The sequence below is a fragment of the Dendropsophus ebraccatus genome, chromosome 14, assembly GCF_027789765.1.
Source record: "Dendropsophus ebraccatus isolate aDenEbr1 chromosome 14, aDenEbr1.pat, whole genome shotgun sequence".
NCBI classification, from domain to species: domain Eukaryota; kingdom Metazoa; phylum Chordata; class Amphibia; order Anura; family Hylidae; genus Dendropsophus; species Dendropsophus ebraccatus.
The window spans coordinates 17,457,869-17,602,047 of NC_091467.1; the positions used below are offsets into that span (position 1 = coordinate 17,457,869).

General features: G+C 44.8%; 3 protein-coding genes, 1 long non-coding RNA gene and 1 other non-coding gene across 10 annotated transcripts; 1 reads left to right on the forward strand and 4 right to left on the reverse strand.

Annotated features, from left to right (window-relative positions):
- Positions 1-19,411: 19,411 nt before the first annotated feature.
- Positions 19,412-36,401, reverse strand: COASY (Coenzyme A synthase). Of its 2 annotated transcripts, none has more exons than XM_069953050.1 (10): positions 36,305-36,401; positions 32,576-33,248; positions 30,376-30,590; positions 28,732-28,863; positions 26,893-27,082; positions 25,706-25,770; positions 23,830-23,914; positions 22,751-22,848; positions 21,199-21,345; positions 19,412-19,889 (listed from the first exon to the last, which is right to left on the reverse strand). In XM_069953050.1, exons 2-10 carry the CDS (start codon positions 33,231-33,233, stop codon positions 19,806-19,808), a joined length of 1,674 nt encoding a protein of 557 aa, XP_069809151.1. In that variant the 5' UTR covers positions 33,234-33,248; positions 36,305-36,401; the 3' UTR covers positions 19,412-19,805. The 2 variants fall into 2 exon arrangements, with proteins under 2 accessions (XP_069809151.1, XP_069809152.1); XM_069953051.1 differs by lacking the exon at positions 36,305-36,401 and adding an exon at positions 33,591-33,650.
- A 2,701-nt stretch (positions 36,402-39,102) lies between these two features.
- Positions 39,103-51,937, reverse strand: LOC138772567 (uncharacterized). Its single transcript, XR_011359778.1, has 4 exons — positions 51,572-51,937; positions 49,315-49,437; positions 40,508-40,648; positions 39,103-39,356 (listed from the first exon to the last, which is right to left on the reverse strand). It is a non-coding gene; the product is annotated as an uncharacterized lncRNA (long non-coding RNA).
- On the forward strand, positions 45,390-45,461 carry TRNAC-GCA (transfer RNA cysteine (anticodon GCA)). Its single transcript has one exon. It is a non-coding gene; the product is annotated as a tRNA-Cys (tRNA).
- A 12,606-nt stretch (positions 51,938-64,543) lies between the features above and the next one.
- HSD17B1 (hydroxysteroid 17-beta dehydrogenase 1) lies at positions 64,544-79,201 on the reverse strand. 5 transcript variants are annotated; one of them, XM_069953055.1, is made up of 6 exons: positions 78,975-79,201; positions 69,605-69,766; positions 69,090-69,269; positions 67,852-67,945; positions 66,700-66,883; positions 64,544-64,797 (listed from the first exon to the last, which is right to left on the reverse strand). In XM_069953055.1, exons 1-6 carry the CDS (start codon positions 78,988-78,990, stop codon positions 64,636-64,638), a joined length of 798 nt encoding a protein of 265 aa, XP_069809156.1. In that variant the 5' UTR covers positions 78,991-79,201; the 3' UTR covers positions 64,544-64,635. The 5 variants fall into 5 exon arrangements, with proteins under 5 accessions (XP_069809156.1, XP_069809153.1, XP_069809154.1 ...); XM_069953052.1 differs by lacking the exon at positions 78,975-79,201 and adding an exon at positions 74,800-74,896; XM_069953053.1 differs by lacking the exon at positions 78,975-79,201 and adding an exon at positions 73,044-73,162.
- Positions 79,202-97,372: 18,171 nt separating this feature from the next.
- On the reverse strand, positions 97,373-115,386 carry NAGLU (N-acetyl-alpha-glucosaminidase). Its single transcript, XM_069953188.1, has 6 exons — positions 114,828-115,386; positions 107,963-108,110; positions 104,724-104,870; positions 103,755-103,840; positions 102,450-102,706; positions 97,373-100,743 (listed from the first exon to the last, which is right to left on the reverse strand). The coding sequence occupies exons 1-6, from the start codon at positions 115,235-115,237 to the stop codon at positions 99,434-99,436; spliced, it is 2,358 nt and encodes a 785-aa protein (XP_069809289.1). The 5' UTR covers positions 115,238-115,386; the 3' UTR covers positions 97,373-99,433.
- Positions 115,387-144,179: the final 28,793 nt, after the last annotated feature.

Consider the following 144,179-nt stretch of genomic DNA (forward strand, 5'->3'; position numbering starts at 1 on the left):
CATACGTCAGTAGATTTTTCACTCCCCAAATTTGAGTCCGCTATTTTTCATCCCAAATCGGTAAAATTCCATCCTTTTTGCATCCGTATTTTTTGCTGATCCGCAAAAATGAAAAAGGTACTTAAAGGAGAAGTCCGGCGAAATTTTTTATGAATAACCTTTTATAATTTTTGGATAACATGGTGATGTCACTACCTGGATAACATGGTAATGTCACTTCCTGGATAACATGGTGATGTCACAACCCGACTCCCAGAGCTGTGCGGGCTGTGGCTGCTGGAGAGGATGATGGCAGGGGGACACAGGACACTGGAGGGACACTGAGCATCCCCCTGCTATCATCCTCTCCAGCATTTCCCGTAATAAGTGTATATTGGTGATTTGTATAACTTTTGGGAAACAATACAATAATTTAATAAAAATTTTTTGCCGGACTTCTCCTTAAGGGTACAAACACACACACCGTATAAGCAGCGTATTTACTGCTGCGATACGCAGCAAATACGCAACAAATACGCAGCAGATTAGATCTAGATAACTGAACACAGCATCAAATCTAAACCATCAAATCTGCTGCGTATTTGTTGCGTATCTGCAGCGTATATGCCGTGTGTGTTTGTACCCTTAAAGGAAACCTGTCAGCCTTGCATCTGCAAAAATACAGATTCTATAGAGTTCTTTTGGTGTGTTTGTGGAGAAGTTTCAGTCTGCGCTAGAGCCTGTACTTTCTTTCTTTTTTGCGGCACAGATCACGGCCCTGTACACACCAACAGATGTGTGACTGTTGCAATTGAAATACATTGACCCTAATTTCTGTCCGTTATTGCGGACAGAATTGCAGACGTGTGGATAGGGCCTCTTCAATTGTAGTCAATAAATGGTGTCTCTTGTGCAAAAATCAAAGTTGGGAGGAAGACCCCCCATCTGCCGCACGGCCCTCAGCATATTGGAATACATTACATTACGGTCATTAGGTTCTCTCCAGAAACTGCAGACCTGGGTGTTATCTTATGAAGGTTAATGGGTTGTGAAGATAAGGAGAAATCTGTCACTGTATGAGCTGGCTGGGGCAAGTCCTGGCAGTAATAGGTGAAAAGGCTGTCAAACTGCTTCTTGCCCCATACAGGCTGGCTCTGGTTTGTAAGTCATGGTCATGAGAACCTACACCTGCGCTGCTGGATTATATATATATAGAATCGGATACTAGGTCATCATAGGCCGTTCACTGCTGGAAGAGCTTAGATCCTAAAAAAAGATCTTTTATATAGGTCTAGGATGTGTTTCATCCATATTTCAATAATCGTCTCCTTCCTTTACTGAGCAGGGTTAAAAAGTGTTTAAAGGCGGCCATACACCTTCAATAACTGATGGCCGAACAATCATTCAGCCGCCAGTTAAAGGGGTTATCCAGCGCTACAAAAACATGGCCACTTTTCCCCCTCTCTTGTCTCCAGTTTGGGTGCAGGTTTTGAAACTCAGTTCCATTGAAGTAAATGGAGCTTAATTACAAACCGCACCTGAACTGGAGATAACAGTAGGGGGAAAAGTGGCCATGTTTTTGTAGCGCTGAATAACCCCTTTAAATCCCCTGTCAGCCGAGTGCTCCTGTGTTGTCTATGAGAAGGGGAGCTCTCACTGCGGCTGATCTCTTTCTGGACAAAGGGGTCTGCTGTGATGATTTTACCACATGGCCGACCCCTATAAACAACAACATCATCTGTCGGTGGTGGTTCAGAACGGCCCCATACATGTTAAACTGACAGACGAATCGGCCGACAATAGTCTAAAGTGTATGGGGGCCTTAACATGTGGTGCAAGCCATGTAAATTGCCACAGGTCTATATATCTTTCCCACTCTCTTCTATGTGCAACGGCCCAGATTTAAATACAGCTACTTTTTTGCAAAAACAGCCCCATCTCTGTCCTCAGGTTGTGTGTGGTGTTCATTCCACTCTATTCATTTCAATTGAACTGAGCTAAAAAAAAAACTACACCCAAACTGAGGACAGGAGAGGTGCTGTATCTGGTAGAAAGCGGCCATGTTTGTCTAAGCCTGTACAACCCCTAGGCGAGAAGCAGTGGGGAAGTTGCTCATAGCAACCAATCAGACTGCTTCAGAAGGCCACTGAAAGCTGGAATCTGATTGGTTGCTATGGGCAACTGCCCCACTGTTCCTTTTCACAATGGTGGATAAATCTGGGATACTCCAGTGATTTTTTTTTTCTTTCAGATCAACTGGTATCAGAAAGTGCCAGATATTTGTAGTTTACTTCTATTAAAAAAAATATCCAGTCTTCTAGTACTGATCAGTTGCTGTATGTCGTGCAGGAAGTGGTGTATTCTTTCCAGTCTGACACAGTGCTTTCTGCTGCCACCTCTGTCCATGTCAGGAACTGTCCAGAGCAGGAGATTATATTTTGCTGCTGCTCTGGACAGTTCCTGACATGGACAGAGGTGGCAGCAGAGAGCACTGTGGCAGACTGGAAAGAATACACCACTTCCTGCAGGACATACAGCAGCTAATAAATACTAAAATACTGGAGATTTTTTAATATAGGTAATTTACAAATCTCTGGCACTTTCTGGCACCAGTTGATTTGAAAGAGATTTTTTTTTGCTGGAGTGCCCCTTTAACCTCTTAAGGACCCATGACGTACCGGCACGTCATGGATCACTGTCACTTAAGGACCCATGACGTACCGGTACGTCCGCCCTTTAAACGGGCGCCGCGGCCGGCCGGGTCCCGATCGGGGGAGATAGCCTGCTATAATACATAGCAGGCCATCTCTCCCTGTCGGCATGGAGGGTTGTTAACCCCCCCCCATGCCGACGATCGCCGCTATTGGCTGATAAGCCCATAGCGGCGATCGGAACCTTTCCGGGCCATCGGTGGCCCGATGACCCGGAAAAAAATGGCGGTCGGTGCTGTCCGAGGACGGCACCGACCGCCATTACTGTAAAAAGTAATGGTGGTCACGGTACCACCGTCCCGATCGCCGTGAACGGCCGGCCAGCCGGCCGGCCGTTCACGGCGGTCAAAGTCCCCACAAGTAATAAATACCTGCTCCGGACCCCTCAGCTAGGTAGCTGAGGGGTCCAGAGCAGGTATTTGTACATTACTCACCTGTCCCGGGGTCCTGATCGGCGTCTTCCGGGTTCCCGGCGTCCTCTTCATCTTGTCGGGACTTCGGCTTCTTCCGTGAGTCCCGATCGGCTTGTTCCGGCTCCAGCGTCGTCTTTTTTCGTATTTTTCCGGCTCCAGCGTCGTCTATTTTCGGATCTTGCGCTCTGCTGCCCCCTAGCGGCTGATAAGTGTAATACACGTATCAGCCACTACAGGGATGTTCAGAATGTAGTAAAAAAAAAAATTTTTTCCCAATTTTTTTTTTTTTCTATTTTCCGCACCCTATCGCCGCTGAGTGTTGATCAGCATCGCACGAAAGTGCGCTGCTAATCAGCAACTCCTCCTTTTTGGCGTAGGGTGTTTTTTTTCTATATTCTACTGCCACGGTCTGCTGATAAGTGCCGAACATAAGTGCGGCATTTATCAGCAACACCATTTTTGGCGTAGGTTTTTTTTGTATACTTACTGTAAAAAACACGTAAAAAAACACTACATTACACCACACTACATTGAATAAAGTTTTACACTACACCACTACATACCCTATATACCAATCCCCATATAAAGATGGCCCCCAGGGTGTTTTCGGTATCGGACGCATACGTTATTATTGCCTCCGACACCGAAACAGCCAGTGAGGATGAATGGGGGATCCTTTGTTCCTCCATTCACCCTCATCCTCCTCATCATCCAGTGACGTGTCTGGGGGTAGCGTAGCGTACGCTGCCCCCCAGACACGTCTTTTCTGCCAGTACCGTCCCAATAAGAGATCACGGTATGGTGTGAAATTCTACAAACTCTGTGAGAGTACCTCAGGGTACACTTACAGATTTAGGGTACGTGCACGCTGCGGAATGGCGAAGGATAACCCTTCGTGCATTCCGCAGCTGGCACCCGCCGGCGGACTGATGCAGGGGCGCGTCTCCGCCCGTGTCATAGACTCTATCCTATGCATGGGCGGATTCCATCATCCGTCATTCCATCAACACGTTGGACGCAGAGCGGAATCCGCCCGTGCATAGAATGGAGTCTACGACACGGACGGAGACGTGCGCCTGCATCAGTCCGCCGGCGGGTGCCAACTGCGGAATGCACAAAGGGTTATCCTTCGCCATTCCGCAGTGTGCACGTACCCTTAGAGTGTATGAAGGAAGGGACACTCGAATCCAGCCCCCAGATGCCCACTCCCCCCCCCCATCCTCGGAGTTAGTGGGGAGATCGTCCGGGAACTGATCTTCCCACTGCTGGATAAAGGTTACCACCTGTACGGGGAAAACTTTTATACCAGCACCCCCTCTTCTGGTCCCTCGCTGCCTGAGCTACTGTAGCTTGCGGCACAATACGAAAATATCAGAAGCAGTAATAAAGCCCTAATATTTAGCAGCCATGGAGCGGACCCAGCGCTTCTGGATATGAAGGACCCCGGATCGCACCAGGACAACATTTTCCAGGTGACGTCCCCCACACTGGAGAAAGGGAGGCCCCAGAAGAAGTGCAGAGTGTGGGGTAACAGGGGGATCAGGAAGGACAACATTTTCCAGTGTGACACCTGTCCTGATCCCCCCGGCCTCTGCATACTGGATCGCTCCAAGGCGCACCACACGTCATTGGGGTTCCACATTATCTAAATTCTGTCCCTTATTCCTATTTCAGGGGTCACATTGGTCCAGGGATTATTCTGATCGCCATTATGGAGTCGGGAAGGAATTTTTCCCCTGTGATGAGGCTACTGTCGTCTGCCTCACGAGGGGTTTTTGCCTTCCTCTGGATCAACACAGGTTGAATTTGATGGACACCTGTCATTTTCAACCTTATAAACTAATAATTGGCCTAATACCCCCAAATAAATTAGAATTGTCCCTTTTCCCCAGCTAAGTAGGTATGGCCGCCATTCCCATTAGAGGATGCCATGATGCAATTACAAAGCCTCTGTGCGGCCAGGACAGTAGAAACCCCCCACAAGTGACCCCATTCTGGAAACACCACCCCATAAGGAATCAAACAAGGGGGGCAGCGGGGATATGGCCCCCTGGTGACGGCCACATTTGGGACGTGAAAATGAAAAAAATGGTATTTTTTATTTTCACGGCACATGTTCTACACATGTGCCCATCACTAGTGGGGTCCATATGCTCACTGCACCCCTTGTTAGATTCCTTATGGGGTGTAGTTTCCAGAATTGGGTCACTTGTGGGGGGTTTCTACTGTTCTGGCAGCACAGGAGCTTTGTAATTGCGACATGGCCTCCATCCTCCATTCCAGCCTCTAAATGGCGCTCTGTCCCTTTGGTGGCTTGCCCTGTGCCCATATGGCACATTATGCCAACATGTGGGGTATTTTCGTACTCAGGGGAAACTACCCTACACGTTTTGTGTTCATTTTCTTTTTTAACCCCTTGTGGAAATGGAAAAAAATCAAGGCTAGACCAACATTTAGTGTAATTTTTTTTTAATTTTTACTCTAAATCATTGATCTTGTCTTGATTTTTTCATTTTCACAAGGGGTTAAAAGATAAAAAAAAACACAATGTGTAGAGCAATTTCCCCTGAGTACGGAAATACCCCACATGTGGACATAAAGCGCCATGCGGGTGCAGGGTAAGCCTCCAAAGGGAAGGTGCGCCATTTGGTTTTTGAAGGCTGGATTTGGATGGAATGGATTTCGAGGGGCCATGTTGCATTCAAAAGGCCCCTGTATTGCCAAGACAGTTAAACCCCCCACAAGTGACCCTATTATGGAAACTACACCCCTCAAGGAATGTAACAAGGGGTGTAGTCAGCATATGGACCCCACTGGTGACGGGCACAAATGTGGAACAATGTGGCGTGAAAATGAAATATTAAATTTTTTACACTATAATGTTGGTCTAGCCTTGAATTTATCATTTTCACAAGGGGTTAAAAGAGAAAAAAAAACACAAAATGTGTAGAGCAATTTCCCCCGAGTCCGTAAATACCCTACATGTGGACATAAAGCGCCATGTGGGCGCAGGGCAAGCCTCCGAAGGGAAGGAGCGCCATTTGGATTTTGGAGGTTGGATTTGGCTAGAATGGATGATGAACGCCATGTCGCATTTACAGAGCCCTTGTGCTGCCAAAACACTGTAAACCCCCCACAAGTGACCCCATTCTGGAAACTACACCCCTCAAGGAATCTAACAAGGGGTGCAGTGAGGATATGGACCCCTGGATGACGGGCACATTTGTGCCATGAAAGTGAAAAAATGAAAATTTTCACTTTCACGTCACATTTTTCCACATTTGTGCCCGACACCAGTGGGGTCCATATGCTCACTGCACCCCTTGTTAGATTCCTTGAGGGGTGTAGTTTCCAGAATGGGGTCACTTGTGGGGGGTTTCCAGTGTCTTGGCAGCACGAGGGCTCTGTAAATGCGACATGGCCCTTGAAATCCATTCCAGTGAAATCCAGCTTCCAAAAGCCAATTGGCGCTCCTTCCCTTTGGAGGCTCGTCCTGCGCCCGCTTGGCACTTTATGTCCACATGTGGGGTATTTCCGTACTCGGGAGAAACTGCGCTACATGTTTTGTGTTTTTTTTTTCCTTTTATCCCTTTGTGAAAATGAAAAATTGAAGGCTAGAACAACATTTTAGTGTAAAAAATACTTTAGTCTTTTTTCAAGCCATATTGTTTGGAAAATCTGTGAAGCACCTGTGGGGTCCAGATGCTCACCGCACCCCTTGTTACATTCCTTGAGGGGTGTAGTTTTCTAAATGGTGTCCCTTTAGGGGTGTTTTTTAGGTTTTGGCACCCCAGAGCCTCTGCCAACCTGAAGTGGTACAGTCAAAAATGACCAAAAATAACGGAGCCATTGAAATTCACTAGGCGCTCCCTTATATCTGAGGCTTGTGGTTGCGTCAAATAGCGCAATAGGGCCACATATGGGGTATTTCTATAAACTGCAGAAACGGGGCAATCAATATTGGGGTGCATTTCTCTGGTAATAGGTTTATAATTATGAAAAATATTGGATTACAATAAAATCTCTGCACAGAAAATTAAAATTTTCAAATTTCTTACACACTTAGCTTTTATTTCTGTGACTCCCCTAAAGGGTTAAAAAACTTTCTGGATATGCTTTTGCAGAGTTTAGGGGGTGCAGTTTCTGAAATGGGGTGCTTCGTGGGGCTTTCTAACACACAGTCCCCTCAAATACACTTTAAACCTGAACAGTTCCCTAAAAATATCTGATTTTGAAATTTTACAGAAAATTTGGAAATTTGCTGCTAATGTTTTAAGCTTCCTATTGTCTAAAAAAAATGAAATACAGTTTAATAAATGCCGCCAATATAAAGTAGACATGTTGCTAATGCTATTTAATATATAATTTATGTGGTATAACCACTTTCTGTATAAGCAGAAAAGTTTTAAAGTTGGAAAAATGCATTTTTTCACAATTTTTCACGTTATTTTGGGTTTTTTCATAAAGATTCGTTATAAGTATCGACTCCAATTTACAAGAAATGTGAAGTACAATATGTCACGAGAAAACAATCTCAGAATCAGCCGGATAGGTAAAAGCATCCCGAAGTTATTAATGAATAAAGTGACACTGGTCAAATTCATAAAATTTGCTCCGGTCCTTAAGGCCATTTCAGGCCCGGTCCTTAAGGGGTTAAAGTTTGTAATGTATGGAAATCACAGGGCAAACACTCCTTTAGCACCCATGTGACCTTGGAAGTGTATATAGGGAAAGTAAGGCTTTATGCATTTCTATGGGTGCCCTATTACTGATTGATGAATCACAAAGCCTTAAAGGGGTTATCCAGCGCTACAAAAACATGGCCACTTTTCCCCCTACTGTTGTCGCTAGTTCAGGTGCGGTTTGCAAATAAGCTCCATTTACTTCAATGGAACTGAGTTTCAAAACCCCACCCAAACTGGAGACAACAGTAGGGGGAAAGTGGCCATGTTTTTGTAGCGCTGGATAACCCCTTTAATACAGTCCAGCCTTATCACAGTCTGTGATTTGCACTAGAAAACCTTAGAAATAACTATTGGTCTTTTCCACAAGAGATCTGTAGGCGTCCGGCCAAAGATACATCACAAACAGGACAGAAATGACGGAGACAGAGGAGCCAAAGGTCCAGATCACCGGGGGCCATCACTGGATGAAGGCTAAAAAATAAAAAGCCAAAAGATTCTAAAATAAACTTGTAGAATATTAACAATCAGATATATCCTGTAAAATACAAGGAGACATGAGCTTACAATGATAATGCATGGACAGGGTATGGAAAGACTGACACCATGTAAAGCTGATAGAATATCTGATGCAACAAATTCTGGAACTATTTCTGGATCAACACCTGAAAAGTGTCTGGAGCTAGTGCGTCATTGTCATGTGAGAACGAGGCCTAAGAAGGTGACATCATATGACAGATCCATCTGTCATGCTCTGACCCTCACCCTCTCCGCACCCTTCTAGCAGCACTCACATTCTCCAATAGGGACGTCAGTCTTACAGTAGGGATCAGTAAGGCCCTATTCACACATCCGCAATTACGGAAAGAAAATAGGATCAATGTATTTCAATGGCTCAATTTACACATACTGAAAAAAAAAACAGGCCCTAGTGCAGACTGAAATTCCTCCATGGACACACCAATAGACCCTATGGGATCCATAGGGTTTGTAATCTGCGGATCCGTAATCAACAAATAGTAAGGCTACATTCACACGTCCATTGTTCTATGCGCAACTGCGGGCATGCTATCTCGGACAGAACATAGGACCAACCTTATTTAATGGCCCCGTTCACACGTCCATATGTGTGTACGAGGCTGCGATCCATGCCGCAAAAAATATAGGACCTGCTGTAATGCGAACCGCAGTTTGTGGCACAGATTGCTATGCTGATGTAGTGAAGCACAGAGCATTACAGATGCACAATCGTAGTGCGGGCTGCAGGTCTGCAGTCGCAGCTGCACTACAAGTGTGTGAATGTAGCCTGACTAGATTATTATTAACCACGCTTTTTCATTTTTGCAGATCAGCAAAAAAATACGGATGCTATACAGATTCAACACGGATGGAAATTTGCGGATTGCTAATAAAAAATATACTGACAAGTAACTAGACCCTAGGCTGGCTTTATACTACAATTTTTTCATCTGTTTTTTTTCCATGCGCTTTTGCAAAAAAAAACAACAGATGATCATTTGTGATCTGTTTTTCCACTGACTTCCATAAAAAAAAGGGATCAAAATGTATCCATTATTTTTTAACTTACACAAAAATGTGGTCGACCACATTTTTGGCTGCTCTTAAAGGGAACCATTCACCCCGTGGCCCCCGGCAGAAACTGACATACAGTGACATAAAGGTCAATATACTTACCACATCGCTCCCGGTCCCGTCCCAGATCCCGTTGTTGACACGGAGAAATCGATGATTCTTCTTCTCCCGCCCATTATGGTAATGAGCTGAGATGAGTCCAACGTCCATAGGAAACGACGGACGAGTCCAACTTATTCATGAGGTCCTCTTCTCGTCGCCGCCCATCCACGCCGCCTGGAACTTGATTGACGTCTTCAGTCTTCAGTCTTCTGACGAATTCCCGCGCAGGCGCCGTTGCGATGGCCTCGTCACCTCTTCTGCGCCTGCGCGGTAAACAGGATACGTGTTCGAGACAAGCGGCGCACGCGCAGTAAACAGTGAAGCTGCGGAGCGGCTTCAATTGTGAACTGCGCATGTGCCGAAAATGACTGTCACAGCGCCTGCGCGGGATCCGGCGAGAAGAAAGAAGACGAGGAGGAAGAGGACCTGGCGTCAATCAAGTGTCGGAGGCGGGGAGAAGGCTGGACTTCGGACCCGGCGGCGCTCATTACCATAATGGGCGCGAGAAGAAGAATCGTCGATTTCTCCGTGTCAACAACGGGATCCGGGACGGGACCGGGAGCGATGTGGTAAGTATATTGACCTTTATGTCACTGTATGTCAGTTTCTGCCGGGGGCCACGGGGTGAATGGTTCCCTTTAAAAAAAGGATGGGTTTTGATTTTTTTTTTTTTTTAAGGATCCGTTTTTTGTATAAATGGATGAAAAAACGTAGTGTGAAACAAGCCTAACATGCGCCGTTACAAGCGGCCTAGCTATGCATATATGAATATGCATAGTGGGGCGGACCGGGAGGGGGCAGGCTAGGGCAGCTGAGCGGGGGCTCCGGGAACATGGGGAATGCCCCAAATGCTCCCAACCGGCTAATTAGCACATTAGCAATTAGCCGAAAACGCCACTATGCCGGACTGCACAGGAATAAGACTTACAGCCCTGGAATCCGGAGGTAAATAGCGACTGGCTCATATCAGCTGGTTCACTGTCCCGAACCGTGCCGCTTTAACCCAGATTCATAGATGTAAAAAAAATCCTGGCAATTGCCATGAATACTCTACATGCTATGTATGAGCATACCGTTATGTTGTAGCGTTACTAACCCTAACTTGTCACTTCTGACCTGCGAATTTGGAGCCAATGAACCCAATGATTGACTAAAGTCAACAGACAACTGCTGAGAAAGAATAGAGAAAACAAGCAGGGGGGGGGAAGAATCAGGTAATTGCCAGAAAAAGCTGATTTGCTTTCAGAGCTTCGTGGCGAAAGCAGTTTCAGGCTTCCCATAGATATGAAAGAAAGAATGGCAGCAATGTGGGTAAACGATCTTACATGGGATCAGTCATACAGGCGATCCTCCCATCAACAGGCCTGACTGAACTGGTTCTACTCCTCTGCTGCTTAGATGGTACTTAAAGGGAACTTGTCATTACTTTAATGCTGCCTGAACCGCAATTACCTGGCAGCTCTCTGTCCCACCTGCCTTGATTAATAGATTTGTGAGTATAGGGAGGGATCCACCAATCAAGATCATCTAGGTGGGAATAAAATGCTAGGGACCAACCCCCAATGACTTATGTTTCGGGAAGCATGATAGTGATAACAGGTTCCCCTTAAAGGGTTGCTGCAAATTTGAATTTATGCCATATCAACTGCCATTGAACGATATAGGTCAAAGCTGGGAATCAGGGACAATATAAGAAGAAAGTGATCAGGGAAGTGCGTATTACACGACCATATAATCCACAGGTCTGCGCTCGCTCGTACAACACTCGCTATTACACATACTGACAGCGAGTGGGAAACAGCAAGAGGGGCTGCCTAAATGATACTAAGATCATCCTAGCGGCCCATTGAAGTCAGCGGTGGTCTGCTGCCACCGCTCCTAGTACACGCAGTGATGCACAGCAGACCGGCGCTGGACAAATCAGGAACTTTCGAGATGTTGGAAGATCACAATCTGCTGACATTATGCATGATGGCTGATCATTGCCTTTCAACATGTCCTATACTAAACAATTATCGGCCTGAAGGTCAGTAATTGACCAAACAGGGCCGATCATCGTGTAATACGGCCTTTAGTGTGCTCCATGATGGCTGTCACTGTTTAGAGATACTGCCAGAGCTCCAGTTCTGAGATTATGGAAACTCAGTGCTGTAAGGCCTCTGTCATACATTTTTTTTAAGTTTTCCATTCACTCCTGTCACTTACATTTTATGTGATTAATGGCGAGCGGCTGCGAGATCGCAGTCGCCAGCCATTGAGGGTGAGGCAAATAGCAGCCGATCCTAACCCGCTATGGAGCGAGCTCAGCTCCTGAGCTTTGGACCGCGGCAGGGCGTACGTTTACGTCCTTCTGCCTTAAGGCCCAGGCAGCGGGGGCATAAATGTACGCCCGTGGTCCTTAAGGGGTTAATGGCAAATAACAGCTGTTGCTTTATAATAACGGTAATTATTTGCCATTAAATGATATCCATCTACTCAGTTTCAACAGTGTGTGAACATAGCCTTTCTGTGTTTTCAATCCACTCCTGATTTTGGTTAAAAAATACTGAGCAAAAATACTGTGTGTGAACATAGCCTTAGAGGTGCACATGGGCAAAAATGGCTCTAGCCCCACCCAAAGAAGAAGAAGAAGAAAAAAAAAAAGCGTAGAATGTGCTGTCTTGTATTGGATGCTGATATTGATGTCAATTATTTGGGCGAATTCCGCTAGAGAAATCCTATAGAAGTCAATGGGGCTTGAATTCTGCCTGAAGGCTTGGTTCACACTATGGAATCCGAGCGGATAAGTTCTGGCGGATTCCGTTGCTCGTACCCGCTCATGGCAGCGTGCATATCCATAGGCCGGACAGATTCCGCCATCCTCCGAAAGAACTCACATGTTATTTCTTTTGGCAGATTGCAGAATTCATCCGCCTAAAAGATTGATTCTAAGGGACGGGCGGAGATGCACGCCGCCGTGAGCGGGTACGAGTGACGGAATCTGCCGCAACATATCCTCATAGATTCTGTAATCTGAACCTACCTACCTATTCTGCCAAAGCTGGATAGGTGAGGAAATTCAAGCAGAAAACTTTCCTCTCGCACCCGCTCGCACACATTCCTCAATGTGAATGCACCTTTAAGGCCCTATTCCATGGAACGAATGTCGTTCGCATTCGGCCGATATCGGCTGCTACGAACGATAATCGTCCCGTGGAATAGAGTGCAACGATCAGCCGACATCGTTCATATCGGCTGATCGTTGCAGTCGCTTGTTTTTCAACATGTTGAAAAACAAGCGACTGATATAGCAGCGATCTGCTGCCGTCTCTCCGTTGAATAGGAGCATCGGCAGCAGACGCTGCTGTATCCTATAGGCTGCCTGGACGATTAGCGATCCTCCGAGCAGCCCCCCCGCAGCTCCCCGCCGCCCCTCCCACACTCACCCGCATTGAATAGCGGTGGCAGCGAGTGGGGAACGAGGAGCAAACGAGCGCTAAGAGCGCTCATTTGCTCCTCTTAACGACAGATGGAATAGGGCCATTAGGGAATGAAATTATCACTAAGAAATTATCGCAGATAACTTTCTGCGGATTCCGCCGCTTGTCCCTGCGCGCTCCTGCTTCGCTCTCCACCCGTGCCATAGACTCCATTCTATGCTCGGGCAGATTCTGCCGTCCACCCAAAGAATTCACATTCTGCGAGAATTCCTTTTAGGGCTCCTACCCTCCGCTGTGCGCTCCTGCTTGAATCTCTGCCCGTCCCATAGGCTCCACTCTTGACATGTCAATTCTTTGAGTGGAGAGCCGCAGAGACCCTTATTACACGGCCCGATACAAAGGCCGTGCAAGGACACATGCGAGCAGTGATTTTAGTGCGTTTGTCGCTTGTGTTCAGTGCCTCAAAGAGTAAGATGGTCGGCAAGATGGTCATTTGAATATACTGCCATGTTTACACAGGAATGATGTGCTTCCGATAGCGATAAATTTTAAAACCTGCACAAAAGCTACGGATCGGACGTTTTTCAGATTTTAGACACATTGCCCTATCTAACAGGGCCCTATTATCATCTGTAATGCAGCATGTATATTCTCTATTCCAGCTTTCATCATGCACAAAGCTCCAATACCCTGATTCACATCAAGAGAAGCACTGAAGTCTATCCCGTCACGTCAGTCATTACAGTGTGTTCAGTGTGTATATGGACAGCTATGGAGGAGAGGACGTGGCAGCAGCAGCCTATGAGAGCTGGAGCAGGAGTCACCACCTCGCCTTACCCACATTTATGACCTGTCAGGCCAGTTAGCAGGAACAATCCTCCCAGAACAGTATGTGGCAATCTCCAATGACGTCGGTTCACTTTAGCAAACACCCTGAATTGCAGCACTTACCTTCTTGCCAAGTATAATATTCCATGTAAGAGGTTGTCACTGGATTTTCTATAATACAGATAAGAATTTCTTAAAGGAGAAGTCCGTCCATTTTTAAAATCTGGCAGCTGGCAGGGAGGAATTTGACCAGGATTAAAAACTTACCACTTTCCGTGCCTGCGGTGAGCGGGGGGACCAGCCTCAGGACACCCACCAGGCTCCGGGCTCTCCAGCACCGACACATCACGACCCAGCTGATGGACTGGCCGCCCCTGTCACTCATTGGCTGAGGGGCCAGTCCATCAGCCGGGAAAATGCCTTCCAGTGGTGGGGTGGCGGCTGGTCCCAACGCTCACCGTGGGCACAGGGAGAGGGAAGTTCGTACTCCTTATGGGTGCACACTACGGAATATGCGCGCATAGGCCGCTGCTGATTCCGTCGCTGGCCTCTGCTAGCGGCATCTCCGCCCTGGCCATAAACACTATTTTATGGCCGGGCCAATTCCGCGGTAGGAATTGACATGTCAATTCTTTTGACTGACGGCGGAATCCGTCTGTGCCTAGAACGGAGTCTATGGCACAGGCGGAGATGCGCTCGCCCGCAAGCAGAGGCCAGCAATGGAATCCGCAGCGGCCTTTACACGGTTACTCCGTAGTGCACGCACCCTATCAAATTCCCCCCTGCTGGAACGTAGGAGTAGGGGCCCTATTGCATCAAGTGATTATCGGCCAATTAACGGCCGTTTCAGCTGATAATCGCTTGGTGTAATAGATCATGCACAATGTCGGCATGACCTATCAAAACAATAAAAATAGCTACCGTCTGCACCATGTATTAAAAACGGCGGCAGAAGACTGCTGCTATCTTCAATGGGCCACCCGTATAATGTAAAGATTGTCCAGGGAGCCTCGTCTGCAGCTTCCCGTGGGCCTCCATCCCCCACCCCCACCCCACTCACTCTCTGTGCCTGTAATAGCATAGACAGTGAGCGGGGAACAAGAAAAACCAGAGCATGCAGCATTAGAGTATCGGTGGCACAAGAAGTTGGATGCTATCCGGAAAACATGGAAACAGCCATAGATTGTATTCATGTTATCTAGGCCGCATCCAACTTCTCCAGGCAGTGGGATTCAAATGCTGATAGTTCAGGTTCGTGCAAACCCGAACTTTCAGCAAGTTCGCTTGTCTCTACCTCCCACATCTCAAACATGGTGTAAAGTGAAACTGGCTCAGTTGCCCCTAGCAACCAATCAGATTCCACCTTTCATTTTCCAAAGAGTCTGTGAGGAATGAGAGGTGGAATCTGATTGGTTGCTAGGGGCAACTGAGCTTCACTTTACACCATGTTTGATAAATCTCCCCCATTGTCTATTGCAGCTGAGCCCAGGTACAATAGGTAATGTCTTGTAAAGCGGATTATGTCCGGCTATTATCACCTCTGATTCCACATTACCATGAACAGATCTGTCCTGGATGTGCAACTTAATCCCCTTGGAGACAGTCGCAGGAAATCCATTCAATATGGACTGCTGCTCAGGTTGCAGTATGACGCTGGGATTCTAGCTGCTGGTTCCACGTCGCCTATAACTTGGGTGTAAAAGTAACCTGCTCTGGTCCGATCAAGGTCTCTGGTCCGGGTCCCAAATAGTTGCAACAGCTGTGAAAACAGGCCGGTGTTTAATTTTAGCAGGTTGATAAAAGACCATATTTATAATTATTTCAATGACTCAAGTAGAGGAAGAAACTGAGATCCCAGCATGTCTTACAAAAAAAAAATTATTTCAAATTATTTGGTGCCAGAGATTTGTAATTTACTTCTTAAGTTTTCCAGTACTTCTGAGCTACTGTATGTCCTGTGGGAAGTGATGTATTGTCTCCAGTCTGGAGAGCAGTAGAGGTTTTTATATGGGTATTTGCTGCTGCTCTAGACAATTCCTGACATAGACAGAGGTGGCAGCAGAGAGCAATGTGCCAGACTGGAAAGAATACACCACTTCCTGCAGGACATACAGCAGCTGATAAATACTGGAAGACTGGAGATTTTTTTAAATAGAAGTAAACTACAAATCTCTGGCACTTTCTGCCACTAGTTGATTTGAAAGAAAAACATTTTTAGTAAACTACCCCTTTAAAGTGATTGTCCGAGATCCAGATGAATTGTGGAAAACCCTTTTAGGCCTGGTTCACACGTACCGTATCTGCAGCGAATTTCAGGCTGCAAGTTTGCAGTGAAATCCGCTGCGCATACCTTCCCATTCGCTTCAATGGCATGAAATCCGCTGTGGATACGGTACGTGTGAACCCGGCCTTACTATGCTGCATATAGGAACATTGGGGATTACGCGGCCGATAAATTTTATAATTTTTAAAATTTATTTTATTTGATGATCCCCGAGGATTGGGCGTTTTGACCCTCTTCAGCTGATTGCTGTGACTTTTACATGGGCCGTTTACGTTTCTTGCAAATCCCCTGGCCACTAATTGGCCTGCCTAAAAGGTTACTGAAGTAAATGACAAATATATACATATAAAATATATACATTATATATATATATATATACATATAATATGTATAAATATATACATATAAAAAGGCCGGAGTACCCCTTTAAGAATAACTTGTATTGTAAGTTGATCATGATAGACAGTGCCATTAAATAGGCTCTCTCATTTCAGCAAATTTCAGCATAGATCAATAGTAAAAGCGAGTATAAGAAACTTTGTAATATATCTTATCAGACAAAAATGCTTCCCTCCACCTCCCTTCCCCTGCCAGCCAAAATCAACTTAGCAACAACTTTTGTTTACTGGTTACGACTTGTAATCTGATCCCTGAGCTAGCTGCCAGTCAATGGAGGAGTTCAGTTAAAGGAGAACTCCGGTGAAATGTAATCAGAACAGAAGTAGGAACAAAATAACAAAAAATGATACTTGACTGTCCCTGTGCCCCAAACCGCAGCATCACCCCTCTCAAACCCCTGACTGTCTCTTGTAGATACAGTTCCTGTGATGTCACAAACCAGCTCAGAAATGTGGGTACTGGCTAGTGGGTGCAGGGGCACAGAGACAGGTAAGTATAACTTCTTTACTATGATCCAACCCCAATGACCCCTCCAGCCCTAGATTTCGACTTTTCGCAGGAGTTCACCTTTAAGGCTCCGTTCACATGGAGCCAAACTGGCGGAATCCCACTAGCCTCCCTGTCATAAAGACAGTTTATGGGAGGCTCATGTGCCTCCTCTCTCCGCGCTGAAGAATGAACATGTCCATTCTTTAGCGTAGAGAGACGTGGCACCAGTTTTTTTCGTGTGAACGGAGCCTCAGGGTATGCCTTTGCCCATGAAATAAAGGCACATAAAGCCTGGCTACTGACAAAACCATTGTTGGTTGGTGTACACCATGCCTTGATGCTAATAACATTTCGAAGACCTCAGAAGACATGTCATGGAGAAGCATGAAGATGGGAAAGGTCCTGTTAAGATGACACCTGGGTGGAGTGCCAGCACTTGCTCCAGCACCTAGGAGATGCCGGGTACTGAGCCTAGCCCTGTTAAATGTGGAAGAGCAGCAGCCCCATACGTCATGGTGCTTATTCCAGTAAAAAGTGATCTTTTATTATCTGCGGATTGTGCTACCTGGGCGGGGCTTAGCCCCACTCACATCGTCACCGTAGGCCCCTCTGTGACCATTATTGGTGCATAGGCCACGCCCCCTCGGCGGGCTCTGGTATGGGCCTTCAAGGGGGCGTGACCTAGACTGCTATGACGTCACAGATGGGCGGGTCTAAGTGGCACTGCAGTCGCACAATCCGCTGATAAAAGATAGAACAAGCACCATGACGTATGATATAAAATAAGGTGTGAAAACTGCAAAATGTATCTTTTACACCTGTGTAGAATAGACATAATGCAAAAAGGGGTGACAGTGTCACTTTAAGTATATATGGTATCTAAAACAGAGGAGGTAGATAGCTGCACATTAAAATCCTGACACACACTGCCCCTGCGACTAGTTTCACCCACTCATGGGCGTCTTCAGGCAATTGTGGTGCCAGAAAAAGCCAGATATTTGTAAATTACTTCTATTAAAAATCTTAAGTCTTTCCGTACTTATCAGCTGCTGTATGTCCTGCAGGAAGTGGTGTATTCTTTCCAGTCAGACACAGTTCTCTCTGCTGCCACTTCTGTCCATGAGAGGAGCTGTCCAAAGCAGGAGAGGTTTTCTATGGATGGTTTCTGACATGGACAGAGGTGGCATCAGAGAGAACTGTGTCAGACTGGAAAGAATACGTCACTTCCTGCACGACATACAGCAGCTGATAAGTACTGGAGACTTTTTAAATAGAAGTAAATTACAAATCTGTATAATATTCTCACACAAGTTGATTTGAAAGTAAAAGAAAAAAAAAATCACTAGATTACCCCTTTAATCTGCTCCGGATTTGATTCCACAGATTTTAACGATTTATCATTACTGATGAAATGTGCAGCATCAGATCCGGAGTGAATTAAATGTGGGTAACTGTACCCTCATTGTCTGCAATTTTTTTTTTGCAACTAAACTGGTCATTGCCATAAAATATAAGACGGTAGTAACTTTTTCTTTTTTAGGTCACAGCACCACCTAGTGGTAGGAGAGTGTTTTACCTTCTCATAACAGTTAACCTGGGCAACAGCTGGGGATTCATAGGTTAGGGATCACTGCCTTAGAAGATGTAATTCAGATATTAATGTATATGCATACAATTAAAGGGGCAAAATTTACTGATCGGTGGAGTGCAGACACACTGATCAGCTGTTGGGCACTTAAATACATGGTCCCTCCATACATTGCGATGTGTAACTGCAGCTCAGGTCCTGTTCAAGTGAATAGGACCTGAGCTGCAGTTACAGGTCGCGGCGGCTACACAACAAACAGTGACAAACTCCATTTAGTGTGTATTGTGATGCCACACAGCACGGGTACCAGGTGTTGGCATCCCGCCGATCACTTAATGTTGAGCTCTCCTTTTAAATTTTGCCTGGAAAATCCCTTTGCTCTCCCAATATTCCATAATTCACATTATTGTATTCAGCAAAAAAATTCTTTCAAATGAACTGGTGCCAGAGATTTGTAATTTACTTCTATAAAAAAAAAAAATCAAGTCTTCCAGTACTTATCAGCTGCTGTATGTCCTACAGGAAGTGATGTATTCTCTCCAGTCTGGAGAGCAGTAAAGGTTTTCTATGAGGACTTGCTTCTGCTCTGGACAGTTCCTGACATGGACAGAGGTGGCAGCAATGTGCACTGTCAGACTTCTTACACCACTTCCTGCAGGGCATACAGCAGCTGATAAGTACTGCAAAACTTATTACAATATATTACAAATCTATTTGCACCAGCTGATTTAAAAGAATTTTTTTTTTTTGCTGCACTACCTCTAATGGGGTTATGCAAGATTAGAAGACCATAGCTGCTTTCTTTTCAGTAACAGCGCCACCCCTGTCCTTAGGTTTTGTGTGGTATTACAACCTGTCTCTGAGGAAGGGAGTGGCGCTGCTTCTGGATTTTTTTGCAGTCTACTCCACTTATGCAGGAGGAAAACTTCTTTTAAAAATTATACTCATCACTTTATTCTGATATGATAGGCAGCTGGATTATTACAACATATTGATCCTTGAAGACCCCTCCAGGCTTCTCTTGTAGTGTGACTGTAGATAGAATCCAACAATGGTTTGTAAAATTAAAGTTCATTCACGTCATATCGCAGGACCTAAAAAAGTGACTGTGTCTGTATGAGCGCTGGGGACGTTACCGCACGCAGGAGAACGTTGTTCGGTCCAGACTCACATAACACACAGGTAAAAGATCTACACAGAATTGCGGAGAGGTCAAATCTCAACATTCTAAAATAAGGCATGCGAATCCCCCTGAGCCCCAGATGCCGCAGTCCGATAGATCTTCTGAATCACAGATTTAGCTTGGTACATAGTAAGGTTAAAATCTTGATTTTAGAAAGGGCTTGTCATTGGGAAAGTCTGTGTTGATCCGCTGCTGGAGAAGATCCCAGGCCTTCTGGATCTAGATGGAAAGAAAACAGCACAACTGAAACATTGCACATGACTTAAATGGGCTATTCACCAATTTTTTTAAGTTAACTGGTGCCAGAGATTTGTCATTTACTTCTATAAAAAAATCTCAAGTCTTACAGTACTTATCAGCTGCTGTATGTCCTGCAGGAAGTGGTGTATTTTTCCAGTCTGACACAGTGCTCTCTGCTGCCACCTCTGTTCATGTCAGGAACTGTCCAGATCAGTAAGGCTGCTCTCCCCTAGGAATGCCCCTAGAACATTTTCTCCTGTCTGAACATTGCAGGTGCTTAACAATCCAGCCCATGTGCTGTGCTGACACAGCTGAGGAATAGGAGACAATCTGCCTGGAGCATTCCTAATGATGAGGAGGGACAGAGAGGTTGTGCCAGCCTAATGCATACACACTCTAAGCCCTGGCCATTGGGCAAAGGGCTGCAAGTTTAAAAGTTGTTTTTTAGGACAATAACTGCATCCCCTGCCGAACGAACCCCAGGACAGATCTTGGATTAAAAGCAGCTGTCCAACCGTACAAGCGGTTTGGGGGGGGGGGGGGGGTGTCATATTGTGGGTACTGAGTCACTTTAAATAAATAAGTTGCGATGTCGAAGCAGATCTTATGCTACAAGTCATCGTGTAGCCCTAGCCTTAGGGTGCTATAACACAGGCTGATGGCGGCCCGATCAATATTGTAAACGAGCACTGATCTGCTAGATCCGCACTTGTTTACCGGGTCTATTACACGGCCCGATAATCGTTTGGCAAGGACTGCATTGACATTATTACTGATGTCCGTGCAGCCCTTGCCCAAACAGTTAATACTTTACTTGTCTATGCTACAGGTCTTCTCCTGCGCTCTGTATGTGTCCTGGTCACACGCGATGCAGCCTCAGAGGGGCCTGTCTGAGCTTCCAGGCTGCTCAGCCAATCACTGGCTGCGGTGGTCCCAACCAGTGATTGGCTGAGTGACCTTTTGGGTCACTGGTTGGGACCACCGCGGCCAGTGATTGGCTGAGCAGCCTGGAAGCTCAGACAGGCTGCATCGCGCGTGACCAGGACACATACAGAGCGCAGGAGAAAACCGGGAACGTGGACAGGTAAAGGGTTACCTGTTTGGGCGATAGTCAGCCATCGAATGTGCATTGTTATTACACGTAACGATGCGTAGTCCGTGGCTGATGATTTTAGAGCTGGTTATCGTTTCATCGTCTGATCATTGACTATTACACAAAGCGATAATCGTCTGAATCGGGTCGATTATCGCTCCGTGTAATAGGGCGCCTACCCATCCCTTATATTACCTGCTTCTGTGTGATCTCAGGCTCCCAGAGCGTGGACAGAACAACATGTGATGCCTCCACCCGCTCACTGTTGGACATCTGGCTGGCCAGTCTGTTCTTAGCGGCTTCTTCACTGATGCCGTCTCTTTTCATTATACGGGATACGGCCTAAAGCCACCAACACAGAGGAGATTACAGACAGGTCCGACTGCTTTATATAAAGGGCCAAATGTGCAATTTTTAGATGTTAAAAGCAATGAGAATATATTAGGGGACTTATAAATCGTCGATTAAAACCAGATCAGACTAGGAGGCTTATCAACTGGCGGAGAGCTGGAAGGAAGAATGGCGTTATACAGTTACATATTGAGAGCGGGTCATTACATATTAACTTCTGCTATACTTTGTTTTGTATGTACACACTGGAAAATTCAGGTACCTGCTAGGTTGTTTTTTTTTTCCACAAGATATTAGAAGCTTTTGGAATGTCTAATATACACACTAGTGTACTCTGTCTCTAGGGCAGGCTACTATCCCCAGAATTGTAAAGTGCTCTGGAGTCTGTTGGTGCTATATAAATAAAAAATTATCATCATGATTACTATTCTACAGCTCCCTTAAGAAAACCCGTCGCTAATTAATCAACTGGTTAAGGCTGGGTTCACACTGCGTTTTTGCAATCCGTTTTTTTTCATCCGTTTTTTTTGCATTATAAAAAAACGGATCAAAACAGATCAGTTTGTTTGGACGGACACAAAAACGTTGCCGACACTATTTTTTTTGTCTGTTAAAAAAAAAGGATCCTTTAAACGTATGCTGAAAACGCAGTGTGAACCCAGCCTAAGATCACAAGCAGTTTTGCAATATACACTCTGATTTAAACTTATAGGGGGAGATTTATCATACGTGGTGTAAAGTAAAACTGTCCCAGTTGCCCCTAGCAACCAATCAGATTCCACCTTTCATTCCTCACAGACTCTTTGGAAAATGAAAGGTGGAATCTGATTGGTTGCTAGGGGCAACTGAGCCAGTTTCACTTTACACCATGTTTGATAAATTTACTCCACAAAGCGTAAAAAAAAAAGGACAGGAAGGGAGACACCTAATGGCCATATGTTTAATGTTTATTTAAACATGGAAAACGTAAAAAAAATAGATATATTGCATATTGCAAAACTGCTTGCATTCACAACAAAAAAACTGAAGAAAAAAAAAAAAGGTGTCTCTATATAGCAGAAGACACTGGCTGTTTACTTTGATGGGCCTGACATTAAACATTCCATAGAAATAATGACTTTTTGTCCACATAAGAGATGCTGGGAAATTCAGGTTTGTCACATTGGCGGTCACATGATGTAACAGCCAGGCCAATGAGGCTCCTACCATTAAAATAAAGTGACCGGCAAGTGAATTACCAGTGGGGCCATTTATCCACAGTACAGTTGTGTAGCTAAAGAAAAAAAAAAAATACCCTGGAATGCTGCTTTATACTCCTACCTGTCAAAATCTGTCTGTCCGTGGCTGCCACTAGGGGGCGACGTATAAGGAACAGCAATATAAACAGGACCCTTACCTCTTTTTCTGGGATGATGACTGTCCACACCTCATGGACCATCTCATTCCACCCGGCCTCCAGGAGAACAGCAGCGTCCATCACACACACCGATATACCTTCATCAAAATAGCATCATTAGTCTCTGTGTAATACAAGATCCCATCATGCTGAAGGCAGAGGTATTCATTTTAGTATATATATATATATATATATATATATATATATATATATACACATATATATATATATGCAATAAAATCTGACTTGCTTGCTTCATTATAGTCTATGGAGAAGAGGAGTTGGAATCTGGCTGCCTGGGAGTGAAACATGCTGCCGCGCAACCCAACCGGCTGTATCTCAGGATTGTAGAGGGTCTCAGGGGTGAGAACCCATTGTGATCTTTAAAAGGGTACTCTGGTGGGGGAAATTGTTTCAAATCAACTGGAGTCAGAAAGTGATATATATAATTTACTTCCATTTAAAAATCTCCAGTACTTATCAGCTGCTGTATGTCCTGCAGGAAGTGGTGTATTTTTTACAGTGTGACACAGTGCTCTCTGTCCATGTCAAGAACTGTCCAGAGCAGGAACAGTTTTCTATGGGGATTTACTGTCAGTTCCTGACAAGGACAGAGGTGGCAGCAGAGAGCACTGTGTCTGACCGTAGAAAATACACCACTTCCTGCAGAACATACAGCAGCTGATAAGTACTGAAAAGGTGGAGATTTTTAAATCGAAGTAAATTACACATCTATATAACCAGTTGATTTGAAAACAATTTTTTTCACCAGAGTACCCCTTTTGACATGTAAAGACCTGACACTAACACTTTAAGGCTGCCCATACATATATACAGATTTGTCGTACAAATGAAAGCTATACAATCACATAGCCCAGCGTGCAGATGTCTTTAATGTGGGAAGAGGGGTAGACCACTACTAGACTCCTCTGGGAGCAACTTATTCCCCCTGAGAACAAAGGGATCAGGAATGTTGAAATACAACATACTGTATCTGACCCTTTCCTCCAGTGATGTCTGATATGTATAATGTAGCAATTGATGAATCAGACATAGTAGTAAGGGGAAGCGGAAGTTACCTTTAGCAGCAGCTTCTTCCACAGCTTCTTTAGCTAGAGCGGCTATTGCTGGCCACACAATGTCTGTCAGGCGCTTCAGCTGGTCCTACAAGATATAAATAGTGCAGTGTTAAAGGGAATGTGTCAGCTGTATATGATGCTCAGAGATGCAGATAGGGGGAGAGAAGAGATCATTTCTGTCTCTTAGCTGATTTTTAACATTATAAAATCATGTTTTCCATCCAATTTTAAGTATCATACAGGCTGTGCTGAGCTGCAGCATGCACGCCTCCTCCCTCCACCACCCCTCCCAGCTCTGTGCACAGTACATTCATGGGTGGATTAAATGAGAAGTTCAGCCAAAAGTATATTTTAATATGTTATTACTTATGGAAAGTTCCAAATGTACATTAATTATGGGAAATGCACAGATAGTGCTATTTCTCTTAATTTAGTAGATCAGGAAGGCTTAAAATTCCCTAAAAAACGGCAACTTCACGAATCAGTTGTAATTCCTTTGGAGTGTCCAGCACTATATGCACTATATGTAGAAGTCTATGGACTGTATTGAAGTCTATGGAAGAGTATGTAATGTAATGTAAACTACCCTTTATTGATGGACTATGTTTATGGAATAATTTGGGGAGCAAAGACACTTGCTCCCCAGATGGAGGGCACAGGGCAGGGAGGGAGAGAGGTGCCTGTGCATCTAACTACTTCCCCACTCCCTGCTCGGTGCAGTAGGACAGATACACACTACTACTACTCCCATCATCTGCTTATAGTATGAGCAGATGATGGAGGAGTAGTACCAGGGAGATCCCTATCACAAAGCCTACCCCCTCCCCAACCGTCGTTCACCTCCCCGCATAGTCCGGTCCCCATCACCAAATCCCCCCCCCCCCAGACCACCCCACCACCACACGCCGTTCACCGCGTCCTGAGGACTGGGTCCCTGATATCACCCCCGGCAGCTCTCATCATGCGGACCAAGTCGGCAGGACGACAGGGGCGATAGTGTGCTTGCAGTCTGGGATGGCAGGGAAGTGAATGTGTGTGCTGTGGTGGTGGGGGCTGGGGGGTTGGTGAGGGGTACCGGGCCTAACACTATGCGGGGAGGTGAGCGGCAGTGCAGCGGCGGCAGGGTGGGTGATGTCGATCTCCCTGGTACTACTTCCCCATCATCTGCTCATACTAAGATGATGGCAGGAGTAGTAGTGTGTATCTGTCCCACTGCACCGAACAGGGAGGGAGGGAGGGAAAAGGTAGTTAGATGCCCCGGCACCTCTCTCCCTCCCTGCTTGGTGCCCTTTATTTGGGGAGCAAGTGTCCTTGGACCCCAAATTATTCCATAAACATAGTCCATCAATAAAGGGTAGTTTACATTACACTACATTACATTCTCTTCCATAGACAATACAGTGCCATAGACTTCTACATATAGTGCGCCTCCCTGCTGGACACTCCATAGGAATTACAATTGATTCTTAACGTCACAGTTTTTTAGGAAATTTGAAGCCTCCTTGATCTACTAAATTAAGGGAAATAGCGCTATATGTGTATTTCCCATAGTTAATGTACGTTAGGAATTTGTCTAACTTTCCTTAAGTAATAACATATTAAAAAAATACTTTTGGCAGAGTTGTCCTTTAAGTGTACCAAGCTGGTCACACAACGTTGACCCCCCCCCCCCTCCCCATCACTGTGACTATGGCAGCGCTAAAGTGGTGTTCCCAGCTCAGGATAAATAGCATTAGAATTAAAGTGTACCTGGAAAGTTTACTGTGCAGCACTGTGCACAATTGTCACAGTCTCCTTACAGTCTACCAATGAAATATCTATGTTAGTTACTGTACAGAGGTGATGAGATAATGCCATGCTATAGAGAGTTATTCACCTTGTTGCCAAACACTTTGCTCCCAATAGCTCTCCTGTCTATGGTCCCGTCTGCACAGAAGATATCTGGTGGTGGAAAAAAAATATATATATATTTTCATCCCTATTATTATAATTTTTTTTAAATAAAAATATTGTATATCTCAAAAAATAAGGAAGGGTCATAATATTTTTCGCTCTGAAAAAAGGGCTAGGGCTTATTTTTGGGGTAGGTCTAATTTTTAGGAAAACACAGTATACACCCCTACACTGTAGCCCCACTCTATAGGGTAGTTAGCTGCCATACTGTATGTCCTACTGTTGTTAGGCTCCTATACTGTAAGTTCCCCTGTGGTCAGGCCCCCATACTGTATACCTCCTCCTCTGCAGGTAGCCCCCCTCCCCATACTGTATACATCCCCCCTCTGCAAGTAGCCCCCATACTGTATACCTCCCTCCTCTGTAGTTATTTCCCCCATACTGTATACCCCACCCCCCTGTAATTGTTCCTCCATACTGTATACCTCCCCCTCTGCAGGTAGTCCCAATACTGTATACCTCCCTCTTTAGTTGGTCATATACCCTTTGTCCCCCCCCCATATTCAATGTCCCCTCTACTGTGCATCTTCTTACCCCTCCTGCCTCCCCTGCAGCTTGTGCTGAGCAGGTGGGGGCGGAGCATAACAAGTCTGGCCCTGATTGGCTGATGTTCAGCACGCAGTGTCAGGGATCTGGTCAGCGGACTATAACTAGGGCTTATTATTGGAGTAGGGATTATTTTTCAAGTCTATTCCAAAAAGCCTGCAAAATGACGCTAGGCCTTATATTCGGGGTAGGTCTTATTTTTGGAGAAACATGGGGGGGAGATTTATCAAACATAGTGTAAAGTAGAACTGGCTCTGTTGCCCCTAGCAACCAATCAGATTCCACCTTCCATTCCTCACAGACTCTTTGGGAAATGAAAGGTGGAATCTGATTGGTTGCTAGGGGCAACTGAGCCAGTTTCACTTTACACCATGTTTGATAAATCTCCCCCATGGTATCAACATGACGGTCCTGATGGGCCTAAGATGAATGCCAGTCAATGATATTCCCCATAAAGATACACGACTGGAGCAATCCATCCAATGGCTACTGGTGCCCAGCGACAACCTCAACTACAACCAGTTCTGTTACAGGGATCTACGGAGAGATCAGTGTAAAATATACCTGAGCCAAAGGCGTCTATAACCTGCTGGTAGGCCGCTCCTCCAGGCTTGTAACTCTGGTGTCCCAGCTTATCACAGTCTATCAGAGCGGCCCCCAGCTTCTCCAGTCTCTGCGCAATGGAAGACTTGCCGCTGCCGCTGCCTCCTGTCAGACCGATGATATAAGGCCGGGAAGGGATGCTGGGGTTCACCTGCAGAAACATCCTCTTTATAGCAGTTTACATACAGCGCCACTACAGGTGAAATTGAGCATTACACACTGGTTAAAAAAGCCAAAAATATATTTAGCGATTAAAAAAACAAACAAAAAAAACACAAGGTTCTTGTTTCTTATTTCCCTTTGATTCCACTTCAGACTATAGCTGAAATATCCAAATCCAAAAAAGGTCTTTATGTAAGATACTTGATACAACTGTATAGTTATAGGCTCATACACCATTCTAGAATAGATTCATTGCTCAATGTTTGATTTACATTATATGCTAGGCTATTCATATGTATTAGCTCGCCAAATATTAGAGACAGTAAGTCTACAGGCTGCAATAGTCCCTTTAGGGGAGATTTAACAAACATGGTGTAAAGTGAGACTGGCTCAGTTGCCCCTAGCAACCAATCAGATTCCACCTTTCATTTTCCAAAGGGTGGTATTACATGGGCCGATGGTGGCCCGATAATACCTGTAAACGAGCAGTGATCTGCTAAATCGTCGCTCGTTTACTGGACCTATTACACGGCCCGATAATCGTTAAACAAGGGCTGCAGGGACATCGTTACCGATTGTCCTTGCAGCCCTTGCTTAACTATATACAATACCTATCCACGTTCCAGGGCTGCTGCTGCAGTCTTCTCCCCGGGTCCCGCGCGCTCTAACTTCAGAGTGGCCTGTCAGCTGACAGGCTGCTCAGCCAATCACAGGCCGGGACCGCCGCGGCCTGTGATTGGCCGGGCGGCCTGTCAGCTGACAGGCCACTCTGAAGCTAGAGCGCGCAGGACCCGGGGAGAAGACCGCAGCAGCAGCCCTGGAACGTGGATAGGTTATGTATATTGTCAGTCGCCGGCCGCGCACCGCTATTACACGTAGCTGTGCGCGCTCGGCAACCCGACGAAAATAGGTCCAAACCTATACCGATAATCGTTGTCATCGGCTGATTGTTGTATTAATTACATGGAGCGATAATCGTCCGAATATCGTTTCGTGTAATAGTACCCTAAGGGCCACATGTATCATCCGGCGGACGGATGATTTTTGGCGGAAAGTGCCGATTTGCGTATTATTTTATACGCAAATGGCCGATTTGCGAATAAAATAATCGCAAATCGGCACTTTCCGCCGAGTACGCCAGGGGGGCGGAAAGTAGGCGGGAAGTGGGCGGAACGGAGGGCGCGGACTCAGAGTCCGCGCGATTTATCATCCGTTCCGCCCAAATGTACGCCGAAAACCTACTCCAGTCCTCAGCTGGCGTAGGTTTTCGGCGGTGCGCACCGGCGCGCACAGGATTTATGTACAGGCAGTCCGCCTCTACATAAATCCCCGTACCGCCGGAGCTGCGGGGGCATTTTTAAGTCCGCCGGACTTAATAAATGCCTCCCTAAGAGTCTGTGGGGAATGAAAGGTGGAATCTGATTGGTTGCTAGGGGCAACTGAGCCAGTTTCACTTTACATTATGTTTGATAACTCTCCCCCAAAATAAATATATATATATATATATATATATATATATATATATATATATATATTTTAATAATATGCTTTATAATATAAAACGCCATTTAGGTAATATTTCGAACAATCACCTAGAACCAATTTCTTGTAAGACAAAGCGGTAAGGAGGGCTCTTACGTCTGGAGTCTTTAGCAGTGTTCCCAGCAGCCGGTGCCTGAAGCTAGAAGAGCTGATCTTGTCTTCTTCATTTTCAGAGTGTTTGGGGTCTGTTACCAGCTGAATCTCATGGATGGTCAGCTCATTGAGCCCCTAAATAACACAGGAATAAACAGTACAATGCATTGTATTACAGTGGCACTTTTGTATACGCATCACCCCAACAGCAGGTGTACTGTCTACTGTCGAGCAGACTTGCCAAACTGTTCTGGATTGCCGATACCAAACGTTCGGCATTTGAATACCGGTGGCCGCCGAAGTTGGATGCAGCCCTAGGGAGTCCTGGTAACCATGGATACAGCCTATGGCCTATGACTGTTTCCATGTTTTCCCAGACTCCCTAGGGCTGCATCCAACTTCTACAGGCGCCGGTATTCAAATATTGAATGATCGGACTTGAACATGTTTGAGTTGCACTCATTTTTAAAGTCACTGTCATTTTTTTTTTTTTTGTACAGAAATCACTAGTACAGGCGATTTTAAGAAACTTTGTAATTGGGTTTATTCCATTATCTGCATTCAAAAAGACTTTCCCCAGGTCCCCCCCCCTCCCTCCTCTCTCATTCACCGCTCATTATCAGGAAATCTCAACTCTTTTACATCAGTCAAGCCCTGTGTAACCTATGGAGAGGGGAGGGGGGAGGAGGGAGATTAGTCGCCAGCAGAGAACAATGGATTACACAGTGGGAGCTGTGTGAAAGACGGTATTCAGAGGTCAGAGTGGTCAGTGCTGACTGTCAGAGGAGATAGTCGGTGATGTAGCTGTAAATTAACTCTTTGTTGTCCTGTTTTGGTGCCTCATCTCCCTCCACCCCTCCCCTCTCCATAGAAAACCATGAAGACAGGGTGGAGAGCTTTCACGATAAAATATTTTGGCTAATAAACCCAATTACAATGTTTCTTAAAATCGCCTGTACTGGGTTCACACTATGTATATGTGGCTGGGTTCACACTATGTATATTTGAGGCTGTATTTGGTCCTAATGTCAGGTCCTCATAGCAACCAAAACAAGGAGTGGATTGAAAACACAGAAAGGATCTGTTCACATAATGTTGTAATTGAGTGGATGGCCGCCATATAACGGTAAATAACTTCCATTATTACAATACAACAGCCGTTGTTTTAAAATAACAGCACATATTTGCCATTAAATGACGGCCATCCACTCAATTACAACATTATGTAAACAGAGCCTTTCTGTGTTTTCAATCCACTCCTTGTTTTGGTTGCTATACAGCGTCAAATATACAGCCTCAAATATATGTAGTGTGAACATAGCCTAAGGATAGTAATAAGGATTAACCAATACAGATAGTACCATACTTTAAAATGAACTCACCTGCCTTGATTCCCTCAATGCAGCCATTTTGAAAACGACCAGTCCTCAGTTCTCTTGGTTCCTTCCTACTATCAATGAGTTGCTGACCCTGCAGGAACTACGCCTTAGCCAGTGACTAGGCCAGGACTGGGCATCCTCAGAACAGCTGCGTCAGGGGATCAGGGCAGGTGAGTATAGGTTATGTATATTCTGCCAGTACGAAAAAGGACACAGTACCCGTACAACCCACAAGGATGGTATAATCTTGAAAATGACAAGGATTTACATTTTCCAGGCGTCTCTTATTCACCGACAGTCCTCCTTTTTGGGTCTCTTCGCTGACAACGATACATTTAAGATCTGGGTCAGTGATGGAAGGACCGTAAGGATCTGATATAGGCACAATGTCATATCCGAGAGAAGGCTTCACATCAACCAGGAACTGGGACAATTTCTCCACTCGCTCCTCATAGGGTTCGATCAGTTCCTTCAGGACCTTATCTGAAAAGAAGAAATCATTTAAAAGTTACTGAGGGCACCAGGCAAGCTCCGAGCTGTGGTTCATAGAGAATAGGTCTCCAACCTGTGGGTCCCCTGCTCTTGAGGAACTACTATTCCCAGCATGCCAAGTTGGAATACCCCTTTAAGCTAATGTTTATGGCCAGCATTCCGTTCCCCAGCTTTCGCTGTGGTTGACCCATGGAGTATAGGTTTGGGAAATTGACCAAACAGTAACACATTGCAGTATGTCAGGAAACCTTTTGGACAGCTTGCCCTGACATATACTGGATGCCTAAGAACAGATGTGAACGCGGCCTTACACATATAGCTAAGGGTCATGCAAATACCTTAAGCACAACTTAAAATGTCCCCAAGCCAGTAATACCTGTCCCTGCATGCTGGGCTCATGTAACAGACTATTAAAACATTGGGACACATATGTTAACACGATAGGATCTTCTAACACCTTGAAGGGAATCTGTTACTAATCTGCCTTAGATGAGTCACAGAAATGCTGAACAGATTGGTGTATTATTTACATTAGTCCGTACAGCCGTTCTCCTAATATGCAGGAGAATGGGATTTGCGCCAAACCCCTCCCCCCGCCCTCCAGCTGCTGATTGACAGTTGCCAATACACAGCATGGATAGATAACTGCCAATCAGCAGCTGGTGGGCAGAGTTTCTGCTGCTCATGAATATCCAGGACTACTGAGCTCATGCACATAATGGAGAGGACTAGTAATTGTCCATGTTATTTAGGAGGAGAGTTCTGGATCAGCTGCACAGAATGTAAGTGATACATCTGTCTGTTTAGCTTCTCTGTCACTAGTTTATGCTACCCTGAGATAGGACAGCAAAACCTACTCAGAGTCTCTTTAAATATAGATCTCAAGATTACATTAGTGGGATGCTGACAGCTCTGAGTCTGAGTGAGTAGCTCATTGACTGGTTTGCCTCAGGCGGCAGAGACCCCGGAATCGTCCCTGGGTATTCCCAATAGGGAGGGGAGAAAGACGCTGCCAGACACCTCTTTACCACTGCAACATGCCAGATTGAGCTCCCCCCCCCCACCACACACACTTCTGCCATAGGTGGAAAAAGTCGGGAACATTAGATGGTTCGTCATTCCAACCAAACTTGTTTTTGGTTGACTAATGTGTACAGTCAACTTACAGGTGTTTTACTACCAAAGATGCTTATCGCTAACCCCTCTTGTCTATAGGAGTGGTGGAGATAGCCAAGTACACTTATGTCCGGTAGTCCCATAGACAATGAATGGAACAGTTATTGAATTTGTACACTGCCCCTTAATCCAGAGTCTTCTTCTTCTACGCGGATCCGCGACCACGGACAATTTTAGGGACCACTGAAGTGAATGCAGCCAATCACATGATCCGTGCCGCGACCCGCACCACGAATATATAGGACATGTCCTAGTGAGGAGAATGATAGGGAGAGAAGCGCTCAGCTTCTTCCAGCTCACTGTACAGATCAATTGGGATCTCAGCATCCAGACCTCAACTGATAAAGTAACTTTTGACATGTGAAAAGTTACTTTAAGTGGAAGTAAGAGGTTAACTCCACCTTGGTTTTCAATCACAGGCTGCCCAGGTATTACATTTTTTATCTTTCAAATCAAATGGGTGTCATAAAGTGCCAGAGATTTCTATTAAAAAAATCTCCAGTCTTCCAGTACTTATCAGCTGCTGTATATCCTGCAGGAAGCAGTGTATTCTTTCTAGTCTGACACAGTGCTCTCTGCTGCCACCTCTGTCCATGTAAGGAAGAGTCCAAAACAGTAGCAAATCCCCATAGGAACCCTCTGCTGCTCTCCAGACTGGAAAGAATACACCACTTCCTGCAGGTCAAACAGCAGCTAATAAGTACTGGAAGACTGGAGATTTTTTAATAGAAGTAAATTACAAATCTCTGACACCAGTCAATTTTTTTTTGGTGAACATCCCCTTTTAAGATGCTACTTACTGTCCAGCAGTTCTTTGTCGGCAACGCCAATGAGAAGTCGCCTTTCTGACAGCAAGCAACAAACACTTAGTAAGATTTTATGGGCATTATGCAGCCTATCGAAAGTGCCTCCGACTACGACATCGCTGTGACTCTGCAGAGGGACTCCTTCATTATCCATTTCCTTAAGGCCAATAATGTCGCCTTCTATCCCGTACTCTGGGTACAATAATACTGATACCAGGTGAGGATTACAGCTATAGCAGTTTATTGCGTATCGCTCCAGCTGCTGCTTGGCCGGGTTGTACTGGCCGCCATCACTGGTCTGGAAATCGGTAAGGACCACTTCTGGCGGGTGAGAGAGGTTCTGGACGGAGGAAAGAGACTGCTGGCTGCTGCTTTGGTTTTTAATGTTAGTTAAGAGCACACGGACATCCAGACCGCTATGGAGATCTGCATCGGAATACAGCTTGGATATGAGGCGGCAGACTTCTTGGGTTGCAGGGATGTAGGTAGAAGCGGGTTGAGAGGAACCAGTCAGGAGAAGGCCGGGCTGGAGATGGATGTACAGGGTGTCCTGGACAATCTTGGCTGCCGAGGCTAGAATGGGCGCCAACCTCATAGACAAGGCGGAGAGAGGAGATGTTAAGACCAGCACACCCGAGCGAAAGACAGACATTGCCGAAAAAGTCACCTTTAAAAGGAAATAGATTAAAAATTGGTTATTATTACAGCTCTTTATTTGGTTTTGTATTCAACTTTATACTGAATTCTATTAGAGTGTGACAATCTCCAGGAAGTACTGGCAGTTGGTCTCCCCTGAGCCTGTGGGAAAGGGTCTGCACCGTTGCATGGCAACAGCAGGGTCACAGTTCAAGGAGGAAACCAGGAAGTGATCAAGTCTAGGGGGGAGGAAAACAATACAGGGATCTGAGTTACTTTACTAACAGCAGCCCATTTGTACATTGGGGCCTACCACACAGTCAGCTAAGGGGGGAGTGTGTCTCACTATCTTCTATTAAAATTCTCTTGTTACCCATAGCGACCGCTCCCAGCCCAGCTGTCATGTCTCACATTGTGCTGCTGAAATAAAAGCGGAGCTGTGATTGGTTGCTATGGGCAACAGACAGCCATGGCATCTGTGAGGGACATGGTGATACTCTGGTGATTTTGTTTTTCTTTTACATCAACTGGTGTGAGAAAGTTATATAGATTTGTAATTTACTTCTATGTAAAAATCTCAAGCCTCCCAGTACTTATCAGCTGCTGTATGTCCTGCAGGAAGTGGTATATTCTTTCCAGTCTGACACAGTGCTCTCTGCTGCCACCTCTGTCCATGTCAGGAACTGTCCAGGAGCAAATTCCCATAGAAAACCTCTCCTGCTCTGGTCAGTTCCTGACATGGACAGAGGTGGCAGCAGAGAGCACTGTGTCAGACTGGAAAGAATACACCACTTCCTGCAGGACACACAGCAGCTGAAAAGTACTGGAAGATTTAAAAAAATACAAATCTAGATCTAGCTTTCTGACACCAGTTGAAAGGAAAAAGAAAAACATTAAAGTTTTTCTTTAATCTTAAAATGTTTCCTTTGAAGATGAGCTCAACTCCAGCATCGATTGAGTCCAACTGTTCGGCATTTGATTACCGGTGGCTGAAGAAGTTGGATGCGGCCCTAGGGAGTCCTGAAAAACATAGCAAAGTCTATGGCCTATGGCTGTATCCATGTTTTTCATGGCTGCCTCCAACTTCTTGAGCCACCAGTAATCAAATGTGGAACGATTGGCAAGTAACCTCTACCTACACTGAAATGGGGAGAAACTTATCAATGGTGGCTGCAAGAACGAGGAAAGCTGCCCCCGATTATTCATGGTTTGGGCAAAAGGATAGATTCCCTTTAAAGGGAACCAATCAGCACGATTGTGCCGATATGGTGCCCTGCAGCACAGTATAGAGCTACTGTGCGGCTCACAGAGCATACCAGGCATGGCTGCAGCAGTAGCTATAAAGGGGAAAAAAGTTTTATTATGCCACACGAGGCAGGAAGAGGGGAAGCAACTAGTCATCTAGGCAGGGAGCCGTCAGTGACTAGTCACCACTCTCTGCCTGTCAGTGGGGATGATTGACAAGAAGAGAGACAACTTAATGGCTTCTCAGTCTGTCAATTATCCCTGCACTGCAGCGAGCGATGACTAGTCACAGGCAGCTTCCCACCCAGTTGACTAGTTGCCACCCCTCTCACAGCCTCGCATGGCATAATAAAACTGATCATCTTTATAAAGCTACTGCTGCAGCCGTGGCTGGTTCCCTGCTGGCACAGTAGTGTGCTGCAGGGAACCATATCAGGAATGATGCTGATTGGTTCCCTTTAAAGAGGATATTCCAAGATTAGGGTAACTAGCTGATTGAGGGGGGGGGGGTCTCACTGATGAGATCGCTACTTATCCCAAGGACGGTCACATGCTCAACCACTGTTCTCTATGGGAATTCCAAACAGTGCTGAGCTCTGCCATGTTCTGGAGTCCAGAAGGAGAACGCGCTCTGTGGCTGCATTTACTATGGGGGTTACTGACCTTCATTCTTATAATGGGTGAGGGTCCCAACAGTCAGACCCTCACCAATCAGCTAGGTATCCTCTACACTGTTACTCGCTTTGTTATCTCTGCAATCCACTCATCAGCCTGGCTGCCTTGTAACTCAGTGCCGCTCCTCCCCGGGTGCCTGGAAAAGCTGTATCCAGTCCTGTTTCCCAGGACTGGATCCAGCCTTTTCCAGATCACGGAGCAGCAGTCAGTTAAAGAGGTACTCTGCGCTGGGGTCATTTTCATTGTACGGCCGGGGAGGGGGTGGATATAAAAGGCGCCGGTCACTTACCTCCCCGGGTCCCGGATCGCGCCGCCCCGTTCTCCCATCCAGCTGATGCTTCCTGGTCTGAGCTGCGGCTTGAGACGTGACAAGGCACAAGGCAGCTCAGCAATTTAGCGGTTGTAGCGAAGTCCCGCCTCGCCCGCTAAATGGCTGAGCTGCCTTGAGACGTCACGTCTCAAGCCGCAGCTCAGACCAGATCAGGCAGCGTGATCCAGGGAGGTAAGTGATGGTGTCTTCCATATCCACCCCCTCCCCAGCCATACAATAAAAATAACCCCAGCCCGGAGTACCCCTTTAAGTGACAGAAGGCTGATGAGCAGATTGCAGAGATAAGGAAGCAACTCGCTTCCTCTGGCCAGAAGCCTCATAGAGAATGACTGGCACTAGATGTCTCCATTCTTCCGAGGGTTCCCCATTCTTGTGATCAGCCGGCGAGGGATCCAGCTTTTCCCAGCACCCGGGGAGGAGCGGCAGTGATTTATAAGGCAGCCGGCTGATGAGCGGATTGCTGAGAAGCCCCATAGAGAATGACTGGCACTAGATACCTCCATTCATTCGGGGGATCCAGCCATCACCTTGCTTCGCCCTGACCTCTGGATAGGTAAATCTTGCCCTGCCCATCACTGTGATCCTGTACACAGACACTCAGCTGGGGGTCATCTCCTGGGGTCATAGTGCACAGGTCAGGTCTGGTGCATGTGTGGCCAGGTATAGGGGATCAGCCTGACCTCCATTGTGCCAGCCAGGCTTCTGCTATACATACACAGGACCAGTCCTGCAGTGCACACGTCACCTATATGTATATACAATGTATACAGAACGATGCATGCACATATAAAGTACAGAATGCAATGTCCCCGGCAGTATACAGCAGTCATACGTACAGAGGTGCCCGCTCCAGCACAGCGCCCCCTAGGTAGGCCAGATTCCCCGCTGTCCCCCTGTTCCTTCACCTCCCGGCTTTCCAGCACTTTGACAGGTTTGAGCTGCCTCTTTTTTTTTTTTTTTTCAATAACTTTGTATAAAAGTGACAAAAGTGGGCCGTGCCGCTCAAGCGGCGCAGCCACGTGATAATACAGGATAACTAGAGGCAAAACCTGTATGTGTGTATTGAGGATGAAAGAGGCAGCCATTTTGTCGGTGACAGCTTGTACTGTTTTCTCAAGCTGTTGTAAAACTACAACTCCCATCAGTCAGCTGTTACAACATTCAATATGTTATAGCTTTGAAAAAGCTGGAGAGCCTGTGCCTGTCAGAGTATGATGGGAGTTGTAGTTGTAGCAAATCCTATTAAGTCTTGTAATATAAAGTCCCTGCCCTATACACCTTTCTGTCGCCTTAAAGGGAATCTATTAGAAGGTTATGGCATCCTTACACTAGGCAATGCCTTTATTATGGTCTGGCAGTGTGTAATTTTTTATTAAATATGTGTTTTAAAAATATGCTACTTAAAGGGGTATTCCGCTCAAACATCTGCACCCGTCCCCCCCCCCCCCCCCACTACCACCAATGTCTTCCTATTCGGGACCCCGAACAATTACACTTTAACTTCTGAGACAAACTCGTCTCGGCAATGACAAACCATTCAGCCAATCACTGGCTGCTGCACTTACCCGTCTCAGTTAGTGATTGGCTGAGCAGCTGTCACTGCATGACTCAAAAGTAGGGGGTGGGCTTGTTCAGCTAGGACCTGAAGATGATGTAGGAGGACACCATGGGAGCACGTAAAGGTAAGAATAGACTGTTTCTTATGTTCTCCCCAATGGCAGCAACACATTAAAAGTTTTGTGCTTGTCACACAGTCACAGGCTATGTTCATACTACGTAAGTTCCGCAGAAATCATATCTGTTGTTACAACGGCCGTGATTCCTGTGCTACTTACGTAGTGCTGCAGGATGAGGGAATCCCTGCCGGAGTGCATACACATGGTATACACTCCGGCCGGGATCCCTAGCAGCACTGCAAGAAACTGACATGTCAGTTTTCTGCGGCCGCTATTTGCTGAATAGCAGCCACAGAAAACCCTGTCAGTTCACACAATGGAGTGTGTGGCTCCGGCTGCATGCTCTATTGTGTGCAGTGGGGAGTTCTGAAGCGGGCACGCACTCAGCAGCGCTACTGCAGTACCGGCCTGGATGATCTTTTCTGAGACCGGTCATTCTCCTAACAAATATGGAAAAGAACACTGCAAAGACACCATCACGTGTCTCGACATCAGTGAACTAGCCAGACCTTCCTCCGGGAAGGAACAACCAAGCCAAGGAATGTCTCCAATTAAGGAAACCACCTAAGCAAGGTCTCCATCTACAGACAGCCGTTTCAGGGTTTTTGCCCCTCATCAGTGTGGAGTAGGTTTCTGGCTAGTGAGAGCAATGACTAGTAAGTGCATGCAAAAGGACGCTGGTTGACCACAGGGAGATCAACCAAAACACCACAGAGACACCATCATGTGTCTCAACATTGCATATTTGATTTCCCAGGGGGCAATGTTCTAGAAAACACTGACGTTGAGACACGTGATGGTGTCTCTGCAGTGTTTTGGTTGATCTCCCTGAGGTCAACCAGTGTCCTTTTGCATTCTCTTAACAAATGTGAACATAGCCACACACTGCCTAAAGGGGTTTTCTGTACAAAATGAACTGCTGAGCTATTCACAGGATGGATTATCATGCTTCTGCATGCTTCCCTCTGGGTATTGTGTGACAGATCTGCAGAGTTCTTCTGTGAGTATGATCGTTCTTTTAACCACAGCCAACCAAACTGTGTAGATCCCCATAAACAGAGATTGGTCTTTTTAGACTGAGATCACTTTAAGTAAATCCGTAACCCATATTATTTCTACTAAATATGGGGTGATAGAGTATGGGGCTCTGCCAACTGACCACTGACAGACGTCGCCACTGGTGATAGGGGTCAGACGTGATGAAGAATTACTTCCCGACCCCTTTGTTCTGGGAGAGATAATCTGCAGTCAGAGCTTTCTGTCTGCAGCTTACCCCTCCCTATAGAGAACACAAAAGAAGAGCCCGTGGAGCCTCATCAAAGAGTCTCAAAACACAGGACTAGCCAGACATCCCTCCGGGAAGGACCCAGCCAAGGGGTGGCTCCTGTAGGGAAACCACCAAAACCACCATATTAAGTGGCCCTATAAGTCAATGTAATGACAAGGGAAAAACCAAGGCCAGGTAACCATCCACATACAGCTGTTTCGGGGTGTTGCCCCTCATCAGTGTGGAGCAGGATTCTGGAGAGGTGGGAGCAATGCCTAGTAGAGCCATAAGAGAAACAGATCACTGATCTCAGGGAGACCAGCCGGCGGTGTTGTCGTTTGGCTGGTCTCCCTGAGATCAGCGATGTGTTTCTCATAGAGAACACAGGAATGCTCCGCCTGTGTATGAGGAGGACGGAGGCCAGACGGGAGACATTACAGAAAGTTCATTCAGACGTCGGTTATTGAAGGTGTATTGCTTGTGGCGATACCTGATGACTTCACCATAATTCAGTCAGACTTAGAAAAAACTAAGGAAATCCTGAAAACATGACCTTCTGAGGACTAAAGTTGGGGGGAAAAATTACGCCAAACTACAGTGGTCCAGGTAGGTTTAACATGAGATGTAAAACAAATCAAAAGGAGACAATAACCTAAATTATAGGAAAGTCATAATAATATCAAGGAGTAAATTTAATTGGAATATTTTATTTCATTTTACAATATATATTTATTCTAAATCCATGAAACATATATATAAAACAATGCATCCGAATACATAATACATACAAGGGAGACTTTATTACATCTATACCATATGGGACATCAGTTCCATTAGAAATTTCTAATTAATTTGAAAGAGAAATAAATAATGCAATGAAAAAAAAAATCTATGCAAGGCCATGGCGGTCTTCTTGGATGTTGATTAGTAGAAATTTTCCTGGGACTGAAAGAAAAGATCATTCTGTTAGTCTTTGTACATAAGAATACTTAGGTATATAGGTTAGGAATAAGGTAGCTAGGGGGTGCTGAGTTAATGGGGTACATGTCATGGAGACAGGCAATGAGATTATTATGGGCCTGATCCTGGCCTTTCCTGGGAAATATAAAACCTTCCCTACTGCCTCACCATATAGTAAAACAATTACCAAGCTCATACTTCCCCGCTGTTCTGGCTGTGTGGTCTCTCGGGGGTGCAGTTATTATTCTAAAAAACAACTTTTAAACTTGCAGCCCTGTGTCAAATTGGCGTGGCCTAGAGTGTCTGTGCCTGTCTAGGCCTGTACCGCCTCTCCGTCCCTCCTCCGAGCCCTAATCATTAGGAATTTTTCCTGTTCATCGCCTGTGTGATCACTACACAGGTGCCTTAACGACCCAGCTCGTGTGTAGTGTTTAGACAGGTGATGAATAGCAGAAATTGTTCTAGGGGCATTCCTAATGGTGAAGAGGGCGGGGAGGAGGGACAGAGGGGTGTCACAATCCTAGGGCATGGGTACTCTAGGCCACGCCAATTTAACACAGGGCTGCAAGTTTAAAAGTTGTTTTTCTGGACAATAAGTGCACCACCTGCTGAACGGACCCCAGGACAGATCTTGGAATAAAAGCAGCTATCTGACGGTACAAGTGGTTTGGGGGGAGGGGGGGTCAGATTGTGGGTACAGAGTCGCTTTAAAATAAATGTACCAGGAGTACATCATTTTTCTGTTTTAAACATGAATAGACCGGCACTGGCATGGGGATGCTGGTGCCGCAGTCTTTTTTTTTTTTTGTGAACTATGGCCCGGTTCCCATGCATGGTACCGGTCTATTACTGAACACCACCACAGTGGCCATCCCGCCCCGAGTGGGAGGAAACAACCTTCAGTGCTTCAGGCCGCGCCATTGCTTGGTAATAGACCGGTACCATACATGGAAACTGGGCCGCGGTTCAAAAAGAGGACAGCGGCACTGACATCCCCTTGCTGGCGACTGGTTATTAATAGTGTAAACAGAAACCGCTAGTACATTCACTTTAACTGTTTATAATCTCATTATCTAGTTTCTTTTTAAAGACCCACTTACCCACTGAGTGTCCTTCTTGGAACCACCAGCACTTACTTGCGTGTCTAAAAGTCTGTCATCATCTAAATAGGAAGGCCTGCTATTTCGGGGCTTTGCGGAAAAGATAATGTACGAAGGGGCTGTTCTGTCCACATGAATACCTCTTCTGCTGAAATAAGCTTGCAGTGCACTTAAAAACTGCAATGGAAAAGAAATGGTGGAATTATTATTATTATTATTATTATTATTATTATTATTATTATTATTATTATTATTATTATTATTATTATTATCATCATATCATATCATATCAGGGCTTACCCCATTAGTCACAGCAGAGCTTCCTTTCATCACCCTTGTACTCTTGAATACAACTAAGGACATAGACCTTATCCATAGCAATGCTTATCCTATACCTTGGTCATAGGCCCTTTCGATGGTGCTTTTAAAACATGTACACATGCCTTATGGGACATCTAGCTCTGGGTGCATCTATAAAGCCCTATACATATCCTGTATTGGACCAATGTATATTGCCTGACATGCCAATGCCCATCTGTTTGATGATGCAGGAAATTTGACTCTTTAGAGAGGACAACCCAATCAGCAGAGGTCCAATTGCGATTGGTGTGTAGTAGTTGAGCGAACTTCAAGTACACTTTTCTCAACCCAAACGTGCGGCATTTGATTAGCGGTGGCGGCTGAATTTGGATGCAGCCCTAGGAAGTCCTGAAAAACATGGGTACAGCCACCGGTAATCAGATGCAGCACACTCTGGTTGGGACGAACCCAAGTGTGCTCGAAGTTCGCTCAACTATTACACACCAATCGCAATTGAACCTCTGCTGATTGGGTAGTCCTCTCTAAAGAGTCAAATTTCCTGCTTTCTCAACTCTAGTTTGAGATGCTCCACTGTAGACTCTTGCTCCACCCCCATGCACCTCCATTCGCGATAGTGCCATCTGTCTACTCACTATACACTTAGGCTTCAGAAATACAGCCACCATTGGCCCGAAAGCCAACAATCATCCCCTTTTTCGCAACTCTGACAATCTGCCCTATTTACCCATGACACCAATGAGGGCTATATGTGCAGAAAGCCTATTACACCTGATATATACCCACCAAGACAAGAGTCGAAAATTGGAAGTGGTCCTACTAATGTGACTCCACTGTGTTATATACAATCTGTGCAAATTTTACCTTCTACAATCTGGCCCTAGAGTCCTTCTATAGACAATGTTAAAGGAGAAGTTTGGCGAAAATGTTTATTAAGGTATTGTACCTCCCCCCCAAGTTATATAAATCACCAATATACACTTATTAGGGGAAATGTACATAAAGTGCATTTTTTCCCTGCGCTTACTACTGCATCAAGAATTCACTTCCTGGATAAAATGGTGTTGTCACTTCCTGGATAACATGGTGATGTCACTTCCTGGATAACATGGTGATGTCACTTCCTGGATAACATGGTGATGTCACTTCCCGGATAGAATGGTGATGTCACTTCCTGGATAAAATGGTGATGTCACTTCCTGGATAACATGGTGATGTCACTTCCTGGATAAAATAGTGATGTCACGACCTGACTCCCAGAGCTGTGTGGGCTGTGGCTGCTGGAGAGGATGATGGCAGAGGGACACTGAGGGACACAGGGCACTGGAGGGACACTGAGCATCCCTCTGCCATCATCCTCTCCAGCAGCCACAGCCCGCACAGCTCTGGGAGTCGGGTCATGACATCACCATTTTATCCAGGAAGTGACATCACCATTTTATCCAGGAAGTGACATCACCATTTTATCCAGGAAGTGACATCACCATTTTATCCAGGAAGTATTTTATCCAGGAAGTGACATCACCATTTTATCCAGGAAGTGACATCACCATGTTATCCAGGAAGTGACATCACCATGTTATCCAGGAAGTGAAGCCTTAATGTAGTAATAAGTGCAGGAAAAAAGCACTTTATGTGCATTTCCCGTAATAAGTGTATATTGGTGATTTGTATAACTTTTGGGGGGCAATACAATACCTTAATAAAAATTTTCGCCGGACTTCTCCTTTAAGTATATTTATCTGCCATATCTGAACATACGCAACAAGTAGAGGACACGACGAGCCTATTCTTAGCCATCCTTCCATAGAGGACCTTCCATAGAGGTCATCCACTCATGACACAATAAATTATTGCAGATGGATACTCAGCTTGTTGAGTCTTTGATGAAAGAACAGAAGGTTTCATGAATCACTCGCTTTTACAGCAAGCTACTGTACCTGTGTATCTCTGACATAAGAATACTTATACCGGCATGTGTCATCCAGCGCAAGCAATCTCGTGATTTGTCTAGAACATCACTAATGGATCCGGAGAAAGGATATGGAGACACTCTGCTCCTTCTATCTTATTGGTAACTACAAGGGTAACCCTGATTCATCCTCTAAGTAGCCGAGCACAATAAGCTGTAGATGTCTACTTATTAAATGTCTCATGGTCTTTTCATTAAGGAAGGGAAATGAATGAGCCGTGAAAAGTAAATTAAGGATCTTCCATCTATCTTGAAGGCACCTTGTACTTGTCTTCAAGGGGGGAATCATTTTCAGTAATTAGGACAATTTTCCAGTTTAGCTGGTGAGTTGCGTGCTTTCTGTTACGTGCAGATTATACTATATATAGTACTGTGTAAAAGTTTTAGGCAAGTGTTCCTGCCAGCTGATGCCACTGCTGGACATCTGGACCTCTCCTTGGTCAACCTCTGCGTCTACTGTCCTCAATGTTGCCTGTTGCTTTGTGCTTGAACAGCACATCTTAAAGTGTTACTCAAATCAACTGGTGTCAGAAAGCTATATAGAGTAATAATTTACTTCTATTTAAAAATATCAAGTATTCCAGTACTTATCAGCTGCTGTATGTCCTGCAGGAAGTAGTGTATTGTTTCCAGTGTGAAAGAGTGATCTCTGCTGCCACCTCTGTCCATGTCAGGAACTGTTCAGAGCAGTAGAAAATCCCCATAGACAACCTCTCCTGCTCTACAGACTGGAAAGAACATACCACTTCCTGAAGGACATACAGCAGCTGATAAACACTGGAAAACTTGAGATTTTTTTTTTTAATAGAAGTAAATTACAAAACCTAGGTAAATTAGAAAACCTCTCCTGTTCTGGAGAGACAGAAAAGAATATCACTTCCTGCAGCAGGACATACAGCAGCTGATAAGTACTGAAATACTTGACATTTTAACTTGAAATAAACCCCTTTTAAAAACCAAGTCTGCTTTGAAATCTTTGCTTAGAAGAGAGTTTTCTAATGCATAGTTATGCTAGCAATAAGACTATTCATGTGATTGTGTAAGGCACCTACAAACTTGTTTATTATTGCTGCTGTAAAGTGTCATAGAGGCGTGGCCAGGACACTAAAACATCTGAGTGATTGGCCACTGACTGAGTGGTCAATTACTCCCCCGGGTTTGTGACATTGCGGTTGGAAGAGCTGGGGGACACCAGCAGCTGTCAACAGGCCCCGGCAGCGGCAATACGGGGAATGAGGACGAGTAAGTACTTTGCTTATTATTAGTTATTTCTGGTCTAGTTTTGTTCCTGACTAGTCCTACACTAGAGCTGAGTTCTTGAGGGAGTCCTTTCCAGGGCCTGGCCCTGTGGCCAGGTGCCTGAGTACTAAAGACTACAAGCTGATTTCTCTACAGGTAGACTATGGCCTACTAAACCTACTAAGGGGGTGACTACCTGCTCAAATTGCAGGGGATTACTTCTTTTCTTCTGACCAAAGACTATTCTACAGTGGTTTGGAGAAGTGTGATTAGCCTACGTACCCTGCTGACTACTGCTCGGTCTCCTTGGGGCACCCTGAGGGCAGTAGCGGATTACAATAGGTCCTTTTCAGGCGGTAGCCCAGGGCCCTGAGCTCCTGGGGGCCCCATGGCCACCAAAACTGACTTATACTTTCAGTGGTGTATTGTCTTCTGGGTACAGTGCTGCCGTGATTCATACGATCACTGTTTTTTACCTTAATTTTGCACAAATCAGGGCATCATGACATTATCTACCCTGTACTATGAACATCACACTAGTGCTACCATAGGTACGGTAGGGTAGGGGGGCCCAGGCCTGGGGATCAGCCCGGGGCCTATGGTGAAGTTAATCCGCCCCTTCCTGAGGGATTAGCTTTGCCCGATTGTGAAACCCCTGGGCCCATACAACTGGATCTGACAGTCCGTGATTTCATTGCCGTGAGTATAAAGCAGAACTACTCTAAAACACATAAATTAAACCATTAGCAATCTACTGTGCAACCTTGTCCTTAAAAAAGCACTGCCAAGTTACATAGTTAATATGGTTGAAAAAAGACACATGTCCATCAAGTTCAACCAAGGAGGGGATGGATAAAGTAAAAGTTTTTCATCCGGTTCGGTGTGTTGGGACCTAAGGAGGCCTTCTACCACTTCGACACTCCGATCCCAATGACAAGTGCCGCAGCAGCACCGGAACATCAGTTCATGCAGGAAACACCTAGTACCCCTGGGTCACCACAACTGTGCACAGTAAGTCGCTCAATCATCATGCAGGTACTACCTTTCCTATCTGCCACAATTATTATTATTATTTCTGCTTGCATGTATTTCTTGGGCAGTATCCTGCTCTACCATAAAGACCTAGAGGCATCTGAGTGCGGAAAGCTAATATTAGGACCCAGTGAAGGTAAATGCCGTAGATAAAGATAAATATAGGAGGATGTCATGAACCTGGGCCCTGCAGCCTGTGACCATAAAGTAAGAGCAGTACTACAAATGACATTGTTCCTGGTGACTTTTCCCATGAGAATCACCCATGCTGTCAGCAGTAATATGCAAACTTTGCTGAATACACAGATGACTCATTTTGGTTACACCTAACCAGTTCTTGCTGGTGCAGTAACAGGAGGGGGTATAGCTCAGTGGTAGAGCATTCGACTGCAGATCGAGAGGTCCCTGGTTCAAATCCGGGTGCCCCCTTAAATTTTTTTTTAAAGGGGACATATATTACATCAATATATGTCTTCCATTCCGGACAGGCAGCAGTCAGGATTTGAAGGCAGACAGCTATAGTATTGATTCGTTACAATTTGTATGACCGTCTCTTTTTATTCATTTACTTTTAATCTTTTTTTTTTTTTTGCAGAAATTCAAGACCCAGATATGGTAAGTTGTTTTAAGTGAAAAAATAATTCTAATAATTTATCCCGGGGCAGATTTATCCTGGTTAGCGTGGTCTGTAAAGGTGGGAAGGGAGGGGGGTACTTCCAGCGCCGCCTAGCGTTCAGCGCCCTGTGCGGTCACCCGGCCTGCACAGTTGCCAAAACGGCCCTGGACTGGGGTACCTGAGGTCCACCATTATAACTGATCCTGGGGGCCCACCAATAAAGAAATGACATGCTGACCATGTTTTGTCCTGGATTTTACTGTATCCATTTGATGCTGAACTGCAACTCTAAGAATGCCCTAGACTTAAAAATCTCTCTGAGCATGCTGGGAATTGTAGTTTCTGAGAGACTCGGTATGTGGAAGTGACTTCAGAACAGCAGTATAAGGAGAAAAGTATATATAAAAACAAATATATATAAACTGACCAAATCCAATAAACTAAGACCAATATTACCAATACCAGTATATAAGAAACAAATAATATCACTGCACCGTAACCACTACCATTACCATCACAGTGACTAATACCACCATACCATTACTAGATAAAATCCACCACACAAAAAACATTTCCCCCATACTTTCATTGCTGCAGTCTCCAGCCCTGTGCCATTTGACTTGGGAATCACTCTAGGTTGAGGCCTACCAAGGGATTCCCCGGCCCCGGGTGGTGGCGTTAGTACAATGGGGGCAATCTCACTGGGTCTCCCAGGAGGTCAAGACCCCAAGCGGTAGCCCATATTTCCTTGCATAGGATGCAGGAACCTGACTCACCCTTTGTCCGAGATAAAGAACATCTAGCTACAGCTCTGCCATGTCTGATGTACACATATAATCACTGCGACCACTATATTGCACACTTCATGCACTTACAATGTCATGGACATTAGAAGATTTTGGGGTTGCTAGATCAACTCTTGCTGCTGCTATTACCCCAGGTTCTGTTCATAGGGTGTGTGTGCTCTCTCCCAGTCTTGGGCAGGCAAATATTTCCTCTTCCAATCATCCTCCATTGCCTAATATGTAGTCATACCCACTCCACCTGTGCAATAGATTCCTTAGGGTCCTATTACATGTAATTTCTCCCCTTTTCAAATCCATTCCTGGCTTTGGCTTCCAAAATCTGTCAGATAAATCTGCCTGTGTAAACGCACCATAACGATAAACGATCGCAAACAACATCGTTTATCATTCACCTGAAATCGTTCACCATATTACACAGAACGATGGTCATTAGTTACAATCGTTACTACGATCGTTATTGCGATCGCTACTATGATCATTTATTCCTTCTGATCCCAGCAAATCAATGATCAATGTGCAATTACACTGAACAATTAGTGAAAAGATGCGGAACTTCAGCGAACGAATGTGGAATTACAGCGAGCGATTAACGAACGAGTAACGATAATTTTAGGTTCAGATCTAAATCAATGATCAACAACATATGAAGGATTTTTCGATCGCTGCCCGCATGATAATCGTCCCCTGTGCGCACGATTCTGTCCGGGTGCGGGGTGACTCGGGTACTGGCATTCCACGTCAGTGTTCCATCAGGAACACGGAACGTGGAAATGCAGCCTGAGACACCACTCCACCAATGGCATCTAACACCAGTTAGATGCCATTCTCCATGAAAGACAATGGTAATGGTTGGAAGAACCACAGCCATACTTTTTTGGCACTTCTAGTTTACCCTAAAGGGGTTATCCAGCGCTACAAAAACATGGCCACTTTTCTACAGAGACAACACAACACTTGTCTCCAGTTCAGGTGTAGTTTGCAATTAAGCTCCATTCACTTTAATGGAACTAAGTGGCAAATCCCCACCCAAACTGAAAACAAGAGTGGTGCTGTCTCTGGAGGAAAGTGGCCATGTTTTTGTAGAGCTGGATAAAGGATAAGTCCTTGGTCTCTCCCGATTTCCCCTTACACATGAACGTTTTGCAAGGTATGTGTTCTCTATCAGGAGGGGTAAACTACAGAAAAACAGCTCTGTCAGTGGCGTAGCTACCATAGAGGCAGGGTAGGCAGTTGCTATGGGGCCCGTGCAGGAGGGGGGGGGGCCCGGGAGAGAAGGTTAGAACGTGTGTCCTTCTGCTTAACCCCTTATGTACTGTAGTGTGTAAGTGACCCATTGTTTACGTACATGCTACAACACAAAAAAGGCTTAACAAGCAGAAGACAGAGATTTCTGCTTCACTGCACTGATAACCTGTGACCTCTGTTCTCCAGCTGGGCACTCAAGTAGGAAAATGTGCAGAAGGGGTTATCAGTGCACCAGCAGTAAAGCAGATATCTCCTGGTCTTCTAAACTTTGGGTCACTTACACACTGCAGTACATAAGGGGTTAAGGAGAAGGTAGTCTGCTCCTGCACCTATGTATATAACCATAAGGGCTCCTAATGGGCCCTTATAGGTAAAACAGTGGACTGTCATAGCAAGCAGCCATTGGCTCTCTGCTCTGCCAGTCACTCTTGTGGCTGCAGCCAGGATTCTGTCACCGGCCACAAGAGATTTTATTTTTTGGCCACACCACAGAGCCTATACTGTGTATGTATATATATATATATATATATATATATATATATATATATATATATACACACACACAGTGCTTTGTGTTGTGTGTAGGGGAGGGGGGCCCCTCCCTTAAAATGTTTTGCTATGGGGTCCTGTGAATCCTAGATACGCCCCTGGCTCTGGTGCTGGCTTATACCCCCCAGAACAAATTGGTCAGGTGGCACAAATCCAGCATACCCTCATCTGTCGGTGGGGAATCTAGAGACCACAATAAACCTCAAGGTTCCCATACACCTTATACTTTTGTCTGTTCTACCTGCCGCTTGTGGTGGGTTTGTCTATCTAGAGCTCCACCAACCAACCTCCGACAGGGTATGTTGGTGGAGATAGGGGTCAGGCTTGATGAAAAGTCACTGCCCGACCCTTTTGTTCTAGAAGAGATGAGAGAGCTCTGACTGCGGCCTTACCCTTCCTATAGAGAATATAGGAACGTTTGGCTGTGTATGTTGCCGGACAGGAGAGATAACTGACAGCTAAACAATATATATTTCAAATCAACTGGTGCCAGAAAGTGCCAGAGATTTGTAATTTACTTCGATTAAAAAATCTCCAGTCTTCTAGTACTTATCAGCTGCAGGAAGTGGTGTATTCTTTCCAGTCTGGAGAGCAGGAGAGGATTTTCTATGGGGATTTGCTACTGTTCTGGACAGTTCCTGTTATGGACAGAGGTGGCAGCAGAGAAAACTTTGACACCAGTTGATTTGAAAGAAAAACATTTTTTACTGGAGTACCCCTTTAAGAGTTTCCCCAGCCCCTCCTCTCAGTTTTGATTGGCAGCTTTGGTAATCTCCCCATGGAATGCTCGATCTGGTGATCATAGCTGAGAAGGGACAGGAAAATCAATATGGGAGCTTAACGTATCTAAGAAGAACAGCCCGCCTTCTGGACTCTTCCCATAGCAGCTGTCCAGAGAATGAACAATGTTTTCATGGCAAGTTGCGTGAACCTCCATATAGGGTTAACATCAATTGTGACGGCTTAAAATTGGTAGTTTTGTTCTCTTTTAATTTACAGATACAGCATGTTCCTCATAAACTCTGCTAAATATAGAATATCACAGTCATTTACTATGTACACTTACCAGGTCTCTGTTTTCTGACAAATCCAATGCATTTAGTCGCTCACTATGCAGAGATCGGCTTTGGACGCATAACATGAGGCAGAATACTCCCAAGATGGAGGGGTTCATTTTGCAGCTTCTCACCTGTGTGCATATACAATAACTGGTCACTCTCCTTTCAAATAACTTTCCTCCATTTAGTAGGCTACATGATTTCTAACATATTTGTAAATCACTTCATTTACCAAAAATAACTTCATGCCACAGAAAATAAAGCCCTATAGTCTTAGTCACTACGTATCTAGTGCTGCTGTCCACTGCCTGTTGTTAGGGGAATTCTGTCTCCCCTGGAGAGAGACCAAGATGGAAAACAGGAAGTTGGGGTGGGGCTTGATTAAAGGGGTACTCCGTCAAACATTTTTTCTTTCAAATAAACTGGTTTCAGAAAGTTATATAGATTTGCAAATTGCTTGTATTAAAAAAAATCTCAAGTCTTCCAGTACTTATCAGCTACTATATGCCTTGCAGGAAGTTCTGTATTCTCTCCAGTCTGACACAGTGCTCTCTGCTGCCACCTCTGTCCATGTCAGGAACTGTCCATAGTGGTAGAAAATCCCCATAGAAATCTCCTGCTCTGGACAGGTCTTGACATGGACAGAGGTGGCAGCAGAGAACACTGTGTCAGACTGGAAATAATTAGAGATGAGCGAACCTGGAGCATGCTCGAGTCGATCCGAACCCGAACGTTCGGCATTTGATTAGCGATGGCTGCTGAAGTTGGATAAAGCCCTAAGGCTATGTGGAAAACATGGATATAGTCATTGGCTGTATCCGTGTTTTCCAGACAACCTTAGAGCTTTATCCAAGTTCAGCAGCCCCAGCTAATCAAATACCGAACGCTCGGGTTCAGATCAACTCGAACCCGAACCCGGTTTGCTCAACTCTAGAAATAATACACCACTTCCTGCAGGACATACAGCAGCAGATAAGTACTGGAAGACTTGAAATTTTTTGCATAGAAGTAAATTTACCAAATGATTTAAATGGAAAAAAAAAAAACATTTTGCTAGAGTACCTGTGTAGATCTCTTTTACCTGTGTGTTATGTGAGTCTGGACCGGACAACGTTCTCCTGCGTGCGGTAACGTCCCCAGCGCTCGTACAGACACAGTCACTTTTTTTAGGTCCTGCGATATGACGTGAATGAGCTTTAATTTTACAAACCATTGTTGAATTCTATCTAGTCACACTACAAGAGAAGCCTGGAGGGGTCTTCAAGGATCAATATGTTGTAAGTGATGAGTAGTTTTTCCATTCCCACCAGTGCCAACATCCATGTATTACTAGTCAGCACCTTGTCTATGACAGCTCCATTTGACTTGTATGGGTGACAGACTACATGCTGTTAGTATATGGAAGACTAATATGACCATTGAAGAGACTGACTACTCAGATTTGTCTTGGTCTTTCTACTCATGAGGAATATTGTGCTTTTCTAATAAAAAAAAACTTTATAAAAAAAAAACAAAAACAAAACACTAGTATGGACTGATCCTTACCACAATTACTACTACATATAAGATCCCGTGCCAGTATTTGCCAGTGTAGCGTAATCAATCATTAATATTATTAAATACTAAAAAGTCAAACTCCCTCTACACATCAGATGGGACTAAACATTAATATATATATATGGGGGGTCTCTAGACTTTCTTTAAGCAACAGGTGTCAGTGGAAAAAAAAGATCAAGAATATTGAATTTCTAGGTCTACAAGAGAGAGAAGCCTTTGCAAGACCCATCTGGCAGTGGCTTATTCCTCCCTGAGCATTGTCATAAGCATGCACGCTCATCTGAGCCAAGCATGCATGTATATAGGGGAGTAGGGAGGAATGGATGTTGGCCAGCAGCAGTCTGAACTGAATGGGCATCGTATTACTTAGGAGCAGTGATAACTTTAATAAATTGTAAATGACAGTAATAATATTAGGACGGAAGAAAAAAAAAATTATTTGATATATTAGTACGACAACAATAATAAAAATAATAACAATAATAATTATAACAATAATGATAATAATATTAATAACAATAATAATAATTACAAAAATAAAAATAATAACAATAGTAATAAACATAATAATAATAATAATAATAATAATAATACACTAGGCTAAATCCATATTTCCACTACACATAATGTTATTTGCATAACACAGCTCTATCTCCTCTATTCCCATCTAGTTGACATGTGTAGCAAAGAAAACATAGAGTCACCCACCTGCAGTTCTCTTTTATTTCAGAGGGAACTTGTAAGATCTTGAAGGGTTTGCAGTTCATCCCTTTATATAGTCCTCAGTCAGTAAGTTGGAGGATGGAATCAGGAGAAAGGTGGGAGGGAAAGGAGGGGGGGGGGGATACACCATTTTTTCTGTCCATCAGATCGGGCTTGTCTATTATGTGTTATACATCATGGTTGTGTGATCAGCTTTCAGTCTATATAATACAGGGATGAGTGTTTTTTTAATCTACAAGGTAATTTCATTTCCTTCATATTCACCTGCTATAGTAGATGTGCAGTCAAGTCTGTGCTAGTAATAATGGAGCATGTGAATCCGTTCATGTCATTGATACACATCCCCCGGGTCGTCTGAGTTTAATAAAATAAAGCAGGAGGCGCTTACATTTTACAGTACCCACCATGGTAATGCTGTCTGTTCTCTGTCCTGCATAGTCTCTTCCTTAGTTCAATGAAACAATGATGCCGGTTTTTCCATCATGTGACTCTGTACATAGTCCGACTAGGCAGACAATACCATCAACAGTCAGTAAAAAAAAATAAAATAAATAAATTAACATGGTGTGATGGATGGTCCAAGCATGAGGAGGATCACTGAGAAATGCTGGCGTCCCTTTCTCAAGGAGCAGAGTCTAAGGAGCTCCTGGTTTCCTTGGTCCGGATCGCTACCCTCAGAGAAGGACTTTGGCAACCACCGACTGAAGGAGTGCTGGAGTCCGGGGCTAGGTACTCTTCTCTGTGGTAGAAGTGCAGAATGCAACGTTAGAACGTACTTTAGACTGAAGCTGAGGTAGAAATTAGAATGGACTGAAATCCAAACAGCTAGAAGATCAATGGGAAGTGGTGGATAGCCATGGAGCACAAACGTGGTTGCTGACTGAAAAATTAAAACAACCAAGCAGGAAGGCGAGGAAGTGGAGGCTATATATACCCTCAGTAGAACATGCCAGAAGACTCCAGAGCCTGTGGGCTGAGCTTATAAATATAGGTGGACAGGCATATGCCTGCCACTAGAGGGAGCCCAAATTTCCTGGAGGCCAGCTCAGAGCAAGAGAAGCTATTAGAGAACAAGCAGGCTGAGAGAAAGGGAGATGATCCCGACACAGTGGGACCCAGAGCAGGTAGGGGATACACGGCCGCATGCCGTAACACATGATCTCTATTCGCCATTGGAGGGAAGTGGTTGTGTCAAAGTCCCAATGCTCTCCAGAATACATGGGCCATGTTTTCACCTTTTAGCGCAATCTAGTTGAAGATAGGATGTCATGACTAAGGCCGACTTCACAGGTCCGAACGCCACCCCAGCAAAAAAAAATGCGCAACCAGACAAGATTCATTGAGGCCAAGAAAAATTGCTCAGATGATACATGTGCCCCAATTTCCCCAGCTCCATGTAGGGCTCGTCAGCAAACTTGTAGGGCCTGTCAGGTTAAATGGTGCACTGTCATTAGAAACAACTTTGCATATTCTGATAGACACATCAATATCTAATGGTGCGTTTACATGAAACGATAATTGGCCCGATCGTACGATTAACGATGTCGGAGTAACGATTTTTTTTCATAACGATCAGCGTTTATACGGTACGATATATCGTACGGAAAATTTGTTTTGCGATCGCTTAAGCCTATCTCACACATTGGTTAAATCGGTGAACGACACGGAACGATCTGCAAATTTTTTGCGAACGACGATTTGATCGTTTGATTGTTCGCTGCGTTTACACGTACGATTATCGTTCGAATGCCGTGTGTCATTAACTCCTTAAACGCCACGACCGCGGCGCAACCGCAGCGTTTAAGTGTAAGTGACAGGGGGAGTGCCCTGTCACTTACCGATCGGGACCCCCGCAGTCACACGGACCGCCGGAGGTCTCTCACCTGCCTCCGCGCGGTCCGATCGGCGATCTGCTGCACTAAGCCTGCACAGGCAGGCTCAATGAGCAGATCGCCGATAACACTGATCAATGCTAGGCCTATGGCATAGCAATCATCAGTGTAGAAATCAAAGTACTGGATGTAAAAGTCCCCCAAAGGGACTTCAAATGTGTAAAAAAAAAAAGAAGTTAAAAACAGTACACTACCCCAATAAAAGTTGAAATCACCCCCCCATCCCATTGTATAAATAAAACATATAAAAATAAATAAACAAATAAACATATACTATACCGTAGCGTGCGTAATTGTCCGATCTATTAAAATATTACAAGCGTCATTGCAAACGGTGATTGGCGTAGACAAAAAGAGGGAAAAAAGTGCCGGGATTACCGATTTTATGTTACATTATATATAAAATTTTTTTTATAAAAAGTGCTGAAAACGTCCGATCTTCACAAATATGGTATTAATAAAAACTAGAGATCATGGCGGAAAAAATGACACCCCCATACAGCCCTGTAGGTGAAAAACTAAAACCGTTATAAGCGTCACAATAGGCCCATTTTATTAATAATTAATTGCCAAAAAAAAGGATTTTATTTAAAAAAAAACATATAACATTAGAGAATCTGTGTAAATCTGCATATGGTTGTGTTCGGACTGACCTATAGAATAGTGGTATCATGTCGCTTTTACCATATAGTGCATTACGTAGACACAGGAACCCCCCAAACGTTACCATATTGCATTCTTTTTTTACGATTTCACCTATTTATATCTTCATAAATAATATATTTGGAATTCCGTCATACATGTTATGGTAAAATGAAAGATGCCATTACACAGTACAACTATTCCTGTAACAAATAAGGACTTACATGGCTTGTAGATAGAAAACTGAAAGTGCTAGAGCTCTTAAAAGGGGAGGAGGGAAAAACGAAAGCGCAATGATCAAAATTTGCACGGTCCACTGGGTCATTTTGGGCCTGGTCCTCAAAGGGTTAATGCATTTCAATGAAAAGAAATATATAGCGTGTAGTAAACCATTTTGTGAAAGGACCATTGATATTATGTAACATAAAATGGACCAGTATAGCTATATTATTAGATTTTCTTATATATTCACAATGCATCATAAGTGTCAGGTCCCGGACGTATTAACAACATATTGATGATAATGGGTTACCTTGGTTATATTAAAGACATGTAATGAAAAAAGTAAACGTTTTATCAAAGACAAGTCATTAGGCTTATTAGTCCTATATAACATAATGACATTGTGGTTGAGTGTACGCCTCTGGGCTCCGTGTGACTTAAAACCATTGTTTGTAGGTTGAAGGGGTTATGTCCATTTCCACTTTTAGAGCTTTTGCAATCAGTGTTATTATTTCACAGCTGTGACTCAATCCAGTGATTATATATTCATCTGTCCATATCCTATAGCACATTCTTATTGTCTGCTAATAACTGGATGGCAGGGCTGAGAAGACAAAAGGGAACTAAAATATAAAAAATGCATCTATAGTCAGGAGCGGATATACCCATGGCATAGGACGGCATGTGGCTTTGGGAGAAGGACACTGAACGGGGTGCATTCATATATATAACTTTTGCAATGATATATTTATTCAATACTCACCTTATGAGGACACCCAGAAAGTTGACTTGACTAGTTAATTTTCACTTAACTTGTCACTGTCATTGCAACAAATAAATAAATATAAGAAATGTTTAATATATCTTAGCAGAGAAAAATGCCTTTCCACTTATCAGGCCTGTCCCCCCCACCCAACCCCCATCTTCTTAACTCATCATTCACAATGAAAAAGAGATCAACAGTGTCTTATGTTTACAAAACTAGCAGCTTACTGAGGAACTATGTTACATGCTGCACATAGAAATTCATGTAGTGGAATAGGGGGGAGCCAAAGGAAGACAAAAATTATTGTATATAAGTATAAGATCATATCAAAGTCCTGGATTTACAGCTTAGACTGCTCAGTACAGCTCTATAATGTCCTTTATGCTGCTACTTGAATACATTGAAGGGAGATGGCCCTATGTTATAGGTTGATGAATGCTGGACCCTGCAGCACCAGTATTGATAGATGTATTACATGTGTGCAGTAACAGTATTAAATGCTACACCCGGGTATATGTTTACATACCTTTTTAATGGTATTCTATTATATAGTGTTGGTAGATGATGAGAAAAGGATGTGAATGGGGTCCTCTAATGCTTTTATCTCAAACATTAGGGAGTCATACATTCACAAATGCTATTAATAGCTTCTATTAATTAAACTCAGACGCAGAAAGATCTATACTAGTGTCTTACACGTTAATGGGCTAGACTGACTAGAAATGCTCCAGGAGCGCGGGATGAGACGAAACGCGAGTCGCCTCTAATAATGGACTGAGTGGTTTTCAGTTCGATTAATTACAGTTCTCTTCTCCTCCTAAGTTCTAGTTTTAATGTGTATAAACTCTGGTATATAGCAAGGTGTATAGCAACACCTCCCCCCCAGCCATGTTTTGTGGGACAAGGAGCAGAAATACCATCTGAGCTGCCTGTGCCGTTGTACGGGGGCCCAATGGAAAGTGTGTATGTGGAGGGGTTGAGGTGAATCATAGAGGTTGAGGTCCACTATATTATTTGTATATGGGATTTTGCATCAGTTCTTCTGTCTGCAGGCTCCGTCAGTTGCCCCTGACCTAGTAGGGTATACACTAGATGCTATAATGCCATCCATGCACAGCACACACACCTGCTCCCCTATATGTCTTTAGCATATCTTTATAATCAGCATTATAGAGCAGTATTGTGCAGGGTAAGCTGCACCTGGTGCTTCAAATGACGACAGCTGAGGGGGCCCAGTGTATTGCCTGAGCAGGTAAAGGGCCCCCCTGATGCCACGAGCCCTATAGGAACTGCTATGGCTGCTACAGTGGTAGTCATGCCCCTGAAACACTGACTACAAGCTACTGCAGTCTCTCGCTGTGTTTTTCTGCCTGTGCCTTGCTCTATGCTAACTGTCTACTTAATAGACTTGAATAGGCAGCATGTAATTAGACCCCTCAGTGAAGTGGATTTTAGCAATTGTTAAGACTGAATGATGAGTTGAAGTGGGAAAGGAGTCTGATAAGTAGGGAAAGGCCCATTATTCTCTTATATACATTAGAACGTTTCTGTAGGACACCCGACTGCCTAAGCAAGATGTCCTCTGACTCCCCTTATTCATAGTAGTAGAATATAAACTAGTGTCCTAATTGTCTATGTAAAGTTTTTGTCCTTGGACAATCTAAACTTGAAGTTTATTGACATGTTAGTTTAGGCTGTATAAATAGAACAATCCTATTTTTTTAGATATTTTTAAAAAAAGATTTTTTTTTTTTTTTTTTAATATATATATTCAGCAGCGAAGGACAGATACAATTTATCCTGCATGATTACTTCTTATATTTGAAGCACTATCTTCTCTGGCTCATTACAGACATTATATATAACAGGGGACATCACAGACATTATATATAACAGGGGTGTCAAACTTAAATACACAGTGGGCCAAAATTAAAAAATTGGACAAAGTTGTGGGCCAACCTTGATAATTCTTGAAGCGCGAATGCCGTGGTGGCACTGTCAGAGCAGCATGCCAACCCATATAATAGCTAATCCCCCCAAAATTGTCCCACATATTAGCCAGCCCTTCCAATAGTGCCCAAATAGTAGCCAGCCACCCAAGTGTCCCATATACTAACCCGCCCTCCCCAATAGTCTTATATAGTAGCCAGCCTTCCCCAATAGTCTTACATAGTAGCCAGCCCTCCCCCATAGTCTCTTATATAGTAGCCAGCCCTCTCCCATAGTCTCTTATATAGTAGCCAGCCCTCTCCCATAGTCTCTCATATAGTAACGAGCCCTCCCCCATAGTCTCATAGAGTAGCCAGACCTCCCCATAGTCTCTTATTTAGTAGCTAGCCCTCCCTTATAGTCTCTTATATAGTAGCCAGCCCTCCCCATAGTCTCATATAGTAGCCAGCCCTCCCCAGTAGTCTTATATATAGTAGCCAGCCCTCCCCAGTAGTCTCATATATAGTAGCCAGTCCACCCTTATAGTCTGTCATATAGTAGCCAGCCCTCCCCAGTAGTCTCATATATAGTAGCCAGCCTTCCCCCATAGTCTCATAGAGTAGCCAGACCTCCTCTTAGGGCCTTATTCCACCGGACGATTATCGTTTGCATAATCGTTAAAGATTAACGATCTCAAACGACCGCTATTGCGAAAGACCTGAAAACGTTCACTCATTTCCATGGAACAATAATCGTTACTTATGATCGTAATTGCGATTGTTTTTTCTTCGCTATTTATTCGCTATTGCGTTCATATCTACTGCGAACGACCGAACGATGTCTTATTCAATGCGAACGATTTGCAAACATTTTGTGAACGAGCAACAATAAAAATAGGTCCAGGTCTTATAAAGCGATCAACGATTTCATGTTCGGTCGTTAATCGTTAACTGCATTTCAACCGAACGATTATCGTTTAGATTCTAACGATTTAACGATAATCTGAACGATAATTGTCTGGTGGAATAGGGCCCTTAGTCTCTTATATAGTAGCCAGCCCTCCCTTATAGTCTCTTATATAGTAGCCAGCCCTCCCCAGTAGTCTTATATAGTAGCTAGGCCTCCCCCATAGTCTCTTATATAGTAGCCAGCCCTCCCCCATAGTCTCATATAGTAGCCAGACCTCCCCATAGTCCCTTATATAGTAGCCAGCCCTCCCCCATAGTCTCTTATATAGTAGCCAGACCTCCCCATAGTCCCTTATATAGTAGCCAGCCCTCCCCCATAGTCTCTTATATAGTAGCCATGGCGGGCCAGATGCAATTAAAACTCTGAATTGCTTTGCTGGCCAAAAATAATGGCACTGCGGGCCAAAGTTTGACATGACTGATGTATAATGTGTTGTTATTATTATTATTTCCATTTATTTATTTATTTTAGGTAAAGTTTTTATGTATAGCTTTGAGCCAGATGGAATAAATCAAAACTACTACTAACTACTTCTACTATTACTAATAACTGACCCTGGACAGATATACAAGTGTAATCAATAATAAGCAAATATTTCAAAACTTGCAAAGAACAACTAAATTACTTGCTGTCACGATATGTAAATAACATTGTGTATGGATTATATATAGATGTCCTTTAAATGAAAAACAGAACCTCTCAATTATTCCTGGGAACATACTCCTACCCGTCTGTCTACCAAAGACGTCATTCTACAGATAATGATCTCGTTTTTGTTTTTTTTCCCAACATATTTTATCATTTTTCTCAACATAATGTCTTAATCAAATACGGACCCAAAAACCTGGAGCTGGATCAGTATCTCCAGAATGTCATTTGTAAGTTTAAAGTGACTCTGTACCCACAATCTGACCCCCCTAAACCACTTGTACCTCCGGAGAGCTGCTTTTAATCCAAGATCTGTCCTGGGGTCCGTTCGGCAGGTGATGCAGGTATTGTCCTAAAAAAATACTTTTAAACTTGCAGCCCCGTGCCCAAAGGGAGTATCTGTGCCCTAACTTTGCACCACCCCTCCCGTCCCTCCACCCCACCCTCCTCATCATTAGGAATGCTCCAGACAGATTGCCTCCTATTTCCCACCTGTTTAGCCAGGGAAGTTTCTAGATCTTTTTGGCAACAGGGCGAATCTTGATAAAAGCCCCCCCCCCCCCCCAAAAAAAACATCACTTGGTTTTCAGCCCTGGGGAAGGAAAGGGGGGCTTTTATTAAGATTCGGGTTGCTAAGAAGGAGCAGTGTGTGTGTTACAGCATAGAGCACCCCAAATAATGTTCTTCTGAATACAAAAAAACATCATTAGCAACCCAAATATAGTAGTCAGCCCCCCTATAGTGCCTCATATAGTACCCAATCCCTCCACAGTGCCTCATATAGTGGCCAGTCCCCCCTTTAGTGCATCATTTAGTAGCCAGTTCCCTTAGAGTGCCTCATATAATAGCCAGTCCATAATGCCCATATAGCAGCCAATCCCCCTATAGTGCCTCCTATTGTAGCCAATTCCCCCCCCCCCCCACAGAGCCTCATATACACCCCCCTTCCCCATAGTGCCCCCACCAGAAAAACAGTAATTTACCAGTACTGGATCCCCAGCTTCTTCAGCACAGGCATCCGGGTACAGAGACGCTGCCTGTGCTGGATGTCCCTGCAAATAACAGAGGCTGCAGTTCACATCTGGTGCAGGCAGCGTCTCTGTACCCGGCTGCCTGCGCCGGAAGATGAATGAGAGAGGAGCTGACAGGGAGCGGGACAGGTAAGTTGCCCTGGTAACCCGCCCCCTCCCCTCTTCCTAAGGAGAACAAGGCAGCGCCACGGCCGTGCTGCTGATTGGTGGCTGAGGGACGCCGCCGAAATAAGGGAGCTGCCAGACACTTGGTCCGGCAGCGGCCCTAAGCCTTCAATTTGCCAGGCTCTGGGTGAGTGCGGGGGGGGGCTGGGTGCTGTCGTGCGCCGCCGGGGCGCCCCCTAGCTCAGGGCGCTCCGTGCGGTGGCCCGGCCCACCCGGTCCTAGAAACGGTTGTGTGTTTAGCCCGGCACATGGGCTGGATCGTTAAGGACCTGTGCAATGTTCAGCATGCAGAAAATGTTTCAGTGGCATTCCTAATGATGAGGAGGGCGGGGAGGAGGGACGGAGGCGTGGTGCAAAGTTAGGGCACAGATACTCCTGTTTGGCACGGGCTTCAAGTTTAAAAGTATTTTTTTAGGACAATAACTGCATCAGCTGCCAAACGGACCCCAGGACAGATCTTGGATTAAAGCAGCTATCTGAAGGTACAAGTGGTTTGGGGGGGGGTCAGATTTTGGATACGGAGTCGCTTTAACATTGCTTAAAGGGGTTATCCAGTGCTAAAAAAACATGGCCACTTTCTTTCAAAGACAACACAACTCAGGTGCAGCTTGCAATTAAGCTCCATTCACTTTAATGGAACTGAACAACAAAACCTGCACCCAAACTGGAGACAAGAGTGGGTCTGTCTCTGGAGGAAAGTGGCCCTGTTTTTGTAGCGCTGGATAAACCCTTTAAATTTCCTGTTGTTGGTATGCCTGAAAGGCACATTAAAGGGGTTATCCAGTGCTACAAAAACATGGCCACTTTCTTTCAGAGACAACACGACTCTTGTCTCCAGTTCAGGTGCGGTTTGCAATTAAGCTCCATTCACTTCAATGGAACTGAACAGCAAAACCCACTAAAGCTGGAGACAAGAGTGGTGCTGTCTCTGGAAGAAAGTGGCCATGTTTTTGTAGCGCTGGATAACCCCTTTAAACCCCAAATATTGAACTGTAAAGGGGAGCGCTGGCTTTATTTTTTTCTTTCAAATCAACTGGTGTAAGAAAGTTATACAGATTTGTAATTTACTTCTATTTAGAAATATCAAATCTCGTAGTACTCATCAGCAGCTGTATGTCCTACAGGAAGTGGTGTATTCTTTCCAGTCTGACACAGTGCTCTCTGCAGCCACCTCTGTCCATGTCAGGAACAGTCCAGAGCAGTAGCAAATCCTCATAGAAAACTTCTCCTGCTCTGGACAGTTCCTGACATGGACAGAGGTGGCAGCAGAGAGCACTGTGTCAGACTGGAAAGAATACACCACTTCCTGCAGGACATACAGCTGCTGATAAGTACTGGAAGACTGGAGATTTTTAAATAGAAGTAAATTACAAATCGGTATTACTTTATGACACCAGTTATTTAAAACGAAAATCAACTGGTGAAGGGCTGGGAAGAAATAAAAACTAGCTTCAGCTTTGGCTGTCCAGGCATGATGGGAGTTGTAGTTTTGCAACAGCTGGAGAGCCAAGGTTCCCTACCCCTGATTTAGCATATTATTCAAGAAGATAACAAATCATCCAATTACAGGGTGAGGACTGGTACAGCCATGTTTCTTATATTCTAATATATGCTGCTGTCATTTCTTCAGTGATGACTGCTTTAATGCAGGGCGCTGATGGAAGTCAGACAGCCGGACACGGTAATCTTCTGTGTGTGTCTCTGCATATGACTTTGCTGGTGAATGTATACAGAGGTTAGGGAATGGCGTCTGGACATATCACTTTGAATAGTAAAAAGCTTGTTTGTATATGATAGAAATAAGATTTACACATCAAGCTTGGAACGTCACTCATTATCGGGACTGTGAGTCATCCCAGCTTTATCGTTCATCAAAAACGCTGAAACAAATTCACCTTAAAGGGAAAGTGTCTTCAGAAAATTAGCTATTGTTTATGCTATTGTTTTTTTTTTTTTTTTCTAATTTTCCATCTATATTATAAAATAATCCTGAAATCTTGCAGTTTTCATTCTGACCACTAGGCTAAAAACTAAAAAGATGAGACTTCCTGTTCTGTCTGTGATGATAACCGGGGGGGCTACTGGAAAGTGATAAGCGTAGGTGACACTAATAGACAGAAAAGACAATAGATGAAGCTCACAGCTCAGTCACCCCCTCCCCTGTGGAGTGACCTTTGCACAGGTCACAGAGGTTACAGAGCATGCTTACAGGTGTGTGCTATACAAAGAATCTTTATCCATGAGGTTTGCCATAAGGTGCTGTTTAAAATAGCTCAGGTAAGATGGCTGCCCCCATAATAATGCACTAAGAAGAAAATAAGAAAATAAGAAAAATGAACATGTTCCAGCATTTGGGTCTAATTGGTATAAACAAATCTAGGTGATAAATTCCCTTTAAATAAAATACAGATAAAGAGGGTTTAACTCCAAATGACCCGGAGAGTGAATATGAGAATCATGACTAAACTTCCCCTTATGTTTGATAAAGTGTCTCCATATCTGCTTGTTATGCTGCATAGGTTTCTTCCGGTCCACATTATGGCACAAAATCTGATCTCCCTATAGAACCATCTTTCCTCACTCTCTGCTGCCATCGCATTGTATAATGTTGTATTGCATCTCCTTCCTTCTTCTCTCCCTCCCCTTTTCCTTCCTTCTTCTCTCTCTCTCCACCCCCCTCCCTTTCTCGCTCCCCTATTCCTTCCTTCTTCTCTCTCTCCGTCCCTCTCCCTTTCTTCCTCCCCTTTTCCTTCCTCCTGTTCTCATATTTTGTAGTGCTATTCAGAGCTTTCTTGCTCCCTCGTTCCTCTCTTCCTGCTTCTCTACTAACTCTCTCCTTCCTTCCTCTCTCACTATGTTCCTCATATTCTGCATTTCTATACATTTCTTTCCCATATCTCTTCTTTCTTCCCTTCCCCCTTTTTCCCGTTCTCATATTCTGTAGTGCTATATACAATTTCCTCTCTTCCTTCTTGCTCGCTTACTTCCTCCCTTCTCTCTCTCTCTCTCTCTTTCCTCCTTCCTTCTACTCTCCCTTCTTCCCTCCCATCCTTTCATTTTGGGCTGCCATACAAAGCTTTTATCTTTTCCCCTGCTTCCTTTCTCCCTCCCTCTTCTCTTCCTTTCCTCCTATGCTATAATTCTGTACTTCCATGCAGAGTTTCCTTCCTTCTTCCAAACCCTTTCTTCCGCTTTCCCATCCCCATAATCTGTAGTGTTGGAAAGCTTCAGCAGTTCACCAAAAATTACTATGCCCCCCCCCCCCTAGTAGGTGCTGGCATGTGTACTCACCGCAGCTGATCGGTGTCCCATGGCGCAACTTCGTTCTGGTCCCGCGGCGCCATTCAAATCTGGTGCGTGCTCACTTCCGCCTCTGCTGTGACTCCTCTTCTCTGTCCTGTGATTGAACGCCAGAAGTCACACGCTTCCATAGAGAATGCTTGGAAGCGCATAAATTCCGGCGTATAATCACAGGACAAAGAAGAGGAGTCACAGCAGAGGCGGAAGTGAGTGCGCGCCGGATTTGAACGGCACCGCGGGACATCAATCAGCTGCGGTGAGTATTCATGCCAGCGCCTACTGGGGGGGCCAATAATAATTGTTTGTGAACTGCTTCTTTAATGCTGTACATAGCTTCCCTCTACTTCCTCCCTTCTTTCCATCCCTCCTTCCTTCCTTCCTTCCTTCCTTCCTCCCTCCCTTTTCTCATATTCATTAATGCTGTACATAGCTTCCCTCTACTTCCTCCCTTCTTTCCATCCCTCCTTCCTTCCTTCCTTCCTTCCTTCCTTCCTTCCTCCCTCCCTCCCTTTTCTCATATTCATTAATGCTGTACATAGCTTCCCTCTACTTCCTCCCTTCTTTCCATCCCTCCTTCCTTCCTTCCTTCCTCCCTCCCTCCCTTTTCTCATATTCATTAATGCTGTACATAGCTTCCCTCTACTTCCTCCCTTCTTTCCATCCCTCCTTTCTTCCTTCCTTCCTCCCTCCCTCCCTTTTCTCATATTCATTAATGCTGTACATAGCTTCCCTCTACTTCCTCCCTTCTTTCCATCCCTCCTTCTTTCCTTCCTTCCTTCCTCCCTCCCTCCCTTTTCTCATATTCATTAATGCTGTACATAGCTTCCCTCTACTTCCTCCCTTCTTTCCATCCCTCCTTCCTTCCTTCCTTCCTTCCTTCCTTCCTTCCTCCCTCCCTTTTCTCATATTCATTAATGCTGTACATAGCTTCCCTCTACTTCCTCCCTTCTTTCCATCCCTCCTTCCTTCCTTCCTTCCTTCCTTCCTCCCTCCCTTTTCTCATATTCATTAATGCTGTACATAGCTTCCCTCTACTTCCTCCCTTCTTTCCATCCCTCCTTCCTTCCTTCCTTCCTTCCTTCCTCCCTCCCTTTTCTCATATTCATTAATGCTGTACATAGCTTCCCTCTACTTCCTCCCTTCTTTCCTTCCTTCCTTCCTTCCTTCCTTCCTTCCTTCCCTTCCTTCCCTTCCTTCCCTTCCTTCCCTTCCTTCCCTTCCTTCCCTTCCTTCCCTTCCTTCCCTTCCTTCCCTTCCTTCCTTCCCTTCCTTCCCTCCCTCCCTCCCTCCCTCCTTCCTTCCTTCCTTCCTTCCTTCCTTCCTTCCCCAATCTTCCTATAGATTTAATCATAAAGGTTTCTGCACATTACAGACAATAGGAATAAATTGCATCTATATTTTTTATAATCTTATGTTCTGAAAATCAGGAGGAAGGATGACAATGTTGTATACATGGCATCGGCACAAGTAGGGGCTTCACTGACGCTACTCCTTTGGCTTTGATCCAGAGAACACAAACTTGTGCATGGCGTGGACATACTCTGATCCGCTTGCACATTGCAACTTTAGCTTTATAAGCGGCATGAAAAACTGGGTGGTGAAGTATCGCAATGATGGGACCGGGGCTTCAATTGCTTCCAGAAACACCTATAAAATGTAAAAGCAACATGTAAGTCCTTAGATATGTAACACTGGTCCATCCAAAATGTTATTTAAAAATTTCAAGTATTCCAGCACTTATCAGCTGCTGTATGTCCTGCAGGAAGTGGTGTATTCTTTCCAGTCTGACTCAGTGCTCTCTGCTGCCACCTCTGTCCATGTCAGGAACTGTCCAGAGCTGCAGCAAATCCCCATAGAAAACCTTTTTTCTTGTTTTGGACGGTTCCTGACATGGACAGAGGTGGCAGCAGAGAACACAGTGTCAGACTGTAAAGAATACACCACTTCCTGCAGGACATACAGCAGCTAATAAGTACTGCAAGGCTTAACATTTTTAAATAGAAATAAATTACAAATATATATAACATACTGACAGCACAAACAAAATTCACTTGAGTACCTCTTTAAAGCTCCAGCAAAAATTTGATTTAAAAATGTCCAGCCTTCCAGTACTTATCAGCTGCTGTGTGTCCTGCAAAGAGTAGTGTATTCTTTCCAGTCTGACACAGTGTTCTTTGCTGCCACCTCTGTCCATGTCAGGAACTGTGCAGAGCAGAAGTAAATCCCCACAGAAAACCTCTCCTGCTCTGGACAGTTCCTGACATGGACAGAGGTGGCAGCAAAGAACACTGTGTAAGACTGGAAAGAATGCACTACTTTCTGCAGGACATACAGCAGCTGATAAGTACTGGAAGACTTGAGATTTTTAAATAGAAGTAAATTACAAATCTGTATACAAAAAAAAATTTCACAGGAGTACCCCTTTAAACCATCAAAAAGTTCAGATTACTGGGCGTACCCATGCTGAGGCCATGCCTGGTGGCTCGGTACTGATCCCTATTGATCTTCTCCTTATTGGTCCACATTATGTCTGGCCTGTGTATTTTCCTTTCTTATCAGGAACTAATCTACGATTGACGTCACTATGCAGGTAAATACAATGAAGTGTTTGGTATATGACATGTGCTCAATGGAAACACAAATAGTTATAAGGCAGGTGTTCTGAATGCTGGGAGTAGCATAAGGCATGGTTCACACAACGCTGTTTTTGATGCCTTTGTGTTAAGTCAATAGTGTAAAGATTTCTAATTCTATTTCTTTGGGTCTAAACGCAGGCAGGTATTATACCCTTTACACTGATGAATTGTTAATGAGAGGAGGACTGGCAGCTCTGACACAGTGCTCTCTGCTGCCACCTCTGTCCATGTCAGGAACTGTCCAGAGCAGTTCCTGACGTGGACAGAGGTGGCAGCAGAGAACACTGTCAAACTGAAAAGAGAATATTTCCTGCAGGACATACAGCAGCTGATAAGTACTGGGAAACTTGAGTATTTTTTAAGCAGAAGTAATTTAAAAATCTGTATATCTTTCTCGAAACTATTGATTTTTAAATTTGTTTGGAATTGGGAATATCCCTTTAAGATCGCCCGACTTTCTCCTCTCATAAAAGGAGGAGTCCTTATTGACTTAAAGGGGTGGTACCCCAGTAAAAACATTTTCTCTTTCAAATCCACTGGTGTCAGAAAATGTCAGAGATTTGTAATTTACTTCTATTTAAAAATCTCCAGTCTTCCAGTACTTACCAGCTGCTGTATGTCCTGCAGGAAGTGGTGTATTCTTTCCAGTCTGACAGAGTGTTCTCTGCTGCCACCTCTGTCCATGTCAGGAACTGTCCAGATCAGCAGGAAATCCCTGTAGAAAACCTTTCCTGCTCTTAAGACTGGAAAGTATACACCACTTCCTGCAGGACATGCACCAGCTGATAAGTACTAGAAGTAAATTACAAATCTCGGACACCAAGATTTTTTTCCGCTGGAATACCCCTTTAAATAGAGCTAAGCAAAACTTATTTTCTTCATTCCCATGTCACCCCTTTAGATAAAAAACAACCTGCAGGATCTCATCTGTGTCCTGTGCCACATCCTGGAAAATTGTCTGACAGTGCTGGAGGTACTGGGCGTACAGGGAGCGGGTGTCGCTGTCCACGCTCGCAAGCTGACTGTCACTGAGGTCACTCATATGCAGGTTGTTCATAAAATTGGTGTTGACAGGTCCACACTCAATGAGGCTCACACTCCATAGATAAAAGGGAGAAACATACTAAGGATAGTTCACAAAATTATATATATATATATATATATATATATATATATATATATATATATATATATTTCAGAACAATTGGTCCCAGCAAGTGCCAGAGATTTGTAATTTACTTCTGTTACAAATGTTGTCTTGCAGTACTTATCAGCTGCTGTATGTCCTGCAGGAAGTGGTGTATTCTTTCCAATCTGACACAGTGCTCTCTGCTGCCACCTCTGTCCATGTCAGGAACTGTCCAGAGCAGCAACAAATCCACTCAATGTGTAAAGTAACATATATGGCTATTTATATGTTTCTAATATTTGCCATATATTTATGTTGCAACCTTTTCTTTTTATTCATTTTACAACATCTTCTAATGTGCAAAATTAATGCCTGTATTGTTATAACGAAATAAAAATATCTTAAAAAAACAAAAAAAAAACTCCCCTTCTCTCCAGACTGGAAACGATACCACTTTCTGCAGGACGTACAGCAGCTGATAACTACTGGAAGACTTGAGAATTTTTTTTTATAGAAGTAAATTACAAATCGCTAGAACTTTCTGGCAACGGATGATGTAAAAGACAAACATTTTTTTGGTGAACAAACCCTTTAAATGGTCAAAAAACTTTCACATGTTATAGAGACATATCAAATATTTTCCATTGGTCAGGGTATGGATGTTCTGATTGCTTCTAGCTCTGTGTCACATGACTAGGGTAGACTCCCAGTGTAAGTTTATAGGACCATCTAGGTCACAAGCACAGAAAGTAGGGAAAGAAGCACTCAGCTATGCGCTTCTCTCTCTGCTTGTTCTAGCACTAATACTCAGACCTTGACCGATCATAAAAACGTTTTGTTTTTTTAAAGTGACAGGTGCACTTTTACACAGTTGCATTTTAGGTGTCTGCCACAACGTAAGGAACACTGCTTTATATAACTGCTTGTTCTACTTACTGTATATTAAAATGCTGGAGGACAATAGCCATGCTCTCACAGAAGCCCTCCACAGCAAATTTACTGGCACAGTACACATCATTGAAGGGGACACCTATAAAACAGTAGGGAGTGAAATGTGAATTTACTACTGCAGAATCATGGTTAGATTCCCTCCAACCCTTAAAGAGGCGCTGTCACAATCTCTTCTTTTGAAGAAATCAACAGGAGTTGTGATCACAAGCAGTTTTGCAATATACTTTATAACTTTATACATACGGCCACTAGGTGTCTCCCTTCACGGCTGCTGCGTGTCCATATTCAGTATCAGAGAATTCTGAGGGAGCTCGGATTATATGGTCAGCTCTCCTGTCACACAGCACCAAAACCTCTGTAACCACACAGTGACATTATACTGACTGAATTGTTACATAACACAGAGCCTTGTCTCCTGGTAAGCTGCAGAACTGATTAGTCTAAGTTAGTTGTTATACAACCTGCATGATGGACAGGTATCTTTCCTTGTGTGAGCGACAAAGGACGGGGACTTCCTGTGTTTGGTCTCTTATTTTGAGGAAAGACCAAAAATCAGCACAGAGCATGGAGCTCAGTTTGTGTAATTGAGTATATTAGCCGAAAAATGCATTTTTATCATGAAAAAGGAGTTTGAAACTCTCCCCCCTGTCTTCATGGTTCTCTTATGGAGAGGGGAGGGGTGGAGGGAGATGAGGCACCAAAACCGGACAACAAAGAGTTAATTTACAGCTACATCAACCGGCTATCTCCTCTGAGGTCAGCACTGACCTCTCTGACCTCTGAATACCAGCTTTCATACAGCTCCCACTGTGTAATCCTTTGTTCTCTGCTCTCTGCTGGTGACTAATCTCCCCCCTCCATAGATTACACAGGGCCCGACTGATGTAAAAGAGTCAAGATTTCCTGATAATGAGCAGTGAATGAGAGAGGGGGAGGGAGACCTGGGGCAAGTCTTTTTGAATGCAGATAATGGCAAATTTGCACAATAAACCCAATTACAAAGTTTCTTAAAATCACCTTTACTATTGATTTCTGGGGGGGGGGGGGGGGGGGGGGGGGACATACAAAACATAGAATGCTTTAAAAAATAAATAATGCGAGTATATTGTTGCAAAACTGCTTGCCATCACAACCCCTGTTGATTTCTTAAAAGATAAAGTAAAATAAATTTGCAACAGGTACGCTTTAAATTTCTGCCAATGGCTGAACGCCAGACATTGTACCTTGCAGGCCTCCTACGCTGCTGGAAATAATAATCCGTCCAGACTTCCTCTGCTTCATCCCAGGGAGAAAGGCTTGGATGGTGCTGACCGTACCGAAGAGGTTGACATCAAATATCTTCTTCATTGTCTCGTAGGTGTGACATTCCAGCGGCCCCATCAGTCCAACACCAGCATTGCATACTATGGGATAGAGAATGGCCAAATAAGGCTGGGTTCACACTGCGTTTTTGCAATCCTTTTTTTTCATCCGTTTTTAAAAAAAAACGGATGAAAAACGGATTGCAAAAACGGATGCATTTGTGTGCATCCGTTTTGATCCTTTTTTACATTGACTTCCATTAAAATAAAAAAACGGGTTTTTTTGACGGACACAAAAACTTTGCTGACACTATTTTTTTTGTCCGTTAAAAAAAACGGATCCGTTAAACGTATGCTAAAAACGTAGTGTGAACCCAGCCTAAGAGGATATAAAGACAATCTACAAATACAGAACACAAATGGACCATGTGGCCTACCTAAAATGTCTACTCTCTCCTCTTTTATTTTCTCGGTGGTGGCCAAGACAGATTGCTGGTCTGTAACATCCATCTGCAGAATCTCAAAGGTGTCAGCATGGCAGCCGCGTACACACTCCAGCAGGTATTCCTTCTTGGAAAGATCCCTCATGGTGGCGTAGACTGGATGTGAAAAGGAATGGTTATTATTAATGTGCCACAATGATATAACATTTAAAAATGAAGTCTATGGACTCTGAAGTATAAATTTACTTTGTTAAAGGAGAAGGAGAAAATGTTTATTAAAGTATTGTGTTTTCCCCTGTACTTACTACTGCATCTTCACTTCCTGGATAACATGGTGATGTCACTTCCTGGATAACATGGTGATGTCACTTCCTGGATAACATGGTAATGTCACTTCCTGGATAATATGGTAATGTCACTTCCTGGATAACATGGTGATGTCACGACCCGACTCCCAGAGCTGTGCGGGCTGTGGCTGCTGGAGAGGATCATGGCAGGGGGACACTGAGGGACACAGGGCACTGGAGGGACACTGAGCATCCCTCTGCCATCATCCTCTCCAGCAGCCACAGCCCGCACAGCTCTGGGAGTCGGGTCGTGACATCACCATTTTATCCAGGAAGTGACATCACCATGTTATCCAGGAAGTGACCACCATTTTTATCCAGGAAGTGACATCACCATTTTATCCAGGAAGTGACATCACCATGTTATCCAGGAAGTGACATCACCATGCTATCCAGGAAGTGACATCACCATGCTATCCAGGAAGTGACATCACCATGTTATCCAGGAAGTGACATCACCATGTTATCCAGGAAGTGACATCACCATATTATCCAGGAAGTGACATCACCATTTTATCCAGGAAGTGACATCACCATGTTATCCAGGAAGTGAAGCCTTGATGCAGTAGTGCGTGCAGGGAAAAAAATCACTTTATAAGCATTTCCTGTTATAAGTGTATATTGGCGATTTGTATAAATTTTTGGGGGGCAATACAATCCTTCAATAAAAATTTATGCCGGACTTCTTTAATTTGTTTCTCCGAATAAGACCTTCCCTGAAAATAAGACCTAGCGTCATTTTGTAGGCTTTATGCAGTAGACTTGAAACATTAGCCCTAATCCAATTATAAGCCCTAGTTATAGTCAGCTGACCAGATCCCTGACACTGGGTGGTTGAGCATCAGCCAATCAGGGCCAGACTTATTATGCACCGCCCCCACCTGCTCAACACAAGCTGCAGGGGAGGCAGGAGGGGTAAGAAGATGCACAGTAGGGGACACTGTGGAGGGTACGTGGGCAACTACAAAGGGTGGGAGGTTACAACATGGGGACTACCTAAAGAGGGGGAGGTATACAGTATGGGGACTACCTGCAGAGGGGGGATGTATACAGTATGGGGACTACCTGCAGAGGGGGAGGTATACAGTATGGGGACTACCTGCAGAGGGGGAGGTATACAGTATGGGGACTACCTGCAGAGGGGGAGGTATACAGTATGGGGACTACCTGCAGAGGGGGGATGTATACAGTATGGAGACTACCTGCAGAGGGGGGATGTATACATTATGGGGACTACCTGCAGAGGGGGGATGTATACAGTATGGGGACTACCTGCAGAGGGGGGATGTATACAGTATGGGGACTACCTGCAGAGGGGGGATGTATACAGTATGGGGACTACCTGCAGAGGGGGAAGTATACAGTATGGGGACTACCTGCAGAGGGGGAGGTATACAGTATGGGGACTACCTGCAGAGGGGGATGTATACAATGTGAGGGAAAAACTATAGGGATGGAGGGAGGTATACAGTATGGGGGGGGGGGGGGGACATCCTGCAGAGGGAAGATGTATACAGTATGGGGGCCTAACTTCAGGGGAACTTACAGTTTAGGAGCCTAACAACAGCGGGACATATAGTATGGTGGCTATTTACTGTATAGAGTGGGGCTACAGTGTAAGGGCATACTATGTGCCTCTGAAAATAAGACAGTAGGCCCCATTCCTTTTAATGGCCCGATATAGTAAATTACTGACAAAGTTGGGGAAATTTCCCAAACATATGTGTAGTTTCCAGGACAAAAAATTGTGATTGTGATGCGGCGCATTAATAAATATGTGTGTATAGTAACTGCGGACCGGCACTTCCTAACCTTCAACTGATGCTAACGTTAGCTGGTGATATTGCGGATAAAAGGCGGAGTGCTCTTCCAAGGAGATGCAGCATGCACAAACAAATAATCCCGAGTAAAGAAGGATGTAAGGAGGCACTCACTATTAAAATCTTTATTTGTTCAATTCCAGAGTGTGTAGCAGTTGGCAGAGACGCCGCTCAATAGCTGAAAGCTGTTTCCCTCGCGCATACACGCTTCCTCAGGAGGAAGCGCGCATGCGTGTGGGACATCTCTCTATACATTATAGCTATATATACACCGGTCAGACCACTGCTTTCACACTCACCTAGAGGAACTTTGGGCTGGGGTTATCTCTCTGGGCGGCCTCTATATCCACCCTTTCCCCGGCCATACAATATAAATAACCCCAGCCCGAAGTACCCCTTTAATGAGCTGTCAACAATGGGAGGGATAGAGCGGCATATGAGGAGAAGGAGACAAGTTGGCTAAATGATAGTATTGGCAACAATATATGACTTGACAAATCCTATGAGTATAACTATGTTAGTTGAGATTGGAATACCCCGTTAACATCAATGGGTCCTGGGCCAATATGTGCATGTCTGAGCCCATTTTGGAAAGAAGCTGACGTATTCTTGGCACTTATTTGAATGTGCTTAATGTGGTAGATACTGGGACTGCAAACAATGAAAAAACCAGGGCCCCATGCTTGGAGAGCTCCTAAGCGTCCTCAGGGCCGGCCATCAGGGATTGGGGAGTTGGGGTCCAGTGATTGGAACCATAGCTGCGTCAACAGAAACAGTTATATGAAAGCTGCTATGCCTGGATATACTGTGATGCTTCAGTAGGGTTCCCAGATATCAGGGCACCAGCAATCCCCTATTCATCGGCCGATTGCTGGCCCGTTTGCACATGCCGATTATTAGCAGTTATTGCTGATAAATGGACTCTTACTAGCCAAACTTGGCAAAAGTTTAGGTTCGGCAATGTTTATTCAAACCGGAATAGTCAGCATCTGACTCCTGGCGTCTGGAGAAGTTGGATGCTGCCCTAGGGTTGCCATGAAAACATGGATACAGCCTATAGCCTATGGCTGTGTCCATGTCTTCCAGGACTCCCTAGGGCAGCATCCAACTTCTCCAGACGCCAGGAGTCAGATGCTGACTATTCCCGTTTCGATAAATATTACCAAACCCAAACTATCGGTAAGTTTGCTCAGCACTAACCTTTACCATTAGGTGATTCCTTCAAACTTATTTTTGCTGTTTGCATTTTGAATATATACTGATTACCTATTAGGCTGGGTTCACACACAGTATATTTCAGGCAGTATTTGGTCCTCATGTCAGGTCCTCAAAACCAGGAGTGGATTGAAAACACAGAAAGGATCTGTTCACACAATGTTGTAATTGAGTGGATGGCCGCCATATAACGGTAAATATTTGCTGTCATTTTAAATCAACGGCTGTTATATTGAAATAATGTCCGTTATTTACTGTTATATGGCGGCCATCCACTCAATTTCAACATTGTGTGAACAGATCCTTTCTGTGTTTTCAATCCACTCCTGGTTTTGGTAGCAATGAGGACCTGACATGAGGACCAAATACTGCCTGAAATATACTGAACCCAGCCTAAGGTTAAATTCACACGAACGATTCTCGCTGCGAGCCCGGCAGGTCCTGGCAGTTCCCACAAACTATATACTCGCTGCGGTCTGAACGACCGCAGCGAGTATGTAATTCTACCGCCCTTAACCCCTTCTGCTCCTGGCCGGCTCCCCCGCTGTAAGCATACATTACCTGTCCTTGCTGCACGGGTCCGGCGTCCTGCTCTCCCGTCCGGCCAATTAGTGGCTGCGGCTGGGCAACACACTGATTGGCCGGGCGGAAGAGCAGGACGCCGGACCCGTGCAGCGAGGAGAGGTAATGTATGCTTACAGCGGGGGAGCCGGCCGGGAGCAGAAGGGTTTAAGGGCGGCAGAATTACATACGCGAGTATATAGTTTGTGGGAACTGCCAGGACCTGCCGGTCTCGCAGCGAGAATCTCGCAGCGAGACCGTTCGTGTGAATATACCCTTAACATCATTTAAAATAATTTAAAAGAAACTTTTGTCAACTGAGTCCCCTACTGATTGCTGCATCGAGTGAGGAGAAGCACCCGGCTATGTCCTTTACTTTTTGGCTCTCTCCTTTGTACAGGAGATGGATTCTGCAGGAAGTCTATGGAACTTATGCAGAGAGGAGAGGGAAGCCCTTCTCCCCATCTCTCTCCTCACTGCATATAATGTGCTCCATAAACTTATAGGGTCCAACTAAAGCAGCAATTTCTTCTCCCCACTCGGTCTAACAATCAGTGGGGATCTCAAAACCCAGACCTCCACCGATCAAAACTTTAAAGGGAACCTGTCACCATGAAAATTCTACCTAAGCTATATGCACTATGTTTTGGAGCAGGAGGAGCTGAGCGGATTGATATATATCTTTATGGGAAAAGATTCAATATAACTTGTAATTTATTGATTTAAATCTCTGATGTTTCCAGGCTAAAGAGTCCCTGTGAGTGACACCACCCACTGGACTCCTTACCACAGAATGAGCAGAGATTTCTATCAACATGTTACAAGTTATACTGAATCTTTTCCCACAATGATATATATCAATCTGCTCAGCTCTTCCTGCTCTATAACATGATGGTGATAGATTAGATAGCATTGTCTTGGTGACAGGTTCCCTTTAAATCATCTCCCTATTAACATAATACAAGTAGCCAGGCAATTTTATTTATGGCTATGTCTATGTGTAGATAAGCCCTACATCATGTCCATTTTTTTTTTTGCATTAAAGAGTAATTTTTTTTATTAAAATGTTGTCGTAATCTCTATTGATAAAATATGGAACGCAAATCTTAAGGACATAATCAGACCAGACGTTTGGAGCAAATCTAATGGCCATGGCCAGTCATTGGGCTCAGTCATGCAGCACTTTTGCAGGTGCCCCTATAAATGTTCCCTCCTAAAATAAGAGATTCCAAGCCAAAAATGTTACCTTTAAATCTTTGTCGAGAATCAGAAGCCAGAAGTACAGCCAAACCCAGGCCGATTCCTGAGGAGCATCCTGTGATGAGGACCACTCTTCTCTCCATCTAAACTGTGATCGGGGGGCACAAACCTGTAAAGTAAACTCGTCTCTGGGAACTATGAGCTGTGGAGCAAACTGCTCAGAATCCCTCACTGCTCCTATCTCTATTGTTATGGCTACAGCTGCTTCTTCAAGGACTTCAGCTGGAATTGCCCTTTCCTTCTCCTTCTCTGTATAGGTGTCATAAAGGAATATATATATGTATCCTGAACAATCAGCATTTGAATACCGCTGCCGGAAGAAGGTGGATGCAGCCCGGAAACTGCCTGGAAAATCATGCAAGCCTGAACTTTCCATTGAAGTGAATGGAGCTGGATTGTAATACCTGAAAACAGGGGTGGTGCTGTTTTTGCAAGAAAGTAGCTTTGCTTTTTTGTATTTTCTTATCCTGGATGACCCCTTTAACCCCTAGGCGACCCTGGACGTACCCGTACGCCCAGGGCCGCCTCCATGCGTTCAGAGAGGGGCGGCGCAGCGGCGGCGCTCTGAACCGCCGCAGTCCCAGGTGCCGCTCGTAGCCGCAGCTATTAGTGGGCACGGTCCGATCGCCGTGCCCGCTAATAAAGTAATCGGATGCAGCTGTCAAAGTTGACAGCTATGCGTGCGTAATCGCCCAATCTATTATTTATCACATTCCCGATCTCGCACGGTAAACAGCGTAAACGCCAAAAAATCCCAAGGTGCAAAATTGCGCATTTTTGGTCGCATCAAATCCAGAAAAATTGTAATAAAAAGCGATCAAAAAGTCGTATATGCGCAATCAAGGTACCGATAGAAAGATCACATCATGGCACAAAAAATGACACCACACACAGCCCCATAGACCAAAGGATAAAAGCGTTATAAGCCTGGGAATGGAGCGATTTTAAGGAACATATATTTGTTAACAATAGTTTGAATTTTTTACAGGCCATCAGATAAAATAAAAGTTATACATGTTATATATTGTTGTAATTGTAACGACTTGAGGAACATATATAACAAGTCAGTTTTACCCCAGGGTGAACGGCGAAAAAACCCCAAATAAAAGAAATGTGTTTTCTTTTCAATTTCACCACACTTTGAATTTTTTCCTGGTTTCGCAGTGTACTTTATGCAAACATTCAGCCTGTCATTGCAAAGTACAATTAGAAAAAATAAGGGCTCATGTGGGTTTCTAGGTGGCAAAATGCAACTGCTATGGCCTTATATACAGGAGGAAAAAACGAAAACGCAAAAATTGAAATTAATGTTTTTATAATAATGTTTTTTATTTGTATAGCGCACACAGATTCAGCAGCGCTTTACCTATCTGTATGTTTTTGGGAGTGGGAGGAAACCGGAGTACCCGGGGGAAACCCACGCAAACACGTAGAGAACATACAAACTCTTTGCAGATGTTGCCCTTGGTGGGATTTGAACCCAGGACTCCAGCGCTGCAAGGCTACAGTGCTAACCACTGAGCCACCATGCTGCAATTGGCCGGGTCCTCTAAGGGTTAAAGGGGTAGTTTAGCGGGAGAAAAAATTCTTTTAAATCAACTGGTATCAGAAAGTGCCAGAGAATTGTCATTTTCTTCTATTAAAAAAAACTCAAGTCTTCCAGTACTTATCAGCTGCCGTATGTCCTACAGGAAGTGGTGTATTCTTTCCAATCTGACACAGTGCTCTCTGCTGCCACATCTGCCCATGTCAGGAACTGTCCAGAGCAGGAGCAAATCCCCATAGAAAACCTCTCCTGCTCTCCAGCCTGGAAAAAAACACCACTTTCTGCAGGACATACAGCAGCTGTACTAGATAACTGGAATTTTTTTAATAGAAGTAAATTACGAATCTATATAACTTTCTGACACCATTTGATGTGAAAGAAAGAAAAATAGATGAACTACCCCTTTAAGGTCCCCTTTTTTTTTATTTAATAAAAACACCTAAAGAGCATTCAGACTGTGAGAAACAAGATTTAACTTGGCTTCAGTCCTAAGCATCATGTCACCTACCCCTTACCATCCCTATAGTGCAGCGTGATGGTGGCAGCATCATGCTGTGGGGGTGTTTTTCAGCAGCTGGAAAAGGGAGGCTGGTCAGGGTCTGGGGAAAGCTGAATGAAGCAAAAGTACAGAAAAGTTTTTAATCCCTAGAGATGACCGATGCCATACCTGTACGCCATACTTTTGCTAGGGAACTATATAGCAAGCTCAAGAGCTGAGTTTGCTTCATAGAGGATGAGGACCGGCTGCTATCAACCCTCACCGTTAATGTCAACCCTCACCGTTGTGTTTATTACACAAAACGATAATCGGCCAGATAGGGCCGATTTGGCCTATTATCGTTGGTGTAATAGTACCCTAAGTGAGAGGAGCAGCTCCTGTCACTTACCAATTGCGACCCCTACAGTGTGGTTGTGGGGGTCCCAATCATTTTTCCTGACTGTCGGAGGAATTATACTTACCTCCGTACTTCAGGCAGGCTCTATGGGAAGAGCGCTAATAATACTGATCCATGCTGTGTAATAGCATAGCATTGAACTGTATATGCAATTTAATGATTGATGTTAATAGCCCCTTAAACAGTAGGGACTTAAACAGTGTAAAAAAAATTAAATATAAAAAATAAAATTAAATATAATTTTTTTTTTAAATATACCAAAGCCCCTCCCACAATAAGGGTTTAAATCCCCTCCCTTTCTCATTATACAAATAAAATATGTAAACATAAATAAATAAATTATTTATTGTAGTGTACGGAATCGTGCGATCTATTAAAATATAACAATAGTAATACCATACGGTGAACGGCATAAATAAAAAGCAAAAAACTCAAGGATTGCAAATTTTTTGTTACATTACATAAAAAAAAAGTGATCTATACATCCCATCTACAGACAGAAAAACTAGAGATCATGGCGCAACAAAATGACTCCCCATACAGCCCTGTAGGTGGAAAAAAAATAAACCGTAATAAGAGTCACAATAGGGCCATTTTAATCATAATTATTTGCAAAAAAAAAAGTTTTACTGTAAAAAACAGTAAAATGTTAGAAAAGCTATGAAAGCATACACATTGTTGTGTTCGGACTGATGTATAGAATAAAGATATTCTTTAAATTTTACAGTAAACTGCATTGTGTAGACACAGACCCCCCCCCCCCCCCCCAAAGTTACAATATTGCTTCCTCCCGCCCCAATTTCACCCCGTAAATAATATGTTTGGGGTTCCCTCATACATTTTATGGTAGATTGACAAAGTACACCTGGTACTGAAAAAAAAAAGCCCTCACATGGCCCTGTAGATGGAGAAATTAAAGAGTTATAGCTCTTAGAAGGCGAGGAGGAAAAAACGAATATGCAAAAATAAAAATTGGCACCTGGTCGTTCAGGCTATTTCAGGCTGGGCCATGAAGGGGTTAGTGAAAACCTGATCCAGAGGGCTGCAGGCCTTCTAGGTTCGCCTTCTAACATGACAATGAGTAAGCACATAGGCAGGATAACACAGGCATATTTGTAAATGTCCTTGAATGACCTTAGCCAGACCCTTGAGTTTAACCCAATGGAACATCTTTGGAAAGCCCTGAAAATGGCGTCCACCAATGATCCCTATCCAATATGCAAAGAAGAAGAGCAGAACATCCCCAAATCCAGGTGCAACCCTTGTAGTGTTATACCAAAGAGGACTTGAGGCTGGAATCAATGGCAAAAGTGCACAAGGCCGAAACATAACAACGTGTGAAAAAGTGAATGGTCTGAAGACTTTTTGGATGCATTGTATGTGTATCTCCAAGCTGAATGTGTTTAATGGGACTTGTGACCCAGCGCCATTAATTTGAAGGTGCTATCCAAGATTAGAAAACCATAAATGCCTTCTTCTAAAGAGAACACCACGGCTCTGCTTCATTCTCTCAGAACTGAGCTGCAATACTGCACACAAACTGAGGACAAGGGTGGGGTTGTTTTTGCAGGAAGGCATCTATTTTTGTCTAACCTTGACCTGACAGTTTCTCGCTCTTGTAACAAAACACTTCCTCACATATTTAGGAATTTTACATATTGAATACAGGCACCATTATAGGAATATAATAAGAAGAATAGTTCCAGTATATAGGCTCACCATTGGGTGTGATCATAGCTGAAGACTTTCTATGCAGATTTGGATTTGGACATTTTCCAGAATTTTCAACGTTTTATCAACTTTTATAAACATTGAATATTCCCAAGGAAATAAATAAACTGTCCTTGGATTCCAGAGAACACTCAATATCGCAGAGAACAACGGTAACAACTCAACAAATGGCAGCAGGACTTTCAACATAGAACAGCATAGATGAACCAGACATATAGGGGGAGATTTATCAAACATAGTGTAAAGTGAAACTGTCTCAGTTGCCCCTAGCAACCAATCAGATTCCACCTTTCATTCCTCACAGACTCTTTGGAAAATTAAAGGTGGAATCTGATTGGTTGCTAGGGGCAACTGAGCTAGTTTCACTTTACACCATGTTTGATAAATCTCCCCCATACTGCAAATGCTTGGCAATGGACCATAGCATTGGCAATGTGTGCAAAGAGCAATTAGTAGTGGCAAATAAGGGCAAAGAGCCATAAGTGATGTCATTGTGTCCCCCCCCCCCCCCGGAAGGGGGCCTGATGGTCAGGATGTATACACTAGTGGATCATGTAGGCTGGAGACAATAGGTAGTTTGTTAAGGCCCTATTCCACAGAACGATTATCAGTCGTATTTGGCCGATATCGGCCAAATACGGCCGATGAACGTTCCGTGGAATAGGAGGCAACGATCAGCCGACATCGTTCATGTCGGCTGATCGTTGAAGTTGTCTGTCTTTCAACATGTTGAAAGACAAACGACTTATATAGCAATGATCTGCTGCCATTGCTCCATGTAATAGGAGCGGCGGCAGCAGACCGCCGCTATACCCTATGGGCTGCCCGGACGATCAGCGATCACCTGGGTAGCCCCCCCGCAGCTCCCCCCAGCTCTCCCCGTACTCACCCGCTTGCCGCTGCCACGTGTAATAACGGCAGCAGCAAGCGGGGGACGAGGCTGGCAGCGCTCGTTTGCTCCTCACTGTCGGCCCGTGGAATACGGCCTTTAGGAAGGAAATTCAATGGAGATAGAAGAGGTAGAATGAATAGGGCCTGGGGATGAAACGATGAAAGGATGAGGTTGGGAGAAGTCAGCAGTGAACTTCATACCGTTTCCGGAAGTTTGTGACAGCGTTCCGTGATGGTAATATGCTCAACTCCAAGTGGATCAGAATTACCATCACGGTGTGGTTGTATCCATAGATATCTGAACTTCTGGCCGCAGGATGGAATTCTCTGCCGATCGGTTCAACGGACTTTGTGGCAGGTATGCTTTAAATTGCTTCAATGTAAGGTGGCAGGGGGGTCATGTACCAACCTAAAGGGGTACTCCCATTGCAGCTAATATAGTTATACTTGTAGGACTCGTCAATAAATTCATTTAACAAACTTGCCTCCTTCTCCTGATATGGCCGCTCTTTTCCTCCTAGTGTTGACAGCTTTTCTAGATTACCAACCACCACTCTACTCTAAAAGCAAAGGGACAGTTATTAATATTAATTAATACTGGCTTATAGATTTTTACTTTTTCTGTGGTGTACACCGGGTATAACCCCTTCTCTGCTGATGGACGAGAAGGGGAGAGCGTCAAGGCAGGAGAAGATGTGGCCTCCTCCCGAGCCTAATTTATCATGGTTTACACCTGGAAACCAAGGCAGCGATTGTCTCGCCATTTTTAGATGGCACTTGCCTAGTACATCCAGCAAGGTGAATATTTAAGGGTGCGTTCACACCTACCGGATCCGCAGCGGATTTCACGCTGCGGATTCGCAGCGAGATCCGCTGCTGATCCAGTCCCATTCATTCCTATAGAGCACATACTCGCAGCGGGATTGACATCCCACTGTGTGTATGTGCTTTAACCCCCTGCCGCCTGCAGCCCCGCAGCCCGTCGCCGAGAGCATACATTACCTGCTCGGCGACGTGGCTGCATATGAAGCAGTGGGACCGGAGCCGGGAGTGGGACCGGAGCCGGGAGCCTGACATACAGCCGCATCGCCAGAGCAGGTAATGTATGCTCTCGGCGGCGGGCTGCGGGGCTGCAGGCGGCAGGGGGTTAAAGTACATACTCACAGCGGGATGTCAATGCCGCTGCGAGTATGTGCTCTCTAGGAATGAATGAGACTGCGAATCTGCAGTGTGAAATCCGCTGCGGATCCGGTAGGTGTGAATGCACCCTAAAGGAGAATTTAGAAAATCTTACAGGGGCAAGGGGGAATTTCATAACAAGTACGAACTTACCTTATCCTGTGCCCGTGGTGAGTGATGGGACAGGCCTTGTGACCCCTCGCCGCCCACCGGGATCTCCAGGGTGTACATGTCACGACCCGGCTGTTGGACAGTAATTGAGGTGGGACACCGCTCCAGTCTCCATCAGCCGGGACAGGCCATTTCCTCCTAGTCATGATGTCATCACAACTCAGGGGGAAGTGTCTTTCGGCGGGGGTCCCGAGGCTGGTCCCACCACTCACCGTGGGGCACAAAGAGAGGTAAGTTCCTACTTGTTATTAAATTTCTCCCCTGGCTGGTGTACAAAAATGCCGGTCATAATAAATCTCACCATATATCTCCATACAACTTCATTATAGCTATATATACATACCAGCCAGACCACTGCTTTTAGAGCAGAGTGGCGGTCGGTAACCTAAACAACGAGCTGTCAACAATGAGAGGGAAAGAGTAGCATATCAGGAGAAGGAGATAAGTTTTCTAAATGAATTCTTTTGCACAAATATTTAATTTGACGACTCCTACAAGTATAACTCTATTAGCTTGAGGTGGGATGCACCCAAAAGAAAAAAAAAAAAGCTTACATCTCATGTGTCCTATTTATTTCAGATGGTCTATGAGTAAGATCCTGTGAACATCCAAAACATGTCGGATCATGATTGGGCTCTACATTGTTGTAGCCTTTGGATTTAAAGTGGTACTCCAGCGAAAATCTTTGTCTTTCAAATCAACTGGTTTCAGAAAGTTATACAGATTTGTAATTAACTTCTATTTAAAAATCTCCAGTCTTCAGTACTTATCACCTGCTGTATATCCTGCAGGACGTGGTGTATTCCCTCCAGTCTGACACAGTGCTCTCTGCTGCCACCTCTGTCCATGTCAGGAACTGTCCAGAGCAGTAGCAAATCCCCCGTAGTAAACCTCTCCTGCTCTGGACAGTTGTGGCAGCAGAGAGCACTGTGTCATACTGGAAAGAATACACCACTTCCTGCAAGACATACAACAGCTGATAAGTATGGGAAGACTTGAGATTTTTTAATAGTAGTAAATTACAAATCTATATATTTTTCTGACACCAGTTGATCTAAAAGAAAAAGATTTTTGCTGGACAACCCCTTTAATTGGAGAAAAAGCGCATTATGCAGAAGCAGCTACTGAATTAAATCCATCTGTATCTGCTCTGTATTGCATTGCATTCCCCCACACACACACATACATACACACATACATACACCAGGGGCGTAGCTAGGGGTTCAGCCTAGGGGGGACGAGCAAGTCTGAGTGGGCCCCCAACCGATTATGTTACCCAAAGGGAACCTCACTTAACAACAATGCTTTCTAAATAATAAAGGGTATATTCTGCTCCATTACTCATAGTGAATTAAGATAAAGAGCAGTGTTAGAGGCTTCTACATTTACATATATAGACACATAAAATGAAAGAGGTTCTTCAGGATAAGAAAAACATGATTGCTCTCTTCTAGAAAAAAAACACCACCCCTGTCTTTATCTTGTGTGTGTGTGTGGTATTGAAGCTCGGTTGCTTTCCACATGTTTCCACATGTTCAGCTCCCAGTTTCCACATGTTCAGCTCCCCCAGTTTTCCACATGTCCAGCTCCCCCCGTTTCCACATGTTCAGCTCCCCCAGTTTCCACATGTCCAGCTCCCCCAGTTTTCCACATGTCCAGCTCCCCCAGTTTCCACATGTCCAGTTCCCCCAGTTTCCACATGTTCAGCTCCCCCTGTTTACACATGTTCAGCTCCCCCAGTTTCCACATGTCCAGCTCCCCCAGTTTCCACATGTCCAGCTCCCCCAGTTTACACATGTTCAGCTTCCCCAGTTTTCCACATGTCCAGCTCCCCCAGTTTACACATATTCAGCTCCCCCAGTTTCCACATGTCCAGCTCCCCCAGTTTCCACATGTTCAGCTCCCCCAGTTTCCACATGTCCAGCTCCCCCAGTTTACACATGTTCAGCTTCCCCAGTTTTTCACATGTCCAGCTCCCCCTGTTTCCACATGTCCAGCTCCCCCAGTTTTTCACATGTCCAGCTCCCCCTGTTTCCACATGTTCAGCTCCCCTAGTTTCCACATGTTCAGCTCCCCCAGTTTCCACATGTCCAGCTCCCCCAGTTTTCCACATGTCCAGCTCCCCCAGTTTCCACATGTCCAGCTCCCCATCTCCTCATGTCCAGCTCCCCCAGTTTCCACATGTTCAGCTCCCCGTTTCCACATGTTCAGCTCCCCCTGTTTCCACATGTTCAGCTCCCCTAGTTTCCACATGTTCAGCTCCCCCAGTTTCCACATGTCCAGCTCCCCCAGTTTTCCACATGTCCAGCTCCCCCAGTTTCCACATGTCCAGCTCCCCGTCTCCTCATGTCCAGTTCCCCCAGTTTCCACATGTTCAGCTCCCCGTTTCCACATGTCCAGCTCCCCCAGTTTCCACATGTCCAGCTCCCCCAGTTTCCACATGTCCAGCTCCCCCAGTTTCCACATGTCCAGCTCCCCCAGTTTTCCACATGTCCAGCTCCCCCTGTTTCCACATGTCCAGCTCCCCCTTTTTCCACATGTCCAGCTCCCCCTGTTTCCACATGTCCAGCTCCCCGTTTCCACATGTCCATTTCCCCCTGTTTCAACATGTTCAGTTCCCCCCTTTTCCACATGTCCAGCACCCCCCCTTTCACATGTCCAGCACCCCCCCTTTTCCACATGTCCAGCACCCCCCCCCTTTTCCACATGTCCAGCACCCCCACCTTTTCCACATGTCCAGCACCCCCACCTTTTCCACATGTCCAGCACCCCCCCCCCCCCCTTTTGCACATGTCCAGCACACCTGTTTTCCACATGTCCAGCCTCACCCCCTGTTTTCCACATGTCCAGGTCGGCCTTCCCCTGTTCTGTGTGCAGCAGCAGCAGTCATAGGCGGCCGTCCGGCTCCTATGCTGTTCAGCAAGTGACTGACCTGGTGCGAGCGCGGGAGACGGAACCCAGAGGGACAGCGCAGCGCCGGAGGTGATTGACAGGTGGGAGGCGCACGTACCAGCAGTGGTGCGCTGAGGCCATACGCAACCTCAGTGCACCCGATCAGCTTAAGATGGCGGCGGCCGTGGCGCAGTGACATGGGGGGGGCTGCACTCGCCCATCCAATGGCGGGCAGCGGCGTCAAATTATAATCTCACTGGCTGTGCCAAAAATCTCTGGAGATCCCAGTGGGCCCCTGCCAGAGTGGGTCCGGGGGCGGCCGCCCCCTCTGCCCTTATCAAATTTTGCTACTGACATACACACTTCCCCGGAGGGGGGCTCGGCTGCACCCCACCATACTGACAGAACAGCAGCTCTGGGAATGTCACTGCAGGAGAGGGTGCACCCACTACACCTCCCACCAGGAAATACAGCAAACTGATGAGCCGCGTTGGTCACCCCCTCCCCAGAACACTTACAGGCCTTTTAAATTCCCTGATGTCACTTTCCGGACGTGCCGCTGAGGATTCAGGAGAAAGCACAGGGGACTCCGCTGCTGCTGGGTACCAGAGCTCTTGGAGGAGAAAGATGTATGAGGGATATTTTAGTTTTTTTTCCTCATATAGCGCAGCGGGGGGAGGGGGGGCCTTGACTTGTAGTTGGGAGCGTGGCAGTTCACAGATCTGCTCACAGGCCCATAATTCCATTAGGACGGCTCTGGGGCCCACACTGGGTTCTATTAAACAAAGCTATTATCAGCTGTACTCGGCCAATTACCGGCCGTTGCAGCTGATAATCGTTTTGTGTAATAGCTCATGCAGCAACGATCAGCCGACAGGTTTCTGCATAAACCAGGATCCTGATAAAGATAGCAATAGCAAGATAGTTTAATATGAGCAGCAACAAAACAAGTAACACAACATACAGCTGAAGGTAAAGATTTATTAACAACCAATTGTTAAAGGTTTAACCACAGCACGAAATCCAACGAGGATGAAGTACATGTGTATGTACCCGGACTGTCGGCCATCACTCGTGGGGCGGTGCTGTGTGCTTGCCAGCCGATGTATATTCAGCACAGTATAAGCAGTGCCTGCCAGATGCGGAGAGGAGGAAGATGGTAATTCCAGATGCGGAGAGGAGGCAGATGGTAATGCCAGATGTGGAGAGGAGGCAAATGGTAAAGATGGTAATGCCAGATGTTATAGGCAGATGGTAATGCCAGATGTTATAGATGGTAATGCCAGATGTTATAGATGGTAATGCCAGATGGTAGATGGTAATGCCAGATGGTAGATGGTAATGCCAGTTGTTAAAAAATGCCAGATGGTAAAGATGGATGGTAATGCTGATAAATGTGCCAGATGTTAATTGCAGATGGTGATGCCAGATGTTAATTGCAGATGGTGATGCCAGATGGTAATTCTAGGTGGTGATGCCAGATGGTGAAATTTTGTTATAAATCTGTAGGAGTAGACAGACACCAAACAATAATGTGAAGCAAAGAGGTGAAGGATACTTTATACTTCTATTACAGCTCACATCTCATAGATAAATAAATAATTTCCTACAGAATATTCTAGGACTAGAACTGAATAAGCTGTAAAAATTCTTTACAAATTCTAATAATACAGTAATGGCCGATATGTGGAGGGCAACCAGCCATAACTATAGTGCATCCATTTCTGGGCACTCCATACAGTCTCCACCGCACTACTAATTCCTGCCTCTATATGGTCTATGGTGTATAGCAGCTTCTAATGGCCCCAGCAACACAGTATCGACACAACGTAAATTTTCAATTAATCATGGCCGTTGTTGCAATTTGTAACAACGGCCATGATTAAATGAAAATTTACATTGCACTGAAATTAATGGAATCCCGACCGGAGTTTATGCACATAGTATACACTCCGGCCAGGATTCCTAATGGCCGCAGGAAAAACTGACATGTCAGTTTTGTGCTGTCGCCATTCATTGAATAACGGCAGCACAACAATGACAGTTCACACAATGGAAAGTGCCGCTTCGGCCGCACTTTACATTGTCTGCTTTGGTGAATTGGGATGTGGGCACAACTGAAAGCACCTGCATCCCAATTCAACAGAAATTAAATTCATCCGGCCGGTACTGCTGTACCAGCTGGGATGTACTTCACTGACACCGAATGGTCATACTGTGTGTGAACCCATTCTTAAAAAGCAAGCAGGTGACACTCTAACTGTGTAAGTGTAGGACAATGTGCTGGGCTTAAGTCCCTTTTACACGGGCCGATTATTGGCAAGGAGTATTGCTAAAAACATACAGCCAATAATCGGCAGGTGTAAAGGTTTCAGAAATCAGCCGAGGAGCGGGAAAATGGCCACTCAGCGGCTGATCGCATCACTTGTGTGGGTGGTAAAATCTATTGCTATATGACATTTCTGAGCAGTAGGTAAGGGCAGCATTGTGTGGAATGACTACAGAAGGATCTTGTATACTCACGGTTTAGACCACGGTGACCGGATTGCAGCAGCAGCAGAAGAAAGATCTTATCCTAAGGAATAACAAGAAGAAAGCTGACATAAAGAAACTTTAGAGACCCCCGGGAGAGGAACGCACTGACCGACTCTCTAGCAGGCGTTTCACATCCGGGGGCATCTTTGTGCAGCAGGATATGCCCTATAATTGGCACCACTAGATGGCGCCTGTGTGTGCAGATATATAGTGTGTGCAGACAGGTTTTATATCAGTGTCTTCTATTGGGGCAGTAAGACGTCTATATGGTGGTGTGATCTATAATGTGTCTGTATGTTAGTGTATTGCATCTCTCTACTTACATAGCCAGCCTCCTCGCCCTCTTCAGAGCTCGTCTCGACTTCCTCTGCTCTCGCCTCTCCTTCTTCATCTCCTTTTCATAGTCCTTTTCGGTCTCCTCCCTATTGTACATAAAACATATATTATGTAAACATGCATTATGTTATATGTATCTAAAGACTGGGAGACATTATCCCAGTCTCTAGCACCAATGTAAGAGGATCAAACAGTGTGATGACTGACAGAAAAGTACGGGGTCTTACCTGATAGGCTCCAGTGTGGGCCGCCAGGTCATTTTCTTGAAGCCACCACTGGTAGAGAACAGAACTGGTTAGGATAACATAACATAAATGGACACTACAGAAAATATTCAGATGATTTGGGTTTTTCTCCTTCTACAAGGAAGACTCCACCATACCTGAAAGCAGGAGGGGCCGAACGGACCAAGGAGAGCCATCTGCAAGAGAAGCCAGAAGAAGAAACAGATTGACAAGTCTTCCACAACTAGTGATACATAGAACTACCCACAATACCCAGGAGATAAGTGGCCATGGGGTATAAGGAGATAGGGGGCCATGGGGTATAAGGAGATAAGTGGCCATGGGGTATAAGGACATAAGTGGCCATGGGGTATAAGGAGATAAGTGGCCATGGGGTATAAGGACATAAGTGGCCATGGGGTATAAGGAGATAAGTGGCCGTGGGGTATAAGGACATAGGTGGCCATCGGGTATAAGGAGATAGGGGGCCATGGGGTATAAGGAGATAGGGGGCCATGGGGTATAAGTAGAAAGGGGGCCGTGGGGTATAAGGAGATAGGGGCCATGGGGTATAAGTAGATAGGGGGCCATGGGGTACAAGTAGAAAGGGGGCCATGGGGTATAAGGAGATAGGGGGCCATGGGGTATTAGGACATCAGTGACCATGGGGTATTAGGAGATAGGGAGCTATGGGGTATAAGGAGATAAGTGGTCATGGGGTGTAAGGAGATAAGTGGCCTTGGGGTATAAGGAGATAAGTGGCCATGGGTTATAAGGAGATAGGGGGCCATGGGGTATAAGGAGATAAGTGGCCATGGGGTGTAAGGAGATAGGGGGCCATGGGGTATAAGGAGATAAGTGGCTAGGGGGTGTAAGGAGATAAGTGGTCATGGGTTATAAGGAGATAAGTGGCCATAGGGTATAAAGAGATAAGTGGCCATAGGGTATAAGGAGATAAGTGGCCATGGGGTATAAGGAGATAAGTGGCCATGGGGTGTAAGGAGATAAATGGCCATGGGGGTGGGGGTGGGGGGAGGGGGTGAAAGGGGGGTGATACTCACGCCTCATCAGGTCCTTCATCCTGATCGATCTTAAAATTGTCAATCCTGTTATAGTGGAAAAAAGAGAATGATCATTAGTAATTTCTTTCAGCAGTTATATAGGGTTAGCTATAGAAAATATTCAGATGTTTGGAATATTTTTTCCTTCTACAAGGAAGACTCCACCATACCTGACAGCCTGAGGGTAAGGAGGTAGCACCAAGAGCCATCTGCAGGAGAAAACGGAATAAGAAACATATTAATAAGTCTTCCACAACTACTACAGGCCGTGGGGTATGAGGGGGTAAGTGGTCGTGGGGGATATGTGGTCCCATGAGGCAGGGCATTGTGATGTTACCATAAGTGGTGGTGTGTGTGTGTGTGGGGGGGGGATACTCACAGCTCATCCGGGTCCTCCTCCCAGGGTTCTGGTTCCGGATCTGGATCCTCAGCTGTAAAAAAAAACAGAGATGAGAATCATGGAGAGCAGGGCCGTCTTAACAGCATTATGGGCCCCTGGGCAGAGGTGCGAATTGCTGCTCATTCCACTTTCCTTGGGCTTCTGATCGGCTCAGCTGAGCGGCGATTGAAAGGGCGGGCTGGGCGAGCGAAGGGGGTTGCTCAGGGCCGCTCACTATGCATATGCATAGTGAGCGGCAATAGAGGGGGCGGGCGGGATGGCTTTCTTGCGGTGCTCGGCACTGCTTGGGAGCCGTCTTCGCTTTATAGGACGCACTTAGTTTTTCCTCCCACTTAGGGGTATGTCACAGCAGGCAGGGGCCCCCTAGGACGCAAGGGCCCCCGGGCAGCCGCCTACCATGCCCAATGGGTAAGATGGCCCTGATGGAGAGACTGGCAGGGGATGGTGGTGGTGGTGGTGTGTGTGTGTGTGTGTGTGTGTGTGTGTGGGGGGGGGGGGGGGGGGGAGATGGTGGATGGCGGGGAATGGCGGAGGGCGGTGTAGGATGGTGGGGGTGGGTTGATGGTGATACTTACAGTGCAAGTCGCACACTGTAGTCCATTTCTGTAATAAAAAACAGGGAGAAGTGAGTTAGCATCATTGTAATGACAAACAACTTGCAGCAGAGCAGTAACAGAGGGAGACCAGCAGGGGGCAGCACCAGAAACACACAGCAGTAACAGAGGGAGACCAGCAGGGGGCAGCACCAGAAACACAGCAGGTACCTTGCTGGAGATTTATGGCTCTATCTTACAGTAAGATTCTCCTTGTTGCCCACAGCAGCCAATCACAGCTCAGCTTTCATTTCTCACATTGCTCTGCTAAAATGAAAGCTGAGCTGTGATTGGTTGCTATGGGAGCTCTGGTTGCTAAGGGCAGTGAGAAGCTTTACTATAGGACGGCAGGATAAATCTCCCCAATCTCTAATCCATCAATTCTCTTCATTGTTAGAAATAGGAAGAATTGTGGAGATTGGAGGAAGTAAATGTGGCTGTGATGGGTGCAGCGCCCCTTACAGGCTGACACATGGTGTCCTGGTGACTGCAGTGGAGATACAGAGTGTGACAGTGTGAACAGGTGCTTACCCTCAAAGACATAATAGCGATCTCTGTATACAACAACAAGAGAACCTGAGGAAGAGAGAAGAAATGTTATTAGTGCAGCTTCTTGGTGTTTCTATGGATCTAGTGGATCACTCCCCAATGTAAGTTCTCTATTGTGTGAGATTTGGGGGACACCAGGCTTAGGGGGGCACAGAGGGCTGAGCATAGGGTGGGGGAGGGGAGGGGGAGATACTTACACTATAACTCCTACTCCAACTCTGAAGAATTCCGAGATCAGCGGCGCCTTATCATTCATGTATGTCATCATGTGTGGCTGATGTCACTCTGTGATGTCATAAAGAAAGCAGACAGCCAATCAGATACCAGATCATTGCTAGGTGTAATTTGCATATGGAAAGATAGATAGATAGATAGATAGATAGATAGATAGATAATAGATAGATAGATAGATAGATAGGAGATAGATAGATAGATAGATAGATAGATAGATAGATAGATAGATAGATAGATAGATAGATAATAGATAGATAGGAGATAGATAGATAGATAATAGATAGATAGGAGATAGGTAGATATAGATAGATAGATAGATAGATAGATAGATAGATAGGAGATAGATAGATAGATAGATAGATAGATAGGAGATAGATAGATAAAAAAAATCTATTCTATTTTGTAGATAGATAAATAGATAGATAGATAGATAGATAGATAGATAGATAGATAGATAGAGATAATAGATAGATAGGAGATAGATAGATAGGAGATAGATAGGAGATAGATAAAAAAATCTATTCTATTTTGTAGATAGATAGATAGATAGATAGGAGATAGATAGATAGATAGATAGATAGATAGATAGATAGATAATAGATAGATAGATAGATAGGAGATAGATAGATAGATAGATAGATAGGAGATAGATAGATAGATAGATAGATAGATATAATAGATAGATAGATAGATAGATAGATAGATAGATAGATAGATAGGTGATAGATAGGAGATAGATAGATAGGAGATAGATAGGAGATAGATAGATAAAAAAAATCTATTCTATTTTGTAGATAGATAGATAGATAGATAGATAGATAGATAGATAGAGATAATAGATAGATAGATAGATAGATAGATAGATAGATAGATAGGTGATAGATAGGAGATAGATAGATAGGAGATAGATAGATAGATAGATAGATAGATAGATAGATAGATAGGAGATAGATAGATAGGAGATAGATAGATAAAAAAAATCTATTCTATTTTGTAGATAGATAGATAGATAGATAGATAGATAGATAGATAGGAGATAGATAGATAGATAGTGAGGAAAATACTCTGCAGCACTCCGGATCAGTTCAAACGTGAAAAGGTGAATTTATTGCATCAAATCCAAACGATCACAGCAAACAAGCATGGAAAAACACGACGTTTCGGCGTACTCTACCCCATTTTCAAGTGTACTAGTTCTACAAATATTCACAGATTATATACATTTGTGTTAAATTGAACAAAAATCATTATTGGTGCAGTGAACTGTCAGTCAAAACCAAGTGATTAACCTCTTGCAGTCCATTGCGTGCATACAAAAGTGGTAAGCAGTGTCCATAGTACAAGCCGTTTAAGGGAACCTGTCACCCCCCGTGCCGGGGTGACAGGCTCCCGCCCCCCGCTGGAGCACCCTATACTCACCTGATCCCGCCGGGTCCCGCTTCTGGAGGTGGTCGGGTGACTGAGATATGAGCGCCCGAAGCCCGCACGCGCTCCTCAGATGAGTCCAACGCTCATAGAGAATGACAGGCGAATCCGACACTCCGTCATTCTCTATGAGCGTTGGACTTATCTGAGGAGCGCGCGCGCCGGGCTTGGGGCGCTCATATCTCAGTCACCCGACCACCTCCAGAAGCGGGACCCAGCGGGATCAGGTGAGTATAGGGCGCTCCAGCGGGGGGGGGGGGGGGGGGGGGGGGCCTTTGGCATCCCTACACAGGGGGGGGGGGGACAGGTCCTCTTTAAGGCTATTCTTTGTGAAACAAGTGTCCATTTATTATACTGATTGGTGATAGACAGTGTCCATAATCAGAGCCTGTGTGGCTTATTCCTTCTGATAAAATGTGTCCATTCAGTGATAATCACCGCTGTGTGATATTTACAAAACTTGAATTAATGTAGTAGAGCAACTGAGCTGCATTCACAGGAAGGCAATCCCTTTGATTAAGCCACTTGCAATTATCAGAAAAAACGCATCTGAACATTTAAAGTGTATGTGAATACGGCCCATTCCTCCAGGAGTTGCTAGCAATCCTCCTGCCTAGAGACGAGGAATCCCCAGCTGCAGTCCCTCCCACAGCAGTCCCAGTGGCTGTTACTTCCATCTACAAGGGGGGGGGGGGGGCTAAGAGGACAACAAGGGGGCCATCTACAAGGGGGGGGGGGGGAATAAGAGGACAACAAGAGGGCCATCTACCATCTACAAGGGGGGGGGGGGGATAAGAGGACAACAAGGGGGGCATCTATATAGGGGACAACTAGGGGGGCATCTATATAGGGGACAACAGAAGGGGAGGATGTATATGGGGACAACACAGGGGGGAATCTACAAGGGGGACAACACAGAGGGGCTATCTATAAGAGGGGGGCATCTATATGGGGGACATGTGTAAGGGGACAACACAGAGGGCATCTTTTAGGGGAGAACACAGGGGTGTCATCTACAAGGGGGGCCCATCTATAAGGGATACAACACAGGGGGTCATCTATAAGGGGAGGCAACATAAAGGGGCCATCTAAAAGAGGGGCACAACACAGGGGGCATCTGTAAGGGGTACTACACAGAGGGAGCCATCTATAAGGGGTAATACACAGAGATGGGCAGTCTGTAGGGGGCATCAATAAGGGGGCCATCTGAAAGGGGGACTACACAGATGAGGGGCCGTATACTATAAGGGATACACAGAGAGGACCATCTATAAGGGGGGCTACATGGGGGCATCAACTAAAGGGGGACTACACAGAGAAGGGCTCCCAATAGGATGCACATGGGGCCATCTATATGGAAGACTGGGGCCATCTCTACACAGAAGGGGGCATATTCTATAAGGGGGATCACATAGTGTCAGGCTACCCACTAAATGAGGGTGTAAAGGGGCCAATACAGATGTGCAGTTTGTAGAGAGATGAGGATGGTGCCAGAGTGAGGAGCCTAATCTGTCTGTCTGGCAGATTCTGTGGATTCGTGGCTCCGAGACGTTCTCACAATGGCCCAGGTCAGATGAAGAAGATGATCAAAAAAGGGAAGAACTCCGATCAAAGAAGACATTCCCTGTGAGTCACTTGATGTAACTGCACTGTAATGTATATGGTGTATAGAGCCTGTGTACAGTGCGTCCACCTCTATATGATTGTATGGGTGATAGTGATCTGTGTACAGTGGATCTTATTCAGTAGCATTGGTGGTGTTAGTCAGTATGTGGTGGTGTTAGTCAGTATGTGGTGGTGTTATTTGTTTCTTGTTATCTGGTACTGGTGGAGATGGTAGTGGTTGTGTTGTGGCGGTAATATTTCCTTCCTATATACTATATTATTAGTATTATTATTGGTAATATTGGTCAGTACACAGGATTTGGTCTGTAACAGTATGGCGATAATATGTATGGTGATAATATTTCCTTCCTATATACTATAATTATTGATAATATCTATCTATCTATCTATCTATCTATCTATCTATCTATCTATCTATCTATCGCTATGCTTGGTCGAGGAAGGGGGGGGGGCCCAAGTTGAACTCTTGCACCAGGGCCCAAGGTACATTAGCTACGCCCCTGGATAGATAGATAGATAGATAGATAGATAGATAGATAGATAGATAGATAGATAGGAGATGGATAGATAGATAGATAGATAGACAGACAGACAGTGGTGCCTTGAATTACGAGCATAATTCGTTCGGGGACCGCGCTTGTAAACCAAAGCAAATTTTCCCATAAGAAATGCAGACAATTGGTTCCACACCCCCAAAATAATCAACTGATTTTAGAAAGTTATATAGATTTGTAATTTACTTCTATTTAAAAAAATCTCAAGTCTTCCAGTACTTATCAGCTGCTGTATGTCCTGCAGTAAGTGGTGTATTCTCTCCAGTCTGACACAGTGCTCACTGCTGCCACCTCTGTCCATGTCAGGAACTGTCCAGAGCAGTACAAATCCCCATAGAAAACCTCTCCTGCTCTAGACAGTTCCTGACATGGACAGAGGTGGCAGCAGAGAGCACTGTGTCAGACAGAAAAGAATACACAACTTCCTGCAGGACATACGGCAGCTGATAATTACTGGAAAACTGGAGATTTTTAAATAGAAGTAAATTACCAATCTATAAAACTTTCTGACACCAGTTGATTTGAAAAAAAAAAAAAAAAAAAAAAAGTTTCACTGGCGTATCCCTTTAAAACAAAGGTGGAGAGGTGCACAGTCACGCAGACAGAGCTGTGAGAGAACACCCCTTAGCACGCATTTCTCCTGGCTATATCTAATGATCAGCACTGAGACACCAACCAATCAAAACTTTTGACATGTCTAAAGTTTTTTAAAGTGACAGTCCCAATTTAATAACAACTTTCCGGTCATTACGCGTACGGCAATTCTGTACAATCATTGAGGTGAACAGTCCCTGAAAGTCCTTATAGGAGACGGTAACATAAGATGATGTTCTGTGCTCATTCTTACTTCCACTATCCACTTGAAACTAAGTCTAAGGAAATATTAGAGGAAGATAATGACTCACTCATATGAAGAAGCTGCTAATAGGATTAGTAATTCTTCTATATAAAGTCAATGACATTCGGGGGTTTAGTGGTCTATTCCTGTTCCTGTGGTCTGACCATTTGCATGTTCATATATTAGTACTTGCCGTGATCATTAACCTTTTCACAGCATCTCCTATATATCTGTATAAGCAAAAACGGAGGCGGTAGTTTTTTCCTAATTGTGGTTTCCTTCAAAAACTCCATAGCAACAAGAGAGAAGTAACTTACACCTTGTAACTTACAATCATACCACACCACACGTATATGTGCGGGAAATGCCGCCCAAACGTAGACAGTAATTAAAAGGGTAGTTCACCCCCAAATTTTTTTGGGGGGAAGAAAGTGCCAGAGATTTGTAATTTACTTCTATTAAAAAAATCTCCAGTTTTCCAGTGCTTATCAGCTGCTGGATGTCGTGCAGGAAGTGGTGTATTCTTTTCAGTCTGACACAGTGCTCTCTGCTGCCACCTCTGTCCATGTCAGGGACTGTCCAGAGCAGTAGCAAATTCCCATAGAAAACCTCTCCTACTCTCCAGACTGGAAAGAACACATCACTTCCTGCAGGACATACAGCAGATGATAAGTACTGGAAGACTTGAGGTTTTTTTTTTTAATAGAAGTAAATTATAAATGACAAATCTTAAATGAGAAGTCCTACCAAATTTTTAAAAGTCAGGAAGCTAGAGGGTGGGGGAAAATAATAAACAAAGAAAGCTTACCTATACCCATGCCCCAAAGCGCAGCTCCCGGGTCCCGTTAACAGCCCTGGGTGACCTGCAGCTTTTCCACCTAAGATGTAATATGCCCGGCTGAGTAACTGCCCGTTCAGGTGATCAGTGACTGGGGCAGGACACCAGGCAATCACTAAGTCGGGCAGTTGCAGCTGGAAGAGCCAGGTACGTGATGTACCCAGATTCTAGTTAAAAAATGACACCCGGCGGCTATCAGCAGGACCCTGTTGTGGCACAATGGAAGCACGAGCACGGGTGAGTTCACATTATTATTTTCCCGCACCTCTCTGGCTTTCTCCCTTTTTTACATTTGGTGGGCTTTCTTTCTAGGTACGTTTGGCCATGGGGCCCATACTTGCCCGCCAAAGGGGCCCATACTTGCCTGCCAAAGGGGCCCATACTTGCCTGCCAAAGGGGCCCATACTTGCCCGCCAATTGGGGCCCATACTTGCCTGCCAATGGAAATAGATATGGATATGGAGCATAAAGATCATCAGTGGGTGCAGCAGCCCAGCTTGACTCATGTTGGATGGAGCATCAAGATTATTTAGTAAGTTGAAAGGGTCTGATTGGCTGAGCGCCGAGAGATCCCAAGAGCCTCAGGGTCGTATTTACCACTAGGCACCTGTAGTCCGGTGCCTAAGGCAGCACCTTGCAGGGGGGAAGCACCAGGGAGCAGGGGGAAGGAAACAATTTTTTTTTGTCCCATTTAGATTTGCCAGTAAATCTGGTGTCTTTTCGAAGGGGGTGGGGGTATTGGTCAGGTCTAGTGTGGCGGTGTTATCCCATCACAATATGGCGGTATTGGTCAGGTCTGGTATGGCGGTGTTATCCAGTCACAGTATGGTGGTATTGGCCAGGTCTGGTGTGGTGGTGTTATCCAGTCACAGTATGGTGGTATTGGCCAGGTCTGGTGTGGTGGTGTTATTCAGTCACAGTATGGCGGCTTTGGTCAGGTCTGGTGTGGCGGTCTTATACCGTCACAGTATGGAGGTATTGGTCAGGTCTGGTGTGGTGGTGTTATCCAGTCACAGTATGGTGGTATTGGTCAGGTCTAGTGTGACGGTGTTAGGTGTGGCTGTATTATTCAGTCACAGTATGGTGGTATTGGTGAGGTCTGTTGTGGTGGAGTTATCCAGTCACAGTAAGGCGGTATTGGTCAGGTCTAGTGTGATGGTGTTATCCAGTCACAGTATGGCGGTATTGGTCAGGTCTAGTGTGATGGTGTTATCCAGTCACAGTATGGCGGCTTTGGTCAGGTCTGGTGTGGCGGTCTTATCCCGTCACAATATGGCAGTATTGGTCAGGTCTGGTATGGCGGTGTTATCCAGTCACAGTATGGCGGCTCTGGTCAGGTCTGGTATGGCGGTGTTAGGTGTGGCTCTATTATTTAGTCACAGTATGGCGGTATTGGTCAGGTCTGGTATGGCGGTGTTTTCCAGTCACAGTATGGTGTTGTTGGTCAGGTCTGATGTGGCGGTGTTATCCAGTCACAGTATGGTGGTATTGGCCAGGTCTAGTGTGACGGTGTTATCCCGTCACAATATGGCGGTATTGGTCAGGTCTGGTGTGGTGGTGTTATCCAGTCACAGTATCGCGGCTTCGGTCAGGTCTGGTGTCTGGTCAGGTTGTCCAGAAAAATACACACTCTGGTTTTCACTAGAGATGAGTGCAACTCGAGCATGCTTGAGTGGCTTAACCCGGAAGTCGTCACATTTGCTTACCAGTGGCTGAAGAGGTTGGGTACAGCCCTTAGGCTGCCTGGGAAACCTGGTAACAGTATCGCCTGTTTCCTTGTTTTTAAGGACTCCCTAGGACATTTTTCAGACACCAGTAAGGAAATGCTGAGACTTTTGGGTTCGGACATGCGCTCATCTCTAGTTCTCACTTCAAGAAAGAGCCCCCCCACCCCTTCCCAAGTATTAAATCAGAATTCCATAAACATTCATATGACAATGTGTTCTCTAAACTGGGCTACTTTAAAGTAGAAAAGGTTCACAAAGTCTGGCAAGAAGAATACTTTAATAAAGCAAAAATAACCAAATAAATGCGCAGATACCTCTTATATGTATTTTATTAGACATGTAAGAAAATAAACATTATTTGATAAAGTTGTTTTTTTTTCAACTAATTAAGTTAACATTGTACAAAAATAGCATATAATAATGAACATTATAAAAGTTATTGACAATGAGACAGGATCAAGTTGTCTGGTTAAAAATGCAATAAAATAAAATAAAAATAGTCAATATGCAGAAAAGCACAAAACCACATCATAAAGAAAATCATACTGGCCCAAATGTACCATGATTTTCAGCATTAGGCTATGTTTACAACCAGATTTATTGAAGGGTGTAAAAATAGAAACCGGCGTAAACTGCCCACAGCAACCAATCACAGCTCAGCTTTCACTGTACCACAGCTGATCTGTGATTGGTTGCTTTAGGTAGTTCACGCCAGCCGCTATTTTACTTCCTTTGATAAATTTGAGTCACGGATTGATGGAGTTTATTCTGAGGTGTAAAACATGATAGGTGTTTGGGTCAGTGGGCATTTCCTGCATGGTCATCAAGTGAGCAGGAAGAAGCTAGAATCTGGAGTCAATAGGGGGAGTCAAGAGGGGAATTGGGGCAGGTGAGTATGCTGGGGTTTAGAAAACCCAACAAACAGACTATATATATTACAAGGAATTTATATATATATATATATATATATATATATATATATATATATATAGTCACCCTTTTAAAATGTCTCAATGATCGTTTCTTCTTCTTGAATTTTTTTCTCGCTTACATTGTATTTTTAACAATTATGCAGAGCTCTAGGTAAGTAAGTATTCCTTTACGCAGAGCACAATTTAAGTTTGCTGCCTAGCCTGATATCTAAATACCCCAGCCATGGCAGAGTGGCTTTTTGACACCCCCTATGGTAGCCAAGGCCTGTATATACTTTAATATTTTACACTTTTAAAAGCAGGGGCTGCATGGATATCACTAACTATATCCCCGGGCTGCGGGGAGCTGCGGGGGGGCTGCCTGGGTGACCGCTAGATTGTCCAGCCAGCCCATAGCGGATAGTGGCGGTGTGCTGCTGCCGCTCCTATTCCACTGGGCGACGGCAGCAGATCGCTGCTATCACAGCCGTTTGTTTTTCAACATGGTTGAAAGACAAACGACTGCAACGATCAGCCGACATGAATGATGTCTGCTGATCGTTGCCTTCTATTCCACTGGACGATCATTGGCCGTAACGACCGATATCGGTCGAATACGGACTGTAATCGTTCTGTGGAATAGGGCCTTTACTCTATGCGGACAGTGTCACCTAGCCGGGGCTTCATGTCCCCCTCTCCCCTCTAGATGAAATGAAGCGATTTTACAGCATAAAGAAGACACGGACAAGTGTTATACAGGTATATATCGAATGTGCAGCATCTAAGCTTGTAGGTGGTGCGGAGAAACGCACATAGAGTAAGGGCCCTATTACACGGGATGATTATCGTGCAAAAAATCGTTAAATCATTTGAATTTAAACAATAGTCGTTCCGTGTAATTGCAGGCAACAATCGAAAAATTGTTCATATGTCGTTCATCGTTGATTTAGATCTGAACCTAAAATTATCGTTAATCGTTCGCTGTAATTCCACATTCGTTCGCTCAAGTTCCGCATTTTTTCACTAATCGTTCAGTGTAATTGCACATTGTTTATTGTTTTGCTGGGATCAGAAGGAATAAACGATCATAGTAACGATCGCAATAACGATCGTAGTAACGATCATAACTAACAATTATCGTTGTGTAATATGGTAAACGATTTTAGGTTAACGATAAACAATCTCGTTTGCGATCGTTGGTCATTATTCGTTAAAAATCGCTCTGTGTAATAGGACCCTAAGGGGGCCCATAATCAACGTTTGTAGCAACACTTCTGGCCTAAAAGGGCCTTACAGGCACTGCACGCGAGGACCAGTCTCACTGATCGGTGGCACTCGTTTGTGACATCTGGTAATGTAAAAGGACCCCTATCCAGCACTTATCCTAATCAACCAGACCCCCGCAGATCGAATCTTTTCACGTCTCTAGATGGCAATGCTGATACAGCAGACGTATATACGGTCTATACAGCTTTGTACACATTGTATGACTTTAAGGCGTATCTAGACTGGAATGCCTTCAGCACTTCCCTTCTCTTCTCAATTGCCTTCTCTTTTGTGCTTTGTTGGTATTTATTTACCGTGACGGCTTTCGGATAATACTTTAGAAAAATTTTTTGAACAATCTCTATTGTGTCCCCAGTTGGTGCTGAGGGATATTTCTTGCCATTGTATGTGAAGGCCTTTTCTACGTTAAATACGGCCTCGTTGAACTTGGCTTGGTTGAAGGGTATGTCCGTATTAAGGCTTTCCAACAAGCACCAGAGAAATAAACCCCAGCGTTCTGTATAATAATCCTCTACTAGCCCCCCAAGTTGTTTGTTAGCGTAGTCTAAAATGTTGCCCGTAGGACCCCATAGAGTGATCTGGTTGCGGGCATTCATGTCATACAGGGAAGCCTCATGTGGAGTTACAGCCATTGTTCTAGCATCTTCCAACCATCTTCCAAGTAAGAACTGGGGTTGACTGGACAGAAGACTATCGAGGTCAGGGAGGAGGTCGTAGACCAGCACACCACCTGCAGTTATAAGATTTTCTAGGTCTTCACTCTCGTAAGACGTCTTGATGTCTAAATAATATTGAGTTACTATCTGCTGCACGGCTTCTCGAGTAACATCCACCAGATCATACAGAAAGGTGCTACTTTTCGACAGGAAAGGAACTGCATTATACATGAGCTTCCAAGCTTCAAATAGGTCACTCTGGTTGTAGCAGACTTCTACATTCATCTTGAGGGACGGCCGTCTTACTAGAGGACTGTGGTTATGGTCCTTCCAGTCTTGAGTACAGTTGTAGACGCTTGTGAGAAGAAGCTGCCATGCGGCCAGAGCATTGGGGTCCACCTGTCCGTAGCGTCTGGTGGAATAACCTGCGATCCACTCGGTAAGGTTAAGGGGCTTGGATCTCCAACCAATCTCATTCATCAGGTCATATATCATATCATTTTGCTCAATACCTTCTGGGGTCAGTCCTGTTCCGACCATCGTGGAGTCTTTAAATATCATGGCATTAAAGGGCCCGGTGTTGACCGAGTCAGCTTTTCCATATAGGCCATGGTTGCCGCCAAAGTTGTGAAGCATGCACCAAATAAATGGTTGGCCAAAGAAAGACTTTGTAGACGTATAGACGGGCGAGGTTTCTGCAAACAAGTCCAGGACAATTATTTTACCAATGGGCGCCCCATGGAGGAGTGCACGGATCTGTTCCGGCTTCCAGAAGGATGGATTATTAACAAACAGCCAGCCCTGCATTAACCAGATGGCTCCGGGATCCACTAAGGGCAGACAAGAACAACAGGTTAGTCAATCTCCTATACCATATTGTGTAGAAGTGAAGCATTCTGGTGAGGGTAGTTTGGTGGAAGATGTACACCATGGGCGGATAAGGAAACAATAGTCTGCACTTCTATAATAACCCCCCTATCCATGTCTATACGTTTAGTGGGTAAGGATTATTATAGGGAGCAGCAATCCTGGCAATTCCCCACATGGCCACAGGGGACTTGAGAGCCAACTAAATCATACAATAGTTATTGGTGTACGGTACTATTACTTAATAACGGGAACTGTTTGGCAGTATTAAATTTAAGCTCTTGTATGAATACTATACAGTGGGCTGTATATAACTATATAGTGGGCTGTATATAACAGTATAGTATCTGCCTCTATATACTGTAGCTGCATCATGTAGGCTGTATATAACAGTATAGTTTCTGTCTCAATATAGGGGCATTATGTGTGTGGTGTATATATTGCACTATTGCTGTATATATTGTTTTTGCCATTATATGGTAGTGTTAAGTGGACTGTATATAGCAGTATTGCTTTTCCTCAGTATAGTGGCATTATGTGGGCTATATCTAGCAGTATTGTTTTTGCCACTATATGGTAGCATTATATATCGCAGAACAGTTTTTGCATCTTTATAGTGGCATTATGTGTGCTGTATATAACAGTATTGGTTTTGCCACTATATAAACAATACTGCTTTGCCTGTACATAGTGGCATTATGTGGGCTGTATATAGCAGTATTGTTTTTGCCACTATATGGTAGCACTATGTGGGCTGTATATATTTTTATTGCTTCTGCCTCTATATAGTGGTGTTATGTGGGCTTTATATAGCAGTATTATTTTTGCTACTATGTGGTATCATTATCTAGATTGTATATAGCAGTATTGTTTTTGACAACTTCTGGCAGTATTATGTGGACTTTAAATAGCAGTACTGTTTTTGTGTTGGTATTATGGGGGATTTATATTGCAGTATTGTTCTGGCACAATCTGTCTGTAGTATATGTAAAGTATATTGCAGAATATTGGTTTTCCACTTTGGCAGTAGTAGTGGACCGTATATAGAAGCATTATTGTTGCCAATATTTAAATGGGTTTATTGGTAATAATATATATAATTGATGGTCCATCCCATCCATCCAAGAAAGGCCATCAATTGTTAATCAATGGGGTGTAGACATCTGGCACTGCCACCAATCAGTTGTTCGGTGCCCCGCAAAGTACAGTGACTGGGATCGGAAGCCATGCGCCATTCATTCTATAGTGGTGGCACTGGGTAACTGCAGCTTACCTCCCAGTGAACGGGTGAGTAGGATGCTACCACTGTACAATGGGCCATGCAGGGCTTCCAGCCCCATTCACCGTATAGTGTGTGATGCTGATCAGCGAATGATCATGCATCCTATAGATAGGCCATCAATCTTATAAGTCTTATAAGTCCAGTATTACGTGGGCTGTATGTTGCAGTATTGTTTTTTTTTTTTTCATAATATCTTTTTATTAGTTTTTTATATTTTCCAAAGACATGCAGTATTGTTTTAGCATTATGTGGCAGTAGTTTGTGTGCAGTATATAGCTGTTTAGTTTTTGCTTCTATACAGTAATAGTTATATTGTAATCTATTTTGTTTGTGTTTTTAATAATTTAGCAGGAGAATTATTTACTAATCCTTGGGGTATGGACGTACCATTAGCCATGGACTTAAAGATGGCGCTACTAATGGCAGACAAGTAGGCCGGATCAGAGGAGGTCGGGGTCATCTCGTTGAAGGTGTCCGCATTGTAAATATGGTCAGTTCCAAACTCTAGAATCATCTGGTTTATAAAGAGGCCTCCAATCTTCTGGAACAGGGGGTCCTCCGGGTCCAATAGATAACTGCATGAATAGGTACAATTGAAGTTGCTCCAAGGACCAAGTCTGGTCACGTTGATTTTAGGGAATACTCTGTGCAAAATAACAAAAGAGTAAGAAAATAGCATGTTCTGAACAGAAAGAAACAGAATAAAAATCAAATAGCATTATCACATAGGCTTGTTAGGCCTAGAGATGTCTGGCAATGGGGGCACCATCTCAGTGTGTTTATGGTGTAACAGAAAAGAATAAAAGTCTATGCCAACAGGGGAAGGAGACTCTAGGGATAGGTCAGTGGAATACGTTAAAGGAGTACTCCGTAGAAAATGTTTTTCTTTCAAATCATCTGGTGTCCAGATCAGTAGCAAATCCCCATAGGAAACCTCTCCTGCTCTGGACAGTTCCTGACATGGACAGAGGTGGCAGCAGAGAGCACTGTGTCAGACTGGAAAGAATCCGCCACTTCCTGCAGGACATACAGCTGCTGATAAGTACAGGAAGACTTGAGATTTAGAAGTAATAGAAGTTACAAGTAATAAATTACAAATCTGTATGACTTTCTTGTACCAGTTAATTTGGAAAAAATATATGTTTTCACCGGAGTTCCTCTTTAACGGGAGAAGATGGCCAGATTACTCATGGGCAATGTATATAGATACAGGTTCCAGTGGAATGTCCTTATAGAGGACTGAGGAAAGATGACATTTTGCTTGGTTGGGTTGTGTAGGGAGTGTCGTTCTGCCATGCTCTCTGGTCAGAGCTAAGGAGTGTTTGCCATGGAGAACAGAATCCTACAGTAGTACCATTTATCTTTGCAGATAGTCATAGGGCTGGGAGTAGGGAGTAATTCACATTACCACGCATTACGAGTCTTTCTATTCTTAAAATATATATATATATATATATATATATATATATATATATATATATACTGTATATATCTATAGGCAAAATATATTTGCCTAAAGAGGTAGTCCGGACACAGCCTCATCAAAATATACAACAATTTACAATGCCTGGAACACTCCTTTAAAGTTACTTCAGTTGCTTTTATTAGTTATTAGATCGTGTTGCATGGCCCTATCATTTAGCTCAGAGTATTATAGAATACACACAACTCAATAGAAAGTAACAGAATTACCTTAGTAACCCCTGGGGTACATGTCCAGCAAATGCAGGCAGCACTGGGATCATTCCCAGAGACCTCATCCTCTCGATTATCTTATTCTACAATTAAACATTAAATAAATACATTTAGCATGAGGTCTGGCTAAGCCTAAGGTGCTCAGTCCCTGATGGAACAGTCATTATAGGGGTCTGGGGTGAGTTACAGAATCTTAAGTCACTCCGTCATGCACCCATGATTTGAAGGGGTACTCCGGCAAAAAAAAATTTCCTTTCAAATCAACTAGTTTCAGAAACTTATATTGATATAGATATTTAAAAATATCCAGCCTTCCAGTACTTATCAGCTGCTGTATGTCCTGCAGGAAGTGGTGTATTCTTTCCAGTCAGACACAGTGCTCTCTGCTGCCACCTCTGTCTATGTCAGGAACTGTCCAGAGCAGGAGAGGATGTCTATGGGGATTTGCTACTGCTCTGGACAGTTCCTGACACGGACAGAGGTGGCAGCAGAGAGCACTGTGTCAATCTGGAAAGAATACACTACTTCCTGCAGGACATACAGCAGTTGACAAGTACTGGAAAACTTGAGATTTTTAAATAGAAGTAAATTACAAATCTATATAACTTTCTGAAACCAGTTGAGTTGAAAGAAAAAGATTTTCACCAGAGTACCCCTTTATATTTGAAGTCAGAAGTTTAGACCAGCCTAGGCTAATACTTCCCCCATGTTGCCACTAGAGGGAGCCAGCAGTCAGTTACAGTAGCATTAATCACCATGCCTGCTGGCATAACCAGCATACACATATACAAATAAGCATATATATACATAAAATATACATATAAGCCAGCATACACATATACAAATACAGTTTATACGAAACTGCATCAAATAAAATAAATTAATCTTGTATAATGAATGCAATGAATCAACACCGACCTTTTGGTTTCCCCCCGTATATGCCCTTGCATTGTCTATGGACATTACCTGCAGGGAGAGCTGCTTCTGCATCCAGTTTGCGGACAATGGACCCCCCCAAGTGTGAATATTCCCCATCCGACCCCAGGCTAGGAAAGCAGGACCAGTGAAAAAGTCATCAATCTCCGTCTGGGTTAATCCCAATGTCAAGAATACCTAAAAAATAACAAAAAACATAAAAAAGGGTTCTTTGATGAGAACATTTAATGACCTCTTATAATAACAGTATACAGCCACCCAGTGGGAGAGGAGTATATTATATGGATATAAGGAGTTATCAAAGCTTCTCAAGCTAAATGTTTCCATATAAATCTATGAGAGCAGTTCAGGCGATAAGCAGGACCCAACACCTGGAGACCATCTGTCCCGCTACCATCTCCTATGGGGTTCCATGAAACTGAGAAAAGTCCTAAGCATGACCCAACACCTGGGGACCATCTGCACTGCTCCTGGGGCCTATGGTGTTCAATGGAATTGAGAAGAGCCTCCTGGCGGCTTTCAAGTAGTAAATCGTTTGCTCTGAGCTAAATTAGACAGGAATCTGAATGTAGAACAGATGTTTAATGTTATGACCATCATACATCACAGTCAGGAAAAAGTAGTGGTGTCCTATATATATTCTGATAGAATCCTATATTGCCACCTAGTGTTAGAAAGTGGAACTGGGAGTGTCAAGTTTTATCTATCTGTTTACCTCTATCTATCTATCTATTTATCTATCTATCTATCTATCTGTTTACCTCTATCTATCTATCTATCAAAACACAACAATCGATGAACTCAGGGAGACCTACAGGACCACCCTGGTGTTTCCCTATTTAGGCCCCAATGTTAGCAACAGAGTGAGGACCTGAGGGACTACGTATCAGGGTGGTTTGGTGCTCTCCCCACTAGGAGGCACCCCTTGGCAACGGGCATCCTTCTCTGGAGAGAGGGATATCTGGCTATTCCCGTGTTTTGAGACTCGTAACTGAGGCTCCACGGACCTCTTCTGTGCATATCTATCCAGTGGCGTAGCTACTATGAAGGCAGGGAAGGTGACTGCTATGGGGCCCCTGCAGGAAGGGGGCCCGAGGAAGCCTGCCCTGCCTTCATGGTAGGTACCCCGCTCCCCCAGGGGTCCAGAGAGGAAGAGGGACCCCCACTGCACTGTTCAGCCCCCTCACTGTAGTGCCGGGTGAGCGGGCTGAACAGAGGAGCAGGACCTGCCAGACTGCACAGGAGAGGGATCCTCAATACTTCTCTGTGAAGATCACCCCGAACTACAGGAGGAGGAGGGGAAGCCTGGGAGCTGTAAGTGCTGTGTATGTGTGTCAGTGTGTGTATATATGTATCTGTGGGTATATGTATATGTCAGTGTGTGTATATATGTATCTGTGGGTATATGTATATGTCAGTGTGTGTATATATGTATCTGTGGGTATATGTATATGTCAGTGTGTGTATATATGTATCTGTGGGTATATGTATATGTCAGTGTGTGTATATATGTATCTGTGGATATATTTATATGTCAGTGTGTGTATATATGTATATGTCAGTGTGTGTATATATGTATCTGTGGGTATATGTATATGTCAGTGTGTGTGTATATATGTATATGTCAGTGTGTGTATATATGTATCTGTGGGTATATGTATATGTCAGTGTGTGTATATATGTATCTGTGGGTATATGTATATGTCAGTATGTGTATGTATATGGGGCTATATGTGTGTGTATGTCAGCAATGTCTGTAGCACTGGTGTATATGTGTGTGTTTGCTCCCAAAGATGTTCTGCAGCAGCTTCTATTAATGCTGGGCTCTAATAAAAGAACCCACCATTAATATCTGCTGCATTTTCTTTTATTTCTGGTTGAGATGATTTCCCTGTGTACAGTCTATTCATGGTGTATACATCAGCACTAGTGTAATCACATTACAGCGTATATATGTGTGTATGTCAGTGGCGTATCTGTATATATGTTAATGGTGCCTGTGTGTGTGTATATGTGCGTCATTGTCTGTGTTTGCCGGGGGGGGGCGTACAGGATTCATGGGGCCCCATACAGTTTTTTGCTATGGGGCCCCATGAATCCTAGCTACGCCCCTGTATCTATCTATCTATCTATCTATCTATCTAATGGATCCTTGTATTGTCAATCAGGGCGTCCTATTCAACTATAAGCATGTTATTACAGCAAAAATCTTTTTCTTTCATATCAACTGGTATCGGAAAGTTTTACAGATTTGTAATTTACTTCTATTAAAAAATCTCAAGTCTTCCAGTACTTATTAGCTGCTGTATGTCCTGTAGGAAGTTTTGTTTTATTTTCAGCCTGACACAATGCTCTCTGCTGACATCTCTGGCCGAGACAGGATCTGTCCAGAGCAGGAGAGGTTTTCTATGGGGATTCATGGAAAACCGAGACAGAGTTCCTGTCTCAGCCAGAGATGGCAGCAGAGAGCACTGTGTCAGACTGAAAATAAAACAAAACTTCCTGCAGGACATACAGCAGCTAATAAGTATGGGAAGACATGAGATTTTTTTAATAGAAGTAAATTACAAATCTGTATAACTTTATGATATCAGTTGATTTGAAAGAAAAAGATTTTTGCTGGACAACCCCTTTAAGGCCCCCTTCACATGTCTGGTAAATTTATTTGGAATTCTTATAGGGAAATCAAGATAAATTTCCGGATCCATAGGCTTCTATTGGGCATGGATACCCTTCAGGATTTTCCTTGTCCTATATTTGTCTTCTGGAATTCTGGCACACGTGCCCCATAGAATGCTATGGGGGCATCCGGATGTATTACACAGTGGCGTGGGCAAGTGCGGCTAGGTGCTGACGCTGGCCCTTTAGCAGTGCGCATTCCTAACAAAAGCACATACAATTAAATGCGGCGCTGTGATTGACAGGGCTGGGAGCCACCGGCTCACTCTTGTGGGCAGTCGCAGCATTATGCCTCCGGCCACAAGAGGCAGCTACCTCCCCCCCTCATCTCCTACCCATCCATCCAGTGTCTGTCTATATGTCTATCTGTGTAATAGATATGGATAGAATGGGTTGTACAGTAAGTTAGAGAATATTCCAATCCTATTTCAGTGCCATGGTTTATTTTCTTCCGAATCTCAGTAAGAAATAAGGGAAGCCATGCCAAGTAGTCAAAGCCGTTCTGTAAAGTATAATGACATATGAAAGTGTTTTTGCTTTTCTTTAAAACAGTCAAAAATATTGCTGGAAATGTAGACCGGTGGTCTTACCCGTTGCCATATAGCCTCCTGACCGGTGAATGCGAGGGGCATGTTGATTCCATTAAGTGCCATCCAGTCTATCTCCTTCTCCCATCTGGCCCAGTCCCACCAGACAAATGAGTAACTGGAAGTGCAAACATTTTGATAGTAGCGAAACCTATAAAAAGAAAAGTCTGTCAGATAAAGGACAAATAAGAGGATGACAATATTGTATTCCATATCAGGTGTTAGGATAGGGACAGGGAGACACAAGGACAGGTGAGCCCTAAAGCTGGCACCCACCCCGCTGCCCCTACCTGCTTGCCTCAGATGCTCTCATTGTGTTTTGCCTCAGACAAAACACAATGAGAGCAAGGTCAGGAATCCGGGTCAGAGCAGTGCAGTACAAAACGTGTCCAAGGGGTAGTCGATAAGTCAGAAGCCAGAAGTCAAGTTACCAGAAATACAAAGCAGGGAAAACACTTGATCCAGATACACTAGCGAACTAGGCACTTTCACAGGCAGGGGGTGGAAGACAGAGGAGGATACTTATGCAACCTGTAGTCCCAGCCCCCAGGAGTGATAGGGGCTGAGGCTCCAGGTCCTGCCCAGGTACTGACAGCTGACTGGTGTGTCAGCTGTCAATCAACAATCAGTGAAACCTACTACAGCTTATGCTGATCAGCCAGGGGAGAGCACCCTGGCCACTGCTTCAACAAGGAGTAGAGTTAGTGAAAAACATTCACAGCAGACCGGCTGCTATGGACGCCGTCGTCGCGCCCCCAGCAACCGGCCTGAACGTTTATTCCTAGTCCTAACATCAGGCTCCTGTCCTCCTCCCCTGGTCCTAAACTTATCATTCAAGCTGAAAAACTGCAAAAATGCATGTTCAGTGACCAGGCTATGAGCTCACTGAGGGATCCGATGACATACTGCCCATAATATTCTATAAGAGGAGTGGGGAATGAAGGGTTAACAGTGGAGTAAGAGAGGCATACAGAGAATTACTACAGTTACTAGTGATGATGCTTGATTTACAGATTATACTGCTCAGTATTGCCCTATAATGTCCTCTATGCTGCTGCTGCTGCTTCTGAGGGTGTACTATAGAGATATAATGCAAAACTGGTGACAGATGCAATATTCAAGTTATATAATAGTCAGAAGTGGTGCTACTCCTCATGTACACGACAGTTTGTCCTGAAAAGTGTGTTGGAAGATCAGTTATTACTTTTTGGATTATTTGTATGATATTACCCACTGCTATTTAACAATACATGGATATCATATAGGTTTATATACTATTGATGATATAAGCTTTAGTTTATAGCTTATTGATTAAAATCTCATTCGATAAATGATAGTCTTCGCTGCATGAGCCTATATACAAATGTCTGTCAATCACAGTTAGGCCCGCCCACTGGACTCTTAGACCCTCAATAAGAAGGGATTTCAATAAATACTTTACAACTCATACTGAATCTTTCTCCACAAAACTTTATATCAATCTGCTCATGTCAGTGGTGTATTCTTTTCGGTCTGACCCAGTGCTCTCTGCTGCCACTTCTGTCCACGTCGGGAACTGTCCAGAGCATTAACAAATCCCCATAGAAAACCTCTACTGCTCTGGACACTTCCTGACACTGACAGAGGTGGCAGCAGATGGTGGCACTGTGTCAGACTGAAAAGAACACACCACTTCCTGCAGGACATACAGCAGATGATAAGTACTTGAACACTGGAGATTTTTAAATAGAAGTAAATTACAAATCTATAGAACTTTCTCACACTAGTTGATTTGAAGAAACTCAAAGAATCATTCTCCAGTATCTCCCTTTAAGTACATGTCCACCTCAAAGGAGAAGTCCAGACGGGGTCTCGCTGTAATCCACTTTGGATCGCATGTTCGGTGACTGCTTACCCTAAAAATCACAGCATGTCGAGAGGCAATTTCTGTCTCCAGATGTCACTGTGGTTCTTTTTTCTTTTTGTGTCCAAAAAAGTTTTTTTTGTAAGTTTAAGTGGTGAGGAAGTTCACAGGTTTTATTGTTCACCACTAGATGTCAGTGTTGTGTATGTCTAGGTATTACACAGCTCTAGTTAACATTGGGTTAAGAATTTTTCTAATGCCATGTGCTTGTTTCTGACCTATCAGAGGTGCTTTCTCTCTCAACCTATCTCTATCCTTTCATTCCTGCACACACACACACCTCTCCACCATTCCCAGGGAAGTTCACTTATGCCCCTGTAGGAGGAGTTTTATACTGGTGGGAGGAACTGGAAGTTAGTTTAGTCAGATTCCTGTACAGAGAGGACACAAGACAAGACAGTCTCTGCTGTAGTCAAGCTGGGGCCTGGCTTATGCCAGGACAAGAATGCAGATGCAGCTTAAGCTGACCAGTTTCCTCACTACTACTACCACCACCACAACCAAGATGCAGTGTTAGACCCTACAAGGAGGATGAGTCAGGGATCATCCCAGCCCATGCAGAGTACCTCTCTACACAGTGTAGGGTAGTATCTTAGGACAGAGGAACGGACCAGGATAGAGCAAAGCAACCGCAATGAAGGTCTGCGTACTCTATCTCGCAGCACAGGTGACACCGGATAATTTTGGACACTTGGCTACACCCAGGAAACTAAGGCTGGGGCTTGTGTCACCCTAGTAGGACGGGTCCCTCGACACTATAGGGCAGAAGGTGGTCAAACTATAGTCAAAACAAGTATTTCTCAAGTATTCTCTCTAAAGTTCCAGCAGAGCACACTACTGCCCTGGGTTGGGACCATCTCGACAAATCCCTCTCGTCTTCTCTTCACTGCTCAACTCTAAACTATACAAGCACCACTACATTTACCTCCATTATATCAGCTCTTATCACTATCTCCCAGCACATATCCAGTAAACACAAGCCTGTTTTCAAGTGTTCTGTATTTCAATTTCAAGAGACTGTTCAGTAAAGCCATTATATTTATTTTACCGGGACTCAGTCATCATCATACCAGCACCTATACACATCGGTATAGGTCATTTCCCCCCTTTCTGTGGGTGGCAGTACCGATAGTCCGGGTGGGTCATGTCTCCATTCAGGACCACCGTGACAGGAGCCCAAGGGACCCATCACAGCCCAGCAGGTCACCGACCATTGGGGAACAGTACACACCGGCCATATATGAAGAAGGTACCAACATCACACCTGTGTGCTGAACTAGCATGGGTGTCATGACATTTCCATTACTGGCTGAGCAGTACACCTACACTGACCAACCACCACAGAAGTGGTTTCACCCATAACAACCTAGAACGTCACTGGTCGAGTAGTAGAGCACAAGTCCTGCTGCCTGCTGTTCCAGCCGTGAGTCCTGCTGTGTTCCTGCCAGCCCACGTGTCTCCAGCTGCACCTCACCCGCCGCCGTAGCAAGCCTAGCCAGGGGTAGCAACCTTTGGGTCGCCTGCTGCAGGTCCATCCTGGTGAGGACCAGCAGCCCCTTAGACTCCACTCCCTGTCGCAGCTTACACCATCTCTAGCAGTGGTACAGTGGATCCACGACTCCAGCTGTTACACTGGGCAGGCTTCCTGGGGGATTGGGCTCCCTCTAGTGGCAGGCATATGCCTGTTCACCTGTATTTAAAGGCTCAGCACACAAGTTCTAGTAAATTCTAGGCTGATCACCTAAGGGTATTTATAGCAATCATCTCCAGACCTCTGTGCTCGGTTATTGGTGTTGGTGTTTCAGTCAGTCAGCAGCTATGTATCTCTGTATCAGCTATATGCCCATGGCCGCAGATCTGAGCATCACACATAGCTGACAGATTCCCTTTTGGTATTATGAATCAGTTTTACAGCTCCAAAGGAAAGAAAAAAACCCTCATATTTCATACTATGTCCCTAAAGCACATACAGTATAATAGCAGCTACAAGGGCAATATGGTTATAGTGAACCAAAAACATCTCTTATATAAACCATATGTCAATGAGTCTGCTTTGCATTAGATGTAACATTAGATGCCACTCTGGGGGACAATATTCTAGGGGCACATCTGTGTTCATTCAGTAAATGACCCCAGGGGGCCCTGATACAGAAGAATGAATCTACTTTAGTTGATGTGAAGGAACTTTATATTAGATGTCGAGGGTTGCCGATGTAAACCATGACCCCTGGCTGTAAGATGTGTTCAGTTTGTGGGTTACTGGGGACATCTAAGAATGTATACACTTTATAGAGCAATGTTCCCGTATCTCCTGTTATTTTCAGTGGAGGATATGATGCACATACAACAATTGCATCCGGGACCCCCTCTGTTGTGGGATATATGGGTCCAGTGTCACAGAATGGAAATTAAAGGGAAGAGATGACCAGCAGAGTATCGTAGGTGGATATGGCCAAGGTGTCCTAGTTAACCCTACCTGGTGCCCTCCAACTAGTCTGCCCTAGGCGGTGTGGGTGCCCTAAATAGGGTGGCACCGGATCCTAGCCCTGTCTCCTAGTGCAATCCCTAATAAATAAGGGAACTAGCTGTCTCACTTAGATATAAAACCTGTACTAACTGAGATGTATGGAGATAGTCTGCACTAGTAGGACCAACTATACATATAGGAACATCCAATGATTCTTATATATAACAGGTAAGTACATAACTGGTGTGTGGAGCGTGTGTGGACATGGGTGAACCGGAATAAACATGAAGATGAGTGTGGGGGGTATATATATTATGAGGTATAACAACCTCCGTATACCAAAGCCTAGATGTGGTTTAGTATATTAAAGGGATTATCCAGCGCTACAAAAACATGGCCACTTTCTTGCAGAGACAGCCCCTCTCTTGTCTCCAGCTTGGTTGGGGTTTTGCTGCTCAGTTCCATTGAAGTGAATGGAGCTTAATTGCAAACCGCAGCTGAATTGGAGACAAGAGTGGTGTTGTCTCTTAAAGAAAGTGGCCATGTTTTTGTAGCACTGGATAACCCTTTTAAAGGGGGACTAGATTGTAAGTCTGTTACCTTCATCATCAGCTCCGTTCCCGCGCTGTAAGTTGTGAAAACCTCTGCCCGGTAAGGCTGGGTTCACACTGCGTTTTTGCAATCTGTTTAAATGTATGGTTTATTGTCTGTGGAGATATATGGAGTGCGATGTGTAAGTGCAGGAAGTGGTGTGTTCTTTCCAGTCTGAAACAGTGCATACAGCAGCTGATGAGTACTGGAAGACTGGAGATTTTTAAATAGAAGTAATTTACAAAGTTGTATAACTTTGTGACAACAGCTGATTTGAAAATATTTTTTTCCCCTCCGGAGTACCCAGACAGCATAGGTTAGATTCTTTAATATGAGGAAGTAACTTTTTTATGACTGTTATTTAAACCAGTTCTATAGAAGGAAGAAAGTCATGTGCTTCTAGAATAGTCCGCAAGCTAAAGAGGAATAGAAAAACATAGATGACCCTGGCAGGATAAGCATAGGCACCAGTCATACTGTAATCTGCATTTATGCTGGTATGATTATAAACAGGCCACGAGCCGTCACTTTGGTAGCATTTCCTACCTTCAGTTCCACCTTCAAAATTCATGATATATTTTTCAATATAGCTTTAAAGGAGTAGTTCACCAAAAATGTTTTCCTTTCAAATCAACTGGTCCCAGGAAGTGACAGAGATTTGTCATTTACTTCTATTAAAAAATCTCAAGTCTTCCAGTACTTATTAGCTGCTGCATGGCCTGCAGGAAGTGGTGTATTCTTTCTAGTCTGACACAGTGCTCTCTGCTGCCACCTCTGTCTATGTCACAAACTGTCCAGAGCAGTAGGAAATCCCCACAGAAAATCTCTCCTGCTCTCCAGACTGGAAATAATACCACTTCCTGCAGGACATACAGCAGTGGATAAGTACAGGAAGACGAGATTTTTTAATAGAAGTAAACTACAAATCTCTAGTACTTTCTGACACCAGCTGATTTGAAAGAAATTTTTTAGGGTGAACAACCGCTTTAATTTTCATTTTTTGTGATATATTTTTAATAGGAGTCTCTATTCTGCCGATATAGAGATTAGGTCCCTCTTGTGTTCATAGAAAATTTATGGCCATATACCTTCAACAGCTGTCGTCCTACAACTATCTCACCCTATTTCCCTATACAAATGAAAATTATGTGTTCTCCACAGGGCAAAAAGGGGTAAGCCGCTGCCAGACAACTATGACAATGTCTTATCTCTGAGAACAAAGGGGTGGGCAGTTGACATCAAACACAGGGGCCAGGAGGCCACCATATAATTCAGACAATTGTTGGGGTTTACCAAAGTCAACTTTTAGAGAAAATATGTGGAGACCCTAAAGAGGTTGATTAAGGTTGGAAAAGTTTTTTCTTACAGAAACAGCGCCACTCTTGTTCTCAGTTTGAGTGTGGTATTGCAGCTCATTTCTTGGAGCCAAGTTGTAATATCACACACAACCTGTGGACAAGGGTGGCGCTATTTCTAGAGTTTCTCTAATCCTGAATGTCCCTTTAACAAAGGGATTGATCAGTATTCAGTCCCCAAAGATGTGGTGAGTATAGGCTGCTAGTTATTGGTGAAGGGCAATATATATATTTGGGGCCCTGCCCCATTAGCCTTAATTCATGAATCTCTCCTTGTCGTGGTATAAACCAATATCTATCAATCAAGGCTGGTGGAGTGGGCAAAAGCCAACAGAGACCACCCGAGACTCTGAGCCCTGTTTCCCGAAAGCTCAGGCTGCAGAAGTTGAATGCCACCCTACCCTGGAAAACATGGACACAGCCATAGCATAACCTGTATCCATGGTTACCAGACAGCCTTAGTGCTGCATCCAACTTCTTCAGCCACCGGTAATCAAATGCCGATCGACAGGACTCGAGCATGCTCCAGTTGGGCTCATCTCTTACCCTTACCTGTTCGGTGTTTTCACGGTGATAGTTGAAGGCACTTGAGGAAGCGGCGATGGGACATTCAGCTGGACTCCTGACCATGAAATGTGGCAGCCACAGAAATATTTTAGATAGTTGTAGCATCCGGTGGCAGCGGCTACCCCACTGCTGCCCACCACGGCCACCTTCCCCCCGGCCACAGAGCTCAGCAGATAAGTGTCCAGACCATCACGTCCAGCCAAGGAGCTGTTTACGGTGACCACAAACTCGTCCGCGCGGCCACCAATCAACCGATACAGCAGATCTTGCACCGCGGCGGTCTGCACTGCATCCCGGTACTGCGGCTTCAGGTGGGACAAAGTCTGGAAAACTTTTCCTGAAACCACCAGACCGAGAGAGGTCAAGAAAACCAAAGCCAATGCGGCTGCCCTCATCCTGGTGTTTGCAGTCAAATGTTCATTGAAGAATCTATCCTTCCTTAGATCTTGGACGCTTCCTCCATCACATCTATATCTTGTAGGCACTTGCTTGTGACTTTACTCCAAGAGGGTTATTGTGGAGCTGAGACTTTCTGCAGACTCACACAGCATGCTTGTGCATTACACATCAGCTGGGGGAGGCTTTTACATTTCCTGAATGAGGTAACGTGAGACCTGGTACCCCATTGGCCTCGTGTATTATAGTGCCATTGGTGGACTGTCACAGGCTGCGGGATTGGCTACCGCATACGTATGATTGGCTGCTGGAGCGTCACATTAAGCCAGGGCGATTGTTTGAACAGGCTGCAGAGACAACTGGTTCCTGTTAGTTACAGGCAATTACAATCCGTCATGTTAAAGCTATTAAGTAACTGTGAGATCTGAGGATTACTACACCCTGCGGTGCTGTGGATATCACACTGGAGAGAGAAGCTGGGATATAGCTTATCATTCTTCCAGCGTCATATATGATATAGGTTATCATGTAATCCACAGATCAGATATAGCAATGGCTCACAGTACAAACACAGACAGGTCAAAAGTTTTGATCGGTCGAGGTCTGGTTGCTCAGACCCTAATCTAAAGGCCCTATTACACTAACCGATTATCGGCCGTATTTTGACTGGTGTAATAGAAGACAACAATCAGCTGACATGAACAATGTCGGCTGATCGTCGCTGTCATTTGTCTTTCAACATGTTCAAAGACAAACGACCAGGATAGCAGCGATCTGCTGCCGTCACTCTGTGGAATATCCTTGCCGCTTTCCTTGCTGCTATCCTCTATGGGCTGCCCAAACGATCTAGCGATTACCTGCAGCTTCCTACGGCCCCCCCTATACTCACCCGCTCGCTGCCGCCACGTGTAATAGCAGTGAGCTAGGAACGAGAAGCAAAAAAGCGCTGACAGCGCTCGTTTGCTCCTCAATATCGCCCAGTGTAATAGGGGCTTAATGGTCCAATAAGGTGCCATGCAAGGACTCAAGCGAGCGAGATTGGCGCCCGATTGCAGTAGCTTCACAAGGCTCGATAAATCGCACTGTATAGTTCATTTGGCCATTTAAATACATTGTAAGTATTTATGAGTACGTCTATGGAGCCCATCTTATGCAACAAATTGGATTGATTGGATTACCTTGTGTTAATGGGTATATATATTTAGGCTGTGTCAGACTGGAAAGAATACACCACTTCCTGCAGGGCATATAGTAGCTGATAAGTACTGGAAGACTTGAGATTTTTAAATGGAAGTAATTTACAGTTTTGTACAACTTCATGACAACAGCTGATTTAAAAACATTTTTTTCCTCTGGAGTAACCAGGCAGCATAGGTTAGATCCTTTAATATGAGGAAGTAACATTTTTATGAGCCACTTCTATAGAAGGAAGAAAGTCATGTGCTTCTAGAATAGTCCGCAAGCTAAAGAGGAATGGAAAAACCTAGATGACCCTGACTACGTATATAATCATAGGCACCAGTCATACTGTAATCTGCATTTATACTTGTATGAAACTGGTCTTTTAAAGGGGTACTCCAGCACTACAAAAACTGGCCACTTTCCCGCTACTGTTGTCTCCAGTTTGGGTGGGGTTTTGAAACTCAGTTCCATTGAAGTAATTGTAGATTAATTGCAAACCGCACCTGAACTGGAGACAACAGTAGGGGGAAAAGTGGCCATGTTTTTGTAGCGCTGGATAACCCCTTTAACCCCTTAGCGACCCATGACGTATCTGATACGTCATGGCGCCGCGGGGGGTGTTCAGAGCGGGGTCCCGGCGGGACCCCGCTCTGAACGGCGCTGATCCCGGCTGACACGTGCAGCCGGGCAGTGCCTCTGTTAGCCGGCGCGGGTCCCGTAGCCGTGCCGGCTAATTAAGCACTTCAATGCAGCTGTCAAACCTGATAGCTGCATTGAAGTGCTTTATGCACACTATCCCTGCTGTCTAGTGGGTCGGAGATCCGTTCTTCTGCCCGTGCCGGGCCTCAGCGTCGGAATGACGCTGATCCCGGCTCGGCAGTAGATTGCTATGGCCTGCAGCAGGCCATAGTAATCTATGACCGATCTGATGGATCTTTGCTGTGTATATACACAGCATTGATCTCTATGAGAGATCAGTGCTATGTATATACAAGCCCCCCAGGGGGGCTTCTAGTCCATGTAAAAAAAAAAGTAAAAAAGTGTTTTTATTAATAAAAAATCCCCTCCCCTAATAAAAGTCCAAATCACCCCCCTTTTCCCATTTTATAAATATAAATTAATAAATAAATAAACATATTTAGTATCGCCACGCGCGTAATCGCCCGAACTATTAATTAATCACATTCCTGATCTCGCACGGTAAACGGCGTCAGCGCAAAAAAATTCCAAAGTGCAAAATTGCGCATTTTTGGTCGCATCAAATCCAGAAAAAATGTAATAAAAAACGATCAAAAAGTCGTATATGCGCAATCAAGGTACCGATAGAAAGAACACATCATGGCGCAAAAACTGACACCTCCCACAGCCCCATAGACCAAAGGATAAAAGCGCTATAAGCCTGGGAATGGAGCGATTTTAAGGAACGTATATTTGTTAACAATGGTTTGAATTTTTTACAGGCCATCCGATACAATATAAGTTATACATGTTATATATCATAGTAATCGTAACGACTTGAGGAACATGCATAACAAGTCAGTTTTACCATAGGACGGACGGCGTAAATGCAAAACTCCCCGAAATCAAAACAAATTAATTTTTTTTTCAATTTGACAGCGCAAATGATTTTTTTCCGGTTTCGCAGCATATGTTATGGAAAAATAATGCCGGTCATTGCAAAGTACAATTGGTTTCGCAAAAAATAAGCGCTCATATACGTCTCTAGGTGAAAAAATGCAAGCGCTATGGACTTTTAAACTTAAAATGGAATAAGCAAAAGCGCAAAAACGAAAATAGGCTTTGACCTTAAGGGGTTAAACAAGCCAAGAGCCGTCACTTTGGTAGCATTTACTATGACTTAAATAATGTATTTCCACCTTTAGGCTATGTTCATACATAGTAAGAGACCGGCCGTTCCGTGACCAGGCCGGGTCAAAGAACGGCCAGTCTCTGAAAAAAACATCCCGGCAGTACCAGCCAGATAATCTTTCGGGCCACAGAGTTCTGATGCGGGCGCATCCGTGCGCGCCCGCATCAGAACTCCCCACTGCACATTATGGAGCATGTGGCCGGAGCCGCTCGCTCTATAGTGTGCACTGACAGGGTTTTCTGGGGCCGCTATTCAATAAATAGCGGCCGCAGAAAACTGACATGTTAGTTGTTTGCGGCACCCCTAGGGATCCCGGCCAGAGCGTATACCATGTGTATACGATGCGGCCGGGATCCCATAGATGACAAGGTAACGTATTTTTTTTGTAACAATCACAGCCGTTGTTGCCTTTGCAGCAACGGCTGTAGTTTTACAAAAAAATACGTAGCGTGAACATAGCCTTAAAATGTATGATAGGAGTTGAATGCCCATTTAAGGGTTAAAATTGACATAAGGATACTATTCTGTGGCACCGACTTTAGTTCCAGAACTTTCTGGAAGTTAATTGATAAGCTGCTCCGATTAGTGTAAACTGCTGTCCAATTTGGAATCAAATGTCAAGTGAAGTTGCTGTATGACAGGGTGTAGAGGGTGACTTGAATAAACTTGACTATTGTGGCCGGGTGGACTACCTAGAGGGGGGGCTGTAAGGGGTGCTAACAACCTTGGAGTCAGTTGAGTTACTGAGATAGGGTGCATGCACACTACGGAATTCCCGCGTATAACCCGCGGCGTATTCCGTCGCTCGTATTGACATGTCACTTCTTTCGGCGGAATGCAGAATCTGCCTGTGCATAGAATAGTGTCTATGGCACAGGCAGAGATGCGCGCCGCCGCGTGCGGTTCGAGCGACGGAATACGCCACGGGTTATACGCAGGAATTCCGTAGTGTGCACGCACCTATACTTTTTGTCAAGATTAACCTATTCTCACAAAGAAATCCATCAATGATGGGATGAGCACAAAATGCTGGGATCCAGTAGCACGGGCCCCAGTAGAAGCACTGAGAAAACTATCTAACTTCTTGGTGAGTTGCGGCGGGGCACATCGGCAAAAAGCACATCTTCAACTGCTAACTGGCAATAAACGCTCTCTGCAAATTGCAGAGCTTGGAAACTTAGAAGATAACACCCTCAGCGTGGACATGTCTGCATCCCTTGTCAGTGGCAGTCACACCTCAGCCTTTTTCAGCTGACCAAAGCTGGAAACTGGAGTCAGGGACACCTTAGAAGCACTGCATCAAGCGCTGGCTGGCTGGCTCTGCTCCTTGTAGGACACTCTTTGGCTCTGGATAGCTGGATACACTAGCAGGAAACTGGAACAATGGGACTCATTTGACTGACTAACTACTGGTCCTCACTACCACCTAACTTATACTGCAGGAAAAGATTCCTGCGGTTACTTGTGATGGGATTGGATGTCTGGTATCCCACCACAGGTGTTATTAGTATTTTACACCCCTCCCAAAAGTCTGTACTTTAATTAACCGTGGTAATGAAGTAGTACCTAAGTTTTGCCACAAGATGTTACTGTTATTTTTATATACACTTGTATGTTGCACAGCTGTAGCGAATAAGGGGTTATTGTTTGTTATAATCTGCGCACCAATAAGAGCCCTCTTTTCTCTTCACCTATCTCTACGTTCCTTTTCTCTTTACACTTTCTTCTCCATCACTCACAGGGGACATTACACCTCTTGTAGGAAGTTGTCACATGGGGAGAGGAAGTACACACCCACACTTAGTGAGTCTTATCTAAGTCTTGGTGGAAGGGGACGCAAGATAGGATGGTACCTGCTGTAGCCCAGCTGGGCCCTGGCTCTGCCAGATCCCCACCTAGTCAGTACCCAGTGTAGTCTAGTCTGTGGTGTGGTAGTGGAGAGACCCACATGGGAGACGCAGACACCAGTTTCTTGAAAGCAGCACTTCTACGCACTATGCAGTGTTAAGCTACTAAAGAAGAGGACAAGTCAGAGATCACCCCAACCCATGCCGTGAACATTTCTAAAAGTGCAGGGCAGTATCCTGATAACAAGAGGAACTGATCCAGATAGAGTATGTAGACTTCTAGCAACTTTGCTCTATCTCGCAGCATGGGTGTAACCAGGAAATCTTGGCCACTCTGCTCAACTCAGGTAACAAGCTCTGGGGCTTGTGTCACCCTCATAGGATGGGTACCCCTACACTGTAGGGCAACAGGTGGTACAACAATAACAAAGGTCGAAGCACGGGCACAATTATACTTCTATTTTAAAGTCTTCGGTATTCTATTTCTTCTTCTTCTAAAGTTCCGGCAGAGCACACTTCTACCAACCAACCAACCAAAACATTGGTGGTGTCTCACAGCACCATCTGGCAAGTGACCGGTCGAACACGCGCGTCTACCACAGATGGGTCAGATAGAGAAACAGTACGTCTGGGCCAAGATAGGCCAGTCTAAACAGACTGAGGTCAATCTAAAGAGATACTTTGCTGGGACTGGTCAACCCAGAGGGGTGACCTGACAGAATTACATACATTGTTAACCCCTAATATACTCTTTTATTACAATCATGGGCTTGTAATAAAAGAACAGCTGACAGTGACATCTACAGATAAAATACAGTATAACATCCTACATCCTCAGATTAAACCCTATAAACCTTTAATAAAGACAATAGTAGTGCGGCCATAAAGCAGCAGTGGACAAATAGGGTACTAAGACACTGCACTATAATCTTATACAAGATGACATATTCACGTAGGACCTATCTTTTTCCTATTGTCTTGTAAACACATGAGGTTCAGTGAGGGACGGTTTATTGTGGGATCTTTATTCCACTGATAATGGAGGAATTTTCTTACATACCCCCAGCAGACCATGTTAGGATGAAAGGGTTTTTACGTTGAGTGATCTGTCTCCAGTCACTATTTCCTTATCTAAAGGATCTGAAAGTAACACGTTCTTTTTGGGGTTAAAGGTCTACCTCCAGATGTACTATAATAGTTATTACCTTATTTTCCTAGAAAGTCGGCATACATGCTTCCTTATGTGAATTAATTTAATTGCTCTAGAATGAAAACTTTTTCAACTTTGCGTTTTACTTCTTCATGATCTCGGATTGTTATTGGCAAATGGTAATGTTCTTAATGATATACAAAGGGCTCCTACATGGTACGTCGCATCAGTATTTGTAAACCAAAATCGGGATTGGGCCCAACAGGCTTTGATGCTTCTCCACATATTAGACCATAATAATTTAGGTTCTAACCAGACCTTTGTGTTGAAAGTTCATAAAACAAGGCATTTCGGTTCTGTAACATATCACAGCTGGGATAAAGTGAACAGAGATGAGCGCGACTGGAGCATGTCCGATTGTTTGGCATTTGAATACCTGTGGCTGAAGAAGTTAGATGCAGCCCCAGGGAGTCTGGGAAAACATGGATACAGCCAAAAATAAAGAGAATATTTTTTGATAGCCTTGGTATGCCTGGAATTCATTTGTTAAGGAGGGCTTCCAAGGGTGGGGGTGGGGGGATATCAGGGCGTTGTAACGCCCGGAGTAGTGGATCCACTGGACCGGCACCAGCGATAGCACAAACCTCACCAGGGAGCGGAGTCTAAGGGGCCGCTGGTTTTCACCAGAGCCCGCCGCAAGGCGGGATGGACTTGCTGCGGCAGGCGACCCCCAGGTCGCTACCCCTGGCTTGGTTGCTGGTGTCGGCAGGCGAGGCGTGGCAGGAGATGGCACAGGCAATAGTCTGCAGATGAGAGAGCACGTGACAGGCTGGACACGGGAACAGGTGGAGTGACAGGGGAACAGGAACCAGGAACAGGGACTTGGGACCAGGTAACGGACAGGACTCAGGAACAGGGACTTGGGACCAGGTAACGGACAGGACACAGGAACAACAGGGAGCTGGGCCAAACGCTATGGGAAGCATGTAGAGGCTCCAACACTAAGGACAGGGCATGCTGGGATTTATAGGGGAGTGATTGGTGACACTAACCAATTAGGAGCGCACTGCCCCTTTAAATCTGAGACAGCCGGCGCGCGCGCGCCCTAGGAGGCGGGGACGCGCGCGCCGGCCGGCACAGACCGCGACATGCACGGAGGAGAGGTGAGGCGCCCCAGGGGCCGAAGCAGCAGCAGCGCCGGGTCCCTACACAAGGACCCCGGCGGCTGCACGGGACAGGAGGCGGTCGCGGCGGCAACCCGGAACGCGGGAAGCCGCCGCGGCCGTGACAGTACCCCCCCCCTTTGGCCTCCCCCTCTTTCTTGCCTGCAAATGGCACAGGAAGCCACAAAGTCTTTGACATCTTGGGATAGGCTGGGCCACCAGTAGTGGCGAGAGATCCGTTGGCCGGTCTTACGGACTCCAGGGTGCCCGGCCTCCAACGAGGAATGTCCCCACTTCAAAATACCTCTTCGAAGCGCAGGGTGAACATGAGTCTTTCCGGGGGGTACTCTCTGAAGAGTGGAGGTGACGACTGGTACTAGGCGATCAGGCGGTATAACGTGGCAAGGGACTGTGGGTCTGTGGACGAGGACCTTCTGTAAGTTCTTCCGGTGGTGAGAGGACACGACCTTAGTCTTGGGTACGGGGAGAGGGTATACCTCGGCAGAGAAGGCATCCGCCGAGTCTTGGTCTTCTGCCGGTAGGCCGGATAGAGGCTTGGCCGGGACAGGAAATGACATAGTACACTTGGTCTGAGGTGACTTGAGACACTGGTGGGAACAGTCCTGACCCCAACTGAGAATCTCCCCGGTTCTCCAGTCCAGCTGAGGGGCATGTTCTTGTAGCCACGGGAGTCCCAGGAGGACCGCGGGGGAAGAATGGGGCAGGACGTAGAAGGATATCTCTTCTTGATGTAAAGGACCCACCTGGAGGACTAAAGATGCGGTCTGGTAGTACACACGGTCGGTAAGAATTTCGCCCGTGACCGAGGAGATAGTCAGGGGCCTGGCTAGTCGGGTCACGGGTAGCCGCCATCTTTGGACCAATGTTGCCGCAATAAAACTGCCTGCTGAGCCAGAATCGAGGAAGGCAGTAGTCTGATGATTTTGTCCTGAGGGAGTCCGGATGGAAACTGGCATAGACAGACTTGGAATGGTGGCATTCACACCTAGGGACATCTGTCCCACCGGACCTAGGTGCGAGCATCCTCCGGATGTTTGGGGACGTAGGGGACATCCCAGCCGGAAGTGACCGGTACCACCGCAATAGAGACAGAGATTCTGCTCCAGGCGCCGGATTCTCTCATCAGGCGTCAGGTGAGCCCGTTCCACCTGCATAGGAATCTCAGGAGAGGGTTGGGACAACGAAAGGTCAGGATTCTGGAAAACCGGCGCCAGCTGGGGATGGCGACGGGAACGGGTTAGTAAATGTTCATGCCGAACCTCCTCCTCCCTCTCCGAAAAACGAGTATCAACTCGGGTGGCCAGTAGAATGAGTTCGTTCAGGGAGGTAGGCAGGTCTCGGGCAGCGAGCACATCTCTCACTCGACTAGACAGGCCCTTCTTGAAGGTGGCCAATAGGGCGGCCTCGTTCCAGTCCAATTCAGCTGCCAGGGTGCGGAACTGGATGGCGTAGTCACCAACAGAGGAGCTGCCTTGAGAGAGGTTGAGGAGAGCAGTCTCGGCTGAAGAAGCACGGGCAGGTTCCTCAAAGACGGAGCGAAACTCGAATAGGAAGGCCCGGAGATTGGCAGCAACTGGATCATCACGGTCCCACAGTGGCGTGGCCCAGGCCAGGGCTCTACCTTCTAATAGGCTGATGATGAAAGCCACTTTAGAGCGCTTGGTGGAAAACTGACTACTCAAAAGTTCAATGTGCATGGTGCACTGAGTCAGGAATCCTCTGCACAACTTAGAGTCCCCAGAGTACTTGCTTGGGAGGGCCAGTCGGAGTGAAGAAGCAGCGTCAGGAGGTGGTGTGCGCTGGGCAGTAGTCTGCTGCTGTAAGGCGGCAGTGAGTTGCTGGATCTGCTGTGACTGTTTCTGGATTTGTTGAGCCTGTTGCGCGACCACTCTGGCGACGTCACGGAGATCAGGCACCTCGCCGGGATCCATGGTTGGAGCCTACTGTAACGCCCGGAGTAGTGGATCCACTGGACCGGCACCAGCGATAGCACAAACCTCACCAGGGAGCGGAGTCTAAGGGGCCGCTGGTTTTCACCAGAGCCCGCCGCAAGGCGGGATGGACTTGCTGCGGCAGGCGACCCCCAGGTCGCTACCCCTGGCTTGGTTGCTGGTGTCGGCAGGCGAGGCGTGGCAGGAGATGGCACAGGCAATAGTCTGCAGATGAGAGAGCACGTGACAGGCTGGACACGGGAACAGGTGGAGTGACAGGGGAACAGGAACCAGGAACAGGGACTTGGGACCAGGTAACGGACAGGACTCAGGAACAGGGACTTGGGACCAGGTAACGGACAGGACACAGGAACAACAGGGAGCTGGGCCAAACGCTATGGGAAGCATGTAGAGGCTCCAACACTAAGGACAGGGCATGCTGGGATTTATAGGGGAGTGATTGGTGACACTAACCAATTAGGAGCGCACTGCCCCTTTAAATCTGAGACAGCCGGCGCGCGCGCGCCCTAGGAGGCGGGGACGCGCGCGCCGGCCGGCACAGACCGCGACATGCACGGAGGAGAGGTGAGGCGCCCCAGGGGCCGAAGCAGCAGCAGCGCCGGGTCCCTACACAAGGACCCCGGCGGCTGCACGGGACAGGAGGCGGTCGCGGCGGCAACCCGGAACGCGGGAAGCCGCCGCGGCCGTGACAGGCGTATATCCTAATCCATCACCTCTTGACCCTAGGGAATATCCACCAGATGTGAAGCATGTCCCCAGTAATAGGACAACAGTGAAGACAATTGGGAAAGTTTCCTGATATGGAAAGTTTTATCTACACGGTAGCAAATCATCAGTGGATAAGAGAGATTTGTACTGTTGTATCCATGTTTTCCAGGACTCTCTAGGGCAGCTTCAACTTCTGCAGCCGCAGGGAAACAAATACCGCGTGCTCAGGTTCGGCAAACGTTGCCGACCCAAACAGTTTGACAGGTCTGATGTATATAGCTCACAGAGCATTGCATATACCTGAAATCATATACCTGAAGTCAGTCTTTACACCTTTACATTACCCAGGACACTATGTAACGAACGGCCATACTTCCACATCCGATCCTTTGTTCCAATTTTTAACTAGTGTTCAAGTCATTCTCATTTCATCACCAGCCCCGGGCAGTAAATGTAAGGACCCTCAGGACCAGTCATATATGTCTTTACAGATCCACAGGGGTTTTTGCAGTGTTCCTTGTCTCTTACCACATTTATACTGCTTATCCTTTACAGAAGTTCAAGATGTCATATAAACCTATTGCAGGGTTTCTGTAATCCTCATCTATTGGTTTTTACGTACAAGATTAATAGTAGTGGGGAGTCTTCTTGACTATAGCGGATAAGGGAGATTGCTTCATTCTTATGGCAACACAATACCTAAGAAATGTGATAGCATGCTGGGGGGTGGAATGATGGCCGCCTGGACAAACATTGGTAAGAACATTTGTTCCTAATCATTGCCCAGTGTAAACATGCCCAGGGATCGTACAAGTGATAAGACACCCATTTGTTCTAGATTGCATATCTATCTCCTATCTATCTATCTATCTATCTCCTATCGATCTATCTATCTATCTATCTATCTATCTATCTATCTATCTATCTATCTCCTATCTATCTATCTATCTATCTATCTATCTATCTCCTATCTATCTATCTATCTATCTATCTATCTATCTATCTATCTCCTATCTATCTATCTATCTATCTATCTATCTATCTCCTATCTATCTATCTATCTATCTATCTTGTTATAGAGTGTGGCAGTGACCCTCTATAACTAGCTACAGACCATTTGGTCACACACAAACACACTGCTGGGCACCTACCAATATTAGCCTTGTTCTGAGTGCTGCATTTATACTCATTCATCTATCTATCTATCTATCTATCTATCTATCTATCTATCTATCTATCTATCTCCTATCTATCACCTATCTATCTATCTATCTATCTATCTATCTATCTATCTATCTATCTATCTATCTATCAGCCATGATGAAGCGACCATGTTTTGTTGTGACAGCATCACTATGACAACCACAGTCACTGGTTACAGAGCCATTGTAGGACCTGTGCAGGATGTGTTGGTGAAGTGTAGTGACCATATGTGTCATCCAAAAAGTTGTGATTTATGTGCTTGTGGTATCCCACCACGGGTGTTACTAGTATTTTACACCCCTCGCAAAAGCTTGTACTTCAAGTAAAAGTGGTAATGAAGTAGTACCTTAGTTTTACCACGAGATGTCACTACTGTATGTAACTGTACTTGTATATTGCACAGCTGTAGTAACTAAAGGGTTATTGTTCGTTAAAATCTGCGCACAAATGAGAGCTCTCTTTTCTTCTCTACCTTTCTCTATGCTCCTTTCTCTTTATACTTTCTTCTCCGCCACTCACAGGGGACATTACACCTCCTGGAGGAACTCGTCACATGGGGAGAGGAAGTACACACCCACACTTAGTGAGTCTTACCTAAGTCTTGGTGGAAAGAGGACGCAAGATAGGACGGTCCCTGCTATAGTCCAGCTGGGCCCAGGCTTTGCCAGGTCCCCACACCTAGTCCGTGTCCAGTGTAGTCTAGTCGGTGGTAGTGGACAGATGCACATGGAAGACTCAGACACCAGTTTCTTAAAGGAAGCACTTCTACACACTATGCAATGTTAAGCTACTCAGGAGAGGACAAGTCAGAGAACACCCCAACCCACGCCGTGAACATTTCTAACAGTGCAGGACAGTATTCTGATAACAAGAGGAACTGATCCGGATAGAGCAAAGTTGCTAGAAACCTACGTACTCTATCTCGCAGCGTGGGTGTTACCAGGAAATCCTGACCACTCTGCTCAACTCAGGTAACAAGGTCTGGGGCTTGTGTCACCCTAATAGGATGGGTCCCCCGACACTGTAGGGAAACAAGTAGTACACGACAACAAAGGTTGAAACATGGGCACAAGTATACTTCTATTTTCAAGTCTTCAGTATTCTACTTCTTCTTCTTCTTCTAAAGTTCCGGAAGAGCACACTTCTACATTGGTTAGGGACTCTCAGTACAAACTCCTCTTTATTGTTCTCAGCTCACACCCAAGTCAGTTCAGCTTTTCTATTCTACGGCTCTCAGCACAGATTCTGTTCAGTCAGGTCTACAACCTATGGTCAACTATTGTATAAAGTATCTTCACAGTAAAGAAGATTTATTTATGGTAACAGGACTCAGTGATTATAGTTCCAGCACCTACACAGTAGATACCACATGCTTGGGTCATCTCCTCTTTTTGTGGGTGGCGATACCAATAGTCCGGGTGGGTCACAACTCCACTCCGGACCACCGTGATATGTACCCAAGGGTCCCCCTCCTAGCCACAGGGGAAAGGACATAGCTAGCCTCTCTAAAATAAAAGCAGGTGTGCTCCCATACCTGTGTGCCTAACCGGCACTGGCGTCGCAACAGTACAACTACAGGCTGAGCTATATTCAGACCAACCACCACAGTAGTGGCGTCACACATCACCATCTGGCAAGTGACCGGTCGAACGCCCACGCGGGCACATACCACTTGATGGTTACAGGACCGGTCTCCGCATATATCATCTACAACTAGATCTACATGTCATCTCTAAGCTTTTATTCTTTACTGTCCTTAGTGCTCCAGCCATAAGCTGCTTAATGCCCCAACCATAACCCTCTGCAGTAAAGCACATCACCAGTTATTAAAGGGTTAATATGTCAGTTTACTGTGGGCATCTGTAGTCTCCATGGCAACCATGCACTGTCAAGGCAATCGCTTATGTTATAAAGAAGGTTCCATAAAAGAAAGGCAAGCTGCCTGGGTCAGTGCCATCTTGGATGCGCCAGAGGACCTTTAACTTGATTGCTCCCCTGTCCCCTACCCTTGATGTAATTTGGAGGTTCTAGCAGGGGGATGAGGGGTTGTCTGCTTTACACTACCCCCAACCCTTCTTAAGAGGTATACCTGGATCTGTAAGGGGGAAGAGGGATTTCCACCCAGCCATTAATAAGGTGACAGATATGGCAGCCAGATCTCTCTCACATCCGGTGTAGTATATTTATAGCTGTTTTTTATGTTATTGTCTGTTAATCAGATAAAAAGTACAAATTCGTAAACTACCATATGTTACATAGGTATTACCTTCTAAGCCCAGGGGAGGGGCAACTCTCCAGCCATGGCTCCCTTAAGGTTTCCTCCACAGGGGTTTTTTCCTTGCTTAAATGCTGGAGGGTGACTCTTTGTGAGTCTGGGGTCTACCGTGTTTTTTGAGTGTCATGTGATTTTAAATATAATTGTCACCATTTGATACCAGATTACAATGTGTTGTGTCTTTGTTTTTTGTTGTTTGGTTTAATTCATTTTGCGTAGGAGCTTAGTACCATCACATATTCCAGGGTCAAAAAGCAGGACATCTGCCTGCCAAAAAAATACCTCCATCTTTAGCAGGTGGCCAGATGATACCTCTATGAGCTATGGAAATTTAAAAGTTCACTTTAAAGGGGTTATCTATTGCTATAAAAACATGGCCCCTCAGAGACAACATGATTCTTGTCTCCAGTTCAGGTGCAGTTTGCAGTTAAGCTCCATTCACGTCAATGGAACTGAGCAGCAAAAACCCCGCCCAAGCTGGAGACAAGAGTGGGGCTGTCTCAGGAAGAAAGTTGCCATGTTTTGGTAGCGCTGGATAACCCCTTTAATACCCCAATGGACAGTAACCCCTGGAGGAGGCTGTTTAGGACACATTCCTACCTGAGGCTATGTTCACACAACGTATATTTTCGTAAAACCACGGCCGTTGTACAATGGCCATGATTTATACGGAAATATACGTGCCATTGCTGCCTAGGAATCCCGGCCGGAGGGTATACACATAGTATATGCTCTAGCGGCGCCGCAAACAACTGACGTTAGTTTTTTGAGGCCGCTATTCATTGAATAGCAGCCGTAGAAACCCATGTCAGTGCACACTGTGGAGCGAGCGGCTGCGGCCGCAAGATCCATAGTGTGCAGTGGGAAGTTCTGATGCGGGCTCGCACGGATGCACCCACATCAGAACCCTGTGGGGCTAAAGAACATCCGGCCGGTACTGCAGTTTTGCAAGAGAGACTGATGAGGTGACTGCCCTGCCGGTGAGCAGTGACAGACGGCCGGTCACAAGTTAGATGGAACAGCGTGACTCCATTAGTGTAGTGGTTGGCCGAGGTATAGCTCTGCCTGGTGGTAATTTGTCACGACGCCAGTGCCGGCTGGGCACTTAGGTATGCTGGCACACCAATTTATTTGGAATGGGCTGGCTATACCTTTTCCCCTGTGAACAGTGACCTGCCAGGCTTTGAGGGGGTCCCTTGGGCAATTATCACAGTGGTCTGGAGTGGAGTAGTTATTCACCTGGACTATTGACACTGCCACCCACAGAAATGGCAGATAACCCAAGAAAGCTGTGATTACTGTGTCGGTGCTTGGTGAAGAATCACAGAGTCCGTTAAAATAAATATACTCTTGTTTACTGTGAAGATACTTGATACTGGAAAATACAGTATACTTTCGTCTTGATAAGTTACTTTTAAACTTGAAAAAGAAGAACAGATCTGTATTGAGAGTGAAGAGGGTGATACAGCCATGCTGGCTGGGTTGCGTGCTGAGAGGTAGAGTAGGATCAAAAGAGTAGAGAGGAGGATGTCGAGAGAGTCCCAACCCAAGTAGTACTGTGCTCTGCCGGAAATTTGGAGGTAGAATACTTGAAAGTGGAGAGAATACTTGTGCCCGAGTTTTGACTCCTTGGTCCATGGCGTGCACCACCTATTGCCCCCCAGTGTCAAGTGACCCGTCCTAGAGGGTAAAACAATCCGCAGACCATCTTACTTGGGATGAGCAAAATGTTCCGAGTTCTCTGATTACACTCGCGCTACGAGTTAGAGTGCTTAGGCTTCTAGCAACTTTGCTCTATCCAGATCAGTTCCTTTACTTCTTGTGGATTCTGTCCTGCCCTGTGTTACGATGTCCATGGCGTGGGTTGAGATGATTCCTGACTTGTCCTCTCTAGTAGTGACTTAACATTGCATAGTGTGTAATAAGATTGCTTAAGGGAAAACTGTGTCTACGTCTCGCATACACATGTGCTCTGCTCAACATCTAGACCACAACAACGGACAATTCTAAAATTCTAAGAATTTTTAAACCCTCAGCAACCTAAACCTCTAGAGTGACTGTATATTATAGGTCCTGAGGATCCAGACCAGATCTCTTCCAAGAGAACATCTGCTGACCATAAACCTTAGCGTGTGCCGAAGTGTGACTTCCAAGGAAAAAGACATAAACAGCCTTGTTTTATATTTCCCTATTGACCTCCAGCTATCTTCCCGCCACAACATTTTCCCACTTTTGCTGTGCTGTTTATGGCATTTTCCCCCCAACATTTTCCTGAAATAACACTAATGCTAAAGCCAGTACTATTAGGGTATGTTCACTCTACGGAATCCCAGCAGATCACCCACTGCGGATTCCGCAGCTCGTCCCCTATGGGGCAAGCGGGGATGCACACAGCCGCAAGCTGCGGAATCCGCGGCGGATGATCCACCAGGATTATGTAGTGTGGAAATACCCTTGATGATAACACTATATTAGTAAGTTTATATGTGGGGAGTATTTTTTGATACTGGATAACCTCTTTACCGTGACTGTATGAAACAAAGTAGCTGCCCTGTAAAATGTGTTGTCCCAGTCACATGCTCCGTCCATTTAGCTACAGACTAAATCAACAAAGCAAAACACTAACATGAAATGTGTGAAGAATAACAAAGAATTTTTTGTAAATATTTACATGATCAGTATTTGGCGGTGATGACGGTTGTTATTCTAGGCTGATTGCCTTGCAGCACGGTATAGGTGTGACCGGCTTACCTTAATGAATGTCATTGTTTTGCTCAGCAGGTATCCAGCCAGGTAACAGGTTAGATGTAAGGATGCCAGATTTGTCAAGATCTTGGTTTGCCGTATTTCCTCATTCAGAAGCTAAAAAAACAACAACCTAACAGCCGAGAGTTTGCTACTGTATGTCCGTAAACTAAACACATCATCAGCATGTACTTCTATGTTCCCATAGTAAGCTAACCTGTATGAGTAAGGTTTACAGGGCGTTTTATGTGTTTATTTTGAAATTTTTAAAACAGATACATTGTCAAATGCATAAAGGCTATGTTCACACAACGTTTTTACAGCTCTGTTTAAAATGACGTCCGTTATTTTGAGTCTAAAATAACGGACGTCATTTAGCATCCTTGCCTCCCCTTAGTGTAATGACTGTTTTTTGTAAATTATTCTAGTTTGGGGTTACTAATTGGACTTTGGATGCGGCTTAATTGAAAAGTTCATTGAATCTAATAGTAAAAACGGAGAAAGAACGGTGACAAAAAAAAACAACAACAACTGTGTGTGAACTACCAACAAAAAACATCAACTGTTTGCAAAAGACGTCCGAAAATAATGATCATGTTCATTATTTTGACGCCCGCTGCAAAAACGTCTGTTATTCAATACACTGTGTGCCTTGGACGTCTGTCTTCCCATTGATTTCAATGCATTGCCATTGTAGTCAGTTAAATCTCGGTAAAAACTAACGTTTTTTTAAATGTGAAAATCGACCGCCTTTTCAATATTTTTGAAGTTGTGTGAACATAGCCAATAGGGCACCAAAAATAGGCAAAAACTAAAAAAGTTTGCAAGTGTGAAACACACATGTTCTGGTTGTCTCAAAAACACCATAGCTGTGCGTATGGGATTTTTTTCCTGGCATTTTTGTCACCTTTTGTGATCGTGTGATGTCAGAGAAAAAAAAAAGTCCAACACACAAAGTCAAAAACGATAGAAAAAAATGTCAGGGGGTAAAAAACCTGAAAATGCATTAACCCTTTCCCGCACGAGGACGTAACTGTACGTCCTCGCGCGGGTGGGGGCGTTCGTAGCGAGACCGCGCGGCGACCCCGCTCTAAACCACTGTGGTCCCGGGTGCCGCATGTAGCCTGGGGCCGCGGCTATTAGCGGGCATGGTCCGATCGCCGTGCCCGCTAATTAAGTCTTCAGATGCAGCTGTCAAAGTTGACAGCTGCATCTGAAGACTTCAGAACAGCTCTTCCCTTGTGTCTAGTGGGGAGATCGCTCCCCCGTGACGTTGTCATGGAGGAGCGATCGCCGCGACTGGTGCCGGCCGGGGTCTGCGCCGTAGTGGCGCTGATCTCGGCTCGGCACTCGGTTGCTTCCGGCTGCAGCAGCCGGAAGCAAACGAGTGCCGATCTCATCGATCTATGCTGCATATCTATGCAGCATAGATCTGAATGAGAGATCAGTGCACTTATACTAGAAGTCCCCAGGGGGAATAACCCTAACCCCATGGGGGAATAACCCTAACCCCACAAAATAAAGTGTCATTATTAATAAAAATCCCCTCCCCTAATAAAAAGTCAGAATCACCCCCCTTTTCCCATGTTATAAATAAAAATAAATAAATAAACATGTTTGGTATTGCCGCGTGCGTAATCGCCCAAAATATTAATTAATCACATTCCTGATCTCGCACGGTAAACGGTGGAAGCGCGAAAAAATCCCAAAGTGCAAATTTGCGCATTTTGGTCGCATCAAATCCAGAAAAATTGTAATAAAAAGCGATCAAAAATATGTATGTGTGCAATCAAGGTACCGATAGAAAGATCACATCATGGCGCAAAAAATGACACCTCACTCAGCCCCATAGACCAAAGGATAAAAGCGCTATAAGCCTGGGAACGGAGCAATTTTAAGGAACATATATTTGTTAACAATGGTTTGAATTTTTTACAAGCCATCAGATACAAGAAAAGTTATACATGTTATATATTGTTGTAATGGTAACAACTTGAGGAACATGCATAACAAGTCAGTTTTTCCATAGGACACACGGGGTAAAAACAAAGCCCCCTCCCCAAAGAAAAAGAATTGTGTTTTTTTTTTTTCAATTTCACCACGCATATAATTTTTCGCAGCATATTTTATGCAAAAATTCAGCCTGTCATTGCAAAGTACAATTAGTGATGCAAAAAATAAGGGCTCATGCGGGTATGTAGGTGTAAAAATGCAACTGCTATGGCCTTTTAAGCACAAGGAGGAAAAAACGAAAACGCAAAAACGAAATTAGCCCCGTCCTGAAAGGGTTAAATAAATGCCATGCACTGCATTTGTTAGTTTATTTTTGGCCTGAAAAGAAGCGTGTGTGTGTGAGGGCACCATAAAACACATCTATTTCAAAGGCATTTCTGCATCTAGACTTCGTGTCTATCATATAATACATACAGGGTTAGTGAACTTAAACTTCTATTTATGAAGTATGGTTTTGCAGCTCAGGTCAGTTTGTATTTAGGGGCCTGTGCACACAGCCGCATTACTACTACATGTATAAAAAGGTCAAGATATTTGGGAAGTGCTTTATGTTTCTTTTTAATGTCATTAAAGATTGGGTTGGCCAGTAGATGGCGCTCTAACCATGTACTGGAGTTTGAATAACAAACATCTTATGTAGCACCTTATTTGTTGATATCTCTATGTGTATATATACATATTATAAAATACTACTAATAATAAAAATAATAATACATACAATAGAATTATAATTAAATTGTAATAAAATTATAAAAAATTATATAAAAGATACTAGACTCCCAGAGAATGCAATCTATATAAAAGTTGAGGTCAAATATGATTCCATCTTTTGACCACTAGGGGTCGCTGGTGTATAAATATGCATCACTGCACTTCTCAGTTTATACCTGGAGCTATAGAGATGTGGCAGCGGACAAATGTTAAAGGGGTTATCCAGCGCTACAAAAACACGGCCACTTTCTTCCAGAGACAACACGACTCTTGTCTCCAGGTCAGGTGGGGTTTGCAATTAAAGGGGTACAAAAACATGGCCACTTTTCCCCCTACTGTTGTCTCCAGTTCAGGTGCAGTTTGCAATTAAGCTCCATTTACTTCAATGGAACTGAGTTTCAAAACCCCACCCAAACTGGAGACAACAGTAGGGGGAAAGTGGCCATGTTTTTGTAGCGCTGGATAACCCCTTTAAGCTCCATTCACTTCAATGGAACTAAGCAGCAAAACCCTGCCCAAGCTGGAGACAAGAGTAGGGCTGTCTCTGGAAGTAAGTGGCCATGTTTTTTAGCGCTGGATAATCCCTTTAACTATAAGGCCTAGTCAGTGGTGTATCATAAAACTCCAAGGCCCTATTTCAAAATCTGTAAACCCAACTACCTCTAAATATAACATCAATCACAGTAATGGTCTCCTTGACTTTAGCCAAAATCACACGGTCACAGTGCAATCTTCAAGTGGCATGAACTTATTCTAGAATCTAGATCGAATTCAAGGGACTATTGAGTTGCGACTAGTGGATTGCAACTTGACCGCATTCACCTCATTAGTTTTGATGCAATGAGATGTGCGCAGTCATCACATGGCCAAACTCCCCCTGTAACCCTATACATCACCGGAGGAGCACAGTTACCATTGACAGGTGCTTTCCTTTTTTCTTCTCCTTCTTTTGTAGAGCTCACTCCTGCTCTAAACAGTTCCTGACATGGACAGAAGTGGTAGCAGAGAGCACTGTGTTAGACTGGAAATAATACACCACTTCCTGCAGGACATACAGCAGCTGACAAGTACTGGAAGACTTGAGATTTTTAAATAGAAGTAAATTACAAATCTATATAACTTTCTGACACCAGTTGATTTGAAAGATTTTTTTTTTTCTTTTAAGGAAATTGTCCAGGATTACATGAAGATCATTGCAGACTCCTGTGCATATTTCCTGCCTTGTCCTAGATTGACCCAAATATGAATTTATTACAAGAAAATGACCCATTTGTTCCCACAAATTCCATTATAAATCAGGCTGCGGATTGGCAATCACTCTGCTTAATAAATGACATTGAACGTCCCCCAGACAGACGTACACTAAGCCGCATTGTCTGCTGAGATCTTCTCATACAGTAGCCATATTCAGCATAGCCCCCATTTCTGTGATTTTTTTTTCTATCAGGGTCTGCTAGATTTTAAGTGCACGTAAAATGCTAAAAATGATTCCAAGCAATGTGTTTTATTTTAATATTTTTTTTTTATTATTGCTTCGAGAATTCTGTAGAGCAGTGATTTTCAACTAGTGTGCCGCGACACATGGTTGGGTGTGCCGCGGGGAAAGTTCCCCAAACTATGGTGCCCCTGTGAAACAGGAGAAAACAATGGGGGAGAGAAACCTGGGGATGGGGGAGAAACAGGGGAGAGAAGCAGGGGGGAGAGAAACATGGGGATGGGGGAGAGAAACAGCGGAGAGAAGCAGGGGGGAGAGAAGTTTGGTGGAGAGAAGCACAGGAGAGAAGCATGGGGGAGAGAAGTATGGTGGACAGAAGCACAGGAGAGAAGCATGGGGGAGAGAAGCACAGGAAAAAAGCAGGGGGGAGAAGTATGGTGGAGAGAAGCACAGGAGAGAAGCAGGGGGGAGAAGTATGGTGGAGAGAAGCAGGGGGGAGAAGTATGGTGGAGAGAAGCACAGGAGAGAAGCAGGGGGGAGAAGTATGGTGGAGAGAAGCACAGGAGAGAAGTAGGGGGGAGAAGTATGGTGGAGAGAAGCAGGGGGGAGAAGCATGGGGGAGAGAAGCACAGGAGAGAAGCAGGGGGGAGAAGTATGGTGGAGAGAAGCACAGGAGAGAAGTAGGGGGGAGAAGTATGGTGGAGAGAAGCACAGGAGAGAAGCAGGGGGGAGAAGTATGGTGGAGAGAAGCAGGGGGGAGAAGTATGGTGGAGAGAAGCACAGGAGAGAAGCAGGGGGGAGAAGTTTGGTGGAGAGAAGCACAGGAGAGAAGCAGGGGGGAGAAGTTTGGTGGAGAGAAGCATAGGAGAGAAGTAGGGGGGAGAAGTATGGTGGAGAGAAGCACAGGGGGGAGAAGAAAACAGGCCCAGGTTTCACACTGAGTGAGTATAAATACATTTAGAATCTATATTATTAACTATATGTATAATATGTACTGTTTTAGTGTCATTTTGTGCCATTTTGGTTGGTGGTGTGCCCGGGATTTTTTAAGTATAAAAAGTGTGCCGCGGCTCAAAAAAGGTTGAAAATCACTGCCTTAGAGGACATAGTTGAAGTCTAGACGATTTCTAACAGCTGGATTAACACAAGACTTAGACTCATAAAAAATGCAGCGATTGAGAAGTCCCAGCTTAATACTGTAACCGAATCCTCCCTGTACCCGGCTGAGGTAAGTCATGGCCAAAGTTATAGCATCCCAATAAATAGGAAAAGGGGGATAAAAAATAATAAAAGGGTTTTCCTAGCACTGCGGATTATGCTAAAAAAATTAAAAAAATCCTCGCAGTGTCCATAGCTAAAACAATGATATGTCAGTATAGTCCAATCACTGGTTATAGAAGGGATGGGGAACCCGCAGCCCTCCAGCTGTTGCAAAACTACAATTCCCATCATGCCTGGACAGCTTTGTCATCCCCTGACTAACTTTAATCATGGGAGCGGGCCGGATCGGTGCTGCACCAGAACGGCACCGAAGATGAAGGTAATGACATGCCAAGCGTTCGGGTTCAGAGAATGTCGCCGCACTCAAACAGTTCAGCAAATTCGTTCAACACTAGTATGGAGGATACAGGTTCTGTAAGGACTATAATCCACCGTGTTTCTCTGAAAATAAGGCCTAGTGTCATTTTGCAGACTTTTTCAAAGTAAGCATGAAATATAATCCCTACTCCAATAATAAGCCCTAGTTATAGTCAGCTGACCAGATCACTGACACTGGGGGCAGAACATCAGCCAATCAGGGCCAGACTTGTTATGCTCCGCCCCCACCTGCTCAACACAAGCTGCAGGGGAGGCAGGAGGGGTAAGAAGATGCACAGTAGAGGGGACATTGAATATGAGGGAAGGGAGCTATACAGTATGGGGACTACCTGCGCATGGGGGAGGTATACAGTAGGGGGACTACCTGCGCATGGGGGAGGTATACAGTAGGGGGACTACCTGCGCATGGGGGAGGTATACAGTAGGGGGACTACCTGCGCATGGGGGAGGTATACAGTAGGGGGACTACCTGCGCATGGGGGAGGTATACAGTATGGGAAACAACTACAGAGTAGGGGGTTATACAGCGTGGGGACTACCTGCAAGGGGGGGTGAGGGGTATACAGTGCAGGGACTACCTGCAAGGGGGGGTGAGGGGTATACAGTGCAGGGACTACCTGCAGAGGAGGGAGGTATACAGTATGGGGATAAACTACAGAGCGAGGTATACAGTATAAGGACTACCAGCAGAGAGGGTTATATACATTATGGGGGAACAACTACAGAGGGGGAGAGATGCATACATTATGGGGGAACAAATACAGAGGGGGAGAGATGCATACATTATGGAGGCCTAACTGCTGGGGAACTTAAGCCTATATTACACGGGGCGATGCTGAGGAGCAAACGAGCAGCAACCTGTCAGGTCAGCGCTTGCTCCTCATTCCCTGCTCGCTGCCGGTGCTATTACACGCGCCGGCAGTGAGCGGGTAAGAGTCAGAGGGACTGCCCGGGTGATCGCTAAATTTTTCAGGCAGCCCATAAAAGATAACGGCGGTCTGCTGCTGCCACTCCTGTTATACCGAGTGATGCCCGCAGATCGTTGCTATCTTTGTTGTTTTTCTTTCAACATGTTGAAAGACAACGACAGACAACGATCAGCCGACATCATTCATGTCGGCTGATAGTTGTGTTCTATTACGGCCCATAATTGTTTAGTGTAATAGGGCCTTTACAGTATAGGAGCCTAACAATAGTGCGTCATACAGTATGGCGGCTAACTACCATATAGTAGCTACAGTGTAGGGATATATTGTGTTTCTCTTAAAATAGGCCCTGCCCGGTATCCGTGGATAGAACGGCACCGTACATGGGAACCGGGCCGCAGTTCAAAAAACGAACTGCGCCACCAGCTTTCCCGTGACGGCGCTGTTCTATCCGTGGGTCAGATTAAAGAGGATGTACATCCTCTTTAACTGTGATTTCAACTAGAACTGTGTAATACTCCCTTTCTCCTGTGGTGGCGCTGCAACGTAAATGAACACTTACTGCCCAGTTCTCCCACAGATAACAGCTAGGAGTCCCAGCAGCGTATTATCCTGTGATCAAATTATGATCGGAAGACAAAAAGGAATTGTCCCATGTGCACAACCCATATAACAAGGGTCACGAGATGTTTTCATGTTAGAAAACCTAATCATATTCAGGCGCTGCAAAGCCGAATAAGATATAGTCATTCTAAACACATGAACTTCATAAGCCTCCCCTTTAAATAGAGCCAAAGCTTATAATGCAGTCAATAAAGCACAAGGTATTTCTATTGATTCCAGCAGCTGTTCTCTACGGAACAAAGGTGCTTGAAAAAAAAAAAAAAAAAAATATGTATAAAAAAATAAAAAATACACGCTGCTCCATGCCAAGAAATATATAACGTTTTCATTTCTTTTTCCTTCTGAAATTTTATTGTGCTGATCTCATGGTCAGTGAACGAATTCCTTTCATAATTCAAACGGAAAACTACTTGAGGATGACAGCTGAAGAAGTGGAGCGATTGCTGCAGAGACCATTGAAGCACATGGAGAACTAGCACTCATCTCTGACCCCCAATGGCAATTTAGAACACATGGACATTTACGGTGCGTTTACACAGAAAGATTTATCTGACAGATTTTGGAAGCCAAAGCCAGGAATGGATTTAAAAAGAGGATAGATCTCAGTCTTTCCTTTATGACCTGATCCCTGTTTATAGTCTGTTCCTGGTTTTGGCTTGAAAGATCTGTCAGATAAATCTGTCTGTGTAAACGCACCATTACTTTCTGTCAGTGACTCTTTATTGAAGCTCGTTGGGCTCGGGGCAGATGTGGCACGTGTATCTGATTGTTTGAGCAGAGCTGCAGTGTAAAGCAGGGAGGAGGCTGAGCAGCAGCAAGAACAAGAGTAGACAGTGCAGGCAAGCAGCAAAAACAATTAAAGGGGTATTCCACTCAATCATAACTTTTGATATTTTGCTGCCCATGGTGAGACTAACAATTCATTCCATACTTGGATTACGAGCATAATTCGTTCCGGGACCGCGCTTGTAATCCAAATCCACTCTTAAACTAAAGCAAATTCTCCCATAAGAAATCATAGAAATGCAGACAATTGGTTCCACACCCCAAAAATAATGATTTTTTTTTATCTTGAATAACATGTAAAACGGATGAAACAAACATTCAGAAACAGCTAAATGTCATATTATAAGTTGCTGTACAGTATAGCAATCAGCATGTGGAGTATAATGTATGGTAACTGCATAAACCTGACAAAACAGCAGCAGTTTGTAGATACAGGATGGAACTGCAGATCCCCATAATGCAGTAGCGTAGTACAACAGGCTAGAATAGATGTGTTCAGCATGGACCAATCAGGAAGTGAGAATCACAGAGCTTTGCTGGAGAACAGTGACAGAAACTTTTCTCTACAGCAGTGTGAATGACTGAGTGTAAGTGCAGTCCCATTATAACAGCAGTGTGTATAGCTGAGTGTGAGTGCAGGCTCATTATAGCAGCAGTGTGTGTAGCTGAATGTAAGTGAAGTTACATTATAGCAGGAATGGAGAGGATGGGAAACACAAGGACTGACAGAGACTGCAGGGAGCATGAAGAAATGAGCAGGCAGATGTGGGCACAGTATAGCAGCGCTCTCTGTCCGGGGAGAGAGGGGTTACAGCTATGAAGAGATTAACCCCACAGTCCTGTCCCCTGATGTGAGCCCCAGCCTGAAGTGGATCTGCTATGATGTGGAAGGTGAGGGAGACTTCCTGGGTCAGAGTACAGGGCTGTAGACCCCGATATGCAGCCCATGCCCCTCCTCCACTCCCCCTCCCACCCAGTACAGGGAGCTCTTAAACCAAAGCAATGATCTTAAACCAAGTTACAATTTAAAAAAAAACAAGGTACCAGTCTATACTGAAGTAATATGGGGCAGACCTGTGTTCTGTTTTTGTTTTCGGCCTCAATAAACACAAATGATGATCCTCTATTACAGCCGTCCGTTGTTGTTGTTGCCACCCATTTCAGAGCTCAGTTTATTAGTTTAGATAGTGATTCACACCAAAGAAATCTGGGAAGCTAAACGCCTGAGGATTTGTTTCTCAATTGCACGTTGTATCTGAGATTGCTATTTTTCAGTAAATATATATGAAATCCAGATGGGGAGAACCTGGCGGCATTCACACGTTCCGTGAAATTGTCCGTCATCGCAGATCCGCAACCACGGACAATTTTAGAGCCCATAGAATCTTATGAGTCTACTCAGAGTCTACATGTCATAACTCGGACGTGATCATGGCATGGATTAGCCAATAGAAGTCTAAGGGACCCATGATTTTCACGGACGTCACATTCGTGACCTCTGAGAAAAATGAGGATCAAATCAAAGCATACTAGTATTTTTTTTTTTTTTTTTTACTAGTTCAATTTTCTTTGGATGCAGACTGGGAAAAACGCTAAACAAGTTAATAAAGCCTAAGAGGGTAGGGACATCTATTATTCTATATGGAGTTGTTCAGGGATTTAAAAGAAATTATAGCTGGCTTGGAGTATTGTAAAAAGTAAAAAAAAAAAACAAGTGATACTCACCTTCCCTGATCCTCCCCTGCTGCTATTTCGCCCTGCTAAGCCAATCACCGTCTGTAATGACCTCCTTTGGCCTTGATTGGCTGAACGGGCATTTGCTGTGGGGTCAGTGTATGACAGAAACCAGGAAGTGGTGGTGATAAGCTGGGACAGCGAGGTAATGGAATGGCAGCTGCTGGGAAACAGGATAGGTGAGAATCTCTTCTTTTTTTCTTTTGAATGTATTCCCAGGTATAAAGCACCTATTACACGGGGCGACTGTGAGGAGCAAACGAGCGCTGTCAGCGCTCATTTGCTCCTCGTTCCCTGCTCGCTGCCACTGCTACTACACGCGGCTGCGGGGTGATCACTTGATCGTCTGGGCAGTTCATAGGGGATAGCGGCAGCAGATCATTGCTGTATGAGTCGTTTGTCTTTCAACAATGTTGAAACACAAACGACTGCAACGATCAGCCGACATCGTTCATCGTTGCCTTCAATTACACGGAACGATTATCGGCCGTAACGGCTGATATTGGCCGAATGCAGAGGATAATCGTTTCGTGTAATAGGGGCTTTAGTGGAAAAAAAAAAGTCAACGAACAACTTTTAGAACCGCCCCCCGGACTCCCAATTATACAAATAGCATGTAATTGAGTACAATACATATTATAATTTATATTTTCACACAACATTACATGGAATGTTAATCTGCTCAGCTCCATAACATGTTGCCTGCATATCAGACACCATGTTTAATGTGACAGGTTCCCTTTAAGGCTACGTGCACACGGAGCAAAAGTGGCGGAATTCCGTGTCATAATGTAAGTCAATGGGAGGCTCTCGCGCCTCTTTTGTCCTCGCTGAAGAATGAATTCCGCCACTTTTGCTCCGTGTGCACGTAGCGTAAGTGTAAATGTGTAAAGATTACCCGTCATGATAATAAGTGGGAAACGAGTGCCAACCTGTCAGCTCAGCGCTTGCTTCCCTCTTGTTCTCTGCTTGCTTGCGACGCTAATTCACTCACAGAAAGCCAATGGGGAGGAGCAGGAGGGGCTGCCTGGACGATCCTTAGATACCTATTGTAGTCAGCGCTGGTCGGCTGCTTCTATTACACGTAGAGACGCACAGCAGATGGTTGCTGACATGATCGGGATTTTTCGACAGATCACAATCGATCTTCTTTGCGCATGTCGGCTGATCAGCCTTGTCCAGGAGCACTGCCCGCCGCCAGAGTGTTAGCGGGCCCATCGAGCACTATAGGGGGCTATCGGCAGGTTAGATTCGCCTAACCTCCTGATAATTCCCCTTTAAATCTCTGGACATCAGAGCAGACTATGTAATGTAAGGCTTGTGCCAAAGACATTATATGGGGACACTCTTTCTTCTTTCCTTGTAAGAACATTGTCTGGATGTTCCAGTGAAAGCTTGTTCATCCCAGTGTCACTGGTCATGTACGGTCTGAATAACTGGAATGGTCAATATGGACTAAAATTTGTATGGCGAAAAAATTGCTCACTGGACGTCATTATTTCAACATTTGTTCAATGACCAACCTACTTTGTTCTAACGCGTATTGCAACATATAGTCAGTCCCTGACCCAGGCTTAAAGGGTTTATCAGCAGATTATGACTTATCATCTCAGCACAGGATAAGTGATAGGTATCTGATCACAGCCAGCAGTTATCAAGCAGATGTGGTGCCACTGCATTCACTCTGGAGACAAGGGACCCCTGCTCTGGTCATTGGTGGGGGTCCCAGCAGATATACCCCCACCAATCAAATACCTGTTATCTATCCCATGAATAGCTGATAAGTTGTAACCTTGATTCAACCTCTATAAGTCACACAGAAAAACACATCAGAATTTAAGGGGCAGAATTTTTTCCCCATTCACCTGCTGTCAGAAAGTCATATAGATTTAAAAATATCCAGTCTTCCAGTACTTATCAGTTGCTGTATGTTCTGCAGGAAGTGGTGTATTCTTTCCAGTCTGACACAGTGCTCTCTGCCACCACCTCTTTCCATGTCAGGAACTGTCCAGAGCAACAGCAAATCCCCATAGAAAACCTCTCCTGCTCTGCACAGTTCCTGACATGGACAGAGGTGGCAGCAGAGAGTACTGTGTCAGACTGGAAAGAATACACCACTTCCTGCAGGATATACAGCAGCGGATAAGTACTGGAACGTTTGAAATGTTTAAATAGAAGTAAATGACAAAACTTTCTGACACCAGTTGATTTAAAAACAATTTTGTTTCCCCGGAGTACCCCTTTAAAGAGTCACTGTCGTTTAATTTTTTTTTTGCAGAAAATAATAGTACAGGTGATTTTAAAAAACTTTGTAATTGGGTTTATTACCCGAAAAATGTTCTTATTATGAAAAAGCAGTTTGAAGCTTTCCCCCCTGTCTTCATGGTTCTCTTATGGAGAGGGGAGGGGTGGGGGGAAGATGAGGCACCGAAACAGGACAACAAAGAGTTAATTTACAGCTACATGACCGGGTTATCTTCTCTGAAGTCAGCACTGACCTCTCTGACCTCTGAATACCGGCTTTCACACAGCTCCTGCTGTGTAATCCTTTGTTCTCTGCTGGCGACTAATCTCCCTCCCCCTCTCCTCTCCATAGGTTACACAGGGCATGACTGATGTAAAAGAGTCGAGATTTCCTGATAATGAGCGGTGAATGAGAGAGGAGGGAGAGGGGGGGGGGGGGGGGGAGGAGCCTGGGGAAAGTCTTTCTGAATGCAGATAATGGCAAATTTGCCTAATAAACCCAATTACAACATTTCTTAAAATCACCTGAACTATTGATTTCTGCAACAAAAAAAAAACAAAAAAAAACGACAGTGACACTTCAAGTGTTTTTACGTGACCAACCTAATTTTTATTTTTTACTTTGCAAATTTATAAAAGTTTGATTATTGGCAAAATCATCTCCGTACAGAGCATGTCTACTCTACTCTTATAATGGGAGAATAAACAGTAGTCACGGCTTGTAAAGATAATGGTCTCCTGGCTCTTACGGAA

What these genes read in the sequence shown, in the direction of transcription:
- COASY (XM_069953050.1), bottom strand. Translation starts at nt 33,233, where the DNA reads ATGTCTGTCTTTCGCTCGGGTGTGCTGGTCTTAACATCTCCTCTCTCC. An exon ending in CGACAAAGAACTGCTGGACA is followed by an intron (nt 30,591 to 32,575) that starts GTAAGTAGCATC and finishes TCTTCTTTTCAG; the next exon opens with ATAAGGTCCTGAAGGAACTG. An exon ending in CTGAGATCACACAGAAGCAG is followed by an intron (nt 19,890 to 21,198) that starts GTAATATAAGGG and finishes CTTTCCATCTAG; the next exon opens with ATCCAGAAGGCCTGGGATCT.
- NAGLU (XM_069953188.1), bottom strand. Translation starts at nt 115,237, where the DNA reads ATGAGGGCAGCCGCATTGGCTTTGGTTTTCTTGACCTCTCTCGGTCTG. An exon ending in ACCGTGAAAACACCGAACAG is followed by an intron (nt 108,111 to 114,827) that starts GTAAGGGTAAGA and finishes TTCTTTTTATAG; the next exon opens with GTTTCGCTACTATCAAAATG. An exon ending in CTTTAAGTCCATGGCTAATG is followed by an intron (nt 100,744 to 102,449) that starts GTACGTCCATAC and finishes GTCTGCCCTTAG; the next exon opens with TGGATCCCGGAGCCATCTGG.
- HSD17B1 (XM_069953052.1), bottom strand. Translation starts at nt 74,896, where the DNA reads ATGGAGAGAAGAGTGGTCCTCATCACAGGATGCTCCTCAGGAATCGGC. An exon ending in CAGCGTAGGAGGCCTGCAAG is followed by an intron (nt 67,946 to 69,089) that starts GTACAATGTCTG and finishes ACTGTTTTATAG; the next exon opens with GTGTCCCCTTCAATGATGTG. An exon ending in ACACAGATGAGATCCTGCAG is followed by an intron (nt 64,798 to 66,699) that starts GTTGTTTTTTAT and finishes TACATTTTATAG; the next exon opens with GTGTTTCTGGAAGCAATTGA.